The 144179-nt window shown below is 43.3% G+C and overlaps 1 protein-coding gene across 1 annotated transcript; it reads right to left on the bottom strand.

The window, feature by feature from the left end:
• Positions 1-57251: 57251 nt before the first annotated feature.
• On the bottom strand, positions 57252-139545 carry ZBTB41 (zinc finger and BTB domain containing 41). Its single transcript, XM_082265224.1, has 10 exons — positions 138442-139545; positions 128021-128228; positions 125945-126014; positions 119522-119669; positions 103533-103662; positions 102566-102661; positions 101210-101316; positions 79743-79848; positions 61984-62072; positions 57252-58074 (listed from the first exon to the last, which is right to left on the bottom strand). Exons 1-10 carry the CDS (start codon positions 139499-139501, stop codon positions 57527-57529), a joined length of 2562 nt encoding a protein of 853 aa, XP_082121350.1. The 5' UTR covers positions 139502-139545; the 3' UTR covers positions 57252-57526.
• Positions 139546-144179: the final 4634 nt, after the last annotated feature.

Here is a 144179-nt window from a genome sequence, read left to right as displayed (position 1 = left end):
GGACCTCACACATGCGAAGCGTGCGCTCTACCACTGAGCTACATCCCCCATGCTCTGATCAAGCAGGCCTGTGCGTCTTGTGATGCAAAAATGCAGGTAGAGCAGAACATAGGTAAAAGTAACCCCAGTCTGTCTGCTCCACCCTTACATGCTATTGGCTTGGGAGGGTGAGCCCAGACATCTTTATGTAAGGGTTGTTATGGCAAAATGTTTTTCAGTTGTGTGCCTGTGTTGCAGCAACTGAGTGCTGGCATCTTCCTTTGAAGTATGGTAAGTGCCACCCGGATATTTATACTAGCTTGGCCAAGGGATGGATGTCTTTGCATATTAGTAAGGTTACACAATGAACATGGAAATGTATCTTACTGATACATTTATCAAAGCAGCCAATATGTTGAAGTGCAGACTTTGCATAATAGTAAGGTTACATAATGGACATGGAAATGTATCTTACTGATGCATTTATCAAAGCAGCCAATATGTTGAAGTGCAGACTGCTATGAAATTGGTTTGTCTATGTCATGAGTCGTGACGTTCAGGGCGTGAGTGGAAAATGAAATATGCAATTGAGCAACGACTGCTTCCATTGTTGAGTTTCAAGAGAGTGCTCTTTTGAGGGCTCCTTGACATACCTTTGAAAGCTATCGGTGGAGGGCCTATAACCTTTGGCAGACAAAAGAAACCTGTTGGTCACAATTTGTGTGTGTGAGTTAACTGACTCCCAGAATCTCCAGATTGAGAAATGCTCCTCGATTAGGTTTTGCATACTTACTGTATAAAGAGGTTTGGCCTTTGATCCTTTCTTTTATCATCAAGTCTTCTTAACTTGGCTTTTTCTGTAGAGGCGCTAAGTTAAAAGCATGTAAGAACTACCAAGGGACCATTTAATTTCTTCTTAAAGGAAGGGTGGGTTGGAGATTCCGGGGATTGAACCTGGGGCTTCACACATGCACAGCGTGCGCTCTACCACTGAGCTACATCCCCCCTATGTTGTCTTGGGTGCTGTGCCTTTTTTCCACAAAACTCTACATGATGTTGCAGCCTTTAACCTGGCACCAGGCATTCATATCTGTGTTCCACTAGCAGTACTCTGGGCCTCCTTCACTTCCCAAAACCAACCACACCTTCATTATTTTTTTTTCTTCCGGAAAATACTTTCAGCCTTCAAGAGGCAAAAGAAACCTGTTTTTTTCCGCTTTGTGTTTGTCAACTAGCTGACAAGCTGACATCATCTCCCGGCTGCATAAGAGAGCTCTCTGTGTGTCTGTGTCACATCTAATTACTGTGTGGCTCTCACCTGTACGAGCGCTAGTCTGAGAGAGCCAGGGATTAAGGGAAATATAGTTTTTCGCAGGAAGTGTCAAGCCTCACACTACGGACAGAGGTCATGCATTAACCCATGCAAAGCCATGCTGAAAGCCTCATGTTTCAACATAAACAGAAAATGCTGACACAGGAATGTAAAGATTTGCTGTATTATAGGAAATGCTTACAGTTCAAGAAATGACACCATCAAAAGCGAAATGATCGGTGCACAACTTATATAGGGAGGAAGATTTACTGTGCCTTTATAGAGTAACTCCTCTTTTGTTGAGAAAACAAAAACAAACCCTTCTGGGTGATCATTGCAAGGATTTTAACAAGCTTTGTTGCTACCTGTTTCTCTTCTGAAGGAATAGCTCTTTGTTAGATCACGTCTTGTGCAGGACTGATTCTGAATGGGAGTGATTTTTTTCATTTTGTTTTTTGAACAGCCGATGCAGTTGCAGGGCTCTAATAAGAAGAATGGCAGGACCTGCATTCCTTTAGAAGCCATTAACCCTTTAGGAGAATCTCACCAAAACCGAAATGTTTGTTGCAGAGGGTGCCTAAAATCTGACTTGTATCTTAGTGAAGATTCTTGGGAAAATCAGGGAGCCAATCCCACAAACATGAAATTAAATCTCTGCAGGGGGTGTACGAAATGCCTCCAGGTTGCCATATTGCATTGAATTTTCAGAGAATGACAGTGCTGCTGATTGAAAAGGAAAGGTCATTTTTAAAATAAATTTCAATATGGCTTGTGTCGCAATTGTATATGCTATATTACTTTTTCTTATTTGCAATCTTTTTTATCGACGCAAGTGGAGATACACTTAAAGTTTCACGTGAACAACAGACAACTCCAATTTGAAAGATGTGATTAGCATGCTTTCAAGAAAACTCTTCCTTGCTGCTTGTTCTGTACTACTGACACTCAATTTTACCCTTCCAGCATAGTTGTAACAGGGTTTTGAACATTGTCACAATCATCTCAACTAGTCTTTGTTTAAAGCAAAGGATGGAGATGCTGGGGATTGAACTTGGGCCCTCACACATGTAGGGTGTATGCTCTACCACTGAGCTACATTCCCTTCTCTTTCTTGGATTGTTGTGCTTTTTCTTGCAGCCTTGAACTAAGCTCCAGGCCTTCCCAGTAACATTTCCCTAGCGATAGTTAGGGCTCCCTTCACTTCCAAAAATTGAGCACAGCCTGAATTTTGTCTTCTTTTGGGGAAGAAGTTTGACTTTGGAGAGAAGTTCTCAGCATGGTTTTGCACTTTGTGCGGATCATTGGGCAACTCAGCATGTGCTACATGGTAACTTAACTCTGTTTAAGATAAAGAATGGAGATGCCGGGGGTTGAACCCGGGACCTCACACATGCGAAGCGTGCGCTCTACCACTGAGCTACATCCCCCATGCTCTGATCAAGCAGGCCTGTGCGTCTTGTGATGCAAAAATGCAGGTAGAGCAGAACATAGGTAAAAGTAACCCCAGTCTGTCTGCTCCACCCTTACATGCTATTGGCTTGGGAGGGTGAGCCCAGACATCTTTATGTAAGGGTTGTTATGGCAAAATGTTTTTCAGTTGTGTGCCTGTGTTGCAGCAACTGAGTGCTGGCATCTTCCTTTGAAGTATGGTAAGTGCCACCCGGATATTTATACTAGCTTGGCCAAGGGATGGATGTCTTTGCATATTAGTAAGGTTACACAATGAACATGGAAATGTATCTTACTGATACATTTATCAAAGCAGCCAATATGTTGAAGTGCAGACTTTGCATAATAGTAAGGTTACATAATGGACATGGAAATGTATCTTACTGATGCATTTATCAAAGCAGCCAATATGTTGAAGTGCAGACTGCTATGAAATTGGTTTGTCTATGTCATGAGTCGTGACGTTCAGGGCGTGAGTGGAAAATGAAATATGCAATTGAGCAACGACTGCTTCCATTGTTGAGTTTCAAGAGAGTGCTCTTTTGAGGGCTCCTTGACATACCTTTGAAAGCTATCGGTGGAGGGCCTATAACCTTTGGCAGACAAAAGAAACCTGTTGGTCACAATTTGTGTGTGTGAGTTAACTGACTCCCAGAATCTCCAGATTGAGAAATGCTCCTCGATTAGGTTTTGCATACTTACTGTATAAAGAGGTTTGGCCTTTGATCCTTTCTTTTATCATCAAGTCTTCTTAACTTGGCTTTTTCTGTAGAGGCGCTAAGTTAAAAGCATGTAAGAACTACCAAGGGACCATTTAATTTCTTCTTAAAGGAAGGGTGGGTTGGAGATTCCGGGGATTGAACCTGGGGCTTCACACATGCACAGCGTGCGCTCTACCACTGAGCTACATCCCCCCTATGTTGTCTTGGGTGCTGTGCCTTTTTTCCACAAAACTCTACATGATGTTGCAGCCTTTAACCTGGCACCAGGCATTCATATCTGTGTTCCACTAGCAGTACTCTGGGCCTCCTTCACTTCCCAAAACCAACCACACCTTCATTATTTTTTTTTCTTCCGGAAAATACTTTCAGCCTTCAAGAGGCAAAAGAAACCTGTTTTTTTCCGCTTTGTGTTTGTCAACTAGCTGACAAGCTGACATCATCTCCCGGCTGCATAAGAGAGCTCTCTGTGTGTCTGTGTCACATCTAATTACTGTGTGGCTCTCACCTGTACGAGCGCTAGTCTGAGAGAGCCAGGGATTAAGGGAAATATAGTTTTTCGCAGGAAGTGTCAGGCCTCACACTACGGACAGAGGTCATGCATTAACCCATGCAAAGCCATGCTGAAAGCCTCATGTTTCAACATAAACAGAAAATGCTGACACAGGAATGTAAAGATTTGCTCTATTATAGGAAATGCTTACAGTTCAAGAAATGACACCATCAAAAGCGAAATGATCGGTGCACAACTTATATAGGGAGGAAGATTTACTGTGCCTTTATAGAGTAACTCCTCTTTTGTTGAGAAAACAAAAACAAACCCTTCTGGGTGATCATTGCAAGGATTTCAACAAGCTTTGTTGCTACCTGTTTCTCTTCTGAAGGAATAGCTCTTTGTTAGATCACGTCTTGTGCAGGACTGATTCTGAATGGGAGTGATTTTTTTCATTTTGTTTTTTGAACAGCCGATGCAGTTGCAGGGCTCTAATAAGAAGAATGGCAGGACCTGCATTCCTTTAGAAGCCATTAACCCTTTAGGAGAATCTCACCAAAACCGAAATGTTTGTTGCAGAGGGTGCCTAAAATCTGACTTGTATCTTAGTGAAGATTCTTGGGAAAATCAGGGAGCCAATCCCACAAACATGAAATTAAATCTCTGCAGGGGGTGTACGAAATGCCTCCAGGTTGCCATATTGCATTGAATTTTCAGAAAATGACAGTGCTGCTGATTGAAAAGGAAAGGTCATTTTTAAAATAAATTTCAATATGGCTTGTGTCGCAATTGTATATGCTATATTACTTTTTCTTATTTGCAATCTTTTTTTTCGACGCAAGTGGGGATACACTTAAAGTTTCACGTGAACAACAGACAACTCCAATTTGAAAGATGTGATTAGCATGCTTGGCACCAGGCATTCATATCTGTGTTCCACTAGCAGTACTCTGGGCCTCCTTCACTTCCCAAAACCAACCACACCTTCATTATTTTTTTTTCTTCCGGAAAATTCTTTCAGCCTTCAAGAGGCAAAAGAAACCTGTTTTTTTCCGCTTTGTGTTTGTCAACTAGCTGACAAGCTGACATCATCTCCCGGCTGCATAAGAGAGCTCTCTGTGTGTCTGTGTCACATCTAATTACTGTGTGGCTCTCACCTGTACGAGCGCTAGTCTGAGAGAGCCAGGGATTAAGGGAAATATAGTTTTTCGCAGGAAGTGTCAAGCCTCACACTACGGACAGAGGTCATGCATTAACCCATGCAAAGCCATGCTGAAAGCCTCATGTTTCAACACAAACAGAAAATGCTGACACAGGAATGTAAAGATTTGCTGTATTATAGGAAATGCTTACAGTTCAAGAAATGACACCATCAAAAGCGAAATGATCGGTGCACAACTTATATAGGGAGGAAGATTTACTGTGCCTTTATAGAGTAACTCCTCTTTTGTTGAGAAAACAAAAACAAACCCTTCTGGGTGATCATTGCAAGGATTTTAACAAGCTTTGTTGCTACCTGTTTCTCTTCTGAAGGAATAGCTCTTTGTTAGATCACGTCTTGTGCAGGACTGATTCTGAATGGGAGTGATTTTTTTCATTTTGTTTTTTGAACAGCCGATGCAGTTGCAGGGCTCTAATAAGAAGAATGGCAGGACCTGCATTCCTTTAGAAGCCATTAACCCTTTAGGAGAATCTCACCAAAACCGAAATGTTTGTTGCAGAGGGTGCCTAAAATCTGACTTGTATCTTAGTGAAGATTCTTGGGAAAATCAGGGAGCCAATCCCACAAACATGAAATTAAATCTCTGCAGGGGGTGTACGAAATGCCTCCAGGTTGCCATATTGCATTGAATTTTCAGAGAATGACAGTGCTGCTGATTGAAAAGGAAAGGTCATTTTTAAAATAAATTTCAATATGGCTTGTGTCGCAATTGTATATGCTATATTACTTTTTCTTATTTGCAATCTTTTTTTTCGACGCAAGTGGAGATACACTTAAAGTTTCACGTGAACAACAGACAACTCCAATTTGAAAGATGTGATTAGCATGCTTTCAAGAAAACTCTTCCTTGCTGCTTGTTCTGTACTACTGACACTCAATTTTACCCTTCCAGCATAGTTGTAACAGGGTTTTGAACATTGTCACAATCATCTCAACTAGTCTTTGTTTAAAGCAAAGGATGGAGATGCTGGGGATTGAACTTGGGCCCTCACACATGTAGGGTGTATGCTCTACCACTGAGCTACATTCCCTTCTCTTTCTTGGATTGTTGTGCTTTTTCTTGCAGCCTTGAACTAAGCTCCAGGCCTTCCCAGTAACATTTCCCTAGCGATAGTTAGGGCTCCATTCACTTCCAAAAATTGAGCACAGCCTGAATTTTGTGTTCTTTTGGGGAAGAAGTTTGACTTTGGAGAGAAGTTCTCAGCATGGTTTTGCACTTTGTGCGGATCATTGGGCAACTCAGCATGTGCTACATGGTAACTTAACTCTGTTTAAGATAAAGAATGGAGATGCCGGGGGTTGAACCCGGGACCTCACACATGCGAAGCGTGCGCTCTACCACTGAGCTACATCCCCCATGCTCTGATCAAGCAGGCCTGTGCGTCTTGTGATGCAAAAATGCAGGTAGAGCAGAACATAGGTAAAAGTAACCCCAGTCTGTCTGCTCCACCCTTACATGCTATTGGCTTGGGAGGGTGAGCCCAGACATCTTTATGTAAGGGTTGTTATGGCAAAATGTTTTTCAGTTGTGTGCCTGTGTTGCAGCAACTGAGTGCTGGCATCTTCCTTTGAAGTATGGTAAGTGCCACCCGGATATTTATACTAGCTTGGCCAAGGGATGGATGTCTTTGCATATTAGTAAGGTTACACAATGAACATGGAAATGTATCTTACTGATACATTTATCAAAGCAGCCAATATGTTGAAGTGCAGACTTTGCATAATAGTAAGGTTACATAATGGACATGGAAATGTATCTTACTGATGCATTTATCAAAGCAGCCAATATGTTGAAGTGCAGACTGCTATGAAATTGGTTTGTCTATGTCATGAGTCGTGACGTTCAGGGCGTGAGTGGAAAATGAAATATGCAATTGAGCAACGACTGCTTCCATTGTTGAGTTTCAAGAGAGTGCTCTTTTGAGGGCTCCTTGACATACCTTTGAAAGCTATCGGTGGAGGGCCTATAACCTTTGGCAGACAAAAGAAACCTGTTGGTCACAATTTGTGTGTGTGAGTTAACTGACTCCCAGAATCTCCAGATTGAGAAATGCTCCTCGATTAGGTTTTGCATACTTACTGTATAAAGAGGTTTGGCCTTTGATCCTTTCTTTTATCATCAAGTCTTCTTAACTTGGCTTTTTCTGTAGAGGCGCTAAGTTAAAAGCATGTAAGAACTACCAAGGGACCATTTAATTTCTTCTTAAAGGAAGGGTGGGTTGGAGATTCCGGGGATTGAACCTGGGGCTTCACACATGCACAGCGTGCGCTCTACCACTGAGCTACATCCCCCCTATGTTGTCTTGGGTGCTGTGCCTTTTTTCCACAAAACTCTACATGATGTTGCAGCCTTTAACCTGGCACCAGGCATTCATATCTGTGTTCCACTAGCAGTACTCTGGGCCTCCTTCACTTCCCAAAACCAACCACACCTTCATTATTTTTTTTTCTTCCGGAAAATACTTTCAGCCTTCAAGAGGCAAAAGAAACCTGTTTTTTTCCGCTTTGTGTTTGTCAACTAGCTGACAAGCTGACATCATCTCCCGGCTGCATAAGAGAGCTCTCTGTGTGTCTGTGTCACATCTAATTACTGTGTGGCTCTCACCTGTACGAGCGCTAGTCTGAGAGAGCCAGGGATTAAGGGAAATATAGTTTTTCGCAGGAAGTGTCAGGCCTCACACTACGGACAGAGGTCATGCATTAACCCATGCAAAGCCATGCTGAAAGCCTCATGTTTCAACATAAACAGAAAATGCTGACACAGGAATGTAAAGATTTGCTCTATTATAGGAAATGCTTACAGTTCAAGAAATGACACCATCAAAAGCGAAATGATCGGTGCACAACTTATATAGGGAGGAAGATTTACTGTGCCTTTATAGAGTAACTCCTCTTTTGTTGAGAAAACAAAAACAAACCCTTCTGGGTGATCATTGCAAGGATTTCAACAAGCTTTGTTGCTACCTGTTTCTCTTCTGAAGGAATAGCTCTTTGTTAGATCACGTCTTGTGCAGGACTGATTCTGAATGGGAGTGATTTTTTTCATTTTGTTTTTTGAACAGCCGATGCAGTTGCAGGGCTCTAATAAGAAGAATGGCAGGACCTGCATTCCTTTAGAAGCCATTAACCCTTTAGGAGAATCTCACCAAAACCGAAATGTTTGTTGCAGAGGGTGCCTAAAATCTGACTTGTATCTTAGTGAAGATTCTTGGGAAAATCAGGGAGCCAATCCCACAAACATGAAATTAAATCTCTGCAGGGGGTGTACGAAATGCCTCCAGGTTGCCATATTGCATTGAATTTTCAGAAAATGACAGTGCTGCTGATTGAAAAGGAAAGGTCATTTTTAAAATAAATTTCAATATGGCTTGTGTCGCAATTGTATATGCTATATTACTTTTTCTTATTTGCAATCTTTTTTTTCGACGCAAGTGGGGATACACTTAAAGTTTCACGTGAACAACAGACAACTCCAATTTGAAAGATGTGATTAGCATGCTTGGCACCAGGCATTCATATCTGTGTTCCACTAGCAGTACTCTGGGCCTCCTTCACTTCCCAAAACCAACCACACCTTCATTATTTTTTTTTCTTCCGGAAAATTCTTTCAGCCTTCAAGAGGCAAAAGAAACCTGTTTTTTTCCGCTTTGTGTTTGTCAACTAGCTGACAAGCTGACATCATCTCCCGGCTGCATAAGAGAGCTCTCTGTGTGTCTGTGTCACATCTAATTACTGTGTGGCTCTCACCTGTACGAGCGCTAGTCTGAGAGAGCCAGGGATTAAGGGAAATATAGTTTTTCGCAGGAAGTGTCAAGCCTCACACTACGGACAGAGGTCATGCATTAACCCATGCAAAGCCATGCTGAAAGCCTCATGTTTCAACACAAACAGAAAATGCTGACACAGGAATGTAAAGATTTGCTGTATTATAGGAAATGCTTACAGTTCAAGAAATGACACCATCAAAAGCGAAATGATCGGTGCACAACTTATATAGGGAGGAAGATTTACTGTGCCTTTATAGAGTAACTCCTCTTTTGTTGAGAAAACAAAAACAAACCCTTCTGGGTGATCATTGCAAGGATTTTAACAAGCTTTGTTGCTACCTGTTTCTCTTCTGAAGGAATAGCTCTTTGTTAGATCACGTCTTGTGCAGGACTGATTCTGAATGGGAGTGATTTTTTTCATTTTGTTTTTTGAACAGCCGATGCAGTTGCAGGGCTCTAATAAGAAGAATGGCAGGACCTGCATTCCTTTAGAAGCCATTAACCCTTTAGGAGAATCTCACCAAAACCGAAATGTTTGTTGCAGAGGGTGCCTAAAATCTGACTTGTATCTTAGTGAAGATTCTTGGGAAAATCAGGGAGCCAATCCCACAAACATGAAATTAAATCTCTGCAGGGGGTGTACGAAATGCCTCCAGGTTGCCATATTGCATTGAATTTTCAGAGAATGACAGTGCTGCTGATTGAAAAGGAAAGGTCATTTTTAAAATAAATTTCAATATGGCTTGTGTCGCAATTGTATATGCTATATTACTTTTTCTTATTTGCAATCTTTTTTTTCGACGCAAGTGGAGATACACTTAAAGTTTCACGTGAACAACAGACAACTCCAATTTGAAAGATGTGATTAGCATGCTTTCAAGAAAACTCTTCCTTGCTGCTTGTTCTGTACTACTGACACTCAATTTTACCCTTCCAGCATAGTTGTAACAGGGTTTTGAACATTGTCACAATCATCTCAACTAGTCTTTGTTTAAAGCAAAGGATGGAGATGCTGGGGATTGAACTTGGGCCCTCACACATGTAGGGTGTATGCTCTACCACTGAGCTACATTCCCTTCTCTTTCTTGGATTGTTGTGCTTTTTCTTGCAGCCTTGAACTAAGCTCCAGGCCTTCCCAGTAACATTTCCCTAGCGATAGTTAGGGCTCCATTCACTTCCAAAAATTGAGCACAGCCTGAATTTTGTGTTCTTTTGGGGAAGAAGTTTGACTTTGGAGAGAAGTTCTCAGCATGGTTTTGCACTTTGTGCGGATCATTGGGCAACTCAGCATGTGCTACATGGTAACTTAACTCTGTTTAAGATAAAGAATGGAGATGCCGGGGGTTGAACCCGGGACCTCACACATGCGAAGCGTGCGCTCTACCACTGAGCTACATCCCCCATGCTCTGATCAAGCAGGCCTGTGCGTCTTGTGATGCAAAAATGCAGGTAGAGCAGAACATAGGTAAAAGTAACCCCAGTCTGTCTGCTCCACCCTTACATGCTATTGGCTTGGGAGGGTGAGCCCAGACATCTTTATGTAAGGGTTGTTATGGCAAAATGTTTTTCAGTTGTGTGCCTGTGTTGCAGCAACTGAGTGCTGGCATCTTCCTTTGAAGTATGGTAAGTGCCACCCGGATATTTATACTAGCTTGGCCAAGGGATGGATGTCTTTGCATAACAGTAAGGTTACACAATGAACATGGAAATGTATCTTACTGATACATTTATCAAAGCAGCCAATATGTTGAAGTGCAGACTTTGCATAATAGTAAGGTTACATAATGGACATGGAAATGTATCTTACTGATGCATTTATCAAAGCAGCCAATATGTTGAAGTGCAGACTGCTATGAAATTGGTTTGTCTATGTCATGAGTCGTGACGTTCAGGGCGTGAGTGGAAAATGAAATATGCAATTGAGCAACGACTGCTTCCATTGTTGAGTTTCAAGAGAGTGATCTTTTGAGGGCTCCTTGACATACCTTTGAAAGCTATCGGTGGAGGGCCTATAACCTTTGGCAGACAAAAGAAACCTGTTGGTCACAATTTGTGTGTGTGAGTTAACTGACTCCCAGAATCTCCAGATTGAGAAATGCTCCTCGATTAGGTTTTGCATACTTACTGTATAAAGAGGTTTGGCCTTTGATCCTTTCTTTTATCATCAAGTCTTCTTAACTTGGCTTTTTCTGTAGAGGTGCTAAGTTAAAAGCATGTAAGAACTACCAAGGGACCATTTTATTTCTTAAAGGAAGGGTGGGTTGGGGATGACGGGGATTGAACCCGGGACCTCACACATGCAAAGCGTGCACTCTACCACTGAGCTACATCCCCCCTATGTTGTCTTGGGTGCTGTGCCTTTTTTTCCACAAAACTCTACATGATGTTGCAGCCTTTAACCTGGCACCAGGCATTCATATCTGTGTTCCACTAGCAGTACTCTGGGCCTCCTTCACTTCCCAAAACCAACCACACCTTCATTATATTTTTTTCTTTCGGAAAAGACTTTCAACTTCAAGAGGCAAAAGAAACCTGTTTTTTTCCGCTTTATGTTTGTCAAGTAGCTGACAAGCTGACATCATCTCCCGGCTGCATAAGTGAGCTCTCTGTGTGTCTGTGTCACATCTAATTACTGTGTGGCTCTCACCTGTACAAGCACTAGTCTGAGAGAGCCAGGGATTATGGGAAATATAGTTTTTCGCAGGAAGTGTCAGGCCTCACACTACGGACAGAGGACATGCATTAACCCATGCAAAGCCATGCTGAAAGCCTCATGTTTCAACACAAACAGAAAATGCTGACACAGGAATGTAAAGATTTGCTCTATTATAGGAAATGCTTACAGTTCAAGAAATGACACCATCAAAAGCGAAATGATCGGTGCACAACTTATATAGGGAGGAAGATTTACTGTGCCTTTATAGAGTAACTCCTCTTTTGTTGAGAAAACAAAAACAAACCCTTCTGGGTGATCAATGGACATTGCAAGGATTTTAACAAGCTTTGTTGCTACCTGTTTCTCCTCTGAAGGAATAGCTCTTTGTTAGATCACGTCTTGTGCAGGACTGATTCTAAATGGGAATGATTTTTTTCATTTTGTTTTTTGAACAGCCGATGCAGTTGCAGGGCTCTAATAAGAAGAATGGCAGGACCTGCATTCCTTTAGAAGCCATTAACCCTTTAGGAGAATCTCACCAAAACCGAAATGTTTGTTGCAGAGGGTGCCTAAAATCTGACTTGTATCTTAGTGAAGATTCTTGGGAAAATCAGGGAGCCAATCCCACAAACATAAAATTAAATCTCTGCAGGGGGTGTACGAAATGCCTCCAGGTTGCCATATTGCATTGAATTTTCAGAGAATGACAGTGCTGCTGATTGAAAAGGAAAGGTCATTTTTAAAATAAATTTTAATATGGCTTGTGTCGCAATTGTATATGCTATATTACTTTTTCTTATTTGCAATCTTTTTTTTCGACGCAAGTGGAGATACACTTAAAGCTTCACGTGAACAACAGCCAACTCCAATTTGAAAGATGTGATTAGCATGCTTTCAAGAAAACCTTTCCTTGCTGCTTGTTCTGTACTACTGACACTCAATTTTACCCTCCCAGCATAGTTGTAACAGGGTTTTGAACATTGTCACAATCATCTCAACTAGTCTTTGTTTAAAGCAAAGGATGGAGATGCTGGGGATTGAACTTGGGCCCTCACACATGTAGGGTGTATGCTCTACCACTGAGCTACATTCCCTTCTCTTTCTTGGATTGTTGTGCTTTTTCTTGCAGCCTTGAACTAAGCTCCAGGCCTTCCCAGTAACATTTCCCTAGCGATAGTTAGGGCTCCCTTCACTTCCAAAAATTGAGCACAGCCTGAATTTTGTCTTCTTTTGGGGAAGAAGTTTGACTTTGGAGAGAAGTTCTCAGCATGGTTTTGCACTTTGTGCGGATCATTGGGCAACTCAGCATGTGCTACATGGTAACTTGACTCTGTTTAAGATAAAGAATGGAGATGCCGGGGGTTGAACCCGGGACATCACACATGCGAAGCGTGCGCTCTACCACTGAGCTACATCCCCCATGCTCTGATCAAGCAGGCCTGTGCGTCTTGTGATGTAAAAATGCAGGTAGAGCAGAACATAGGTAAAAGTAACCCCAGTCTGTCTGCTCCACCCTTACATGCTATTGGCTTGGGAGGGTGATCCCAGACATCTTTATGTAAGGGTTGTTATGGCAAAATGTTTTTCAGTTGTGTGCCTGTGTTGCAGCAACTGAGTGCTGGCATCTTCCTTTGAAGTATGGTAAGTGCCACCCGGATATTTATACTAGCTTGGCCAAGGGATGGATGTCTTTGCATAATAGTAAGGTTACACAATGAACATGGAAATGTATCTTACTGATACATTTATCAAAGCAGCCAATATGTTGAAGTGCAGACTTTGCATAATAGTAAGGTTACATAATGGACATGGAAATGTATCTTACTGATGCATTTATCAAAGCAGCCAATATGTTGAAGTGCAGACTGCTATGGCATTGGTTTGTCTATGTCATGAGTCGTGACGTTCAGGGCGTGAGTGGAAAATGAAATATGCAATTGAGCAACGACTGCTTCCATTGTTGAGTTTCAAGAGAGTGCTCTTTTGAGGGCTCCTTGACATACCTTTGAAAGCTATCGGTGGAGGGCCTATAACCTTTGGCAGACAAAAGAAACCTGTTGGTCACAATTTGTGTGTGTGAGTTAACTGACTCCCAGAATCTCCAGATTGAGAAATGCTCCTCGATTAGGTTTTGCATACTTACTGTATAAAGAGGTTTGGCCTTGGATCCTTTCTTTTATCATCAAGTCTTCTTAACTTGGCTTTTTCTGTAGAGGCGCTAAGTTAAACGCATGTAAGAACTACCAAGGGAACATTTCATTTCTTCTTAAAAGAAGGGTGGGTTGGAGATGCTGGGGATTGAACCCGCAGCCTCAAACATGCAAAGCGTGCGCTCTACCACTGAGCTACATCCCCCTATGTTGTCTTGGGTGCTGTGCCTTTTTTTCCACAAAACTCTACATGATGTTGCAGCCTTTAACCTGGCACCAGGCATTCATATCTGTGTTCCACTAGCAGTACTCTGGGCCTCCTTCACTTCCCAAAACCAACCACACCTTCATTATATTTTTTTCTTCCGGAAAAGACTTTCAACTTCAAGAGGCAAAAGAAACCTGTTTTTTTCCGCTTTGTGTTTGTCAACTAGCTGACAAGCTGACATCATCTCCCGGCTGCATAAGTGAGCTCTCTGTGTGTCTGTGTCACATCTAATTACTGTGTGGCTCTCACCTGTACAAGCACTAGTCTGAGAGAGCCAGGGATTATGGGAAATATAGTTTTTCGCAGGAAGTGTCAGGCCTCACACTACGGACAGAGGTCATGCATTAACCCATGCAAAGCCATGCTGAATGCCTCATGTTTCAACACAAACAGAAAATGCTGACACAGGAATGTAAAGATTTGCTCTATTATAGGCTATGCTTACAGTTCAAGAAATGACACCATCAAAAGCGAAATGATCGGTGCACAACTTATATAGGGAGGATGATTTACTGTGCCTTTATAGAGTAACTCCTCTTTTGTTGAGAAAACAAAAACAAACCCTTCTGGGTGATCAATGGACATTGCAAGGATTTTAACAAGCTTTGTTGCTACCTGTTTCTCCTCTGAAGGAATAGCTCTTTGTTAGATCACATCTTGTGCAGGACTGATTCTGAATGGGAGTGATTTTTTTCATTTTGTTTTTTGAACAGCCGATGCAGTTGCAGGGCTCTAATAAGAAGAATGGCAGGACCTGCATTCCTTTAGAAGCCATTAACCCTTTAGGAGAATCTCACCAAAACCAAAATGTTTGTTGCAGAGGGTGCCTAAAATCTGACTTGTATCTTAGTGAAGATTCTTGGGAAAATCAGGGAGCCAATCCCACAAACATAAAATTAAATCTCTGCAGGGGGTGTACGAAATGCCTCCAGGTTGCCATGTTGCATTGAATTTTCAGAGAATGACAGTGTTGCTGATTGAAAAGGAAAGGTCATTTTTAAAATAAATTTCAATATGGCTTGTGTAGCAATTGTATATGCTATATTACTTTTTCTTATTTGCAATCTTTTTTTTCGACGCAAGTGGAGATACACTTAAAGCTTCACGTGAACAACAGACAACTCCAATTGAAAGATGTGATTAGCATGCTTTCAAGAAAACCCTTCCTTGCTGCTTGTTCTGTACTACTGACACTCAATTTTACCCTCCCAGCATAGTTGTAACAGGGTTTTGAACATTGTCACAATCATCTCAACTAGTCTTTGTTTAAAGCAAAGGATGGAGATGCTGGGGATTGAACTTGGGCCCTCACACATGTAGGGTGAATGCTCTACCACTGAGCTACATTCCCTTCTCTTTCTTGGATTGTTGTGCTTTTTCTTGCAGCCTTGAACTAAGCTCCAGGACTTCCCAGTAACATTTCCCTAGCGATAGTTAGGGCTCCCTTCACTTCCAAAAATTGAGCACAGCCTGAATTTTGTCTTCTTTTGGGGAAGAAGTTTGACTTTGGAGAGAAGTTCTCAGCATTGTTTTGCACTTTGTGCGGATCATTGGGCAACTCAGCATGTGCTACATGGTAACTTGACTCTGTTTAAGATAAAGAATGGAGATGCCAGGGGTTGAACCCGGGACCTCACACATGCGAAGCGTGCGCTCTACCACTGAGCTACATCCCCCATGCTCTGATCAAGCAGGCCTGTGCGTCTTGTGATGCAAAAATGCAGGTAGAGCAGAACATAGGTAAAAGTAACCCCAGTCTGTCTGCTCCACCCTTACATGCTATTGGCTTGGGAGGGTGAGCCCAGACATCTTTATGTAAGGGTTGTTATGGCAAAATGTTTTTCAGTTGTGTGCCTGTGTTGCAGCAACTGAGTGCTGGCATCTTCCTTTGAAGTATGGTAAGTGCCACCCGGATATTTATACTAGCTTGGCCAAGGGATGGATGTCTTTGCATAATAGTAAGGTTACACAATGAACATGGAAATGTATCTTACTGATACATTTATCAAATCAGCCAATATGTTGAAGTGCAGACTTTGCATAATAGTAAGGTTACATAATGGACATGGAAATGTATCTTACTGATGCATTTGTTGAAGTGCAGACTGCTATGGCATTGGTTTGTCTATGTCATGAGTCGTGACGTTCAGGGCGTGAGTGGAAAATGAAATATGCAATTGAGCAACGACTGCTTCCATTGTTGAGTTTCAAGAGAGTGCTCTTTTGAGGGCTCCTTGACATACCTTTGAAAGCTATCGGTGGAGGGCCTATAACCTATGGCAGACAAAAGAAGCATGTTGGTCACAATTTGTGTGTGTGAGTTAACTGACTCCCAGAATCTCCAGATTGAGAAATGCTCCTCGATTAGGTTTTGCATACTTACTGTATAAAGAGGTTTGGCCTTTGATCCTTTCTTTTATCATCAAGTCTTCTTAACTTGGCTTTTTCTGTAGAGGCGCTAAGTTAAACGCATGTAAGAACTACCAAGGGACCATTTCATTTCTTCTTAAAGGAAGGGTGGGTTGGAGATGCTGGGGATTGAACCCGCGGCCTCACACATGCAAAGCGTGCGCTCTACCACTGAGCTACATCCCCCTATGTTGTCTTGGGTGCTGTGCCTTTTTTTCCACAAAACTCTACATGATGTTGCAGCCTTTAACCTGGCACCAGGCATTCATATCTGTGTTCCACTAGCAGTACTCTGGGCCTCCTTCACTTCCCAAAACCAACCACACCTTCATTATATTTTTTTCTTCCGGAAAAGACTTTCAACTTCAAGAGGCAAAAGAAACCTGTTTTTTTCCGCTTTGTGTTTGTCAACTAGCTGACAAGCTGACATCATCTCCCGGCTGCATAAGTGAGCTCTCTGTGTGTCTGTGTCACATCTAATTACTGTGTGGCTCTCACCTGTACAAGCACTAGTCTGAGAGAGCCAGGGATTATGGGAAATATAGTTTTTCGCAGGAAGTGTCAGGCCTCACACTACGGACAGAGGTCATGCATTAACCCATGCAAAGCCATGCTGAATGCCTCATGTTTCAACACAAACAGAAAATGCTGACACAGGAATGTAAAGATTTGCTCTATTATAGGCTATGCTTACAGTTCAAGAAATGACACCATCAAAAGCGAAATGATCGGTGCACAACTTATATAGGGAGGATGATTTACTGTGCCTTTATAGAGTAACTCCTCTTTTGTTGAGAAAACAAAAACAAACCCTTCTGGGTGATCAATGGACATTGCAAGGATTTTAACAAGCTTTGTTGCTACCTGTTTCTCCTCTGAAGGAATAGCTCTTTGTTAGATCACATCTTGTGCAGGACTGATTCTGAATGGGAGTGATTTTTTTCATTTTGTTTTTTGAACAGCCGATGCAGTTGCAGGGCTCTAATAAGAAGAATGGCAGGACCTGCATTCCTTTAGAAGCCATTAACCCTTTAGGAGAATCTCACCAAAACCGAAATGTTTGTTGCAGAGGGTGCCTAAAATCTGACATGTATCTTAGTGAAGATTCTTGGGAAAATCAGGGAGCCAATCCCACAAACATAAAATTAAATCTCTGCAGGGGGTGTACGAAATGCCTCCAGGTTGCCATATTGCATTGAATTTTCAGAGAATGACAGTGTTGCTGATTGAAAAGGAAAGGTCATTTTTAAAATAAATTTCAATATGGCTTGTGTAGCAATTGTATATGCTATATTACTTTTTCTTATTTGCAATCTTTTTTTTCGACGCAAGTGGAGATACACTTAAAGCTTCACGTGAACAACAGACAACTCCAATTGAAAGATGTGATTAGCATGCTTTCAAGAAAACCCTTCCTTGCTGCTTGTTCTGTACTACTGACACTCAATTTTACCCTCCCAGCATAGTTGTAACAGGGTTTTGAACATTGTCACAATCATCTCAACTAGTCTTTGTTTAAAGCAAAGGATGGAGATGCTGGGGATTGAACTTGGGCCCTCACACATGTAGGGTGAATGCTCTACCACTGAGCTACATTCCCTTCTCTTTCTTGGATTGTTGTGCTTTTTCTTGCAGCCTTGAACTAAGCTCCAGGACTTCCCAGTAACATTTCCCTAGCGATAGTTAGGGCTCCCTTCACTTCCAAAAATTGAGCACAGCCTGAATTTTGTCTTCTTTTGGGGAAGAAGTTTGACTTTGGAGAGAAGTTCTCAGCATTGTTTTGCACTTTGTGCGGATCATTGGGCAACTCAGCATGTGCTACATGGTAACTTGACTCTGTTTAAGATAAAGAATGGAGATGCCAGGGGTTGAACCCGGGACCTCACACATGCGAAGCGTGCGCTCTACCACTGAGCTACATCCCCCATGCTCTGATCAAGCAGGCCTGTGCGTCTTGTGATGCAAAAATGCAGGTAGAGCAGAACATAGGTAAAAGTAACCCCAGTCTGTCTGCTCCACCCTTACATGCTATTGGCTTGGGAGGGTGAGCCCAGACATCTTTATGTAAGGGTTGTTATGGCAAAATGTTTTTCAGTTGTGTGCCTGTGTTGCAGCAACTGAGTGCTGGCATCTTCCTTTGAAGTATGGTAAGTGCCACCCGGATATTTATACTAGCTTGGCCAAGGGATGGATGTCTTTGCATAATAGTAAGGTTACACAATGAACATGGAAATGTATCTTACTGATACATTTATCAAATCAGCCAATATGTTGAAGTGCAGACTTTGCATAATAGTAAGGTTACATAATGGACATGGAAATGTATCTTACTGATGCATTTATCAAAGCAGCCAATATGTTGAAGTGCAGACTGCTATGGCATTGGTTTGTCTATGTCATGAGTCGTGACGTTCAGGGCGTGAGTGGAAAATGAAATATGCAATTGAGCAACGACTGCTTCCATTGTTGAGTTTCAAGAGAGTGCTCTTTTGAGGGCTCCTTGACATACCTTTGAAAGCTATCGGTGGAGGGCCTATAACCTATGGCAGACAAAAGAAGCATGTTGGTCACAATTTGTGTGTGTGAGTTAACTGACTCCCAGAATCTCCAGATTGAGAAATGCTCCTCGATTAGGTTTTGCATACTTACTGTATAAAGAGGTTTGGCCTTTGATCCTTTCTTTTATCATCAAGTCTTCTTAACTTGGCTTTTTCTGTAGAGGCGCTAAGTTAAACGCATGTAAGAACTACCAAGGGACCATTTCATTTCTTCTTAAAGGAAGGGTGGGTTGGAGATGCTGGGGATTGAACCCGCGGCCTCACACATGCAAAGCGTGCGCTCTACCACTGAGCTACATCCCCCCTATGTTGTCTTGGGTGCTGTGCCTTTTTTTCCACAAAACTCTACATGATGTTGCAGCCTTTAACCTGGCACCAGGCATTCATATCTGTGTTCCACTAGCAGTACTCTGGGCCTCCTTCACTTCCCAAAACCAACCACACCTTCATTATATTTTTTTCTTTCGGAAAATTCTTTCAACTTCAAGAGGCAAAAGAAACCTGTTTTTTTCCGCTTTATGTTTGTCAAGTAGCTGACAAGCTGACATCATCTCCCGGCTGCATAAGTGAGCTCTCTGTGTGTCTGTGTCACATCTAATTACTGTGTGGCTCTCACCTGTACAAGCACTAGTCTGAGAGAGCCAGGGATTATGGGAAATATAGTTTTTCGCAGGAAGTGTCAGGCCTCACACTACGGACAGAGGTCATGCATTAACCCATGCAAAGCCATGCTGAAAGCCTCATGTTTCAACACAAACAGAAAATGCTGACACAGGAATGTAAAGATTTGCTCTATTATAGGCTATGCTTACAGTTCAAGAAATGACACCATCAAAAGCGAAATGATCGGTGCACAACTTATATAGGGAGGAAGATTTACTGTGCCTTTATAGAGTAACTCCTCTTTTGTTGAGAAAACAAAAACAAACCCTTCTGGGTGATCAATGGACATTGCAAGGATTTTAACAAGCTTTGTTGCTACCTGTTTCTCCTCTGAAGGAATAGCTCTTTGTTAGATCACATCTTGTGCAGGACTGATTCTGAATGGGAGTGATTTTTTTCATTTTGTTTTTTGAACAGCCGATGCAGTTGCAGGGCTCTAATAAGAAGAATGGCAGGACCTGCATTCCTTTAGAAGCCATTAACCCTTTAGGAGAATCTCACCAAAACCGAAATGTTTGTTGCAGAGGGTGCCTAAAATCTGACTTGTATCTTAGTGAAGATTCTTGGGAAAATCAGGGAGCCAATCCCACAAACATAAAATTAAATCTCTGCAGGGGGTGTACGAAATGCCTCCAGGTTGCCATATTGCATTGAATTTTCAGAGAATGACAGTGCTGCAGATTGAAAAGGAAAGGTCATTTTTAAAATAAATTTCAATATGGCTTGTGTCGCAATTGTATATGCTATATTACTTTTTCTTATTTGCAATCTTTTTTTTTTTGATGCAAGTGGAGATACACTTAAAGCTTCACATGAACAACAGACAACTCCAATTTGAAAGATGTGATTAGCATGCTTTCAAGAAAACTCTTCCTTGTTCTGTACTACTGCCACTCATTTTTACCCTCCCAGCATAGTTGTAACAGGGTTTTGAACATTGTCACAATCATCTCAACTAGTCTTTGTTTAAAGCAAAGGATGGAGATGCCTTGGATTGAACTTGGGCCCTCACACATGCAAGGTGTATGCTCTACCACTGAGCTACATTCCCTTCTCTTTCTTGGTGTGTTGTGCTTTTTCATGCAGCCTTGAACTAAGCTCCAGGCCTTCCCAGTAACATTTCCCTAGCGATAGTTAGGGCTCACTTCACTTCCAAAAATTGAGCACAGCCTGAATTTTGTCTTCTTTTGGGGAAGAAGTTTGACTTTGGAGAGAAGTTCTCAGCATGGTTTTGCACTTTGTGCGTATCATTGGGCAACTTAGCATGTGCTACATTGTAACTTGACTCTGTTTAAGATAAAGAATGGAGATGCCGGGGGTTGAACTCGGGACCTCACACATGCGAAGCGTGCGCTCTACCACTGAGCTACATCCCCCATGCTTTGTTTGAGCAGGCCTGTGCGTCTTGTGATGCAAAAATGCAGGTAGAGCAGAACATAGGTAAAAGTAACCCCAGTCTGTCTGCTCCACCCTTACATGCTATTGGCTTGGGAGGGTGAGCCCAGACATCTTTATGTAAGGGTTGTTATGGCAAAATGTTTTTCAGTTGTGTGCCTGTGTTGCAGCAACTGAGTGCTGGCATCTTCCTTTGAAGTATGGTAAGTGCCACCCGGATATTTATACTAGCTTGGCCAAGGGATGGATGTCTTTGCATATTTGCATAATAGTAAGGTTACATAATGGACATGGAAATGTATCTTACTGATGCATTTATTCACCTTCATTTGAGTCCAGCTGTGTTTGATTATACTGATTGGACTTGATTAGGAAAGCCACACACCTGTCTATATAAGACCTTCCAGATCACAATGCATGTCAGAGCAAATGAGAATCATGGGGTCAAAGGAACTGCCTGAAGAGCTCAGAGACAGGATTGGGGCAAGGCACAGATCTGGTTAAGGTTATACAAAAAGATTTCTGCTGCACTTAAGGTCCCTAAGAGCACAGTGACCTCCATAATCCTCAAATGGAAGACGTTTGGGACAACCAGAACCCTTCCTAGAGCTGGCCATCCGGCCAAACTGAGCTATCGGGGGAGAAGAGCCTTGGTGAGAGAGGTAAAGAAGAACCCAAAGATCACTGTGGCTGAGCTCCTGAGATGCAGTCAGGAGATGGGAGAAAGTTGTAGAAAGTCAACCATCACTGCAGCCCTCCACCAGTCGGGGCTTTATGGCAGAGTGGCCCGACGGAAGCCTCTCCTCAGTGTAAGACACATGAAAGCCCGCATGGAGTTTGCTAAAACACACCTGAAGGTTTCCAAGATGGTGAGAAATAAGATTCTCTGGTCTGATGAGACCAAAATAGAACTTTTTGGCCTTAATTCTAAGCGGTATGTGTGGAGAAAACCAGGTACTGCTCATCACCTGTCCAATACAGTCCCAACAGTGAAGCATGGTGGTGGCAGAATCATGCTGTGGGGGTGTTTTTCAGCTGCAGGGACAGGACGACTGGTTGCAATCGAGGGAAAGATGAATGCGGCCAAGTACAGGGATATCCTGGACAAAAACCTTCTCCAGAGTGCTCTGGACCTCAGACTGGGCCGAAGGTTTACCTTCCAACAAGACAATGACCCTAAGCACACAGCTAAAATAACGAAGGAGTGGCTTCACAACAACTCCGTGACTGTTCTTGAATGGCCCAGCCAGAGCCCTGACTTAAACCCAATTGAGCATCTCTGGAGAGACCTAAAAATGGCTGTCCACCAATGTTTACCATCCATCCTGACAGAACTGGAGAGGATCTGCAAGGAGGAATGGCAGAGGATCCCCAAATCCAGGTGTGAAAGACTTGTTGCATCTTTCCCAAAAAGACTCCTGGCTGTATTAGATCAAAAGGGGGCTTCTACTAAATACTGAGCAAAGGGTCTGAATACTTAGGACCATGGGATATTTCAGTTTCTCTTTTTTAATAAATCTGCAACAATGTCTGCAATTCTGTGTTTTTCTGTGTTGAACCCGGGACCTCACACATGTGAAGCATGCGCTCTACCACTGAGCTACATCCCCCTGCTCTGATCAAGCAGGCCTGTGCGTCTTATGATGCAAAAATGCAGGTAGAGCAGAACATAGGTAAAAGTAACCCCAGTCTGTCTGCTCCACCCTTACATGCTATTGGCTTGGGAGGGTGAGCCCAGACATCTTTATGTAAGGGTTGTTATGGCAAAATGTTTTTTAGTTGTGTGCCTGTGTTGCAGCAACTGAGTGCTGGCATCTTCCTTTGAAGTATGGTAAGTGCCACCCGAATATTTATACTAGCTTGGCCAAGGGATGGATGTCTTTGCATAATAGTAAGGTTACACAATGAACATGGAAATGTATCTTACTGATACATTTATCAAAGCAGCCAATATGTTGAAGTGCAGACTTTGCATAATAGTAAGGTTACATAATGGACATGGAAATGTATCTTACTGATGCATTTATCAAAGCAGCCAATGTTTTGAAGTGCAGACTGATATGGCATTGGTTTGTCTATGTCATGAGTCGTGACGTTCAGGGGGTGAGTGGAAAATGAAATATGCAATTGAGCAACGACTGCTTCCATTGTTGAGTTTCAAGAGAGTGCTCTTTTGAGGGCTCCTTGACATACCTTTGAAAGCTATCGGTGGAGGGCCTATAACCTTTGGCAGACAAAAGAAACCTGTTGGTCACAATTTGTGTGTGTGAGTTAACTGACTCCCAGAATCTCCAGATTGAGAAATGCTCCTCGATTAGGTTTTGCATACTTACTGTATAAAGAGGTTTGGCCTTTGATCCTTTCTTTTATCATCAAGTCTTCTTAACTTGGCTTTTTCTGTAGAGGCGCTAAGTTAAAAGCATGTAAGAACTACCAAGGGACCATTTAATTTCTTCTTAAAGGAAGGGTGGGTTGGAGATGTTGGAGATGCTGGGGATTGAACCCGGGGCCTCACACATGCAAAGCGTGCGCTCTACCACTGAGCTACATCCCCCTATGTTGTCTTGGGTGCTGTGCCTTTTTTTCCACAAAACTCTACATGATGTTGCAGCCTTTAACCTGGCACCAGGCATTCATATCTGTGTTCCACTAGCAGTACTCTGGGCCTCCTTCACTTCCCAAAACCAACCACACCTTCATTATATTTTTTTCTTCCGGAAAAGACTTTCAACTTCAAGAGGCAAAAGAAACCTGTTTTTTTCCGCTTTGTGTTTGTCAACTAGCTGACAAGCTGACATCATCTCCCGGCTGCATAAGAGAGCTCTCTGTGTGTCTGTGTCACATCTAATTACTGTGTGGCTCTCACCTGTACGAGCGCTAGTCTGAGAGAGCCAGGGATTATGGGAAATATAGTTTTTTGCAGGAAGTGTCAGGCCTCACACTACGGACAGAGGTCATGCATTAACCCATGCAAAGCCATGCTGAAAGCCTCATGTTTCAACACAAACAGAAAATGCTGACACAGGAATGTAAAGATTTGCTCTGTTATAGGCTATGCTTACAGTTCAAGAAATGACACCATCAAAAGCGAAATGATCGGTGCACAACTTATATAGGGAGGAAGATTTACTGTGCCTTTATAGAGTAACTCCTCTTTTGTTGAGAAAACAAAAACAAACCCTTCTGGGTGATCAATGGACATTGCAAGGATTTTAACAAGCTTTGTTGCTACCTGTTTCTCCTCTGAAGGAATAGCTCTTTGTTAGATCACATCTTGTGCAGGACTGATTCTGAATGGGAGTGATTTTTTTCATTTTGTTTTTTGAACAGCCGATGCAGTTGCAGGGCTCTAATAAGAAGAATGGCAGGACCTGCATTCCTTTAGAAGCCATTAACCCTTTAGGAGAATCTCACCAAAACCGAAATGTTTGTTGCAGAGGGTGCCTAAAATTTGACTTGTATCTTAGTGAAGATTCTTGGGAAAATCAGGGAGCCAATCCCACAAACATAAAATTAAATCTCTGCAGGGGGTGTACGAAATGCCTCCAGGTTGCCATATTGCATTGAATTTTCAGAGAATGACAGTGCTGCTGATTGAAAAGGAAAGGTCATTTTTAAAATAAATTTCAATATGGCTTGTGTCACAATTGTATATGCTATATTACTTTTTCTTATTTGCAATCTTTTATTTTGATGCAAGCGGAGATACACTTAAAGCTTCACATGAACAACAGACAACTCCAATTTGAAAGATGTGATTAGCATGCTTTCAAGAAAACTCTTCCTTGTTCTGTACTACTGCCACTCATTTTTACCCTCCAGGCATAGTTGTAACAGGGTTTTGAACATTGTCACAATCATCTCAACTAGTCTTTGTTTAAAGCAAAGGATGGATATGCCTTGGATTGAACTTGGGCCGTCACACATGCAAGGTGTATGCTCTACCACTGAGGTACATTCCCTTCTCTTTCTTGGTGTGTTGTGCTTTTTCTTGCAGCCTTGAACTAAGCTCCAGGCCTTCCCAGTAACATTTCCCTAGCGATAGTTAGGGCTCCCTTCACTTCCAAAAATTGAGCACAGCCTGAATTTTGTCTTCTTTTGGGGAAGAAGTTTGACTTTGGAGAGAAGTTCTCAGCATGGTTTTGCACTTTGTGCAGATCATTGGGCAACTCAGCATGTGCTACATGGTAACTTGACTCTGTTTAAGATAAAGAATGGAGATGCCGGGGGTTGAACCCAGGACCTCACACATGCGAAGCGTGCGCTCTACCACTGAGCTACATCCCCCATGCTCTGATCAAGCAGGCCTGTGCGTCTTGTGATGCAAAAATGCAGGTAGAGCAGAACATAGGTAAAAGTAACCCCAGTCTGTCTGCTCCACCCTTACATGCTATTGGCTTGGGAGGGTGAGCCCAGACATCTTTATGTAAGGGTTGTTATGGCAAAATGTTTTTCAGTTGTGTGCCTGTGTTGCAGCAACTGAGTGCTGGCATCTTCCTTTGAAGTATGGTAAGTGCCACCCGGATATTTATACTAGCTTGGCCAAGGGATGGATGTCTTTGCATAATAGTAAGGTTACACAATGAACATGGAAATGTATCTTACTGATACATTTATCAAAGCAGCCAATATGTTGAAGTGCAGACTTTGCATAATAGTAAGGTTACATAATGGACATGGAAATGTATCTTACTGATGCATTTATCAAAGCAGCCAATATGTTGAAGTGCAGACTGCTATGGCATTGGTTTGTCTATGTCATGAGTCGTGACGTTCAGGGGGTGAGTGGAAAATGAAATATGCAATTGAGCAACGACTGCTTCCATTGTTGAGTTTCAAGAGAGTGCTCTTTTGAGGGCTCCTTGACATACCTTTGAAAGCTATCGGTGGAGGGCCTATAACCTTTGGCAGACAAAAGAAACCTGTTGGTCACAATTTGTGTGTGTGAGTTAACTGACTCCCAGAATCTCCAGATTGAGAAATGCTCCTCGATTAGGTTTTGCATACTTACTGTATAAAGAGGTTTGGCCTTTGATCCTTTCTTTTATCATCAAGTCTTCTTAACTTGGCTTTTTCTGTAGAGGTGCTAAGTTAAAAGCATGTAAGAACTACCAAGGGACCATTTTATTTCTTAAAGGAAGGGTGGGTTGGAGATGCCGGGGATTGAACCCGGGGCCTCACACATGCAAAGCGTGCACTCTACCACTGAGCTACATCCCCCCTATGTTGTCTTGGGTGCTGTGCCTTTTTTTCCACAAAACTCTACATGATGTTGCAGCCTTTAACCTGGCACCAGGCATTCATATCTGTGTTCCACTAGCAGTACTCTGGGCCTCCTTCACTTCCCAAAACCAACCACACCTTCATTATTTTTTTTTCTTCCGGAAAATACTTTCAGCCTTCAAGAGGCAAAAGAAACCTGTTTTTTTCCACTTTGTGTTTGTCAACTAGCTGACAAGCTGACATCATCTCCCGGCTGCATAAGAGAGCTCTCTGTGTGTCTGTGTCACATCTAATTACTGTGTGGCTCTCACCTGTACGAGCACTAGTCTGAGAGAGCCAGGGATTAAGGGAAATATAGTTTTTCGCAGGAAGTGTCAGGCCTCACACTACGGACAGAGGTCATGCATTAACCCATGCAAAGCCATGCTGAAAGCCTCATGTTTATACACAAACAGAAAATGCTGACACAGGAATGTAAAGATTTGCTCTATTATAGGAAATGCTTACAGTTCAAGAAATGACACCATCAAAAGCGAAATGATCGGTGCACAACTTATATAGGGAGGAAGATTTACTGTGCCTTTATAGAGTAACTCCTCTTTTGTTGAGAAAACAAAAACAAACCCTTCTGGGTGATCATTGCAAGGATTTTAACAAGCTTTGTTGCTACCTGTTTCTCTTCTGAAGGAATAGCTCTTTGTTAGATCACGTCTTGTGCAGGACTGATTCTGAATGGTAGTGATTTTTTTCATTTTGTTTTTTGAACAGCCGATGCAGTTGCAGGGCTCTAATAAGAAGAATGGCAGGACCTGCATTCCTTTAGAAGCCATTAACCCTTTAGGAGAATCTCACCAAAACCGAAATGTTTGTTGCAGAGGGTGCCTAAAATCTGACTTGTATCTTAGTGAAGATTCTTTGGAAAATCAGGGAGCCAATCCCACAAACATGAAATTAAATCTCTGCAGGGGGTGTACGAAATGCCTCCAGGTTGCCATATTGCATTGAATTTTCAGAGAATATCAGTGCTGCTGATTGAAAAGGAAAGGTCATTTTTAAAATAAATTTCAATATGGCTTGTGTCGCAATTGTATATGCTATATTACTTTTTCTTATTTGCAATCTTTTTTTTTGATGCAAGTGGAGATACACTTAAAGCTTCACATGAACAACAGACAACTCCAATTTGAAAGATGTGATTAGCATGCTTTCAAGAAAACTCTTCCTTGTTCTGTACTACTGCCACTCATTTTTACCCTCCCAGCATAGTTGTAACAGGGTTTTGAACATTGTCACAATCATCTCAACTAGTCTTTGTTTAAAGCAAAGGATGGAGATGCTGGGGATTGAACTTGGGCCCTTCCACTAGCAGTACTCTGGGCCTCCTTCACTTCCCAAAACCAACCACACCTTCATTATATTTTTTTCTTCCGGAAAAGACTTTCAACTTCAAGAGGCAAAATTTATTTATCCGCTTTATGTTTGTCAACTAGCTGACAAGCTGACATCATCTCCCGGCTGCATAATTACTCTCACCTGTACGAGCACTGTACGAGCACTAGTCTGAGAGAGCAAGGGATTATGGGGAATATAGTTTTTCGCAGGAAGTGTCAGGCCTCACACTACGGACAGAGGTCATGCATTAACCCATGCAAAGCCATGCTGAAAGCCTCATGTTTCAACACAAACAGAAAATGCTGACACAGCGACGTTGTACCCAAATTAAATTGATGTCCTTTTTTTCCCACAAACAGGGCTTTCTTTTGGTGGTATTTAATCACCTGTGCGACTTTTACTTTTTGCGCTATAAACAAAAAAAGAGCGACAATTTTGAAAAAATAACAATATATTTCACATTTTTTTTATATGAAATTCACAAAAATAAATGTAAAAATCAAAATTTTTTAACATTTTAGGCCAATTTGTTTTCTGCTACATATGTTTGGTAAAAAAAATTGCAATAAGCGTATTTTGATTGGTTTGCGCAAAAGTTATTGCGTTTACTAAGGGAAAGATTTTTGTCATTTTTATTGTTTTTTTTTAACGAGTAATAGCGGCGATCTACGATTTTTTTTGCGGGACTGCGACATTGCGGTGGACAGATCGGACCCTTGACTGACATTTTTGACACTTTTGGGGGTACCAGTGACATTACTACAGTAATCAGTGGTATACATATGCACTGTTACCGTAAAAATGACACTGGCAGGGAAGGGGTTAACTTTATTGGAGATGCAGGGGTTAAATGTGTCCCTAGGGGCATGCTTCTAACTGTAAAGGGGTGTGGCTTTTCATGTAACCACAGAGACGTACGATCCTACATAGCAGGATCGTATAGTCTCTGCAATTACACCAGGGAGAATGACAGGCGGCTTTGTTTACATCAGCCGCCTGCCTTACTCACTCTGCAGCGGACGATCGCGAGTGACCGGCGGACATCGGGTCCACCGGTCACACGCGCAGGGATGTGCAGGAACAAGCGGGGGCGGGAGCGTGCCTCCGGCGGCGCACGCTTGCCCGCTATTGGCTCGCGGGCGAGTGACGTATACTGTATATACGTCACTTTGCCCAGGCAAGTGGTTAATAATAATTTTATATTTGATTAATCCATAGTTCACATAAAACAATTTTCTCAGGATAGAAAAGCAATTTAGAGTGAACATTGGACATAATAGTACAAAGGGTCTTTCAGTTATGCAATTACTATGCTATGCACTTATATAATACCAATCATGCAAAATATACCTGGAGAGTATTGTATTCACATACAACACAATTTATTATATATATTTATTACAATTATTTCTCACTAATTTATTTATGATTTATCACAAAATTTATTCTATCACACATGTAAAGAATACCACACAAAGATTAGAACTCTATAGATCACTGACTTATCTGCACCGATTTTAACCACTTTATCACCGGAGGATTTTGCTGTCTTACGTCCAGGGCACTTTTTGCGATTCAGCACTGTGGGAATTTAACTGACAATTGCGCGGTTGTGCAACGCTGTACCCAAACAAAATTTACGTCCTTTTTTTCCCACAAACAGAGCTTTCTTTTGGTGGTATTTGATCACCTGTGCGATTTTTACTTTTTGCGCTATAAACAAAAAAAGAGCGTAAATTTGGAAAAAATAACAATATTTTTCAAAATTTTTTATATGAAATTCCCCCCAAAAAAATGTAAAAAATTTTCAAGGTAAGAAAACATCATATTTGACGAAACGTGCGTCGGTCGCGGCGTGCTGACGTCACCAGCTTGTTGAGGACGGGCGGAGAAGCCGACCGGCCGGCGACTTATCTCAATCCCTGTATCCACGCTTTGATGCTTCACATGTTTGTAAGTTACTTTCCTTTGTTTGCGATTAAAGTTTGTTGGTATTACACTATCAAGCTTTCTTGTCGTTTCATACTACTGTGTTGCGACTCGGAGTGATCGTTCCACCTACTGTTTGTCCTGAGGATCATCCATGGGATATTTGGCTCATACCCTTATATGATTTGGTAAGAGGCAGTGGTGTTGGGAGTGATCATCCAATTTTGGTGGCTTTTGTGTGTCCTTTCTATCCTTTGCCTCTGGTAAGCATTTGGAACTTAGGGGTGTGGGTGCTTGACTTTCATCCTCATCTGGTTGGCTCTGGTGATGGTGTGCACTCCTTAGGGTGATATTTATTATACAGTATTATGCTATGGAAGCCTGTATTTCTTTTACATGACTGCCATTCATCATTGAGACGATTATGGGCTCGCTGATCTGAGGCTGGTGGACCTATTATCTATCTTGATTTTTGGGCGATTTCCTTTCTTTCATCTGGTAAGGAGACTACATCATTGGTGGCCTATTCTCTGACTTGGGGATTTTCCACTTTGGACTGTGTCTGATTTTTTGGATAATATCCTGGACTTTAAGAGGACATTCATTAGGAGTTTAACATCATTTATTGTGTCATAATTTGACATTCATTGCCATTTATAGCACATATAGCGCAACTTAGTTTATTTATACGTTTTCTGATTGTTTGTCACAATTTAAGTTGCTGCTGGATCGCATTAGTTAGCGCAGTTATTTTCCCTATTTACTATAAAAGTAATGTAACATATATATATTTTTGCTGCGGGGTACAACCAGGCATTTTCGCTATGTGAAACCATGCCAATATAGAGTTAAAGAATGGGTGGATCAGTTAATCATTCCACTAATTACTGAGCAGCTAGCAGCTACAACCACTAGAGGGAGTCCAACACAGAAACTCACAGACCCTCACAACAAATATATTCTTAATATATTTTATACATATTTTTTTAAGGAGTTTATAAATATTTATGCAATAGCATTTTTTATGTATTTAGGTCCCAAATATTTTTGGATGAATATATCCACATGTCTCTACAAATATTTATCATGTATTTTAGTGATTTTAAAATGTATAACATGAATAGATTGGATTGGAATATTGGCGCTGCCTGACAATTGGGGACTTGTGAACATGACCCTCCTATGAGTATTACATCCCCAAAAAATAATGAGTATACACTAAATATTTCAGGCAGATTATAAGCCACCCATACATGAAGCAATGTGTGTACAATCACATTTCTCCAGTTTCTTATATTAATGAATTTTGGAAAAACGCCATCCCATTTAAATGGTAACAAGATTCAATCAAATATTTGCATTAGGTTATAAAAGTAATGTGTCATATATATATTTTTGCTGCGGGGTACAACCAGGCATTTTTGCTATGTGAAACCATGCCAATATAGAGTTAAAGAATGGGGTGGATCAGTTAATCATCCCAATAATTACTGAGCAGCTAGCCCCATAAATAGCAGCCTATTCCGGAATGCAGCAGACTTCCTGAGGATGCAATAAACGCGAATTGCATTGTGGTCTTCTGTAAACCGGAAATCGAGAGAGCCAGCGATGTCACTTCCGCTTTGTCTGGAACGCACGCCACCGCTGCCACGCTACCAGAGGCTGTGTGTGAGTCACTGACTAGGATAGAACACCTAGAGTGTCATCTCCACAGACCCCAATTTGCAAACAGCGCTTCCACCCATTGCCAGGCTAGGCACTTCACATTGTAAGCAGCCAATTCTTACTTTTATTTTATTTCTCTAATAAAAAACGGAATTACGCTATTTTTTTGGCTTCCCCACCATTTCTTTTTACATACATCTGCCTGAGACCATTATACTGATCCTGATCCACCCTAGAACATCAACTACTTACCTGGAGTGGACAAGTTTGGTGGAGGATTGATCCATCCTTTAAAGGGATCAAAGGCGATTTAGGTCCTTGCGACCTAAAGTGATCTGGTAAGAAGCAAAAATTTCCTACTTTTACCAAGAGCACATAATTGGAGCACAAAAGCACTTTGAAGATTCTATTTATTTACTATCACAGACTATTTCACCAGTTGCACTAATCATTTTATATATTAACCACTTGCGCCCGCCCACCGTCATATGACGGCGGGACGGTGTGGCCATTATCCTGGGCGGACGTCATATGACGTGATCCAGGAATGCAGGGCAGGCGCGCGATCGCGTGCGCGCCGCCGTGCACTGCCGGTGTCGGCTGTGTTCCAATGACACAGCCGATCACAATACAGCAGCCCGGAAGATGACCGCGCATGCGCGATCAGGAGCGCGCAGCGCGGTCATGTCAGTGGCGCCTGTCACCGGCAGTAGTAAACAGTCACTGACAGTGACTGTTTACTAAGTGATCGGCTGTGAATCCATTCACAGCCGATCACAAAATGTAAACAAAGAGCAGTAACTCACTGTTACTAGCTCTTCTCCCCTCACACAGTTTCCAGTGTGAGGAGAGCAGAGCTAGAAACAGTGAGTTACTGCTCTGTACACATGTCAAATGTAAAAGCACACAAATAAAGGTCCCCACACAGTCCTCAGCCCCCCCCCCCCCAATTGCACCTGTCACCCAACAGTCACCTCATCAGTGCCCAGAAATTGACACCCATAAGTCTACGTTCACATGTGAGCGTAGCGATCGCGGGCAGAATCACAGCGATTTCCACCTGCCGAATCGCGGTAACATCGCGCAAACAGCGCATGACACCCAAAAAAGGTACAAGAGCTTCTTTGGGGCATCATGCGTTGTTTGCGTGATGTTACCTCGATTCGGCAGGCGGAAATCGCAGCAACATCGCACATCGTTTGGGGTGCTATTGCAAATCACAGGCAACGCACAGGCGTCCCGCGATTTGCAATGATTTCTGGATCGCGGGCAGAATCGCACTTGTCACCTCATCAATCATCATCTCCTGTCACCTCATCAATCATCGTCACCTGTCACCCCATCAGTCATCGTCACCTGTCACCCCATCAGTCATTGTCACCTGTCACCCCATCAGTCATCGTCACCTGTCACCCCATCAGTCATCATCACCTGTCACCCCATCAGTCATTGTCACCTGTCACCCCATCAGTCATCGTCACCTGTCACCCCATCAGTCATTGTCACCTGTCTTCCCATCAGTCATCGTCACCTGTTTGCCATATACATGCAATCACTTACCGACCGCCTAACGACTATATGCGTCGGCCATTAAAAGCTAAATACTGGGGTTATGGCAGCAGATAGCTGCCATAACCCCGGTATTTTTTGAAACGGCGGGCGGTCGGGTGGTCCCAGTGGCAGAGTCGCTGCGGAATTACCCTTACGGTGCAGGGGAAGAGGTGCCCCCCCCTCCTGCCGCGTCCCAGACGTTTTCCCAGCTTACCGGACCCGCCGGCAGCGGGGAAAATTATCAGGTCCCGGATCCTTTAGAGACAGGAAGTCGAGTGAGGGCAAGATGACCCTCACTCGAATCTATGGTCTTGGAGGACCGGAGCTACGTCAAAAGACGTTGCCTAACAACCGGTTTAAAGGGCCGCTTTTTTTTTTCCTTTTTCAACAATTTTTTTTTTTTCTTTTTTAGTGTAGTTGTGAGGTGTGAGGTTTTTTTGACCCCAGATCTCACAATAAAGAGGACCTGTCATGCCTATTTCTATTACTGGGGATGTTTACATTCCTTGTAATAGGAATAAAAATGATAAAAACATTTTTTTTTTTAAACTGTGTAAAAATAAAAAAATAATAAATAAAATAAATAGGAAAAAAAAAATTAAAAAAAAATTTAAGCGCCCTGTCCCCGTTAGCTCGCGCGCAGAAGCAAACACATACGCAAGTCCCGCCCACATATGTAAACGGTGTTCAAACCATACATGTGAGGTATCTCCGCGATCGTTAGAGCGAGAGCAATAATTTGAGACCTCCTAGACCTCCTCTGTAACTCTAAGCTGGTAACCTGCAGAAATTTTTAAATGTTGCCTATGGGGATTTTTAAGTACCAATGTTTGGCGCCATTCTGTGAGCATGCGCAATTTTGAAGCATGACATGTTGGGTATCTAATTACTCGGCGTAACATTATCTTTCACATTATGCAAAAAAATTGGGCTAAATTTACTGTTTTCTTATTTTTTAGTTCAAAAAAGTGATTTTTTTTCAAAAAGATTGCATTTGGAAGACTGCTGCGCAAATATGGTGTGATAAAAAATATTGCAACGATCTCCATTTTATTCTCTAGGGTCTCTGCTAAAAAAAATATATAATGTTTGGGGGTTCTAAGTAGTTTTCTAGCAAAAAAAATTATTTTAGCTTGTAAACACCAAGTGTCAAAAATAGGCCCAGTCTTAAAGTGGATAAATGCACAACTTTGTGAAAAGTGCTACTTGGATGTTAGGCCTATGTATGTGGTTAGGCTGTGTAAAAGTGTTACACATGTGGTATCGCCATATTCAGGAGGAATAGCATAATGTATTTTGGGGTGCAATTTTTGCTATGTACATGCTATGTGTTAGAAATATTGGATAAATGGACAGCTTTGTGTAAAAAAAAAATGTGTTTTCATTTTCTTTCCACATTTTCCAAAAACTTGTGGAAAAAAATGACATATTCAAAAGACTCATTATGCCTCAAAAATTATACGTTGGGCTGTTTGCTTTCCAAAATGGGGTCATTTTATGGGGGTTTCCATTGTCCTGGTGCTCCAGGGCCTTCAAAAGTGCGATAGGTTGTCAGGAAATTATATGTGTAATTTGTGCTCCTAGAATGCCGGACGGTGCTACTTGGATATTAGGCCTCTGTATGTGGCCAGGCTGTGAAAAAGTCTCACACATGTGGTATCGCCATACTCAGGAGGAGTAGTAGAATGTGTTTTGGGGTGTAGTTGCAAGTATATATATGCTGTGTGAGAGAAATAACCTGTTAATACGTCAATTTGTAAAAAAAAAAAAATCTTCATTTTGCAAAGAGTTGTGGGAAAAAATTACAACTTCAAAAAACTCACCATGCCCCTTATGAAATACATTGGAATGTCTACTTTCCAAAAAGGGGTCATTTGGGGGGTATTTGTACTTTCCTGACTTTTTAGTGTCTCAAGAAATGAGATAGGCCTTCAGTACATCAGGTGTGGTCAAGTGTGATCAATTTTCAATGATTAGCACCATAACTTGTGGACTCTATAACTTTCACAAAGACCAAATAATATATACTTATTTGGGTTATTTTTACCAAAGATAAGTAGCAGTATAAATTTTGGCGAAAATTTGTGAAGAAAAATTACTCATTTGCTAAATTTTATGACAGAAACAAAGAAAAATGCGTTTTTTCACAATATTTTCAGTCTTTTTTTATTTATAGCACAAAAAAAAACCCAGTAGTGATTAAATACCATCAAAAGAAAGCTCTATTTGTGTGAAAAAAGGACACAATTTTTTTTATGGGTACAGTGTTGCATGACTGAGTAATTGTCATTCAAAGTGTGAGAGCGCTGAAAGCTGAAAATCAGTCTGGGCAGGAAGGGGGTGAAAGTGCACTGTAGGCAAGTGGTTAAGGATTTTACTGTCAGTCATATGCGATTTTATGCAAATCCAGTAATTTATTTATTTATATCTTATCACCATTGTCACATTTATGATTTAAATCCTCACCTAAGTCACAATATATATTACTACAGTGCGTATATTATTTGGTATATTTTATCATTTTATTAGGTATCAAACTTTTTATACATTGGTTATAATTTTTGATACAGATACTATTTATATCACTTATCTTGAATATATATTTATTTATCATCACAAGATATACACATAAGCCCACTATATTACCAGCACTCATTTTTTTCATTAGTTTTAACATTTGTTGTTTTTTTGGTATTTTACCATAAAATAAAAAAGAGCAGCAGGTATCCCACATCCTACATAGGGCTAGACACGAAAACTAGGCGCCTTCACCCTGATAAATAACAAAATACCTGTTACCTGTTAGTCAGTGATACCAAATCAGAAATATATATAGCTATATATAGTGAGATCAAATAAGACTCAAGATGGTTGAATCAAAATAACCTTATTTATTATTTCGTGTCTGAGTTTAAATATACCATATGACGTATAAAAAGTAGGTTGTATTATCATCTGACGTATAAAAAGTAGGTTGTTATTAAGATCTTTTTGTCCAATCGAAGTTAGCAATTTATTCTGGTAAGCATAGGGTTAATAGTCTATATTGTGATGTCTGTGACTTCCATCAGGGAATTTTCAAGGGACTTTTGATTCAGATATAAATTGTTCTGTGGTTAAGATGTCCAGATGGAGTTCCTCTTTATGAGAGATAGGGAATTTTGGAAGTTGCAGAGTATCTCAGCTTATCAGATATATTTTTAGCTTTTGGAAGCTCATGAAACATGGAATAAAAATCAAGAGAGACAAGAGATTAATACCTTTTCAGCCATTTTGTACAAGCAGAGCAGCCATCTTGCCACCTCAGTGCCCAAATATTTTTTTTATTGCTCTCTTTGTCCACCTAAACTTGAAATTTTGTTTCAAACTTAGCAAGGTAGAGGAGGGAATCCTAATTCCCATTGTTTCCGACTTATCAAAATTTATTTTCATATTAGATAATAGTTCATATTGTTCAAACTCTTTCAACAAATTCGGAAGTGATATCTCAGGCTTGGTGAGTGAGAAAAGCAAGTCATCTGCATATGCAGAGACTTTCTCCATGCCCGCGATATCTGGGTTCTGTTTAATCCTGCAAAGGAAAGGCTCTAGTGACAATATAAACAGGAGAGGGGAAAGGGGGCATCCCTGTATTGTCCCCTTTTTAATAGGTAAGGGGTCCGACAGTACTCCGTTAACTTTAGCTTGGGCCCAAGGTGTAGTGTAAATAGCTTGAATCCATTGCATCATGCTCTTTCCTAATCCAATATGTTTAAGGGTGGAAAACATGAATTCCCAATTTATGCGATCAAATGCTTTTTCTGCATCCGTTCCTAAAAATACGCAAGATTTCTGGGTATAGTTTACCCTATGTATTAGATTCAATATTTTTGTGGTATTATCTTTCGCCTCTCTCTGTGGGACAAATCCCACTTGATCCAAATGTATCAGTGTTTATATGTTGTGTCAGTCTATTCGCTATAATTTTTGTAAATAACTTCAGGTCCAAATTCAACAATAAAATGGGTCTGAAGTTACCACACAGTGTTAGATCCTTCCCTTTTTTTAGGAATAACTGATATCTGAGCCTCTAAAGTATCTCTACAGAAAGTTGATTCTTTCCCTACCTCATTGAACAATTTCGTCAGGCGAGGCCCCAGGACCGGTAAAAAGGTTCTATAATACTGCAACGTTAGACCATCAGGTCCTGGGGCTTTGCCCAACTTCATTGATCCAATAGCCTGTTGGACTTCCGTTAAGTTATTTTAGAATCCATTTCCCCTCTCAATTCACTAGTCAGTGTTGGTATATTTGACATCGAGATGTTTTCGTCAATCTTTGATTTATCTACCTTACCCACTGGAAAATTATATAAAACTGAATAGAAATCTCCGAAAGTCTGTGTGATTTGTTTAGGGAGCGTTACTTTCTTTCCCTTAGGAGACATAATCTGAGGAATATATCTAGTTCTCTCCATTTCCTTAACTGCTCTAGCCAGCATTTTCCCACATTTGTTGCCTGATTCAATGCCAGTCTTGCGGCTCCTTTGTAGAGCCGCTTTTGCTCTGTACTGCATCAAATCAGTAATTTTGTTTGCGTGTGGCATTTGCTTTTTTCTCCAAATATGGATGGTACCCGATTGTGATCTTTCTCTATCTCATATAAGGTAGCAAGGAGTGAATCTAGTTGTTTTTCCCTCTCTCTTATCATTCTAGATCCATGTTTGATTAATATCCCTCTAATTACTGTTTTGTGTGCTTCCCACAAGATTCCTGTCTCACCTTCGGGTGTATCATTAGTTTGAAAATAATAGTTTTATTCTTTTAAGACATCCTCTCTTACCTCCAGGATCTGAAGTAAACTCTCATTTAATCTCCAAAATCTATTCACCTGTCTCACCCTTTCTGATAATGAATAACTCATCATAATTTGTGCATGATCTGACCATGTTATGTTCCCAATCTCTATATTTTGTACTGCATGTAGTTGTCTATGATGAATCAAAAACTGGTCTATTCTGGAGTATGTCATATATTGGAGAGTAAAATGTGTAATCCCTTTCTCCCAGGTGGAATAATCGCCATATATCAATTAATTGCTGGACTATTTTTTTCCTAACTCGGGGAGCTACCGATGATTTTCCACTAGAGGTGTCCATCTCTGGCATCAGAGGGATGTTTTAAATCCCCTCCCAACAAAAGTTGTCCCTCCACAAAATCGGTCAAGATCTTTAAGGTCTGAGTAAGGAAAACATTCTGTTGGGAGTTGGGCACATAAATAGAACCCAGTGTTACTTTAGTCCCCTCTATTGTCCCTTTCACCAATACATATCTCCCCTCCTTATCTAGGAGGGTCTCTTTATGCTCCCAAGCAAGTTTATTTGAAATAAAGATAGATGTTCCCTTTGATTTCGAGGTTCTGTTAACTGAATGATAACCTATAGAGTAATATTTATTTCTTAAGATTGGGACCTTATGCTCTCGGAAGTGCTTTTCTTGGATAAATGCTATATCCGCTTGTAAACGTCTTAATTCATTAAAAAGCATATATCTTTTTTCCGGTATATTAATTCCTCTTACATTGAGTGAAATTATTTTTACAGTAGCCATTGGATAAAAACAAAAAAAAAAAAAAAACCAACAACAACAAAAAAAACTCTTAAAAAAAAAAAAACCTCTAAAGAGAAGAGGTCTTTATAGTACTAGAACTACACACGGTATATAGCATGCCTCCTACCCCCCTTGTGCATGCAAGCCTACTGGACGTATAGCCTAGGTATGCTCCCAGGGTGAGGTTCCCAATCCTCCCTCTCCAACCCTTCTGAACCATTTATTTTCATCACCATCTTTAACTTTTTGAAAAAAGTTCCTTCCGGAAAAAATTCTATATTACTAAAATATATAGTAACTATATCTACACTTTCCCCCCAAAAAAAGAAAAAGAACCCCCCTAAACCTCCACCCCAAAAGCCTTCATGTATACTTATGTATTCAACATTAGTGGGTTTTGATTTTTAAACACATTATTACGTTTATGTTCCCGTCTCTTATACATTGCTTCTATGAGATCTGACACCTTCACCAGTTCCAAACAATCCTACTTGGGATGAGGGGAAGGAAAGAGAAAAAAAAAAAAAACAAAAACAAAAAAAAAAACAAAAACAAAAAAAAAAACCCTCCCCTTGTGCCCCCCCCACCTATATCCCACCCCAATACCTCCACTTATCTCGACAACCCTACCCCCCCATAACCTCTTGTGTGAGTGACTTTGATGAATTCAGAACATTTTTAATTCATTCTTATTACATTTCTAGTGTATCCATCACCTATAGGGAACTATTAATAAATTCAAACACCTTCAACAAAAACCTGTATAGTAATTTTGTATCTCCTGCAGGAAATGTGAAATTCACAAACTGAAGAGGACAAGCTGACTCCAAGTGTGCTCCAATTACAGGAGGATCTGATTGCTTGCTCTGACCTTGGCTGGTCTTGGAGGAGTTTGGAATTGCCTGTCTGTTCTGCTCTGAATGGGAACCTGCAGAAGACACCAGATCAGGTGTGAAGGGATTTCAATCCTCTCTCTACAAAAGTAAAGACCTTATTAATACCAAAAACAAGGGAGGAGACTTGGACCAGTTCCACTTAAGGATATACTAGCTATCTTGTGGCATTCCATAGAAGGAGGCTTGGTGCAAAACTCCAATTGAAATTTCAAGCTATATCTTTCTGCTGTTGCGGTGAGTGGGGAACCGAGAGGGGTCACCTGTCACCTGGAGCACCTTGTATTAGTTTTTTTAGCACTGGAGCACCTTATTGGAATTTAATCACTTTTATAAAAGGACTTAATATTTATATATTCATATGCTATTTATGTTATTGTGTTCACAATATTCTATTTCACTTCATATGTGTTTGTTTTTATGCTAGCGCTGTTTTAAATTTAATTACATATTTCACCTAAGTTTTTACTTAGAGCCACAGCAGCTGCATCACCTTATTTTTATATATATATAATTAATTTTATATATTTATATAATTTTACCACACTTATCTAAATTATTATACACTTTTTATTCACCTTTTTACCATGAGCGCGGGTTTTAATTTATAGTTTACAGAGACAAGAATAAGGTCCATCTAACCTGACGGGGTGTGAGCCTCTTACGCCCGATTCTTATGATCGGTGAGAATGAGAATTGGAACCACAGAACCTTCAAGCAAGTGTCTCCACTCCTTGAGAGCCAGGATAATGGCCAACAGCTCTCTGTCTCCAATCTTGTAATGGCATTCAGCTGGAGACAGCTTCTCCAGCTGAATCCCACAAGGGATCTCCAGTAGAACCCACAAGGAAGTAAGGGTCCATCAGGTGTCCGACGCGGAGACAGGAAGGTGCCTACTCCCGTCTTAGACGCATCCACCTCTAGGACAAAGGGCAAACCAGGATTGGGATGATACAGAATGGGAGCCAAAGCGAAAGCAGACTTGAGGGCCTTGAAAGCTTGGATGGCAGCAGGCATCCAATTTTGGGAATCCCTGCCCTTCTTGGTCAGATCTGAGATAGGTTTGGCCAAAGAGGAAAAGTTCCTGATAAATTTCCGATAGTAGTTGGCAAACCCAAGGAAACGCTGAATGGAACGGAGACCACTGAGGGTCCATGGAGAACCCTTCAGCAGAAATGATGTAGCCCAAGAAGGCAACCTGAGACAGGTGAAATTCACATTTCTCAAGCCCATTCTCACGTAACAGTTGCAGCACCCATCTGACATCCAGGTAGTGTGATTCAATGGAGTCCGAGTAAATCAAGATGTCGTCCAAATAGATTACCACGTATTGCTGCAACATATCACGAAATACATCATTGATGAACTCCTGGAAGACGGGGCACATTGCAAAAGCGAAAGGGCATCACCAGAGATTCGGAATGACCGATTCTGGTATTAAACAGGGTTTTTAATTCATCGCCCTCCTTGATCCTTACGAAGTTATATGTGGCCCTTAGGTCAAGCTTGGTAAAGACCATTGCTCCCTTGAGGCGGTCGAACAATTCAGTAATCAACGGAATTGGGTATGCATTATTGACCGTGATGCGATTGAGGCCCCTATAATTAATGCAAGGTCTCAACTAACCCCCCTTTTTCTTTACGAAGAAAGAACCGGCACCCGCTGGAGAAGTGAACTTGGGTATGTGCCCCCGGGCAAACGCATTCACAAGGTACTCCTCCATGGCCTTGTCCTCCGCAACCGAGAGTGGATATATACGTTTTTCTTTAATAAAACTTTTGACATACTACACCATGAAAGTGTTTGCTATCATCCAATGTTGGGAGATAATAGATCGATAAAAGATATAGAGGTGAAAGGTTCCCCATAGACCACCAACATCTCCAATGGTTTAGAGAGGCTGGATTCATCCTTCTTTTTATGGATAGTGTAGGACCCACTGACAATGGGGTACTTTGACGTAGTGGTGGGCTTGAGCATGATATGGCCATATGGTGGGACTAATGCCCCGTACACACGTACCGATTGTCGGCCGTAAATATTTGGCCGACGACCGTTTGGCCGATTGTAGGCTTGTTAGTATGACGCTTCCGACAGCCGACAGCGCATTTTCGGCCGAACAGAATCGGGTGTGCAGGCATTAAAATTTTTGTTGGCCGTCACCAGAACGGCCGATTGTTCGCCAGTCAGTACAGATTTCGGCCGACAGACAGCAGATTAGCAAGACTGGGCATGCTCAGAAAAGAAAAAAAGACAAGGAAAGTTAACCATCACATGACATCACTTCTGCAGTCGGCTGTTGTTGGCCGACAAAATTCGTGTGCAGTCTTTTGCAGTTTTCAGCAGACATGACAGCCCTGGACAAAAGACGGCAGATCGTTCGGCTGACGATCAGTATGTGTGTACGGGGCTTAAATCCCCATTTTTATTTATTGATTGCCTTTATATTTGATAGTCATTTCTTTTGCATGTTGCTTGGTTGTTGCTTGGTTCATAGCTGCACCAACTTTAGAAATGCATGTTCAGGGTGTGCCAGCTCTTTGTTTGTTTGTAGAGGACAATACACAGGAGTATTACAAACCACCATTTATGAAATACCAACAAGTGCTGTTTAAAATTATTGGAGGTGAGCAGTTAGCACACACAGAGGTGTTATCACTAGAAGAGCACCCCAGGCACCTTAATTACTGGTGAAGGACTTTGCATCAAGCAATAATGATTGTGTCACAGAAACTTATAGTCACTTTTCTAATTTTCTTTTTCTAATTTCTTTTGTTTTGTTCTTTGAATTTTGGACTTCAGTCATATTTATCATATTCCTTTGTACGGATTAATTGCACATTTTATCTTTTTATTTCCACTATATATGAGTAATATACTGTGTGAAGGAGTTTGATGTTTTAATTTTAATGGTATACAGGTCCTTCTCAAAAAATTAGCATATTGTGATAAAGTTCATTATTTTCTGTAATGTACTGATAAACATTAGACTTTCATATATTTTAGATTCATTACACACAACTGAAGTAGTGCAAGCCTTTTTATTGTTTTAATATTGATGATTTTGGCATACAGCTCATGAAAAACCAAAATTCCTATCTCAAAAAATTTGCATATTTCATCCGACCAATAAAAAAAAAGTGTTTTTAATACAAAAAAAGTCAACCTTAAAATAATTATGTTCAGTTATGCACTCAATACTTGGTCGGGAATCCTTTTGCAGAAATGACTGCTTCAATGCGGCGTGGCATGGAGGCAATCAGCTTGTGGCACTGCTGAGGTGTTATGGAGGCCCAGGATGCTTTGATAGCGGCCTTGAGATCATCCAGAATGTTGGGTCTTGCGTCTCCCAACTTTCTCTTCACAACATCCCACAGATTCTCTATGGGGTTCAGGTCAGGAGAGTTGGCAGGCCAATTGAGCACAGTAATACCATGGTCAGTAAACCATTTACCAGTGGTTTTGGCACTGTGAGCAGGTGCCAGGTCGTGCTGAAAAATGAAATCTTCATCTCCATAAAGCTTTTCAGCAGATGGAAGCATGAAGTGCTCCAAAATCTCCTGATAGCTAGCTGCATTGACCCTGCCCTTGATAAAACATAGTGGACCAACACCAGCAGCTGACATGGCACCCCAGACCATCACTGACTGTGGGTACTTGACACTGGACTTCAGGCATTTTGGCATTTCCCTCTCCCCAGTCTTTCTCCAGACTCTGGCACCTTGATTTCCGAATGACATGCAAAATTTGCTTTCATCCAAAAAAAGTACTTTGGACCACTGAGCAACAGTCCAGTGCTGCTTCTCTGTAGCCCAGGTCAGGCCCTTCTGCCGCTGTTTCATGTTCAAAAGTGGCTTGACCTGGGGAATGCGGCACCTGTAGCCCTTTTCCTGCACACGCCTGTACACGGTGGCTCTAGATGTTTCTACTCCAGACTCAGTCCACTGCTTCCGCAGGTCCCCCAAGGTCTGGAATCGGTCCTTCTCCACAATCTTCCTCAGGGTCCGGTCACCTCTTCTCCTTGTGCAGCGTTTTCTGCCACACTTTTTCCTTCCCACAGACTTCCCACTGAGGTGCCTTGATACAGCACTCTGGGAACAGCCTATTCGTTCAGAAATTTCTTTCTGTGTCTTACCCTCTTGCTTGAGGGTGTCAATGATGGCCTTCTGAACAGCAGTCAGGTCGGCAGTCTTATCCATGATTGCGGTTTTGAGTAATGAACCAGGCTGGGAGTTTTTAAAAGCCTCAGGAATCTTTTGCAGGTGTTTAGAGTTGATTAGTTGATTCAGATGATTAGGTTAATAGCTCGTTTAGAGATCCTTTTCATGATATGCTAATTTTTTGAGATAGGAATTTTGTTTTTTCATTTGCTGTATGCCAAAACCATCAATATTAAAACAATAAAAGGCTTTCACTACTTCAGTTGTGTGTAATGAATCTAAAATATATGAAAGTCTAATGTTTATCAGTACATTACAGAAAATAATGAACTTTATCACAATATGCTAATTTTTTGAGAAGGACCTGTATGTTTGTACCCAGTTTATATATGGTATATACTGAACACTTTTTGTCACATATGGTACATATTTCATGATTATTGCACACCCAGCTTCCATCACTGTGGGGCAGACATTCTAGCACTTTATTCAGTTTTGCACATCACTAATGAAGATAGGAGACTATATGCAGCGTTTTACAATTTTCAAGTTTATATTACTTTATTTAAAGTTGCACAGTACTATATTTTACACATTAGGGGATAAACCCTGCCACAAGGGGGAATGGCACCAGGTTGCAAGTCTATGACACAATCGTACGGACGATGAGGAGGAAGAGTGCCAGTGCGCAACTTGTCAAATACACCTTGATACTCATGATATTCAGTAGGCAACACTGAATCCAAGGAGGTACAAAGTACCTTAACAGGCCCATGGACACAAACAGCGCCACACTGTGGAGACCAAGAGAGGATCTCGACTGACTGCCAATCAAAGGTAGGATTATATTTCTGAAGCCACGAGTACCCCCAAAACAACAGAGTAGTGTGGGGGTGAAATAACCTGGAAACAGGTCGACTCCCTGTGAACAGCCCCTATTGCCATATCAACAGTCTCATGGGTAATCCGTGCCGGTTGAAGGGGTCTGCCATCAATAACCTCGATAACTAGTGGAGCAACACGAGGCTGCAAGCGTATGGAATTTGCAGTAGCAAACGTACTGTCAATAAAATAACCACCAGCATCGGAGTCTATCAACGCCTGAGTAACCACCGAACCCACTGCCCAGGAGAGGACAACTGTGATTAGCAGTTTATCTTTACGGGAAACCGGGGACAAGGAAATTCTACCTAAGATCTACCCCCGACAGGACCTTAGGTACAAGCGTTTCTTGGACGGGTCGGACAAGATTTCAGGAAATGCCCACCAAGACCGCAATACAGGCACCGGCCCTCCCTCCTCCTAAAGGCCCGCTCGGCATCGGAAAGGCGAGTGAACCCCAGCTGCATGGGTTTACAGCCAGACGCACCATCCCTGGGAGGCATGGGAGGTGAGGGTGGAATGGGTGGGCAAGAAAACGTAGGAGCCAATCTGGTAGGAGGCCTCCGCATACGCTTCTTAAAACGATGGTCCCTCCCTGAGCCTGTTATCGATCAAAATCAGGAAGAAAATGGGTGCCTCGAGCTAGTCAGGGAGATGCTTGGCTGCAATCTCATCCTTCAATGCATCGGAGAGACCATGAGAGAAGACAGCCACCAGAGCCTCATTATTCCAGCCCACCTCTGCTGCCATGATACGAAATTTGATAGCATTCTCGGTAACAGCTCGTATACCCTGTTGAATGGACAGAAGCAGCTTAGCAGCAGAGGCAGAGAGAACAGGCCCATTGAATACCCTATGAAAGGAGGCAACAAAAACTCAGGTAATCGAGTATCACATGATTATCGTTCTCCCATAAGGGATTCGCCTAGGCCATGGGTGTCCAACCTTTTGGCTTCTCTGGGCCACATTGGATGTAGAGAAATTTTCTCGGGCCACATATAAAATATATACTATAGTTAAGGTATATAAGTAATAAAACACCGCCACGTCCTTCCAGCGCTGCCGCTGCTGCCCCCGCCAGCACTAATTTAACACAACTAGAAGATGATCCCTTCCGAGGCAGCCTCTGCCTACAGTTAGTTGGAAGCCGCTGTGGCCCTGCCCCCGACCCGACTTCCTTCCTCCCCAGCAAAAAAAAATAAAAAAATTGTCAGGGGGCAGTGGGCCGCATTGCCTGCGGTTCTGGGCAGCATGCGCCCCCGGGCCGCAGGTTGGACATGCCTGGCCTAGGCCTTGCCCGAGAGCAACAAGATTAGGAAGCCCACCTTGGACCTGTCAGAAGGAAAAGCCTGAGGAACCATCTCATAATAAATGCCTACTTGGTTTAGGAAGCCATGCCACTGGTTTACCCCCATAGCGCTGCGGGAGGGGGGCTGAACCAGTCATCCCTCTGGTAACAGCAACTGCAGGAGCAGCAGCACATGCAACAACAGGAGGAACCACTGGCCTTGCAGTACCAGGAGCGAGGTGCACTGTGCATGCAAGCAACGTCTGCAACGCCTGAGAAAACTGACACAAAAGGTGATCTTGTTGATTGAGCCTGGTAACCAGCATGTGGAGCGTAGGAGCACCTGCATTGTCAGGATTCATGGCCCTTGTGTACTGTCAGGGTGCCACGAAACCAAACCACACGAGGATGCAGGTAAAATAAAGCAGTTTAATGGAGCAAACACTAAAACGCACAGCAAGAGTGAGGAAGTGGGAGCAGGAACAAGCCAGGGAAAAGTCCAGAAGCGGGTAGTCATCCAACCCGGGGTCGAGTCCAGAAGCGGGAAGTCTACTGATGCCAGGTCACCTGCCAATGCGGGATCGAGAGCCAGGAGAGTTGTCAGCAAAGCCAGGTCATACACGGAGGAACACGGAGAACAGAAGCCTGCTAGCAGAGATGCACCTTGGAGCACAAACACAAGGGCAAGGACTGCAACCCATCAGGTGATAGATATAGTTAGGTGTGCAGTATCATCACTGTGCGCCGCCCAGGCAGCAGGCAAGTGATGATGCAATCAGAGTCTATAAGAGGCAGCAATCTGCACATGTCCAAGATGGCTGCCAACAGGAGGGCAAGGTAAGACCGTGACAGGGCAATGAGAAGACATAGTTGAACCTCAGATTCCAGACATAGTTGAATCTTAGCATCTGATAGTTCAAATACATGAACAAGATACTGGGATTTAAGCACAGGTATATCTTTTTCTCTTCATAGTTGTAGTAAATTCTCTCTCACTCAGACAGGTTGCAGGGTGTACGGCTGTAAGGAAGCTTGAATTAGGGTGCTGGAGCAGTGAAGGTGCTAAACCTTGCTCTAGAATGAGTGAGGGATCCCCTATTAATTGGAGCTTCCTCAGGGCCTGCGGTATACTCACTGCTGTCTGTGCCCAGTGTTTCCACTCCCAAGCATCTGCAATCCTCTATTGTAATAAAAATATCCGCGCTATACATTTGAAAAAACCCATTTAAGAACCATAAAGGTTCACATAAAAAGTAGATTCAAGCAGCCAGCTAAATGCATAGTCAAGAGCATAAATAAAAGTATAAAATTTCATAAGCAGCACTTGACAGAAGGGAAAAATCCACCACCTTCAGTGCGTCTGATAGCACACACAACCAACATGTGATTTCTCAATCTCCTTATCAGAATGAAGATGAAAAAAGCATGTAGCAAGTGTCAGCAGAGGATAACCCAATGATATGTCAGCCCCCCAATTGCAGCTTTAGACCAATCAACAGGGATGGTGTAATCCGATATAACTCTCCAGCCAGCAACTGAGATGTAAACCAAGGAAGGATAAAGGAGATCTCATAGTGCAATATGTTCAAACGCTTTTAAAATTTATTTGCAAACATACTTACAAAAACAGATAAAATCCAAGCATTAAAACATTACAGAAATCCCGGGTCATTCAGCATGTGCGTGTCAGCGTGCCCATCTGATGCATTTCGGCCAATCAGCCGTCGTCATCTCTATTGTAAGACGAGGGTTCTTAACCTGCAGGCTACTCATGGAATGGATGTGGATCAGGGCGGTTTAGTGTAGCCTAGATCAACACCTGGCTTAGCCTCTAGCAATCCACTTAGAGCCTGACCCAGCCCCTCCCGCCCCCTCCACAGCCTAGCACTCCAGTGAGCACTGGAGGGGCAGAGCACAGAGCCAGTGACTTGACAGTCAGGGCTCTCTGCTCAGAGTGGAGGGAGAGAACTGAGCGATCAGCGGGGTTTGATTACTCAGTTCTTACACAGAGCCAGCAGGGGATGATGCTGCATTCACCTAGGTGAGTATAAATGTTTTTTTTTTTTTAAAGTCCATACTTCTCTTTTAACCACTTGCCGTCCGCCTGCTGCAGGTGGCTCGGCTGCCCTAAATGACGTAGGGGTATGTCGGCCATGAGAGTGGTGCTGAGGGGCGAGCTGCAGCAGGGATGGCGATCCATGGGACCTGCGGCCGCGATTGCCGCAGGGCACACGCGATCACTCCCCGCTGAGAGAGAAGGACAGTCAGCTGTTATAAACACAGCTGACCGTTGTTCTCTCTGAAATGATCACAGAGCGCCTGTGATCCTTCTATATAGGATCACAGGTCTCTATGATCATTTCACAAGTCCCTCCCCCCACAGTTAGAAACCACTCCCCATCACTCACAATTAACCCTTTGATCATCCCTAGGTTAACCCCTTCCCTGCCAGTGTCATTATTCCAGTAACTATGCATATTTTTAGCACTAATTACTGTAGTGATGTCACTGATCCCCCTCAATAGTGTCAAAAATGTCAGTTAGGGGTCTGATCTGTCCTCCAACGTCGCAGTCCCGCTAAAAATCACAAATTCCCGCCATTACTAGCACAGAAAAATAAATTAAAATGACTAAACTTCCCCTAGTTTGTAGACGCGATATCTTTTGCGCAAACCAATCAAAATACACTTATTGCGATTTGTTTTTACCACAAATATGTAGCAAATTGGCCTAAAAGGATGAAAAAACTGAATTTTTGTAAAATCTTACTGTAAAATTCCTTTCTCTGAGTCCTCCGACAGTCGCCGCCCCTTCCCAATTCGTCACCAATGGGTATTGACCTTTGCTCCGTAGGAGTAGCTAGGCAACAAGAATTGTTAATACAAAGCTTTTTAACATAGACCCACCCCTAGGGGCTGTCCCCTCAGTCAATACCTCCCTGCACCAGCATTCCCAACTCAGTTTGGTAGCATAGCAGTAAGAGTACACAAAAACCCCAAAAGAGGGGCGGGGGGCGGCGACTGTCGGAGGACTCTTATTACGGTAAGATTTTACAAAAATTCAGTTTTCTCTTACGTCCTCTGACAGTCGCCGCCCCTTCCCAATTCGTCACCAATGGGACGTCCCAAAGCAGTGTAGACATGAGGGGTGGGAGACGCAACCGCAGAAAAGGCAACGCAGTACCCACATCAGAGAAAGGAACCTTACCACAGTAAGAGAACCAACTGGGCAACAGGAAAACGTGCTCAACAGGAGCAACAACCCAGGAAAAACAAGTAACCCAGGGGTAAAACACCCAAACAACCAAGGGCCCATGAAAACAAGGGTCCCTAGGAGACTGCCGCACTGAGAACTTTATGGCCAAAGGAGGCATCAGCCGATGCCTGAACATCCACCTTATAGAATTTTGAGAAGGTGTGAACGGACGACCAAGTCGCTGCCTTACACACCTGGGCCACAGAAGCTTGATGCCGGAAAGCCCAAGACGTACTCAAAGACCTGGTAGAGTGCGCCTTCACAGGGAAGGGAGGAACCTTCCCCTTCAAGGCATAGGCTTGTTCAATGATCTGTCTGATCCATTTGGCGATAGTCGCAGCCGACGCCGCCATGCCCTTCCGAGGTCCCTCAAAAAGGACAAAGAGAGAATCCGACTTGCGAAAAGAGAGTTAGTGGACGACAGGTAAACTCTGATCGCCCGGACAACATCCAAGGAATGTAAGGCAACCTCCTTCGGATGTTTAGGCTTCGCGCAGAGCGAAGGCAAGACAATGTCCTCATTCAGGTGAAATTCCGATATCCTTTTCGGAAGGAAAGATGGGTTAGGCCGCAGGACCACCTTATCCTTGTGGACCACCAGGTAGGGAGAAGTGCAGGACAAAGCTGCCAGCTCCGACACCCTGCGAGCCGAAGTGATCGCCACCAAAAAGGCAACCTTCTTAGACAACAGGGCGTTGAAAGAGAACGGCCAGCGCAGAAATCTGACCCTTAATTGTGGCCAGTGCCAAACGCTGGTCCACTCCAGTTTGGAGGAAAGCCAACACTCTCGACACCGAGTATGAGCGAGGGGAATACCCCCTGGACTCACACCAGGCAAAGTATGCTTTCCAAGTACGGTAGTAAATTTTACCCGAAGAGGCTTTTCTGGCCTTGATCAAAGTGGGAATGACCTCAGGGGAGAGACCCCTATCCTTCAGGACCTGGCTTTCAACAGCCAGGCCGTTAAAGCCAGAGACTGTAAAGCAGGATGGAATATCGGCCCTTGAGACAGGAGATCTTCCCGAAGTGGCAGACGCCACGGAGCGTCGACTGCCAGATTTACGAGATCTGCGTACCAGGACCGGCGAGGCCAGTCCGGCACTACCAGAATCACTGTGTGCGGTTCCGAGGCTAACCTGCGAAGAAGCCAGGACAGCAGCTGAATCGACGGAAAGGCATACATCAGACGATACTGATGCCAGGGCGCCACTAACACATCTGAGGCGTCTGCCCGAGGATCGCGCGTCCTTGCCACGAACCTTTCCACCTTGTTGTTCAGACGAGACGCGAACAGGTCCCCATCTGGGGAACCCCACTTCGCGCACAACATCTGGAAGACATCCGGGTGGAGAGACCATTCTCCCTGGTCCAGAGTCTGGCGACTCAGATAATCCGCCTGCCAGTTCTCCACCCCCGGTATGTGAACTGCTGTTATTGCCGGGACGTGCGTCTCGGCCCAAGACAGAATGTCGGCTACTTCCCGAGCCGCTCGAGCACTCCTGGTGCCCCCTTGGTGGTTGATGTAAGCCACCGCGGTGGCATTGTCCGTCTGAACCCGAATCGGACGGCCCCGAAGCCGGTCCTCCCATCGCAGAAGGCAAAGCTTTATTGCTCTTAATTCCAGAATGTTGATCGGGAGGGAGGACTCCTCCTCCGACCAAGTTCCCTGGGTGGACAGAACGCCCAGAACACCACCCCAGCCCGACAGGCTGGCATCCGTGGTGAACACCGTCCATGACAATGGACGAAAAGACTTGCCCCCCGACACCGCCGGGGACTGGAGCCACCACAGAAGACCCCTTCTGGTGTCTTGGCTTAACGAGATCCGCAGATCCAGAGATTGCGGCTGCCCATCCCACTCGGTCAGAATCTCCGCCTGGAGACCCTGCGTGTGAAACTGGGCAAAAGGGATCGCCTTGAAAGACGAAACCATTAGACCTAGACATCTCATCCATGTCTGGAGAGACGAGTGTCGGTTGTCCCTGAGGGACCTGACCTCGTCCTGAAGAGTCCGAAGCTTGTCCTCCGGCAGGAAGACCTTCGCTTGGACAGAGTCCAGAATCATCCCCAGATAGGGAAGACGAACCGAAGGACACAGAGTCGACTTCGGAATGTTGATAGTCCAACCGAACTCCTGCAGTGTCCGCATCGTGGTGGACAGGTCGGTCACCAGGCTCTGACTGGCGTTTGACCGTATCAGGATATCGTCCAGATACCCCAAGACAGCAATGCCCTGTGCTCGCAACAGGGCCAGAACCGGCGCCAGCACTTTGGTAAAAACCCGCGGAGCCGAAGCGAGACCGAAAGGTAAGGCAACGAATTGGTAGTGATCCTCCGCAATAGCGAATCGAAGGTACCTCTGGTGACCCTCGAAAATGGGGATGTGTAGGTACGCATCCTTCAGATCGATGGAGGCCATGAATTCCCCCGGACTCAGGGCAGCCACCACTGAGCGCAGGGATTCCATGCGAAACTTGCGAACCCGCACAAAGCGGTCCAGAATCGGACACACTTTGCCCTCCTTTCTGGGCACAGTGAACAGATTGGAGTAAAACCCCTGAAATCTGTCCCGATGAGGCACCGGGACCACAACCCCCTGGGCCCGCAGGTCCCGCACCGCCAGGTGCAAATCCTGCAAGCACTCCGGAGACAGCTGAAGATTTGAGGGAAAAAATCTGCCCGCCGGCCGAGAGAGAAATTCGATCTTGTAACCAGATCGAACGATTTCCTGAACCCACCTGTCCCGAACGCGGGCCAGCCAAGGTTGTAGGAAACCGTGCAGACGTCCCCCCACCCCAGAAACGGGTGAGGGAGCCCCTTCAGGCGGAAGTGGTATGGGAAGTCGAACCCTACTGGCCGGACTTCTGCTTCCCTGCCCACGGCTTCTTCTGGGAGCCTTGGCCTTTGAAGGGCTTGCCCTTGGACTGCGACCTAAAGGCACGAAAGGACCCCTGAGAGGGCCTAGACAAGGAATTCCGCTTTCCACAGAAAGACTTATGCTTGAAAGACTGGGGCAAGAGAGTACTCTTGCCCCCCGTAACCCCTTTTATCAGGGTATCCAAAGCCTCGCCAAAAAGGCGAGACCCCGCGTAGGGAAAATCCGCCAACGTCTTGCGAGATGATTGGTCGACCGACCAATTCTTCAGCCAAATCAGACGACGGTTCAGCACCGCCACGCTGGACAGGCGTGCAGCCAAGGGAGCTAAATTCAAGTCCGCATCACACAAGTACATGACACCCTGATGGATCTGGTCCACCATAGCCAACGTGGTAGGCGGAGCGGAATCAGCCGCCAAGGTGCGCCTGAGCATCTTGGTCCAATCAGCAACAGCCTGCGCCGCCATAATGGAAGCAAAAATAGGCTTCAGCATAGAACCAGCCACCATATAGGCATAACGGGCAAGAGACTCTATTCTCCTGTCCGTAGGGTCCCGGACAACCAGGGTATCCTCGGAGGGCACCGCAGTAGCTTTGTTCAAAACGGCTACCGCGTGATCCACCGAAGGTGCCACACACCAACGCTCGTCGGTGGCAGGCGCAAACGGATAAAGCAATTTAAACTTATTTGGCACAGTAAAAGGCTTCTTTAAATTGCGCCACTGTTCATTAACCGTATGGTGAAATTCAGAAGGGCAGGGAAAAACCTGCGCTGATTTGCGAGCCCTCTGTGTTCCGAAAGCAGACATCCTAGCAGGAGGAGTAGGCCCATCCTCCAAGTGCAAGGTGCCCTTTATGGAGGCAATCAGCTCATTCATGAGTGCAAGCTCTTCAGGCGAGCCAGGGGGAGAAACATCAACCCCCTGCACCTCAGGCTCTCCCTCAGACTCCGCAAGGTCCAAAGATGAGCGGGACCCTGAGAAGGGCACGTCAGCCCCAGCAGCCATATCGCCTTCTAAATCAGAGGAAATTGACAACCTGGCCCTTTTTGCGGATCGTTCAGCCAGCAGCATCTGCACCTGAGACACCAAGGAAGCCACTACAGTGGCCAGATCGCCCCCCTCGGAGGGTGCAGCAGCCCCCTGGTCCCCCACCAGGGCGGGGGGAAACTTGCTATCCTGAGAATCCATGCCCCAGTACAGAAAATCAATAAAGGTACTGGCCCTTTAAAACCACGGCGAGCGCAGCCCACCGCACACTGCTGTATGCACTGACCCCGCAGGGATAGACAAACACTGAGCAAGGAATGACAGGACAGACAGGCAAAAACCTGGAGAGAGCACACCAGACTGCTGCCACCGATCGCTGTTCCCGGGGAAAGAGGAAGTGATGCAATGCTGACAGAGATATAGCCTATGGAAGGCTCCAGCAAAATGGCCGCTCGGCAGAGGAAAAAGGCTACAATAAAATGGCGGCGCCATGTGCATGGACAGTATCGCCCGCCAAAATGGCGGCGAATGGCGCCAAAACACGGCGCTGCATAGAGACAGGGCCGGTCACAGTATACAGTCAAATAAAATGGCAGATCGCCGCAGCGATCACCGCACACACACATGTCTGCACTCAAACTGTACCCAGAGCATAATAAAACCGCAGAGCAGGATGGCCCCCCCCCCTCGCAGCCCACAGGCATGCAGCCACACAGGGATCTGACAGGGAGCCCGCAGTTACACAGACATGGAGGGTATACACAGCCACAGACTGACACCCATACAGAAGGTCCCCACACAGAAGGTGCTTACCGTACCAGATGGCGTGGTGAGCCGTCTCCAGCGACAAACCGCTATCAGGGCAGACAGGGAGTGCCGCAGCCAGGACGCTTGTGGACCGCAGTCATGGCGTCCAGTGAGGTAGCCACCTCACAGGCAGCATCCCTGCAGCGAACAGGGATGGGTCGTTCAATGTGCCAGGGTAAAACCTAAGCTGAACGCTCGATGGCAGGCTGGGGATCCATCTAGCTATCAGCCCTGGGATGCAGGGCGGCCAGTCCGAGACCCAGCTCCGCATGATGATTCTTCATCAGAAGATCCCTAAACTAAGGCTGACAAAATAACAGCTAGCAAGGAAAAGAGAAAAATACTCGAAATAAAATCAAAGAAAGGGTAGAAGGCTGAGACTGAGCCCCAGCACAGGATAGCCAGCTACTCCTAAGCTAGGCAAAGACAAACTGAGTTGGGAATGCTGGTGCAGGGAGGTATTGACTGAGGGGACAGCCCCTAGGGGTGTGTCTATGTTAAAAAGCTTTGTATTAACAATTCTTGTTGCCTAGCTACTCCTACGGAGCAAAGGTCAATACCCATTGGTGACGAATTGGGAAGGGGCGGCGACTGTCGGAGGACGTAAGAGAAATTTTGATTTTTACATTTTTTGGGGGGGGAATGTTTTATATAGCAGTATGTGAAAAGTTTTTTTTTTTTTCCAGAGAAAAAAAAACAACACACACAGTTGATCAAATACCACCAAAAGAAAGCTCTATTTGTGTGTGTGTGTGTGTGTGTGTGTGTGTGGGGGAGGGGGTTGGGGAAGGACATCAATTTTATTTCGGTACAGTGTTGCACGACCACGCAATTTTCCGTTAAAATAACGCAGTGCCGAATCGCAAAAAATGGCCTGGTCATTAAGGGGGCAAATCTTTCCAGTTCAGAATTGGTTAATCTTAAACATTAGACATTTCAGACTAGGGTTTACAAGATTATACTGATGTGAACCAGGCAAACTACGAGAAGGACATATTTGAGTACAGAATTACCGATAAGTTCCTTATTTGGAACCAGGGTCATATCTTATCACAATAACTTAATAGACATTAATTCCTCCATTACTCTTTAATCTCAAAAGATATGCGGCACAGTGGTGTAGTGGTTAGCACTTTCACCTAGCAGCAAGAGGGTCGCTGGTTTGAATCCCAACCACGACATAACCTGCCTGGAGTTTGCATGTTCTCCCTGTGCCTGCGTGGGTTTCCTCCCACACTCCAAAGACATGCTGGTAGGTTAATTGGATCCTGTATAAAAAAAATTGGCCCTACTGTGTATGTATGCGAGTTAGGGACCTTAGATTGTAAGCTCCTTGAGGGCAGGGACTGATGTGAATATACATTGTACATGTAAAGCGCTGCGTAAATTGACAGCGCTATATAAGTACCTGAAAATAAATATGAAAATAAAAAACACAGGTGCAAAGAAGTTTGCCAAATTAATTTATAATCTTTTTACAGGTTTAGACACAACCAAAAGCCTGATTTCACAGAAATTACCATGCAAGTAATTCAGAAATTATATATTTGAATATTTTGCTTACATGATCTTATTGTTTAATAAAGTAATTCATTTCATGTTTAAAACTTGGACAAAACTTAAAAAAAAAAACTCAATGAATAGGAACAGACATGATTAGCGTACTCTTTCTATGGGTATTTTATGTTGGTTAAAATGTATCTTTTTTGTACAGTTAAAAATCTATAATAAAACAAGTTTTCATTTTAAGAGCCCATTCACACTGCCACGACTTGTGAGGAGACTTGTGTGCCCTCAAGTCGCCCCAATCGCTTGACATAGCAAAAGCAATGTTAATCAATGAGTGCCGTCTTAATTGGCACTACTGAAGTCGATCCGACTTCTGAAAAGGGTCCTGTACTACTTTGAGGCGACTTGTGATCCGACTCATCCCATAGACTTCAATGGGAGTCACCTCCTTATCTTATTTGAAGCGACTTGTGATCCGACTTTGCATTAAAATGGTCCTGAACAAGAAAAAAAGATAATTTTTCTTATAATTATTAATAGCGCAGGCATATGGCTTCCCCCCTACCTGGGCGTTTTTGTTGCAGGCATTTATCGGGCATTTTTGGAGGCAGGAATGACTTTTTTTGGATTAAGTGTCTGGGGGGTCTAAAAAGTGTACCTGTGAAGTTTCAGCTCTGTAGCATGTCCAGAACCAGAAAAAAAAATGCCAGCAAAAAAAAAAAAAAAAAAAAGGCAAGGTGGAGAGAAGCCACTACCCTGCTCTATTAATAATTATAAGAAAAATGATCTTTTTTTTCTGGTTCTGGACATGCTACAGAGCTGAAACTTCACAGGTACACTTTTTAGACCCCCCAGACACTAATCCAAAGAAATCTAATTTTTTTTTTTTAAATAATTTTTTCAATAATTGGCTCTCTATCAAAAACGACAATTTTTAAGAACTTTTTTTTGTGTGATTGAGCATGACCCAGAACCATCATATTCTGATTGGCCAAATACAAAGTCGTCTATCATACAAAGTCGTGCTAAAAGTCACGCTAACAAGTTGCCCCTTATGAGGCGACTTAGAGGTCGCGGCAGTGTGAACCGGCTCTAAATCTTTGGAGCAAGAAATGCATTCTCTTTAATTAATGTATAACTAAAAGGCAAAACCTTTTTTTTTAGTTTTGGATAGAGAGGAGAGGGATTACAGTAGATTACCTGTCACTTTTTTTTTTTTTTTTTGCGCTCTGTGCCCCATTAAGGAGATTCACCCTCTCTATTTACCACTATCATTGAAAGTAATGAAAATCCAAATTTTGGGTTGTCCCCAGAAAAGTAAATCGGGAGGAAGTCTTTCATTATGGACATTAGTTCTGGTGACCTTGGGGTCCCCAAGGAATTCCCTTAATTTGCAGGGATATCCTCTTACTTCCTGTTTAGCTATGGGACAGGAAGTGAAGGAAAATCTCCGCAATAGGACACAGATGGCAAAAAAATAAAAAAACGAACAGGGGATATAACCCTCCCTTAATCTATCCAAATGAAAAAAAAAAAAAGTTTTTGCTATAGTTCTACTTTAACACTAACCTACTTATTGCTGTACATTCAAGGACACCCAGAAAAGCTTTAAATGTAACTTGTAAAGATGAAATACAGGGTCCTCTACGGGTAAATGTCTAATTGTGACAAACCCCCGGCTGCCACCTTCAGCCTTCTTTCACTATCTAGTGAGTCCTTGGCTTGAAACAAATATGCAGCCAGTGAAGCATTGGGACACAAGGTATGCACATACGAAGGGTTGACTTACTAAAAAGGTAAAGAAACTGTTAACTTAGTTCAGTGAACATTATTTTTGCTTAGTACAAAGGATGAAGCTATGTTCTTTTCAATCAACCAATCATGTGGCAGCAAAATCTATTTTTTTATTATTTCCATTGCACATGTTTTGGATTTTCAAAGTGATTACAGGTTCACTATATTTACTTACCATCACTTTGCTAAGCGAACAGCCTCTGCTTCTTTAGTAAACCACCACCTGCTCACTGATCGAGCTAGAACTAACGGTAGTCAAAAGGACAACAACCCAGCATCTTGTACCATGAAAAACTAATCCCTTACACGTCTTCCCTGGCAGGTTCAGTTAACAATTATCTAAAAGAAAAATCACCATTTAAAAGCATTACAGGAAAATTTATACACAAGAGGAAAATGTAACAAAAACTAGACAAATGACAGCTAGAACCTTACTGATTTCCCCTGCTAAAGCAATTTTCTTTCACTTTTTAATAACCGTTACAGTGATGTAGGATCCTAGCTGAAGATTTGTACCTATTTTATTAATTAGGAGAATCTAATGGAACAGCACATTTATGCAGGTGGTAGGGAACAGAGCAAGTAGTCTACAGAAACATGTCAAATGACTGCTAAGGGTGGTGCCTGCCCATAACCCTTCCAAGCAGCAACCTCCACAGATTAAAGTCTACAAATTGTCATTTTCACTGGTGGTCACTGCTGGAAACAGCCTGCACAGAAGGCTGTGACTCCAGGCCAAGCAGTGTCCCCAAGTAAGAGTGTTCTCGAGTCTCTATTTGCTCAGGTCTGACTGGATGTAAAAGGGTTGCTGGCTGTGGCGTAAGAGTGTACTTTTCCAAGAAGGTTAAGTCAGAAGGACGCTGGTACTGTGCATCCTGTGGCAATACAGAAGAGTCAGCATGGGTCCCTAATTCACCTTCACTTTCTGCCACCTCCACAGGTACCAAGGTGAGAGGCACACAGATATCAGCCTCTGAGCTCTGCGAAGCAGCTGGGTAGAACTTGATTTCTTCGTTTGTTCCATCTTCTTCTTCGTTTGTTCCATCTTCCTCTGTCTTTAAACTATGAACATGGTCAATGTGGTACTTGAGCTTGTCCTTGCGTTTAAAAGCTGCACTGCAAAACTGGCAGTTGAATGGACGAGCATCTGAGTGTATGACCATGTGTTTTGTTAGTGTCTTTTTGATACGAAAAGCTTGATTGCAGATCTGACACTTATATGGTTTTTCACCTGTTGAAGATAGAATAAGTTACTTATACTGAAGTTTACAACCTTGGTATAAGTATATTGTCTGTATGTATAAGGTTTAAAGTGGTTTTAAAGCCTTAAGGTTTTTCACCTTAATGCATTCTATGCATTAAGGTGAAAAACCTTCTGCGCTGCCATTGGCTCCTGCTGCTGTCAATCAAATGCTGTGACAGGGTTGGGGGCGGGGCCGAGTCCCGCTGTCTGTGTCAACAGACAGAGCAGTGGGGCTCGGAAGCGAGCACGGACAGGTGCCCCTATGGAAAGCTGCTTTGTGTGGATGCTCCCACTGAAGAGGAGGGGCCTGGAGTGCTGGTGGGGGACCCCATAAAAGAGAAATCGGGGCTGCTCTGTGCAAAAGCATTGCAAAGAGCAGGTAAGTATAGAGAGGTTTTGTTAATTTAATCTAAAAAAACCTGAAGGTTTAATTTCACTTTAAAAAAATCCAGGACGTTTCAGAAGGTCAAATCCTGGAACTAAAAGTATATTTTTCCCCAATTAATTCCCGCAATAGGGCTCCATTCATATTAATCTGCTTTTTGCAGAAATCTATGACATTTTTTTTAACATGGGTTCCTATGGAACACGTTCACATCAGTGCATTTTTGTGCCTTTGCATTTTTGGAAGGGGTCAGGGACCTTTTTTAAACGCAAAAGGTACTTTTTTTTGCTTTTTTGGTTCAATAGACTCAATGAAAACTCTGCAGAAAAGCATTTAGTGCTTTTTTACCGCAATTTTTGTCGCAATTTGTGTTTTTTAATTTTGCCCAACAACAAATTTTACAAAAAAAAAAAAAAAAAGCATTAGCATAAAATGCAAATTGCAGTAAAATCGCGGCAAAAAAACGTAGAAAGCACAGAAAAAAAGCACTACAGAAACACTCAAAAGGAACATGCATAGGTGTGAATCAAGCCTAAAACACCCATGCTCTTGCTACCCCATCTAAACAGCCCTTTACTGCAGATTCCCTACAGCTACCTTTGCGCATGCATAGCAGCCAATTTATTTGAATGGCCTGCTGTACCTGTGGAAACGCAGGGAAATGTCCCTGCACCTTATCTAAAAATGCAGCCGCCGGGAAACCACATAGTGTTCTACCTTTCCCAGCACAAGGAAAACACACTGTGGTTTCCATTGTGTGAGGGTGCCATTAAGAATTAATGGCGTCCTCGCGCATCTGCTAACGGCAGCGCATTTTTGCTGCTGGTGCGGGAGTTCCACACCAGCATAGATGTACACCAAGCCTTATACACTGCTGATAAGAATATTTACATTAAGTCAATCTCTTTCCCATGTATATGTACAAACAATTAAAACACAAAAGCACCTGTTTAAGCTGCTGTTAACACCCAAACAAATTTTCTGCATGGTGTACGAACACCTTAATCTTCCCGCACCACTTCCCCCCCCCCCCACCCCCCACAGCGCTAGTCTCAACTTTAAAGTCTATACTTTCCTGGCCATTTATCATGCACGTCAAGAATATGTAAATGTACGTTGTTTTCAATGGAAATCAGGAGTGCCTGTCTGCCTCCTCGTTGCTGATGTGCTCTATCACATCGAAAGACTTTAGGATGGTGAGCGAGAAAAGCTTGAGGGACATCTATCCATTCCTCGATCTCCCCTACAGTGAATAAAGACAGAAGCCCTCAGCTCTGTGTTTCCAGTTTCAGAGCTGTCATTCCCTGGTTGATACAGCCAGGGAAAACAGCTAACCAAGCACAATTTGGGCTTGGTTAGCTGCTTTGGAGGACCGGAGAGACATTGGGTTCTAATAGACTCCCAATTTCTTCAAAAAGATTACCTGTCACCCGGCTAATGCTATCATATATGGGTTTGTTGACCTCCCTTGTGAGAACAATAAAGTTAAATAGAAATAAATGTTTAAAAAGGTAATAAAAAAAAAAAAAACTATTTATCGTAGCTCATAGTTTATTATAACTTGATGAGCACCAAATAAAATTGATGTCCTTTTTTTCCACACAAATACAGCTTTCATTTGGTGGTATTTGATTACCTCTGCGATTTTTTTTCTTTTTTTGCACTATAAACAAAAAAAAGCGACAATTCTCAAAAAAAAAAAAAAAAAAAATGGTTTTCCTTTCTGCTATAAGACATTCCCAATAAAAAAAAAAAAACGTAAAAATCCAATTTTTTCATCATTTTAGGCCAATATGTATTCTGCTACATATTTTTGGTAAATAAAATCTTGGTTGGTTTGCGCAAAAGTTATCATTTCTACAAACTAGGGGAAAGATTTATGTAATTTTTACTTATTGATTTTTTATTAGTAATGGCGGCGATCAGCGATTTTATAGCGGGACTGCGACATTGCAGCGGACAGATCAGACACCTGACACTTTTGGGGGGATCAGTGACATTACTACAGTAATCAGCGCTAAAAATATGCACTGCTACTGTACTAATGACAATGCCAGAGAAGGGGTTAACACAAGGGGCGATCAAAGGGTTAAATGCGTGCTTAGGGGATGCTTTCTAAATGTGTGGGGATGGGTTTACTAAATGAACACAGAGACCTGTGTTCCTAAATAGGAGGAACACAGGATCCCTGTGTTCATCACCAACAGAACAGCGGTCTGCCATGTTTACATCAGCAGACCACCGTCCTGTCTCCATGGGGAATGATCGCGGGTGCCCAGCGGACATCGTGACTGCCAGACCCACTGATTGGCTCCCCCCTCTAGCTAATCGGCGACCGTGCACCCACACTAACTGCTACACGAAGCGACGTACGTGTACGTCATTTCGCGTAACAAAGCTGCGGCTAGTCGGCAAGTGGTGACATGTTTGGTATCTATTTACTCGATGCAAACCCATCCATTATATTTTACAAAGAAATTGGGTATTATGCACTGCCCATTTCCTCAGCAGATAAATATGAGTGACCGTACCATGTGTCCACGCCCTCAGTTGAAGTCCGTTGCTGATGAAATGTGTCAGTGCGTGGTCACCAGGGTTACCTACGTCCTGCGTCATACCCAGAAGTTGGCCGACTAGGTACCGAGCGGCGAGCTGGAACTAGCGGGGAACGACTGCTGGACACACGCTTTTACCTATGTTATTTATGCGAGTGCAATATTTGAGGGGTCTTTCTGTTTGGGTTAAGTTGGAGTTATACAGTATCACGTTATGTGGTTTCATTACTCTGCTTACATGCACCATGGTATGCTGAGTGGCTCCTGTACACCAATGTGAGGAGAGTGTCCCATCTAAGGTTTTCAAGGCTTTGGAAGAGTACCAGGTGTACTTGGTGTGAGGAGAGTCTCCCATCCAGGGTTCCAAGGGGGTCTGAGGATCTATCGTCTCCTCGTTTGTTGTGGCATTAGTGGCTTGTACCAATTGCCCTCTGGTAAGTCTATTACCTTAAGGTGTGCACAGCGGTGAGGTGGAGGCTTTTTCTGTGGTTTGGATGCACCACTGTTGATGATCTTCATCCTTGGATTGTCACCCTGTCATTTTGGGACTGTTTGCATGAGCTCTTCTCATATTCACCCATTACAGAGACTCTGTTTATTGATCCATGTATATTGCATGAATTATTAGCACTGCTAGTGTACTATCTGAGGTGGAGCTATTTATGTTTTAATCACCTTTATAATAAACCTTCTTTGCCAAATTGGGTATTATATTGTGTTTTTCGGTGCGCTAAAATTAATTTCATTATATTTTTACCGAAAATATGCATTAAAAAAAACAGCTCCTCATATATTTTGCAACATACATGTTCTCAGGGTTTTAAGTATTTTTAGGACCGAAAATGCAGATTTTTACGTGTGCAAAAAAAAAAAGAAAAAAAAAAAATCGCTCTAGAGGTGGTTAAATAGCACATAGAGATAGTCTTAATGAGACTTTACAATATAAATAAATATTACCAGAATGTGTTCTGAAGTGCATTTCAAGGCTTGATTTCCCCTTAAAGACTTTTTTGCATACTTCACACTGATGAAATGTTGCTTTGTATCTGCAAAAAAGATACATCTTCATTTTTTGTTTTGTAAATGCATAGACATGAATATACAACATACAGGTCCAGTGGGGTTTACTTAAAAGGAAAAATCCTAATTAGATTACTGAGCTTTGGTGCGTTTGAGCACCCACAGATTTACTGAACATCAACAAACACACCTCTCTACAAACCTCATGACTATCCTCGTCTTTTTGAGAAGCTGTGGTTTCATGTGTACCAACCCTACAGGATTTAAATTATTCTCGTGCTTATTATCAAGCTATTTGTATCCTGTTAAAATTATATATATTAATTGAAAAATAAAAACTTATTGACATTGGAGTTGGAAAATCCCAGTTGCCAGAATAAAAGTGTTTCTAAGTAACTGGGACATTCTTCCCATAAATCCAAGATTCAAATCACAACACAGTACGCAGCTGAAGTGGGCTTCATTTTTTTTTATTATCACCTTTTAGCTTTTGCAGTCTACCCAAACATATTATACACATTTGTCTGGTACAGAGAGGGCCACAATTTTGTAGCAGGTTTAGATGCATATATTTTTAGCTCCTAGGCTTTTATCAGGAGTAAATAGGAATAAATTACAATAAATGTGATAGGGAAATTGCACATTTCATATTCCTTATTAAGGTTGGCCCACAAATAACTGATAAAGCCGCTAATACCCTGGTTAAGGGGGCCATATAAGAACATAAGCAAAGCTTTACCTTATACCAAACGAATATTATTGTTAACTAAACAAGTCCTTGAGGGGTCATGTTGCAAAGCGAGTTGGCTTGGGAGTTGTCGATCCCGTATACACAAGTTTAAATACCACTGCCCAAACTGGAATAAGTTAGTCTCTTCCACAGCTGCCATTAGGCATGTGTGTCTGATTACCTGGTCATGCTGTATGAAAAGCAGGGGGACTCCATGGCGGAAACAGCATCTTAAGTTAAGCATTCTTGTGATAAATGGATTTTTGTAAAATCTTACCGTAAAATCATTTTCTTTGAAGCTCATTGACAGACGTAGTCCTCCTTGATTAATATCAACTCGGGTTATACTGCCCTCTACAGGAGTAGGACTAGACAGGAAAGAAAACCTTCTGGCCACACCCTAGGGGCAGTCCCAGAGAGTATATCCTCTCACATCCTGCTACAGCAAATCAGTTATGTCACAAAGCAGTGTTTAGAGAATTTAACCCAACCCAACTCAAAAACAGAGGGGCGGGTACTACGTCTGTCAATGAGCTTAAGAGAAAAGGATTTTACGGTAAGATTTTACAAAAATCCATTTTTCTCTGTCGCTCATTGACAGACGTAGTCCTCCTTGATTAATATCAACTCGCGACGTCCCAAAGCAGTGCCACAAATGAGGGGTGGGATAATGGAAATCAAAATCCAATCTAGAAGGCCCAACCGGTGCCAACTAGAAGTTTTAAAAGGCTCATCAATCACACGATGAGACTCAACTGAAATTCCAAAGGAAAAAAACCCTTGAGGTAGACCACCGGTCTCCTCAAATTGCGGCCTGCAAAACCTTGCGGCCAAATGAGGCATCCGCCGATGCCATCACATCAACTTTATAAAATTTTGTAAAGGTATGAACCGACGACCAGGTAGCCGCCTTGCACACCTGGACCACTAACGCCTGATGGCGGTAGGCCCAGGAAGTACTGAGCGCTCGAGTGGAGTGCGCCTTAACAGGGAACGGAGGATTCCGACCCCTAATCGAATAAGCCTGTACCACCGTCTGTCTGATCCATTTGGAGATAGTCGCGGCAGATGCAGGCAACCCCTTTCTGGGACCATCCGTGATCACAAAAAGTGAATCCGTCTTACGGAACGATTCCGTAGCCTTCAGGTATACCCTGATTGCCCGAGCCACATCCAAGGAATGCAACGCATATTCCCAAGGATGATTGGGCTGAGGACACAAGGAAGGTAGCACAATATCTTCATTCAGATGAAAGTCGGAAACCACCTTAAGAAGAAAGGATGGCTTCGGATGAAGAACTAACTTATCCCTATGAACCACAAGATATGGGGAATGGCATGATAATGCAGCCAGTTCTGACACCCTGCATGCAGAAGTGATAGCCACCAAGAAGGCCACCTTCTGGGATAATGTAAGCAAGGGAATCTCCCTGATATTTTAAAAGGGAGGTTTCTGCAGAACCGACAAAACCAAATTAAGATCCCAGGGCGGTAAGGGCGCGCGCACTGGCGGAGCCAAGTGCCGCACCCCCTGGATGAAATTCCGCACCAAGGAATGAGTAGCCAGCGGCTTCTGAAAGAAGATTGCTAACGCTGAAAACCTGACCCTTGATAGTGCTCAAGGATAGTTTCTGCTCAACCCCCTTTTGCAGAAAAGCCAAAATTTGGGTCACCAAATAGGTACGTGGGGGAAATCCCAACGATTCACACCACGCAATATAAGTCTTCCATGTGCGATAATAGACTTTGCTAGAAGTCGCTTTCCTTGCTTTAATTAGAGTAGGAATAACTGAAGCGGACAATCCCCTGTCCTTCAGTACCTGGGTCTCAATGGCCAGGCCGTTAAAACCAGCGACTGTAAAGCACGATGGAAGATCGGTCCTTGAGACCGCAGATCCTCCCTGAGAAGAAGTCTCCAAGGAGCGTCTGTGACTAGCCTGCCCAAGTCGGCGTACCTGGCATGACGAGGCCAGCCCGGAATTACCAGGATAACTGGAGTTCCCTCCACCTCTATCCTGCAGTGAAATCTCAGCAGTAACTTGAGAGGGGGGAAGACATACAGTAGCTGATACTTCCCCTACGGGGCGCTCAGCACGTCTGCTGCGTCCGCTAGAGGATCGCGGGCGCGAGCCCTGTTGAGCCAACAGATCCATATCCGGGGTGCCCCAATGAAGGGATAGCTGGTGAAATACCTCTGGATGAAGAGACTATTCCTCTTGATCCAGAATCTGACGGCTGAAATAATCTGCCTGTCCACCCCCGTGATAAATATCGCGGAGAGAACTGGAACAACTGTTCCCCCAATAAAGAATGTTGGCCATTTCTATGGCCGCCAGGGCTCTCTTGGTGCCCCTTGGTGATTGACATAAGTCATGACCGTGGCATAGTCCGATTGGATCCGAACCAGACTGCCCTGGAGCTGCTCGGTCCAGTAAATCAGACAAAGTCTGATCGCTCTCAGTTCCAACACCTTTATCGGTAACCTGGAATTTATCAGAAGAAATGACTTCCCCTGGCTGAGCATCGGAGACCGAGGCCACCAGACCAGAGCCTCCCTGGTCCGCTCGCTCAATCGGATCCAATTGTCCAGGGAATCGGGGATTCCGATTTCATATGAGAAGAATCTCCTCTTTGGAGAATTCGGGTATGAGACTGGGCAAACGGTACTGCCTCTAAGGAGGCGACCATCAATCCCAGCCAGTTGACGGACAGCAACATCCGAATCATTGACTGAATCTTCTGGAGTTTCTCCGCCTGGAGAAACACTCTTGCCAAGGATGTATCCAAATTTAGGCCCAGATAGTTCAGTCTCCTGGTGGGAACCAGGGATGATCTTTGGGAAAAGCAAAGAAAACGCTGATGTCCTGCGAAGATGGGGATATGAAGATAGGCATCCTAAATGTCTATGGACGCCAGGAAATCCCCCTGATGCAGGGAGGCCACCACTGTATGGATGGACTCCATCTCTTCCAAGACCAGAATTGGACGAAACCTAGCCCTTTTTCCTGGGCATTGTGAACAGGTTCGACTAGAACTCCTCCAAGGAATGGGAACTACCACTGCTTGTTGCATCAAGCTGTCCCCCGCAAAGCTTTTTAAGCGACCCGGGGATGTTGAATATTGGAAGGGAAGAATCGCACCGGTGGAAGTGATCGAACTCGATCTTGTATCCCGACCATATGACCTTGCGAATCCCTTTATCCGGGATTCTGGAAAGCCCTGGATCCGGAAACCGGTGAAGACGTCCCCCCACCCTAGAGATGGGTGGGTCCCATTCTGTCAATCCAGCGAGATAACAGTTGCTTTATTTAGTCTGGAAATCGGTGAGTCCACTATTGGTGGTACCGTCCATCTTTGTAATGAGGGATTCCTCAAAAAATTATAGTGCCTAGCAATGCGTTTGGAAATAGCAGGGGCTCTTTTACGGACGACCCCATTTGGGCAAGGGAAACCCTTCACCATTTTGGTAGGCGTGCTAGTACCAAAAAAGGAATATGAGTCTCAGCTACCTCTGCCGGTGTAACCTCAAGATTTAAGGTTTCCCGGCAATGACAGGCTCAGAATCCGTATCTGAAGTATCAGATGACATAGGGGTAGGCGGGGGTCGCTCTTCTTGACCCCCGTCCCTGACAGGCTACCTCCACCCGGGATACCAAAGACTCCAAAGCTGCTGATAATGCATCATCACAAGTGGGGTACTGGAGGGTCCTGCGGCCACCCCGAGGGGATCAGGTGGGGATACATGAGTGGCAGGGTTCATGTAGCAAGACACTTGCCAGCAAACACAAAAAAATTAATTGCAAGAAAAAAAAAAAAACATTTTTTTTTTTCAACTTAGTCCCCCCGCGCAGTAGCGCCCCTCAGTCTACCTGCTTGGACCCCTCAGAAAGAGAGAGAGAGAGAGAGAGAGAGAGAGAGAGACCCCAAGGCTCACCTGATGCACAGAAGTTTCTTATCAAACTGCTTCCAGCACTGTCTGTTACAGACAGGAAGTCTTTGGCTTGCTTTCCCTGGGCCAAGGAGGCGGCTCCGCCCCTTTACACGCCTTCCGGCGCCTCCCAATTACTCCACGAGGTGTTTGGTCACCTCAAACATGGCCGCCCCCATGCTGGAGACACGAGGCTACGCCAATATGGCAGCCTCGTGCGATCTGCAGGAAAATGGCGGCGGCCTGTGTAGGATAGCGGCGGCTTGCAAGCTAGCAGCGGCCTGCGGGATGTGTGCATTCGGCCTGTGCGGCCTGCGGGAGGTGTCCTCGGCCTGCGGGAGGCTGTGTGGCCTGTGGAAGTGACCGGCTTTCTGGAGGGATGGCGATCTGTGGCTGCAGTAACTCAGGCATAGGCATCGGCCTGTGTACACACTAGACAGGTAGGATACCTCTATACCTCAATGGTAATGCCTCTTAGTAGTCTGCCACTGACTTCAGTCACCCTTACAGTCATATAATGACTTTTAGATAGTCAGCTCCCAAACCAAGCCTCCTGGTTTCTATTCACAAAAATCACACTCAAATTGGGGGATCTGTGACCTGTTATAGGATAGAGGGGAGACCCAGAAAACCGAGTGTCCGACCATCCCAGAGAGGGGCCCGCGTCCACCAACAAACCCGACAGGGGGAGAGGGGGAACATTCTACTCACCATACCGGAACCAGGCGGGCGCCAACTCCTGACAGAACCCCTCTCCACCGGGGTGGGGGGGCTGTCGACCAATACGGACGCCGTGACTCTGTTGGTCATTGGCGGTCAGGCGAGACGTTTAACTCGCAGGGTCAGTCCCCGTCCAGTGGGACTATGTCGCGGCCGACCCAGCACGGAGCTATGGCCTGCACGCGCTCGTAGGCTGAACTGGGGTGACCACTGGATCTCAACATCCAGCCCGTCGCCCAGTTTCAGCGTACTTGCTTGAAGATCTCACAGGAACACTGGAGAAAAAAAGCTGTCTAAAAAAGTATTTCTAAAAAAAAATCTTGCCAGGACCGAAGATCCTAGCAAGGAATCTAGGTCCTTACTCCTAACTAGACAGAAAAAAACTGATTTGCTGTAGCAGGAAGTGAGAGGATATACCCTCTGGGACTGCCCCTAGGGTGTGGCCAGAACGTTTTCTTTCCCGTCTAGTCCTACTCCTGTAGAGGGCAGTATAACCCGAGTTGATATTAATCAAGGAGGACTACGTCTGTCAATGAGCGACAGAAATTTTCTTTATCTGTATCTGTCATTACTTTTAATGAATGTTATACTTTTTAGGTATTTGTGTAATCTCTCCTTCCACATATCGAATACAACCCAAAAACGTGACTAAACATTTGGTACTTGGTTTGATTTGTGTAAACAAGAGAGATAATATGATGCAAAGATGTGCTAGACTGTTATTGCTGGGTTTAATGTTGTGTTCTTGTATTGTAAGCTATAGTACATTCAGAAAGTGTAGAAAACTTATCAGATACTTAGCTGGCTTATTTCAAGTGCAAGTCATTGGTTTGCGATTTTGTTTTAGTTTGATAAATTGGGCGGGACACTGATATACAGTTAGGAGGGCTGTGTCTTCAGGAAGCCTCAATTTATGATATTAATAGCATTGGTCTCTGGACTGTAAAAGTTTCAGAGCAACAAGATTTTTTTGAATTTCGAAAACGATGAGCTTGACGCTCAGATTGTAATACTGCAGTAACGTAAGATATGTGTGTATGTCTGAATTGTTTGTAGCTAGCTAATGTTGAGGAAATGTACTTGTATGAAGACCTGATTAATGCATGTTGTTTTGTATGTGTTAAATGCGACAATGTTACCTGAATTAGTATAGAAAGGTAACGCTAAGTACTGATCATTTGTAAAATACGTTTTGCTACTGATGTTTGAGGGTCATCCTGTGTGAGCATTTGGGAGATGAGAAAGCCTGCTTGCGTGAGGGACTGGATCTCTCCCATTCACATGTCCTGTGTGTCTGTGTATGAGAGGAGAGAGGGGAAGATACATCAGACACCTTTCCTTACCCCTTTTAAAAGGAAACCTGTCTGTGAAGCAGGACAGTTCTGAACATACAAGAATAGACTAATATGCTGTTAAATGTGATGTTCAAATGTGGGTGATGGTTTTGTAAGGCAAAGGAAATGTTTATATATGATGTTGTTGTAGAAATAAAATCCTAGTTGAAATTGTTAGTTTTGGTTTGTAACTCTAGGATTAATTTGAAACAAAGAAAGAAAATGGCTGATTGAGGCGGACACCCTTTACATTTCTAAAAGCTGCCATGATTATTATAATTATTTAAATGGTTAGTTCTACATTCCAGCCTACTGGGCGTGGAAAGGGAAGAGGCTCCACCCTGTAAAAAAAAAAAAAAAAAACTGCGTGACTTTACTTCAGGGGGAACACCAATTTGGTGGGTCAAGTCATATTGTAAATTAATGTTATTAAAAAATAACTTTCCTTCTCAATCTGCAGCCACTTTAATTTTCTGAAAATGCAATTCAATATAGCTACCTAGAGGTGTTCTGTACACAGAATGTATACAGAATGTCCCCCAGAAACATAATTTCCTGCTTGTGTGATTGGCTCACTGATTTTCCCAGAAGTCTGCACAAAGATGCAAGTGAGATTTCATGGATCCCCTGCAACAAAAATGTTATTTTGGTGGGATACTCGTAATGGGAACAGGGATGCAGGCCCAGAAGGTTTCCTCATTAGTGACAAGCAGCTGCACAGCTCATTGATAATTATGAAACCCCTCCCATAAGACTCACGTAGCACAGGGGCACAGAGTAACAAACCATGATTTCTTCAGAATAACAAAAAGGTAGGAATCTGCAACAAAGTTGGATAAAATCCTTGTAATGTACATGGATCACCCAGAGGGGAATGTTTTTTTCTCAAAAAAAAGTGGCGTTACGTCAGTTGAATAAGAGGGCTAGTAAAGACAAGTTCGGAATAACATGTTAAATGTATAAAACAAGAAAGCGCTGCGCTTGGAACAATCAATTCAATAAAAGAGAATAAAAAATATATATAAAAAACAAAGACAACAGCAGCTGCACATATGTCAGGATATAAACATACACAATATATAAAGTAATAGGTGCAGTGCTAGAGAACAAGCGTATAAAAGTTCCAAAAAAATCTGTATGTCGTCCTATTCGGTTTAAATCAGCAAATGTCCGTGATTCCAAGATGGTATTGCTGGGTTAAACATATCACCACCACCAGACACCAAAACACACTGACCCTTACCGTCAGGCTGATAGGACTGCACCAGATAAATAGGCTGGATAAACTTAACACAAACAAATCACCAGGCCCGGATGGCGTACATCCGAGAATACTCAAGGAACTCAGTAAGGTTATATCTAGACCACTGTTCCTGATCTTTGCTGACAGAATTAGGACAGGAGATGTACCAGGGGAGTGGAGGAAAGCAAACGTGATTCCGATATTCAAAAAGGGTCAGAGGCATATACCGGGAAATTATAGGCCTGTCAGTTTGACATCGATAGTATGTAAACTTCTGGAGGGGATGGTAAGGGACTATATCGTAGAGTTTGCTAAAGACAACAACATCATCAGCAGTAACCAGCACAGGTTTACAAATGGGCCTTCTTGTCAAACCAATCTCTTAACATTCTACGAGGAGGTGAGCTGTGAGCTAGATAGGGGCAGACCAGTGGATGTGGTGTACTTAGATTTTGCTAAGGGGTTTGATACAGTTCCCCATAAGCGCTTAATTTATAAATTAAGGTCTGCAGGTATCAAAAGCAGGGCGTGTCCAAAGGGTGGTAATAAACAGCGCATACTCAGACTGGTCTGAGGTGGCAAGCGGGGTGCCCCAAGGCTCAGTCCTGGGACCAACCTTGTTCAATTTATTCATAAACAGCATTGAGGACGGGATCAGTAGTTCGATATCAGTTCTTGCAGATGACACAAAATTGGGCAGGGCAATAACTGCACAGCATGAAGCAGATATCCTACAGAATGACCTGGACAAAATTACGGAGTGGGCAACGACATGGCAAGTGAGGTTTAACGTGGAGAAGTGTAAGGTTTTGCACTTGGGGACTAGAAACATAAAAGCACAATACACATTAGGAGGGGAACCCTTGGGGGAATCAAAAATGGAGAAAGATCTGGAAGTCTTGGTTGATGATAGACTAGGCAATAGCATGCAATGTCAAGCGGCAGCTGCCAAAGCCAGCAGAATATTAGCATGCATAAAGAAAGGTATGTATTCCAGAGATAAGTCTATAATCCTTCCACTTTATAAAACTCTGGTCCGACCGCATCTGGAGTATTCTGTCCAGTTCTGGTCGCCAGTCCTCAGGAGGGATGTGTTGGAGCTGGAGAGAGTCCAGAGAAGGGCAACTAAACTAATTAGGGGATTGGAGGACCTTAATTATGAAGAGCGTCTGCAATCGCTTGATTTATTCTCCCTGGAGAAGAGACGCCTGAGGGGGGACATGATAGCAATTTTTAAATATCTCAATGGGGATCTCAGCTTAGAAAAAAAGCTGTTCAGTCGAAGGGATTGCATGAGGACTCGAGGGCATACAATGCGATTAGAGGAGAAGCGTTTTAACCTCAGGCAACGTGGGGGGTTCTTTACTGTTAGGGCTACAAGATTGTGGAATTCTCTACCACAAGAGGTGGTTTCTGCGGGAAGTATGGTGGCTTTCAAAAGACTCTTAGACGTACATCTCAAGGATCAGAACATTCAGGGCTATGTGAGATGATTACAGCCACACACACCTACACAGGTTGAACTGGATGGACTATGGTCTTTATTCAACCTCACCTACTATGTAACTATGTAAAATAATCCCCACGCTGGTTCATCCAAACTTAACCACAGATCTCCATAAGTTCTCAGGAACATGAATGACAGATTAGGCACAGATCCTCAAGATCCTCATATGCCCCCAAAAATAGTGAAAAGGCTCATAGTGCAGTAGGTTAAATTAAAGTATTGCTTTATTAAATCATAAAATACACTCACATTCTATCGGGATGGCTTCAGCGTATAAACAGTGTGGGGTATTTCCTTCCAAGAAGATGGCCGCTGTGTCTTCCGGCGCAATGATGAACCAGCGTGGGGATTATTTATCTGGTGCAGTCTTATCAGCCTGACGGTAAGGGTCAGTGTGTTTGGTGACATCTGTTGGTGGTGATATGTTTAACCCAGCAATACCATCTTGGAATCACAGACATTTGCTGATTTAAACCGAATAGGACTACACACAGATTTTTTGGAACTTTTATACACTTGTTCTCAAGCACTGCACCTATTATTTTATATGTTAAATGTATGACCAAATGTATTACAGCATAAGATAGGACAATAATGAATGATCGCTTGAGATAAATATGTAAATCTACTTTGTATTGTACTTTATTGGTGATTGTATAGAAGTGTGATACTTTAGAACACAACACTAATGATTGTTTTATACGTTTTTTCGTTAATACAAAAAGGAACCAGATCTTTTCCTAGAAGTTTCCAAGATCTGTATATTTGGGACTGTGCAATAGAAAAATCAATATGGATTTGGTGATGTATATTCTTTGTGCACAATGTGATGAACACACTATAAATGTTATCTTGAATGTAATTCTAACTATGGTGAATTATTGTCAACTTCTGATGGACGTCATTTAATGAAAATCCATGTGGTTATAATTAATTATTTAATTAACCATGAGCTCATTTAGTATGCACTCATGAAACAACATGGCCATATGTTTTATATTTTGTGAAAGTGTTTTTTATATGCGTGTTTGTGCAAACCATTCATTTATTTCTAGAAACAAAAAATAATGATAACCTACTAAGACCTTTAATTTTTGTTTAGTTCCTAGCTAGGACTAAACAGCATCAATCCACCTGTCTGACATGGTTGGATGTCCAAGAACTAAAGATGAAGATTACAGCATCCAATGACAACTTGCTTCATTTTATTGAGATTTTGTTTATATAATATATGAATGTAATGACAGTTTTTCTTGGAACCCATTGTATAGAGAGCAGGTAATAATTTTGATGCTGTGTGATGGGTTTTCAAGTTTTTTTTCTTTGATTAAGTTAAATCTGAAACAGAGAAAAATACTAGTGCCTGATCAACATTAATATTGCATTACATTTGGGATGGTTTACTTATTTCTAATGCTTGAGAAAGGTGTAAGAATATGCAAAGATTTAATCTAAATGTGATTGTATATCTTCATGTGCTGTTCCGATTTCCTGTGAGCATCTAGCTTGATTATAGTAGCATGTACTTTGGTATATTCTGCCATAATCATTGTAGTGGAACTGTAAGGCAGCACCACTGTTGGAGTGTGCGTAAAAACAGAATCCACAGGATGTGCACAGTACAGGGAGAGAAAATGTTACACTAAAAGTTAAAGATTTAACTTGGGTTTTACATATAAATGGTATCTACTTTAAAGTACAATTTATTTTTTACGAATGACAGTTTGAATTCAAGTGAATCATATCATTCATTATGGAAAAGGTAATTTGATTTCCACTCAAAATTGTTGTTTCAATCAAAGATAAATCACAATTACTGCAATGATTGCAAATTTTAAAGCAAGTCCTTCAAAAAAAGGTGCTCTAAATATTGATATATACATTGTTCTATCGGACACTCAGTGATCCTTTGGCCCTCACATTTGATACACTTGATTCAAATTTCTTGGTACATTTTTATGAAATGAGATAGGTTCCCAGGTTTGGTTTTTCTGCAAAGCTCCCCGATTGCTTGGGTTTGTGTGTTTGTGTTCTGATGAAGTACCTGAACTGTTTTATCTGCTCTGATGGTCCAGTGCCTAAACGGTCTATATAAATAAGCAAAAGTTTCATCTACCATGGTGGTTATGTGCCTGCACGTTTATGACTTGTGAGCTGCAAACGTCCAGAGGATGATATGGACTTTGTATTCTACAGTTCTTTCAGTTCCACAGCGTTGCAAATGTTGTGTTGCAGCTGTGATCTGGTCACCGTATGTTTAAGACTCTGCTGTCCATCACCAGAATGGAGGACTTTGACAAGCTTCTACGCTTTTAAACTCTTGGAAAGGAAAGTTTAATGTTCATACTCACTCCTGTGCTTGCGAAAGGAAAAGTTTGGTGTTCTTCTGTTAGTACAACAAAAATTTTTTTTTTATATTATTTGAAAATTTTCAGCCCTAACATAGCCAAATTTGATTTTCTTTGTAGGTAAATTAGACAGGGAAAGTAGGTATCTACACTTTAGATTAGTAATACTTTAAATCCCCCATTTTTTTTTTTATTTAAAAGGTAAACTGGGGGGTGGGGGAAAACCTAATTATTTATTCTTTTTGTTTACAATTATTAGGTGCTTTCCATCCAATGCGGACATGTCGCCTTTATGTACAGTTTGGAGGCATTATTATATGATATTTGTGAGCCAGGGGGTGGAGTGATAGGGAAATTGCATATTTCTGTCACTCTTTACAAATATGTGCCACTGTGTGTTGGTCTATCACATAAAATTCCAATAAAATACATTTACATTTTTGGTTGTAACATGACAAAATTTCAAGGGGTATGAATACTTTTTTCAAGGCACTGTAACATAACAGAATATTAACCTCACAACAGATGTTTGCTGTTACACTTAAGACATTTTTACTTTGCAAAACACACAGAATAAATAGGATTTTTGACTTGCCAGTAAATCTGTTTCTTGGAGTATAGTACAGCACATGCCCCTCTGTTTTTGTGATCACACCATTCATTTCTACATAAATGTGGATAGCTTGAAGTGGGAAGAGTTATTCCGAGGGCTATCCCTGATGCCTTCTTTTTTGCCAATGTCCAATCCCCTGAAGGTAGCTAAATATAACCCAGATGTAATAATTATAGAACATGTGTCCTGTCCTACAGAAAATATATTTTAGGTTAGGAAAAAAAAATACTATTTTCCTAGTGATATAGGACACAGACTCTCTAATCATTATTACTAGGACATTGCAGGAGGTAGTAGCTAAGACATAAACTTTCACAGTGCATACCACATACAGGCAGCGGGGAGAAATTGAATGATTCAGAGAAGACCAAAGAGAATTCTGGTTAAGGTGAAAAGCAGAGACCACCTTCAGGAAGAAAGAAGTCTTAGACCTCAGAACGCTGTCCTTGTTCAACAAGAAGAAAGGCTCATTACAGAAAAAGGCCACTAATTCACAGACTCTGCACAGAGATAACAGCATCTCACAAAAGTGAGTACACTCCTCACATTTTTGTAAATATTTTATTATATCTTTTCATGGAACACTGAAGAAATGACACTTTGCTACAATGTAAAGTAGTGAGTGTACAGTTTGTATAACAGTGTAAATTTGCTGTCCCCTCAAAATAGATCAACACACAGCCATTAATGTCTAAACCGCTGGCGACAAAAATGAGTACACCCCTAAGTGAAAATGTCCAAATTTAGCCCAAAGTGTCAATATTTTGTGTCGCCACCATTATTTTCCAGCACTGCACTAACCCTCTTGAGCATGGAGTTCACCAGAGCTTCACAGGTTGCCACTGGAGTCCTCTTCCACTCCTCCATAACGACATCATGAAGCTGGTGGATGTTAGAGACCTTGCGCTCCTCCACCTTCTGTTTGAGGATGCCCCACAGAAGCTCAATAGGGTTTAGGTCTGGAGAAATGCCAGTCCATCACCTTTACCCTCAGCTTCTTTATCAAGGCAGTGGTCATCTTGGAGGTGTGTTTGGGATCATTATGTTGGAATACTGCCCTGCGACCCAGTCGCCGAAGGGAGGGGATCATGCTCTGCTTCAGTATGTCACAGTACATGTTGGCATTCATGGTTCCTTCAATGAACTGTAGCTCCCCAGTGCTGGCAGCACTCATGCAGCCCCAGACCATGACACTCCCAGCACCATGCTTGACTGTAGGCAAGACACACTTATCTTTGTACCTGGTTGCCGCCACACACACTTGACACAATCTGATGAGATTAAGGTAAACTTATTTAGTTCAGACCACAGAACATGGTTCCAGTAATCTATGTCCTTAGTCTGCTTGTCTTCAGCAAACTGTTCACAGGCTTTCTTGTGCATCATCTTTAGAAGAGGCTTCCTTCTGGGACAACAGCCATGCAGACCAATTTGATGCAGTATGCGGCGTATGGTCTGAGCACTGACAGGCTGACCCCCCCCACACCTTCAACCACTGCAGAAATGCTGGCAGCACACATACTGTACGTCTATTTCCCAAAGACAACCTCTATATAGGACGCTGAGCACGTACACTCCACTTCTTTGGTTGACCAATTGCGAGGCCTGTTCTGAGTGGAACCTGTCCTGTTAAACTGCTGTATGGTCTTGGCCACCGTGCTGCAGCTCAGTTTTAGGGTCTTGGCAATCTTCTTATAGCCTAGGCCATCTTTATGTAGAGCAACAATTCTTTTTTTTTTCAGATCCTCAGAGAGTTCTTTGCAATGAGGTGCCATGTTGATGTTCCAGTGACCAGTATGAGAGAGGGAGAGTGATAACAAATTCAACACACCTGCTTCCCATTCACACCTTAAACCTTGTAACACAAGCAAGTCACATAACACCGGGGAGGGGAATTGGTTAATTGGGCCCAATTTGGACATGTTCATTTAGGGGTGTACTCACTTTTGTTGCCAGTGGTTTAGACATTAATGCTGTCTGTTGAGTTATTTTGAGGAGACAGCAAATTTACACTGTTATACAAACTGTACACTCACTACTTTACATTGTAGCAAAGTGTAATTTCTTCAGTGTTGTCATATGAAAAGGTATAATAAAATATTTACAAAAATGTGAGGGGTGTACTCACTTTTGTGAGATACTGTAGGTTCTGAAGGGCAGAAAGAACCAAACTGAGGTCCCAAAGGAACACAGGGAGGCGCACAGGGAAAGAAATGTAAGCAACGGCTTGAACGAAGGCCTTAGCTAGATAGTGGGAGGTCCAAGGTCTCTGAAACAGAACAACCAAGACCAAGGTTTGTCCTTTGATGGTTATCTAAAGCCAGACTGGAGGAAAGATAGAATATGTCTCGTTGAGTTCCCTCTAGGATGATGATTTACACCAAGCAAAAACCTAGCATGCAATAGTAGACTTTAGTTGAAGTCGATTTCCTAATCTTCAAGAGGCTAGGGATGACTGAATCCAAAAGTCTCCTGTTACGGCCATGGCTTCAATAGCTATGCCAATAAAGCCAACTAGGAAGCAAGATGAAACACTGGCCCTTGGGTCAGGAAGTGTGAAAAATTCAAAAGAGCCCACAGAGCTTCTGCCAAAAGCCTAAGTATGTCTGACTATCACGTCCTCTTGCACCAATTCAGTATAATAGGACTCAAAGGGTATTGATTCCCAGGGTTAACACAGGGTTAAGACATTCCATGATCTTGGCTGGTTTGGAAGGCCATTATGTTCTTACAAATGTACGTGTCTGTTTTGGACTATGCATTTGAAGAGTGGGAGGAATGAAAGGAACAGTTCCTAACCTCAGGAGTAGAAGCCCAGCTTGTAAGGGTATAAGTACTCTTTTTCGGGGGACAGTACACTTTATTCAAAAAGGGACCAAAGGCTATATATAATAAATATATATTATATATACACACACACACACACACACCATAAGTATTGGGACACCTGCCTTTACATACACCTGAAATTGAATGGCATTCCAGTCTAACTCTGTAGGTTTCAATAATAAGTTGACCCACCCTTTGCAGCTATAACAGCTTCAACTCTTCTGAGAAGGCTGCACACAAGGTTTAGGAGTGTGTCTATTGGAATGTTTGACCATTCTTCCAGAAGCACATTTGTGAGGTCAGGCACTGATGTTGGCTCGTTGTCTCCTCTCTAATTCATCCCAAAGGTTTTCTATTGGGTTGAGGTCAGGACTCTGTGCAGGCCAGTCAAGTTCCTCCACCCCAAACTCGCTCATCCATGTCTTTATGGACCTTGTTTGTGTAATGGTGTGCAGTCATGTGGGAACAGGAAAGGGCCATCCCTAAACTGTTCCCACAAGGTTGGGAGCATGCAATTGTCCAAAATGTCTTGGTATGCTGACACCTTAAGAGTTCCCTTCTCTGGAACTAAGGGGCCAAGCCTAACCCCTGAAAAAAAAGAAAAAAAAACACACCATAATCTCCCCCCCCCCCCCCCCCACCAAATAATTTTAGCCAATGCACAAAACCAGGTCCATAAAGACAACCTTTGGGATGAATTAGAGCGCAGACTGCAAGCCAGGCCATCTCTTCCAGATCAGAGCATGACTTTACAAAGGCGCTTCTGGAAGAATGGTCAAACATTCCCATTGACACACTCGTAAACCTTGTGGACAGCTTTGCCAGAAGAGTTGAAGCTGTTATAGCTGAAAAGGGTGGGCCAATTTAATATTGAACTCTACGGGCTGGGAGACTGGGATGCCATTAAAGTTCACGTGCGTGTAAAAAGACAGGCGTCCAAATACTTTTGGTAATATAGTGTATGTACACACACACACACACAGTACAGTAACATTTTAGACAGGTGTGAAAAAATGCTGTCAAGTAAGAAAGTAAGAATGCTTTCAAAAATATATATTTGAATTGTTTATTTTTATTTACAAAATGCAAAGTGAGCGCGCAGAAGAAAAGTATAAATCAAATCAATGTTTGGGGTGACTTCACTTTCGCGTCAAACCAACACTGCCTCCTACACTTGCACACTTTGTACACTTGCACAAAGTAAGGGATTTTGTAGGATTAGATTTAGGTGGATGATGAATCAATTCTACGAAGCAGGTGCTAATAATCATCAATTTCACAAGAACACAAAGAAATGGCCAGCGATGAGGACCATAGATGCAGTGGACAGCAAAGAAAACTTAATGCAGTAAATAAGACACATCATGCTTACTTCCCCTCGATACTGGAGGATGTCCAGCAGTGTCATCAGCACATAAATTGTGGAAACAACTAGGACACAGGTACACCCACCTACTGTCTGGAGTAGTCCTGCCAGAAGTTGTCCTCATGGAAGAACTGCAGCCAAAAAGCCATAACTTTGACGTTGAAAAAAGGCTAAGTGACTCAATTATGCACAAAAACATAGTAACTAGGGTGAAGAAAAGTCTGAAGTCGGCTCTCTGCTGATGTTACAGATGTCGGTCCAGGCACCGTGTCATTACGACCATGGAGTCGGGATCCGCCAGGTGCCTGGACCAACACCCGGCTCAGTCTCTCAGCAAGCCACTGAGAGCCTGAGCTGGCCGCTCCCTGCCCCTCCACAGCTCAGCACTCTAATGAGAAAGGAGGGGGCAGAGCAGAGAGCTGCTGACTGACAGTCAGCAGCTCTCTGCTCGGGGAGCTGTCAGAACCGAGGGATCGTGGTGTTCGATCAGTGGGTTCTCAGTGTAGAGGCGTCAGGGGACAGATGCAGTATCAGACCGATGCTGCATCCACCTAGGTAAGAGTAAATGGGGAAAAAAGGAAACCCCATACTTCTCTTTTAAGAACTATCTTTAGCATAAAGAAGAAAAAGGAGTCCGGGAAGTAATGGTCTGGTCACCACAGACCATTACTTCCCGGTCTGCTCACAACATTATCAAGTCTGTCTGGGATTAGATGAAGAGACATAATGATTTGAGGCAGCCTACATCCACAGAAGATCTGTGGTTAGTTCTCCAAGATGTTTGGAATAACCTACTTGCCGAGTTCCTTCTAAAACTGTGTGCAAGTGTATCGAGAAGAACTGATGCTGTTTTGCAGGCAAAGGGTGGTCACACCAAATATTGCTTTGATTTGGATTTCTCTTGTGTTCTTTTACTTTCCATTTTGTTAATTGATGGAAAAATAAACTAACAACACTTCTATTTCTGAAAGTATTCTTAATTAACAAAAGGTGAGATTTTTCATCCTATTTAATATTAATATATATTTGACCTGATAAGTTGCATACATTTTTCTTCTATCAAAATGAAATCACTTACTTCTGCCAAATCTTCTCGCCTAAATGAACGCTTTTGTAATGTACAGTCAGATGGTCACGGCGGCCAAAACATTTTCCACACTCTTCACATTGATGGGCTTTCTCACCTTGAAATACATGTTTTAATAAAAAATCACTACGATTTGGTATTAAAATGTTTAGTTTCTGCAAATTGTATTTGATGTTAACAAAACAGCACAAATGTCTACTTCCGTAAAAGTTAATTAGGTATTAAATATAAGTAGAAAAATTCAAGTTCTCGACTAAGAGACAGTTCTCGACTGTTACCTTGCCCATTTATTAAGTGCAAAGTAACTGCGTCACTTTAAAGACCCCACTATTATATACCTTCACCACAATCCCCTGCCACTTGGTCATCTACAACAAACAGCAAAACTCCCTGTTTCTGGGCGTAAGAGAGCATGTCACCTCCTCCCATAAGTCAAGGCTCAAACAAAGTGGCCAATGGATTGGTCTGCAGGGCTGGTGGAAGGATTTTTGACACCGTAGGGAAACCTCATTTTGCCGCCCCCTTGGCTCCGACCCTGACTCCACCCCCTTTGTCCTGCCCATGTATATGATGGAGGTGGCGGGGGTGGAGATTTTTGTGGCATCGCCCCACCCATTTTCTTCAGTCCTAGTCCTGTGCCTCTGGACCCAGCCTAAAGACAAATAGTGGCAGCACTATTTTGCATCCTCATGCCAGCCAAGGTCCGCAGGTATATGGACAGGCTAGGGTAGCGAATAAGACAGACTAAAGGTAGTAAATGGACAGGCTAGGGTAGTAAATGGACAGGCTAAGGTAGTATATAGACAGCACAGGCTAGGGTAGTATATTTTAGTTTGAGCATCACAGGTTAGCAACATTTTGGCTTATGTATAAATTAAATGACCTTAGCAACCAGCCAGAAGATCAGCAGCCACTACTTAAATATGATGGATTCCCTCCGTGCTCTCTCAAATATCTTGCCACTACAGAACTAACTTACCAGGTAACCTCCCTGGTGTTCTCGCTCTCTCTGTAGAGAGCTTTGCCTCACGCATGCACCAGAGAGGAAAGCATGCTCCTTCCTTGAGTCCCGCCCAATGGAAATGCATGCCTCGCAGGCTCAGCCTCTGTTTTCTGTGTCTCGAGGGTACCCTGGCCCCTGCAGCACCTTAGCTCCTCATGAGTGTCAGTCTGACTCTGTGTGCAACCAGCCCGTGGATAGTATGAGTATCACGAGTGATATATTAAGGGCAACGGGGCGGCCTTTTTACAGAGTCTCAGAGGGGCCGGGGGGGGGGGATTGCCACCTTGCCGAGTCCGCCCCTTTCTGCCCAGTCCGCCCTCCCCTGACTGATGTGCGCTCTGGGCAGGCGCCTACCTTGCCTTTGTGTAGCATCGGCCCTGTTGGTCTGAAATCATGAAAAAAGGTGTAACCTTATAAATCCCTGTATGCTTTGACACTGGGCATTGTAACATTTATAGGAGCAAACACCCAATTTTACAGTGGCTTGAAATTAACTGGTTTTCTGCAGTAATTTGACATAAAATGTGCAGTATTCTCCGGAAAGGGACCTTCTGGTTTGTGATCAGCACTCCATTCAAAAGCCTGCATCTTTGATGGTATGGGAGTGCATATGGAAAATGCAGCTTGTACATCTGGAAAGTCACCATCAATGCTGAAAGATATATCCAGGTTTTGGAGCAGCATATGCTCCCATCCAGATGACATCTTTTTTCAGGGAAGGCCTTGCATATATTTCAGCAGGACAAATCTAAACCACATACTACATCTATGACAACAGCATGGCTTCTTAGTAGAAGAGTACAGGTGCTTAACTGGCATGCTGGCAGTCAAGACCTTTCACTAACTGAAAATATTTGGGGCATCATTCATGTGTTCAGTGTGTGCAGGGAAGGGGGGCCCACTGAGCCCTGTCACACACTGCAGACATAGAAGAGACAAGACGATGCACCCATGACTGTCACTGCCAGTGCCTGGATCCTTTCACAGTGATGTGTGTCCCATAATGTGTCCTGTGCCCCCCATGATGTGCCCTGCCATTCCCTATGTAATGTACCCTTCATGTGAACCCATGTAATATGCCTTGCTGTGCTCCCATGTACTGTGCCCTGCTGTGCACCCCCACGTAATGTGCATAAAATATGACAAAGACGACCCAGAACTTTTGAGCAGCTGGAATGCTATACGAGGCAAGAATGGGACAACATTCCTCTTTTAAACTATGGTGACTGGTCTCCTCAGACTTTTACAGAGCGTTGTTAAAAGAAGAGGGGATGCTGCACCAAGGTAAACATGGCCCTGCCCCAACCTTTTTGAAACAGGCTGCTGCCATCAATTTTAAAATTACCTACATTTTTCTTAAAATGAAACATTTTCTCAGTTTAAACATTTGATGTTTTCTATTGCGAATAAAATATGGGTATAAGAGAATTCAAATCATTGCAGTCTGTTTTTTATGTAGAATTTATACAGCATCCCAACTTTTTTGGAATAGGGGTTGTAATTTATCGTGTCTTTATTGAACACACCCATCGAACAGTCACAGAGCTAGAGGAAAAAGTAAGTTAACCCTTGTTCACAGTCGCTCGAACCTCCTTTGGTAGCAATGACTTCAAGCAAGCACTTTTGGTAGCTCTGGATCAGACCTGCACAACTTCAAAGCTGGTTCACCTTGTACACATTTTTTCAGGCGTCTGGTGTGAATGGCTCTCGTGCGGTCATTCCACAGCATCTCTGTCATTCTTTTTCTGAAGCCAGTCTGTGGTCGATTTACTTCAATTCTTAGAGTCATTGTCCTGCTGCATCACAAAACTTCTGCCAAGCTTCAGCTGTTGACCACCCTGACATTATCCTGTAGGATATTTGGTAAACTTGAGAGTTCATTTTCTCCTCTGATGGCAAGCGGCTCAGGCTCTGAGGCAGCGAAGCAAGCCCAAATCATGGTGTTCCCTCCACAATACTTCACCGTTGGGATGATGTTTTAATGTTGGTAATCTGTCTTTTTAGCGCCAAAGGAAGGGCTGGGTATTTTTCACGAACAATTTAACTTGTGTCATCAGGACACAATACATTTTCCCGGTATCGTTGTGGTTTGCCAGGATTCTCTTTGGCAAACTTCAGGCACGTAGCAATGATTTCTTGGAAAGCAGCAGCTTCCTCTGTGGTATTCTGTAATGGACACCCGACCTGTTTTTAAGACTTTTGTATGGTAGACTCATTAACAGGCATGTTTGCCATTTCCAGTGACGTCTTCAAGCCTTTAGCTCTTACTGGTGGGTTCTTCTTCACTTCATTAAGGATTCTGTGTTGTGCCTTGGGAGTCATCTTGGCTGGGCGCCCACTTCTAAGAAAAATAGCCACGGTACTGAACGTCTCCATTTATAAACAATTTATCCAAATGTTATCTGATGAATGCCTAAACACTTTAGGTATGTTTTGTATCCCTTTCCAGCTCTTTATGCAAATCAACTACTCTTAATTGTATGTCTTCAGAGAACTCCTTTTTGCGAGGCATGGTTCACATCAGCTGATGCTTTTTATTAGCAGAAAACTTACAATGTTTGAGTGTCTTTTATCAAATTAGCTCCAAACCACACCTCCAAACTCATTTCATTAAAATTGGACTCCAGGTGTGCAAACTACTGACTCCAATTCGCTTTCATTGAAATAATGAGTCTATGGGTTCACTAACTTTTTTTCTCCAGCATGGGTGTGCTCAGTGAAGACACAAGAACTTAGAATTGTTTGTGTGGTATGTTTTATCAGCTTTAGCACATTGTGTTGGTCTATTGTTGTGACTTAGATTAGGATCAGATCACATTTTATGGCAAATTACTGCAGAAAACCAGTTAATTCCAAAGGGTTGCAATACTTTTTTTTTTTTACCACTGTATTTATGATTTTCAGAACCATTTTTGTTTTTAAAAGAGAAGTATATGGGCTTGTAAAAAAAAACATTTATACTCACCTAGACGGAGAACATCAGAATGATGCTGCATCGGTCTCCCGCCAGCTCTAAGACTGAGAACCGAGCGATCAAAGACCGCTGATCACTCGGTTCTCAGCCTTCAGTGAGCAGAGAGCCGGTGACTGTCAGTCACCAGCTCTATGCCTCGAGAGCTTACTGGAGCGCTGGACTGTGGAGGGGCAGGAGCGGCTGGAGCAGGCTCTCAGCAGCTCACTGAGATTCTGAGCCAGGTGCTGGCCAGCTATACGATTGGGATATTTTCAGAGCCTGCACCAGCTCTATGATGTCAGTTGACAGCGGGCTTTAGCTATAGCTTTGGCTATACATCTCCTTTAATTCCTTTCAATCTCCCTATTAGTAGAGATGGCCTTGCAGTGCACCCGGCGGTCGGTTCGCGGCAAATTTTGCTTGTTCGCAACCCGCCAATTTTGCGAACACATGGCGTTGTTCACGGCGGCCATATTAGTTTACATTGGGGAGAGCTTTGACCCATGACACAGCCGTCAGGGGGAACGGGACAGCCAATTGAAACATTTCAGCACATAGACATACCCCCTACCTTATAAATAGGCCAGAGCTGTCGGCATTTCACATTCTGCTTTTTGTCAGCGTAGGGAGAGGTCTTCATCCCTCTGGCATCCCTCTGGCATTTGTGTCACTGGCTATTTGCCAGTGACACAAATAGCTCTGTTAAGATCCACAAAAGTCCTTTTAAGGGCTGGTATTTGGTATTTGGTATAGGTCTGCAGTCTCTTTTCAGTTTAGGGACAGGTATGCTGTATTCATCAGGGACAGATCGGCTGCAGTGTCTTTTCAGTGTAGGGATAGGTATGCTGTGTTCATCAGAGACAGTGATTGCCAGTGACATAAATCGCTCTTTTAAGGTCCACAAAAGTCATTTTAAGGGCTTGGTATTGGCTTTTGGTAATCCACGTATAATATACTTTGTAATATAGAAAGCATATTATAGTGGATTTGTATTGTGCACTGTGCAGCATTGTGACTGGTGTGTTGAGCGTTGCTGCAGCAATACTTCAAACAGTGACAAAAGCACTTTTAATGTATTATAACTGGTGTGATAGACCAGTGGTCCCCCAATACCACATATTGAAGTGGGGTGTTATTTAACAGTATACTTTTTACAAGACTGTATTGTAGTCCTGCAAAAATTTGGCCTCTTTTGCTGCGTTAACCATGCTACACACAGTGACAACAGTTACTGGCCAATTATTTGTAGAACTGGTGTGATAAAACTGTGGCCCCCCAATACCACATATTGAAGTGAGGTGTCATCGGAGTATACTTTCATAAGTGTATTTGTGTCCTGCAACAATATTGCCTATTTTGCTGTGTTAACTCTGCTACACACAGTGCCAAACTCCCTGGCCTATTTTCTGAACAACTGGTGTGATAGATCAGTGGCCCCCCCAATACCACATATTGAATTGGGGTGTCATCTGAGTATACTTTCATAAGTCTATTTGTGCCCTGCACAATATTGCCTCTTTTGCTGCGTTAACTCTGCTACACACAGTGCAAAACTCACTGGCCAATTTTTTGAACAACTGGTGTGATAAAGTAGTGGCCCCCCAATACCACATATTGAAGTGGGGTGTTATTTAACAGTATACTTTTCTAAGAGTGTGTTTTAGCCCTGCAAAAATGTGGCCTCTTTTGCTGTGTTAACTGTGCTACACACAGTAACAACAGTTACTGGAAAATTATTTGTAGAACTGGTGTGATAAACCTGCGGCCCCCCAATATCACAGATTGAAGCGGGGTGTTATATACCTTTTTCCAGATATACTACGATTCTCTATAGACTTTTGTCACAGGGTAATTTAAAAAATGACAGGCAGAGGAAGAGGTAGGCCCTTCCGCAGCGGGGGTAGAGGTAGGGCAGGAGCAGTAGGCCGGAGCCAAAGTGTGAAGTTTCAGAAGGTGCGTTCGATTACGTCAAAGGACGCACCAGACTTGGTTGAGTGGCTCACTCAGCCTTCCTCTTCTGCACCCTCTTCACTCTCTGCTGTGTGCACCCCCAAAGACACCACCACAAACACCACCACCACCACCAACCCTCCGCTTGAGTCACTGGAACTATTTTCCAATCCATCACAAGACATTTGCGATGCACAGCCATTCTTGGCATCGGATCAGGAAGAGGAGGTAGCAACAGCCGCCACTCAGCAGTCTGACGACAGTACCCAGATCAGCCCAAGGAGGTTGGTCCCCGCTGTTGCTGCCAACTCAGAGATCTCGAATGTTAGTGGTGGGGAAGGTGACGTCGATGATGACGTGTCTATGGACGTCATGTGGGTGGCCACAAGAGAGGAAGAGGAGGGGAGTTCAGAGGGAGAGACAGACCAGCAGATAGGGAGGAGAGGCAGGCGGAACTTGCATTGCACAAGAGGTACAAAGCAGACTGCAAAATGTATCAGGAGCGAGCCATCAACCATGTACAGTCACATCTGGCTCTCCCAAGACGCCGGCACATGACTCCGCAGTGTGGGCTTTTATTAATGTGTCCGTTGCTGACAACAGTGTTGCCATATGTAGCCTTTGCAGTCAACGCATAAGTCGCGGTAAGCCCAACACTCACCTAGGGACGACCACCTTAAGAAGGCACCTGAACTCCCATCACCGAGCCCAGTAGGAGCAACACAGCCAGAACCCAGAAAGCCACACTCCAGGCTCTCACCGTCCAGCCTCTTCTTCTCCTTCTCCTCACATTTGTCCTCCACTCCACCTGCCATCATGCCATTGTCACGTTGTTCTGGAAAAAGGCAGGCTTCTGTGGCCCAAATGTTGGAGCGGAAAAAAAATGACGTCGGATAACCCTCTTGCCCAACGTTTGACTGCTGGCTTGTCGGAACTGATAGCCTGCCAACTACTGCCATATCAACTGGTAGACTAGGAGGCCTTTCGTAAATTTGTGGCCATTGGAACACCACAATGGAAGGTTCCAGGCAGGAAATAGTTCTCGCAGAAGGGCATTCCAGAGCTGTATGGCCATGTTCAGCGGCAAGTGAATATATCTCTGGCACACAGTGTCAGTGCCAAGATACATCTGACCACAGACACATGGGCTAGCAAACATGGGCAGGGAAGGTACAGTGCCTTGGGAAAGTATTCGGCCCCCTTGAACTTTGCAACCTTTTGCCACATTTCAGGCTTCAAACAAAGATATAAAACTGTAATTTTTTGTGAAGAATCAACAAGTGGGACACAATCATGAAGTGGAACGAAATTTATTGGATATTTTAAACTTTGTTAACATATAAAAAAATGAAAAATTGGGCGTGCAAAGTTATTCAGTCCCTTTACTTTCAGTGCAGCAAACTCTCCAGAAGTTCAGTGAGGATCTCTGAATTATCCAATGTTGACCTAAATGACTAATGATGATAAATAGAATCCACCTGTATGTAATCAAGTCTCCGTATAAATGTTCCTGCACTGTGATAGTCTCAGAGGTCCGTTTAAAGCGCAGAGAGCACCATGAAGAACAAGGAACACACCAGGCAGGTCCGAGATACTGTTGTGGAGAAGTTTAAAGCCGGATTTGGATACAAAAAGATTTCCCAAGCTTTAAACATCCCAAGGAGCACTGTGCAAGCGATAATATTGAAATGGAAGGAGTATCAGACCACTGCAAATCTACGAAGACCTGGCCGCCCCTCAACTTTCAGCTCATACAAGGAGAAGACTGATCAGAGATGCAGCCAAGAGACCCATGATCACTCTGGATGAACTGCAGAGATCTACAGCTGAGGTGGGAGACTCTGTCCATAGGACAACAATCAGTCGTACACTGCACAAATCTGGCCTTTATGGAAGAGTGGCAAGAAGAAAGCCATTTCTTAAAGTTATCCATAAAAAGTGTAGTTTAAAGTTTGCCACAAGCCACCTGGGAGACACACATGCGTAAAAGCAACACAGCTCATCACCCTGAACACACCATCCCCACTGTCAAACATGGTGGTGGCAGCATCATGGTTTGGGCCTGCTTTTCTTCAGCAGGGACAGGGAAGATGGTTAAAATTGATGGGAAGATGGATGGAGCCAAATACAGGACCATTCTGGAAGAAAACCTGATGGAGTCTGCAAAAGACCTGAGACTGGGAGAGAGATTTGTCTTCAAAAAAGACAATGATCCAAAACATAAAGCAAAATCTACAATGGAATGGTTCACAAATAAACATATCCAGGTGTTAGAATGGCCAAGTCAAAGTCCAGACCTGAATCCAAATCGAGAATCTGTGGAAAGAACTGAAAACTGCTGTTCACAAACGCTCTCCATCCAACCTCACTGAGCTCGAGCTGTTCGGCAAGGAGGAATGGGCAAAAATGTCAGTCTCTCGATGTGCAAAATTGATAGAGACATACCCCAAGTGACTTACAGCTGTAATCGTAGCAAAAGGTGGCGCTACAAAGTATTAACTTAAGGGGGCTGAATAATTTTGCATGCCCAATTTTTCAGTTTTTTATTTGTTAAAAAGTTTGAAATATCCAATAAATTTCGTTCCACTTCATGATTGTGTCCCACTTGTTGATTCTTCACAAAAAATTAGTTTTATATCTTTGTTTGAAGCCTGAAATGTGGCAAAAGGTCGCAAAGTTCAAGGGGGCCGAATACTTTCACAAGGCACTGTATATCACTTTTACTGCCCACTGGGTGAACCTTCTGACGGCCGTCAAGTATGTAACCCGTGTAGATTTGGTTGTACTGCCACGGATTGCATGCAGGCCTGCCTCTTCTTCTCCTCCTCCTCCATCCTCCCTCTCCTCCTCGGTTGACTCCTCCTTTTCCGCTGCTACCGTCTCTTCCGCTGCGCTGCCCAAGATCCCCAGAACCTATTTCACATGATAGGTGAGACGTTGCCATGCTGTGCTGTGTCTGTTGTGCCTGGAAGCCAAGAGCCACACTGGTCCTGCACTCCTTTCAGCTTTGCATTCAGAGGCAGATCAGTGGCTGACACCGCTCAATTTGACAGTTGGTAAAGTGGTGTGCGACAACAGTGCCAATCTGCTGAGCGCGCTGAAAAAGGGCAAAATAACACGTGCCATGCATGGCACTCGTCCTGAACTTGGTCGAGCAGCGATTCGTTGCCAAATACCCTGGGGTCCATGACGTCTTGCGGCAGGCCAGGAAAATCTCGGGCCATTTCAGAAGATCTTACACAGCCATGACTCGCCTTGCTGACATTCAGCGGCGACACAATCTGCCCGTCAGGCGTCTTATTTGTGACTGCCCGACGCGATGGAACTCTACGCTGCATATGCTTGATAGGCTGCTCCAGCAGAAACGTGCAGTTAACGACTACCTGTATGAACTCTGCAGCAAGACAGGTTCAGGGGAGCTGGGTTTTTTTCACCTCGCCAGTGGCTGCTCATGCGGGACGCATGCAAACTTGTCAGTCATGGCCAGGGCGCCATCAGTGACATCGTACCTTACACCTTCTTTCTGGAGCGTGCATTGCGTTGTGTCATTGATAAAGCCTTCGAGGAGCAGGAGCAGGAAGATGAGAAAGTCGCAATGTTGGAAGAATTCCCAGTGGGTGCTACTCCATCTGAGACAAGTCAACAACAGGAGTCTGAAGAGGAGTCAGAGGAAGATGGTGCCGGGGCGGATGAGGAGGAGCAAGAAGAGCATGCTTTAAACCTTTCTGGGATCCTTGGTGTTATCCGTGGATGGGGGGAGGAGAACGAGGACGACATTATCCTGGATGATGAGCTGGAGCCAGGCCACTACACCGCTTCCAGTTTAGTGCGAATGGGGGCCTTCATGCTTCAGTGTTTTAAGGAGGACCCCCGTATAAAAAGCATAAAGGGAAAAGGACCAGTACTGGGTGGCAACGTACTTAGACCCACGGTACAAACAAAAAATGGCGGAAATGTTACCAGCATCACAGAGGGCGGTCAGAATGCAGCACTTCCAGGCCTTGCTGCGGGAATTGCTGCATTCTGCTTTTCCGTGCACTGGCAGAGGAATTTCCAGTCACAGAGAGACAATTGCGGGTAGTAATCCAACAGCGCCTGCAAGAAGAGGGACGGTTTGAAGATGTCTTGGTCACTTCAGATAGGAGATCCTTCTTTCAACCGAACCATCGACAGCTGTACTCTGGATCCAGCATCAGGGAACGCCTAGACCGACAGGTGTCCGACTACATCGGGTTAACGGCCAATGTGGACGCTCTGAGGAGTGATGAACCCCTGGAATACTGGGTGGGCAGGCTTGACCTCTGGCCAGAGCTTGCACAGTTTGCAATGGAACTGTTGGCTTGCCCCCCGTCCAGTGTCCTGTCTGAAAGGACGTTTAGCGCAGCAGGGGGGATCGTGACCGATAAGCGCACTCGCTTAGCTCATGACAGTGTAGACTACCCCTACATTTATAAAAATTAATGAGGCATGGATCTCTAAAGAATTCAACACATGTGACCAGTAGACCATGTTTCATTGAAATTCCTCATAACAGGCAACAAATATGCGCCAGACCGCCATCCACCCACAACAATTCCTGGTCCTTGTCTTAGCTAAATACAGCGGCATAAAAGGCATTTCAAGTCCATTGAATGGACAATTATTTTTTCTGTCAATGCCTAATGAACCTTCAGCCGCAGAATACCAAGTTCTTAGCTTTCAGGTAAACCCATGTGGGCTCATTTTTGGGGCCTTTTAAGGCCAACACTTATTTAACCTGTGAATGCCTAACGTACCTTCAGCCACAGAATACTACGTTCTCTGCTGACAAGTAAACCCATGTGCGCTAATTTTTGGAGCCTTTTATGGCCAACACTTACTTATTTATCCTGTGAATGCCTATTGTACCTCCAGCCACCAAATACTATGTTCTTAGCTGTCAGGTAAACCCATGTGGGCTAATTTTTGGGGCCTATACTGGCCGACACTTACTTCTGTATCCTGTGAATGCCTAATGTACCTTCAGCCACCAAATACTACGTTCTTAGCTGTCAGGTAAACCCATGTGGGCTAATTTCTGGGGCCTATACTGGCCGACACTTACTTCTTTATCCTGTCAATGCCTAATATACCTCCAGTCACCAAATACTACGTTCTTAGCTGTCAGGTAAACCCATGTGGGCTAATTTTTGGGGCCTATACTGGCCGACACTTACTTCTGTATGCTGTGAATGCCTAATGAACCTTCAGCCACAGAATACTACGTTCTTAGCTGTCAGGTAAACCCATGTGGGCTAATTTTTGGGGCCTATAATGCCCGACACTTACTTCTGTATCCTGTCAATGCCTAATATACCTCCAGCCACCAAATACTACGTTCTTAGCTGTCAGGTAAACCCATGAGGGCCAATTTTTGGGGCCTATACTGGCCGACACTTACTTCTGTATCCTGTCAATGCCTAATGTACCTCCAGCCACCAAATACTACGTTCTTAGCTGTCAGGTAAACCCATGTGGGCTAATTTTTGAGGCCTTTTGATGGCCGGCACTTACTTCTGTATCCTGTGAATGCCTAATGAACCTTAAGCCACAGAATACTACGTTCTTAGCTGTCAGGTAAACCCATGAGGGCCAATTTTTGGGGCCTATACTGGCCGACACTTACTTCTGTATCCTGTCAATGCCTAATGTACCTCCAGCCACCAAATACTACGTTCTTAGCTGTCAGGTAAACCCATGTGGGCTAATTTTTGGGACCTGGAATGGCCGACACTTACTTCTGTATCCTGTGAATGCCTAATGTACCTTCAGCCACAGAATACAACGTTCTTAGCTGTCAGGTAAACGCATGTGGGCTAATTTTTGGGGCCTGTACTGGCCAACACTTACTTCTTTATCCTGTGAATGCCTAATTTTTCAGACTGGAATTGGAAATCAATGAGTCTGTAAAGGTTCCGCCAAATTGTGGAATAGATGCAGACCCATTTTACAGATGTGTGAATGGACCCTATATGTATTTGACATGTATTTACTGGCTGCTGTCAGTTCTGGCTGATTTAGGAAAAAAAAAAAAAATAAAAAATGTTTTTTGCTGTAAAAAAAAAATAAATAAATTTTTAGGGCAACTTTTCCAATTGCAATACTTCAGTTATGACATTGTCCATGTGGTGGGACTATTTGTGCACAGCTAGTAAGTCTTTTGTGGCTGCAAAAACAACCTAAAGGGTTTTAAAGTTCATCTCCCGTTAAAGTCAATGGGGCCCGCTGCGAACTTGTGGTTCACGGACATTTAAGAAAATTTGCGGCTGACGTTCGCGAACCGCCCGGCCGATGTTCGTCCATCACTACCTATTAGTATGTATCCGGAATGGCATTTATGAAAAATACCTGCCCATTAAAATTGAAATGCGTGCAATAATTTTTGCCCCTTATCAAATCTAATCGCAATGAAAAGTGCACACATGAGATCATTTTTAATATATTGTGGGGTTACTTCGTACAATTAAAAGTTAAGCACTGTTTTTTTTTTTTCAAAAATTATAAAAATATTATATAAAAAAAAAAAAACATAAAAAAGGAAAAACTCGATTTTAATTTTGATACATCACGGGACACAGAGCCATAAATCATAACATATGGGTTATATGGCCACCTACAGGTAAAGGACACTGGCAATCAATCAGAAAGGATGTCCCCCTAACTAACCCCTCCCACACAGGAAGTACCTCTGTTTTTTTGCCAGTGTCTGAAGGTGATGGTCATGGTGGAGAGTCTCCACATTTTTCTTCAAAGAAGATATGCTATATACCCCAATTAAAGATCACTGAATCTAAGGGGTTTGCAATAGGATCCATCTAAAACAGTCAATGGACTAAAAAGATGGTACCTTAGTCTCGGGGAGCAGATAAAAGGTTTTGCCTGTAATGCAGTCCTTTTTAGGCGCTGGACCCTGGGATCCGATCCCTTGGAATACCAAACCCCAAAGGCGCTCTGTGCCGGATTCTCTACAGGTCCAAGGCCATGGCCCCTCTAAAACAAGGGGACCCAGTCCTTGAAGTTCACGAAGACCAAGCTCGCTGTGATGGGTGAAGATTGGATTCCTGTTTCAAACAGAATCCTGCGGCAGGACTGGTAAGTCCAATTTAAAATATTTACACATACAGCAAGCCTTAAGGGTAAAATTGCTGGCATGATTGCAGATTGTAAATAATTTTATGCACTGTTTCCTTTAAAAGAGAACATAGACCAAGAGCCATGCAAGTCTCTGCATGAGACTATGGATGTTAAGCCTAGGCAAAATACATTTTGTTAAGCATTATTTCTTTGCATATTTTTCTGACACACTGTTTTCACCCTGTGCTGATCACCTGAGAGGTATCAGCTGTGACAAACCAATGTGTGCATGAGACTATGGATGTTAAGCTATGCAAAATACATGTTGTTAAAATCTCTAGCCTTTCCTCAGGGATTAAATGTGACAATTGTACCGATTGTGATTATATGAGCTTGTGCAGTTGTGGGATTGTTTGTTTAAACATTGTCTTTGCCTATTGTTATCACACTTGATTTTTTGGGCTGTGACAAACAAAATTCAGCCTAAGCTGCTCTCACCCCATGTGGTTGCTGTTTTCGCCGCCTTGGTGCAAAAGCGCTAGCATTTTCGTCTCCTCCCTTGTTAGCGTGTCTGTGGGGAAGGCCCATTCTCACCCGAGAATCTTCATCTTTTAAAAACAGGCGTACGCCGCATGGAGGGCATGTTTGACCGTGATTAGAATGCATGTGGACGCCACATAGCAGGCTGCGCATGCGCATTACAGCATAAATGGGCGTGATTTAGAAGGAACTGTTTCAAACGCGCTAGCCTCTGTCAGAGGCTGAGGGGGACACAGAGCAGCAGCAGCTGGGTTGCATGAGTCACTGTGGGTGTATGTTACTGGCACAAACTGGTCCTGTATCTTGGGATAATCAGTGCTGTGTGCGATAAGCTGTATAAGCTTGGCACAAGCCTTGGGTACACTGAAGTTAGAACCTCAAGTTTTTTTCTGCTACAAAGCAATGTCTGCCCGAAAAAGGGCTGGGGGGGCACAGTTGGAAGAGGCACTGTGATGCCACCATCAGGCCTTGAAGGTCCTAGCCGTGCTTCCTTTGTGTCTATTCCCTCTAAAGAGCCAGAGGTGACTAGTCAATATGAGCCATTACAATTGTCAGGCATAGTGCTTCTGCCGCAACCTACGTCACTAAGGTCGATTTGGCATCAGCATTAGCCAGCCTTGAGGGTAAGATTGCTGGCATGATTGCAGCATCACAAGGAGGGAGGAAATGTGATCGATCCTCCTCACCTGAGCCACCCCCTGAATCAGTTCAGGATTGGACATAGGATGTGGAAGAAGTAGCTGATGATGACCCTATGGAGGGTCAAGCTGAGGTTTCAACTTCTGGGGAGTCAGGGACAGAGGATTATATCAGCCTCTCAAACCCAGAGATTGTTAGTTCAGTCTCTTAGGCTCCATGTACACGGGACGTTGTAAATGGCCGTTTAGGAGCAGTTGGCCGTTTTTTTCAGAAGCCCCTGAAGCCACCTGCATGTTATCTTATCTGTCCATGTACACAGGGTCGTTTACAGTCATTTGCAGGCAGTTGAGTTCAGGGACGTTTTTTGGAACGCAATTATTTGCGTTCGAACGTGTGTTTCCCGGTGTTTCAAACGCAAAAACGGGACCGAACGTGATGAAGTACGTTCAGCCACGTTATACGTTTTTTTTTCTTCCATTCAAAATCAATGGTTCCCTATGGGAGCCTATTGATTTGAATGGAAGTCACACCGCAAGTCGGGTCTGGTATGGAATTTGAGGGTCCCCCCAAAATCCATACCAGACCCTTATCCAAGCATGCAGCCCGGTAGGACAGGAAGGGGGAGGGGACGAGCGAGCGGCCCCACCCCCCCCTGGACCATACCAGGCCACATGCCCTCACCCTGTTGGTACTTTGGGGCAGGGGCAGCTCTACACCCCCCACCTCAAAGCACCTTGCCTCCATGTTGATGAGGACAAGGGCCTCATCCCCACAACCCTGGCCGATGGTTGTCGGGGTCTGCAGGCAGGGGGCTCATCGGAATCTGGAAGCCCCCTTTACCAAGGGTGGCCCCCCCAGATCCCGGACCCCCTCCCTATATGAATGGGTATGGGGTACACTGTGCCCCTACCCATTCACCCCATAAAAGGCAGTGTATGGAAATAACGACAGGAGACGTTTTGGAAACTTTATTAAAAATCTTCATCCGGACTTCTCCGCTCTGGTCTTCTCCCTCTCCGCTCTTCTGGTCTTCTGCTCTTTTGCTGTCCAATCTTCTGCTCTTTTGCCCTCGGCTCCTCTTCTTCCTCCGGTGCTCCTCAGACAAATGTCTCCGGTGATTATGCCGGTCTCCAGTCTCTGCAGCTTGTTATATAGCCATTGTGGGCGTGGCCGCCAGGTGACATCATCAGGAGACCCCGCCCCCTCATGTCACAGATGACGTGGTGCGACTTCCATTCAAATCATTAGGCTCCCATAGGGAACCATTGATTTTGAATGGAGGCAGAAAAAACGCTGCTAAAAGCAACGTGGCCAACCGTGCAATAACGCAAATGGAAAAAGCTACTGAAAGCACGTTTAACAGCTGCTTTTTCCTGACGTCAGAACTAGCTTTGCAGCACGTTTTTTCTAACGTCCCGTGTACATGGAGCCTTACTGAAATGGTCCGGTCTGGATACCAATTTTCTCCTTTAGAGACAGCTGAGGTCTCTTTTTCCTCTGTAGGCTCATTGCGCCCTCCTCATAGTCCTCAGATGTTACCCATACATCCGCTCTTGGAGCAAGAAATGTATAATGATTGGGACTATCCTGATAGGATTTTTTTCCTCCTAAAAGGTTTTTTACTATTGTGTCCTAAGGAGGAAAAGTTTACTAAGAAACGGGATATACCCACTGTGGATGCTGCCATTTCTTCGGTTAACAAGAGTTTAACCTGACCTGTGGATATTGCCCAGGTTTTTAAAGATCCAGCAGATAAGAAGTTGGAATGTTTATTGAAAGCCTCCTTTGCGGTTGCAGATCTGCAGTACAACCAGCAGTAGTGGCCATAGGAGTTTGTTAGTCTTTAAAAGACCGTATGTGTCCAAGACTCAAGGAGAGTCTGTGGAAGATCTGTCAGATCTACCTCGCAGTTTATGTATCGCAGTAAATGCTCTTACGGACTCCATAATGCAAAATGTCACGGGTTCCTCTGATGAGAGTGGATATATGCAGAATCCTTTGGTTAAGAGTTTGTCTGCGGATTTACCATGTAAAAGGTTACTGGCTAGCTTCCCTTTTCAGGGAGAACGCCTTTTTAGCGATGGTCTGGATAAGTATATCCAAAAGATCTCGGGGGGGGGGGGTCAGAGTACGTTGCTACCTGTAAAAAGGAGGAGCAAACGCCCTTCTTTTAAGATCCCCATACTACCAGTGCTTCTAATTCCAGACAGTGGTGATGGCCTCACCCATCTGGGTCCGGAACCAAGCCTTCAGGGCAGGGTCAGAAAAAGCCCTGGGCCCAGAGATCAGCCAAGTCTTCCTCTAAGCCTACTCGGTGAAGGGGTGCCCCCACTCACTTGGGTGTTGGGGAAGGCTGCTTCGGTTCTCTAAGTTTTGGGTGGAAACGATCCAAGACAACTAGGTTATCTTCACCATTTCGCAGGGGTACAAACTGGAATTTTTGGTGTTCCTGCATCCTTGGTTTGTAAAGTCAAGTATATTGACATATCCCCTAAAAAGCAGGTCTCTCTTTCTGGCATTGGACCAGCTGAGGGCCCCAAGAGTGATGACGGAGGTTCCGGAAGATGAAAGATTCAGGGGTTTTTACTCAAACATGTTCATAATCCCCAAACCAAGCGGGGATGCGAGACCTATTCTGGATCTCAAAGCTCTAAACCAGTTTTGGAGTCAATTCATTCAGTCATAGCCTCTCTGCAGGGAGAGGAATTTCTGGCATGCATAGACATCAAGGATGCACATCTTCATATATTCCAGGCCCAAAGGTTTCTATGCTTTGCAAAAGAAAACCATCATTTTCAGTTTGTGGCCCTGACCATCGTGTTAGCCACAGCTCCAAGAGTGTTCACAAAGAACCTAGCTCCAGTATTAGCTGTTCTAAGGTCCTGAGGGTCATCTGGAATAGGAAATCTGGACAATCTATTACTTATAGATTGATCGGCTTTAGCTCTAAGCCGAAATGTCCTCCAGACAGTACGGTTCCTAGAAAGTCTAAGTTGAATACTGAACTTGGCAAAAGTCTGCATTACAGTCGGTCCAGAGCCCAGAATATCTGGGTCTTCTTGCGGACACAGTACAGGCAAAGAGATTCTTGCCACCAAGAAAGGTCATAGACCTGAAGGATCTGGTTCGGTCCGTAGTAAGGCTGAGAGATCCTTCTATACGTCTTTGCATGAAGTCATTGGGGAAGATGGTGTCCGCACTCAATTCCATGCCAGACCCTTACAGAACAACATGGCCCGGAAGGGTTCAGTCTCTGGACTGGTCCATGTCTCTGGTACAAGGAGTACGTCAGAGTCTGAATTGGTGGTTGATAGCCAGAAATCTGGAGAAAGGGAAATCCTTTCTTCCAGTAACCTAGAAGGTGGTGACTACAGATGCCAGTCTCTCCGGCTAAGGAATGGTTCTGGAGGAAGCCACTGTCCAGGGGAAATGGTCTTGGGTAGAGAGAGGTCTCCCCATCAACATTCTGGAAATCCGAGCAGTCAGTCGGGCTTTGAAATACTAGATGCCCAGACTTCGGGGTCACCCTGTCAGGGTGCAATCCAACAATGCCATGGCCGTGGCTTAGATCAACCTCAAGGAGGCACAAAGTGTCAGTCAGCCCAGAAAGAGGTGGATATCATCCTATCCTGGGCAGAGAAGTTTGTGCCATGCCTGACAGCAGTTTTTATTCCAGGAATAGAGAACTGGCAGGCTGATTTTCTCAGCGGTCAACAGATGTTTTCGGAGGAATGGTCCTTACATCCCGAGATTTTTCAATCAATCTGCCTACGCTGGGGGGTCCCAGACTTAGATCTGTTGGTATCCAGGTTAACAACAAGTTGAAAAGATTTGTGCCCAGGTCCAGGGATCCACACGGAGTCAGAGTGGATGCTTTAGTGACTCCATGGGAGGAGTATTCCCTGATTTAAGCCTTTCCTTCGATGCAGCTGATACCACGTCTGTTCCGCAGGATACAGCTAGAGGGGAAACCAGTAATCCAGGTAGCTCCGGCATAGCCGAGGAGGGTTTGGTATGCACAAATCCAAAGGTTGGCAGTGACAAGGCCTTGGGCTCTTCTACTGCATCCGGACCTACTCTCTCTAGGTCTGATATTCCACCCCGCTGTACAATTACAGCGGGTTGGGGCGGCTTGGCTATTGAAGCCTTAATTTTGAAGGAGCAGGGTGTATCTGGCCCTGCAGTTTATACCCTGATAAATATGCTGGGAAACCAGTCTCTAGAAATATTTATTACAGGGTCTGGAAATCCTACATTACCTGGTGTGAAGCCAGGAAATTACATCCCCACACATATATCCGGAGAATTCTAGCTTTCCTTCAAGCAGGGGTAGATATGAAACTAGCCTTGAGCACTATTAAATATTAAAGCCTTATTGGTTTTCTTCCAAGAACCGATTGCTTCCCATTCGTTGGTTCAGACCTTCGTCCGGGGAATGTTACGTTTGCTTCCATATGTGAAGCCACCATTATGTCCTTGGGACTTAAAATTGGCGCTGGCAGTTTTACAAAGACAGCCTTTTGAACCTCTGGGGCAGGTTCCTCTGGTTCTTCTGACCTGATGGCGATGTGCCAAGGAGGCACCTACTCCTCTGGTAGAATGGAGTCAATTCATTCAGTCATAGCCTCTCTGCAGGGGAGTCTGATCCACCCAACAGATCCCAGACAGCAGCTACCAGCAACATGTTCCAATGCGACCCAGCCAGGAGCTTGCTTAAAACGATGTGAAAACGTTCACATGCAGGCCCGTGACATCCTCAGCAAGCACCGCTCTCATAGCCACATGGAAAGCTGGCAGAGACAGGTAAAACCAAAACTGCAGAACAGCGCCATTTAGGGACCAAAATGGAACTACAGCTAGGAAAAAAAATTAGCTTTTTTTCCTTCCCTTAAATCTGTTTCCATGAGAAAGGAATACCTTACCAGTCCCGCTGCAGGACCCAATCTTCACTCATCACGGCAAGCTTGGTCAATCTGACCTTCAAGGACCGAGTCCCCCTTTTTAATGGGGTCCATTCCCTTGGACCTGTAGAGCACCCCGCTGAAAACTCCTTGGAATAATAAAAAAAAATCGGATTTTTGTAAGATCTTACCGTAAAATCCTTTTCTCTTAGCTCATTGACAGACGTAGTCTTCTTGATTCACATCAATTGGGTTATGTTGTCTCCGCAGGAGTAGGACTAGGCAGAAAGAAAAAACGTTCTGGCTCCACCCTAGGGGCAGTCCCAGAGGGTATATCCTCCCTCTCTCTGCTACAAGGAATCAGTTCTGTCACAAAGCAGCAACAGAGAATTTAACCCAACCCAACTCAATGATAGAGGGGCGGGTACTACGTCTGTCAATGAGCTAAGAGAAAAGGATTTTACGGTAAGATCTTACAAAAATCCGATTTTCTCTGTCGCTCATTGACAGCCGTAGTCTTCTTGATTCACATCAATTGGGACATCCAGAAGCAGTGCCACAAATGAGGGGTGGGATTGACAGAAATCAAAATCCAATCTAGAAGGCCCAACCGGTGCCAACTAGAAGTTTTAAAGGCTCATTATAAACAAAGAATGAGACTCAAATAAAAATTTTCAACGGAAAAAAACCCTCGAGGTAGACCACTGGTCTCCTCAAATGGCGGCCTGCAAAATCTTGCGGCCAAACGAGGCATCAGACGATGCCATTACATCAACTTTATAATGTTTTGTAAAGGTATGCACCGACGACCAGGTAGCCGCCTTGCACACCTGGACCACTGACGCCTGATGGCGAAAGGCCCATGACGCACTAAGTGCCCGCGTGGAGTGCGCCTTAACAGGGAACGGGGGCTCCCGACCCTTAATAGAATAAGCCTGTACCACCGTCTGTCTGATCCATTTGGAAATAGTCGCGGCAGATGCAGGCAACTAGACAGAAAAAAACTGATTCCTTGTAGCAGAGAGAGGGAGGATATACCCTCTGGGACTGCCCCTAGGGTGGAGCCAGGACGTTTTTTCTTTCTGCCTAGTCCTACTCCTGCGGAGACAACATAACCCAATTGATGTGAATCAAGAAGACTACGTCTGTCAATGAGCGACAGAGAAACAGGGTTTAATTACTAGGGTCCAGTGCCCAAATGGGTCACATTACAGGCAAAACCTCGGATCTTCTCTAGCCGAGGCTCAGGTACCACTCTTTTAGCGCTTAGCCAATTGAATGGATCCGAAAGAACGCCCAATTACTGGGACATCTCTTGAGATTTTAAAGAGCTTTAACTGCCATAATCACCACCTTCAAGACACTGGTGAAAAAACTGAGGTTCTTCCTGTATGAGAGGGGTTATATGGGAGGAACTTACTGTCTATTGGTTGCCAGTGTCTAGTGTCTATTGGTTGCCAGTGTTCATCCACCTGTGTCCTGTGATATACGATAAAGAAAAACATTTTTACTCACCTAGATGGAGAACATCGGATTGATGCTGCATCTGTCTCCTGCTGGCTTGAAGACTGAGTGATCAAAGACCGCTGATGATCACTCGGTTCTCAGTCTTCAGTGAGCAGAGAGGTGGTCACTGTCAGTCAGACTGTCTGTGCCTCGAGCGCTTACTGGAGTGCTGGGCTGTGGAGGAGGTGGGAGTGGCTGGCTCAAGCTCTTAGAGGCTTGCTGAGAAGCTGAACCAGGTGTGGGTCTAGGGTTGTTGGTGGCTTCCGACTGTATTGTTGCAATCTTTTCCCTGCCTGGACTGGCTCTCTGAGGTCAGCTGACAGCGGCCTTCAGCCTGTCTGCTGAAAACGGGTCACAGGAGTGCAGAACAAAGTGCAGCTAAAACAAGCTGTACTAACCTCAGCAAGCATAAACACTACTAAAAAAAAAAAAGACAAAAGTTAAGGGTTTTTTTCTTTTAAATAATTAAAAAAAAAAAAAAAAGCACGCCATACTAACCTTAATCTATTTTTACCTGCTGATAGATAATTATGCAGCAGAGTAAAGAAATCTTCAACATCTTGATCCAGCGGAGCTATAGAGAGATGTCCTAACTTCTAAGGACACTACACTAAACTGGGCTTATTCAGTATGTGGTTGGGGTATAGCCACTAGGAGAAGCTGTAGGGTTATCCTAGTGTCCCCCCTCCTAGAGTACCAGCATATACTCGGAGGTCTGCTGTGTCCCCCTTAACGAATGCTAAGAAAAATGGGAATACTGGTAAAGCAGTGAAAAGGCTAAATAAAGTTACTAGGTGCCTCTTTTCAGTAGTACCAAAATATAACTAGGAACTGTATTTTCCTGGTGATGGATACAAATGAAAAACAAACTTACCAGAATGTATCTTCTTGTGTTTAGTGAGATGATCATGTCGTATAAAGGTCTTCCCACAGTCTTCACACTCATAACGCTTGTCATCATGATGAACACGAATATGTAGCCTAAGATACAAAATAAAGTTTTTCCCTTTTACTACATAAGTGCAAAATCTAAAAATGTATTGTGTCATTTTCTTTTAATTTGAAATAAGTAAATTTAGCCCAAACTTTTCATCTCTTTTTTTTTCCAACTCTTTTTTATTTTACATATAGTAGGAAATGATTAGACCCCCTATCAGCTTGTTTTATTCTGTTCTACTGGGAAGATTTCCCTTCACTTCCAGACCCAAGGACGAAACAGAAAGAGGAAATCATCTTTTGGAAAGTGACATATTCAGGTTTCCCTAGAGGAAACATTTCCCCTACCTTCTGTTCTGGTGGGAACCAACAAACTCATTTTCTGTTCAGATAAAAGTGGTCTCCTGGACAAACAGATACAACAATAAAATAGACCAAAAAGATTCTAATTCTTCCTTACTCTATCCAAACCAAAAAAAGGGGGTTTTTGTTAAAGATATAATATAAAAAAAAAGTAATTCAAAAGCACTATATGCATTTAAAAATCAACTCCAGCACAAAAAAAAACAAAAAAAACAAATCAGTATCCAAAATGTAATATAAAAAAGCAGCTCCAGTTGCAACATTTGCCCCGTCAGGCTGTCCCCTGCAGTAAATTCTCTCTGCGATTAGATGCTACAGCTTTCCCTTACTGAATGATTGCCGGCATCATTCAACAAACCTAATCCCAGGGCATTAAGGACCTTGGGAAGTGCATCAACAGGCCGTCCTGGATTCACAGAATGTACCAGAGACAGCGCCACATTATCATAGGACACCACTCCCTGCAACATTCAAGATCCACCCACTGCAGGGAACAGCTAAGGAGGAAGTGAAATCATAACATCATGCAACTGGACCAAAGACTGCTAGGAAAAAAAAAAAGGTATTTGAAGTTTAAAGGACACATAACATACAAATGCTGAAAAATACAACTTTTTCTGTGAAAGATCCTTTCTTGGTGCACCCATTTCTCACAGAGTAAACAGAATTACATTTAGCTCATCTGTGTAGCCACTCCTTCACCAGATATGTCATCAGTCAGCACAATGCCATGAAGGAGGTTGCCATAGACATAGACGCATGGCTAGAAGGTGTTCGGTCCACAGTTTGATGTTTGTTGCAAAAGGGCAGGTAAAATCATCCATTTATTATATTTAGGAATTGTATTACTTACTTGTTTTAAAATGTTTAGTCAAATCTGAGTTTCTCCGTAATTTAAAAAAATGATCATCGTAATGTGTTGTTTACTTACCTGTATGAGCTACCATGGCGGAAATTCTGCCCACAAATACTGCACAGGTGTGGCTTTTCCCCACTGTGAATCCTAAGATGTTCCTTTAATGTGGTCCTTTAAAAAAAATGCATAAATAGCTCAATTTAATTGTGCATATAACAAGTACAGTGATGGCAGGCAGTTTGAGTACTGAACTAGCAAGAGCTGAAATACAGTATATACTTTTTATTCTGGAAAAAAAAATTAGTTAGATCATGGACATTACTTCACCTGCCAACTGTATGGAGACAACAGTGATACATGTTTTACTTTATAGGAGACTTGTACACTCTATTAAACCTGACCAGACTACTTAAAGCGTAACTCCCCTTTAGTTGAGAAAAAAATATTCCCCTCTGGGTGATCTATGTGCATTGCAAGGATTTTAACAAACTTATTTGCAGATTCCTACCTTTTGTTATTCTGAAGAAATCACAAATTGTTCCTCTGTGCCCCTGTGCTAAGTCTAATAGGAGTGGTTTCCTAATTATCAATCAGCCAGTGCAGGGCACTAATGAGGAAAGCTGCTGGGCCTGCATCCCTTTAGACGTGCTCCTATTGGGAGTATCTCACTAAAAATGACAGGTTTGTTGCAGGGGATGCCAAAAATCTGACTTGCACCTTTCAGACATCTGCAGACGTCTGGGAAAAATCAGTGATCCAATAACCCAAGCAGGAAATTATGTTTCTGGGGGAAATTCTGTACACATTCTGTGTACAGAACAACTCCAGGTAGCCATATTGCATTGCATTTTCAGAAAATTACAGCGGCTGCAAATTGAAAAAGGAAAGGTATTTTTTAAACACATTCAAATTACAATATGATCGGTGTCTCAATTGTATACACGAAATTATTTTTTCTTTGTTATTTTCCCCCCCAACGAAAGTGGAGTTACCCTTTAAAGAAAAGCTTTCCTCCACCTCACTCCTAACTTCACCAACTTACCTTTCTCTTACGGATTTCCCACAGATAAAGCAGCTATACTTTCTCTTTCCACAATGTGTATACTCAATATGGCGTCTCAGATTTCCAGAGTCATTGAACTGACGTCCACAGATATCACAAGGAAAGGGACCTGAAATAAAATAAAAAATCTCTGCATCAATTACATGTTTAGCTGTGTTAACCACTTGCCGGCCAGCCGCCGTACTTATACGGTGGCAGGTTGGTTATGTCCCACAAAACGACGTCCCATTTCACAGGACAGCTAGTAGGGGCGCGTGCACACGCCAATTGGCCACGGGGGGAGCCAATCAGCGGGTCCATCAGTCGCGATGTCCGCTGGGCGACCGCGATCGCTCCCAGTGGAGACAGAACAGCGGTCTGCCGACATGAATACGGCAGACTGCTGTTCCGTCAGTGATGAACACAGGGATTCTGTGTTCCTCCTATTTAGGAACACAAGTCTCTGTGTTCATCCAGCAAGCCATATCCCACACAGTTAGAAAGCACCCCACTAGGGACACATTTAACCCTTTGATCGACCCTGGTGTTAACCCTTTCCCAGCCAGTGTCATTAGTACAGTAATAGTGCATATTTTTAGCACCGATTACTGTAGTATGTCACTGGTCCCCCCAAAAGTGTCAAAAATGTCAGGTGTCCCATCTGTCCCCTGCAATGTCGCAGTCCCACTAAAAATCGCTGATCGCCGCCATTAATAGTAAAAAAAAAAATTAAACAGATAATAGATAAAAATGATATAAATATTTCCCCTAGTTTGAAGACGCAATAACTTTTGCACAAATCAATCAATATACACTTATTGGGATTTTTTTTTTTTACCAAAAATATGTAGCAGAATACATACTGTATTGGCCTAAAATTATGAAAATAAAATGGGATTTTTGACTTACCGTAAAATCCATTTCCCTGATGTTTGACAGACACAGCTCCTGATTCTTCCTAACCATTGGGTTATGCTGCCCCCTACAGGAGTAGGACACTAGGCAGGAAAAAAAAAAAAAAAACTTTGACTACACCTATGGGGCAGTCCCAGGGGGTATACTCCCACTTCCTGCTATAGGTACATGCAGCGTCAGAAGAAAAAAAAACAACTCCATAGAGGGGCGGCTGTGTCCATCAATGAACATCAGAGAAATGGATTTTATGGTAAGTAAAAAACCCTATTTTCTCTTTCATTCGTTGACGGACACAGCTCCTGATTCTTCTTAATCATTGGGACGTCCCAAAGCAGTGTCAAACACCAGGGGTGGGAAACAGCAGAAAAAAAATTCCCAAGGCTAACCATAGCCAACCAGGTAACATGGAGCTCAACCATAAACCATTGGAGTTCACCGGAAAAAACAATACACCCTCAAAGAGGACAAGGTCCCATAAACAGCAGCCAGCAAAAAACTTTCGGCCAAAAGAAGCATCCGCAGATGTCAACACAATCACTTTACAAAAGCTTTGTAAAAGCGTGCACCGATGACTAGGTGGCCGCCTTGCAAACCTGCGTCACTGACGCTTGATGATGGAAAGCCCAGGCGACACTAAGCGCCCTTGGGATTTGCTTGAGACTTGCACATGTGTGACTTACTCCCATGTCTGGACTAATTTGGGTCCACAGTCTCTGGTGAGTGCATAATAATCTACCTTCTGATGGTGTTGGGATCTGGCAACTACTGTGATCATCATACACATCACTCTGGATTATTTATTTTACTTCACACATGGGATTTATTTTTGTTTTTTTTCCACCTTTTTATCATTTATTCGATAATCTTCAGTGAGCTTTTTGTATTCTTTACTTTTTTAGCGCTGCACTATTTATTGTTCAAAATAATAAAAAAGGAGGAAAAAAAAAATCCATTTAAAATTGAAAAAATTCTCCTGACTAGGCAGAAAAAAACTTGAGTACCTATAGCAGGAAGTGGGAGTATACCCCCTGGGACTGCCCAATAGGCGTAGTCTAAACCAATGGTTAAGAAGAATCAGGAGCTGTGTCCATCAATGAATGAAAGAGAAATTAGATTTTTAATTTTTTTTTTTATTGGGAATGTTTTATAGCAGAAAGTTAAAGAAAATGGGATTTTTGACTTACCGTAAAATCCATTTCTCTGATGAGCAGGACACTAGGCAGAAAAAAGCTCTGGCTACACCTATGGGCAGTCCCAGGGGATATACTTCCTCTCTCTGCTATAGGTACTCCATTTTGCTAGAAGCAGTGTTAGAAGAATACAACTCCACAGAAGGGTGGGTGCTTTGTCCGTCAATGAACATCAGATAAATGGATCTTACGGTAAGACAAAAATCCAATTTTCTCTGTCATTTATTGACGGACACAGCTCCTGATATTCTTAACCATTGGGACGTCCCAAAGCAGTGTTAAACATGAGGGGTGGGAACAGTGAAAAAGAAAATTCCCAAGGCATACTATAGCCAACCAGGTAAACAGATGCTCAACCAAAACATCTGGAGCTCATCTGAAAAAAAAAATAAAAAAATACGCTCTCAAAGAGGACCAGGTCCTCTAAACAGAAGCCTGAAAAACCTTATGGCCAAAGGAAGCATCCACAGATGTCAACACATCCACTTTATAGAACTTTGTAAAAGTGTGCCCCGACGACCAGGTGGCTGCCTTGCAAACCTGCGTCACTGACGCCTGATGATGGAAGGCCCTGTAGAGGAGTGCCTGAGTAGAGAGCACTTTGACAGGGAAAGGAGGAACCTGATGTCTGATCCATCTGAAAATGATCGCAGAGGAAGCGGACAACCCATTCCGAGGCCCATCCGTAAGCACAAATAGTGAGTCTGACTTCCTAAAGAACTCCGTAGCCGTCAGGTACATCCTAATTGCCCGGACCACATCCAAGGCATGCAAAGCAATTTCCTTCGGATGTTTTGGCCTGGGGCACAGGGAAGGGAACACAATGTCTCCATTCACGAGAAAATCAGACCCCAACCTTAGGAAGGAACAACGAACAGGGGCGAAGAACCAGGTTATCCCTGTGAACCACCAAGTAAGGTGATTGACAGGATAACGCCACCAATTTTGGCACCCTGCGCGCAGAAGTGATAGCCGCCAAGAAGGCCACCTTCTGGGAGCAGGGGAATCTCTCGAAGCAGGGGAATCTCCCGAAGATTCTCAAAAGGAGAATTCTGAAAGACAGAGCATCAAATTGAGGTCCCAAGGCGGCAATGGAGACAGCACTGGAGGGGCCAAGTGCCTAACTCCCTGAAGATAGTACTCAAGACCAGTTTATTTTCAACCCCCCCCCCCCCCCCCGTTGAAGGAAGGTCAAGATTTGAGCCACCGATAAAGAGCGAGGATGAACCCCAAGACACTCACACTACGCAATATACGACTTCCACGTATGATGGTAGATTTTCCAAGCTTTTAACATCGTTGGAATCACCAACGCAGACAAACCTCTATCCATCAGTACCTGGTGTTCAATAGCCAAGCCGTTAAAGCCAGCGACTGTAAAGCAGGATGGAAGATTGGTCCTTGGGACAGCAGATCCTCCCTGGGAGGAAGCTTCCAAGGAATGTCGGCGACCAGCTGCACCAGATCGGCGTACCAAGCCCGGTGAGACTTGTCCAGAGCCACTAAGATGACCGGAATCCCTTCTGCCTCGATCCTGCGTAGAAGTCTTGGCAGAAGCTTGAGAGGAGGGAAGGCATAAATCAGACAATACTGACCCAACGGGGCAACCAGCGCTTCTGTGGCGTCCGCCAGAGGATCCCGTGACCGAGCCACAAACCTCAGCACCTTTCGGTTTAGCCAGAGACGCCAACAGATCCACCTCGGGGATGCCCCACCAGAGACACAACTGATGAAACACCTTCGGATGAAGGGACCACTCCCCTTCGTCCAACGCCTGCCGACTGAGATAATCCACCTGCCAGTTTTCCAACCGGGAATGTGTACGATGGAGAGGGCTGGAAGAAACCGTTGTGCCCACCTTAGAATGCCGCCAAGACACTTCTTGTGCCCCCTTTGGTGATTGATATAAGCCACGGCCGTGGCATTGTCCAACGGAATACGCACTGGACATCCCGGAAGACGATCCGTCCAATGGTCCAGGCACAGTCTGATTGCTCAGAGTTCCAGGACATTGATTGGTAGTCTGGACTCTTCAAGTGTCCAGAGCCTCTGAGCAGATTTTTTGCCAAGGACGCCTCCCCAACCGGAAAGGCTGGCATCCGTGTGACCACTGTCCATTACAAGGGGAGGAAGGATTTGCCCAGCCGAAGCGCCGGAGAACAAAGCCACTATATCAGGGACTCCTTCGATCCATGGCTCAGCCGGATCGGATGGTCCAGAGACTGTGGAGTCTTGTCCCATTTGGCCAGAATCTCCCTTTGCAGGGACCTCGTAAGGAACTGTAAAAACTGAACCACCTCGATGGTAGATACCATCAGGCCCAGCACCCGCATGCAAGTCCAGAGGGATGACCATCTGCTGGACAGCAGAAGACAAATTGCAGCCTGAAATTTCTGAAACTTGTCCAGAGGAAGGAGCACTCTGGCTAAGGCCGAGTCCAGAGTCAGACCCAGATAGTCCAGCTTTGTGGATGGAACCAGAGTAGACTTCTGAAAATTCAGAAGAGTTTGTATGGTGATTTCCAGGTTTTCCACCAGAACAGTAGGAGACTCCGCTCGCAGAAGGAGGTCGTCCAAGTAGCCCAGTACCAGGATCCCCTGTTGGCGTAACAATGTTAGCACCGGGACTAACAATTTTGTAAAGACCAGAGGAGCAGAGGTGAGACCAAAGGGCAACGCCACAAACTAATAATGCTCCACTCGCACGGGAAAGTGGAGGAAGCGCTGGTGACGACCACATATTGGAATGTGAAGGTGAGCATCCTTGACATCGATAGAGGCAAGAAAAAATTCCCCTGATGAAGGGATGCCCCCACCGTGTGAATGGACTCCATCCTGAACTTCTGCACCCGCACAAAGCAGTTCAGTGCCTTGAGGTCAAGGATTGGTCCCATTTGGCCAGAATCTCCCTTTGCAGGGACCTCGTAAGGAACTGTAAAAACTGAACCACCTCGATGGTAGACACCATCAGGCCCAGCACCCGCATGCAAGTCCAGAGGGATGACCATCTGCTGGACAGCAGAAGACAAATTGCAGCCTGAAATTTCTGAAACTTGTCCAGAGGAAGGAGCACTCTGGCTAAGGCCGAGTCCAGAGTCAGACCCAGATAGTCCAGCTTTGTGGATGGAACCAGAGTAGACTTCTGAAAATTCAGAAGAGTTTGTATGGTGATTTCCAGGTTTTCCACCAGAACAGTAGGAGACTCCGCTCGCAGAAGGAGGTCGTCCAAGTAGCCCAGTACCAGGATCCCCTGTTGGCGTAACAATGTTAGCACCGGGACTAACAATTTTGTAAAGACCAGAGGAGCAGAGGTGAGACCAAAGGGCAACGCCACAAACTAATAATGCTCCACTCCCACGGGAAAGTGGAGGAAGCGCTGGTGACGACCACATATTGGAATGTGAAGGTAAGCATCCTTGACATCGATAGAGGCAAGAAAAAATTCCCCTGATGAAGGGATGCCCCCACCGTGTGAATGGACTCCATCCTGAACTTCTGCACCCGCACAAAGCAGTTCAGTGCCTTGAGGTCAAGGATTGGACGCACCTTGCCTTTCTTCCTGGGAACTGTAAACAGGTTTGAGTAAAAACCCTGAAAATGTTTCTGAAGTTGAAACAGTGACAATCACCCCTTGAAGTAACAGGTCTTGTACAGCCCCAAACTCATGAGCTGAGGAGGAGGGCCCACGTCTATGGATTATGCTGACACGTCCGCCAGGAAAGCTGCCACTCTGATTAGAGTGGGTATGGTTTTTACCAGCTCCTCCTTTGGGGTATCACCTTCTAGCAGCTCTTGAGTCTGAGCATAGGCCACCTTCAGATTCTGATTTCAAGTCGTCTGCATCAGATCCCTGCACTGCTTGGTCCACCTCATCCCAGCTGCATGACAGAATGGGTGTCTTGCTGTTAGATGGAGTGCTGGCCTGACTGGAGCTTCCAGTTTTTCTATGGCTGTATGAAGGGGACCAATCATGCTTTTAAATTTCCTTTTTAAAAGAATTAAGCATATCCTTAAGTGACTCTTTGGCCACCATTTTATTAATGCATTTCTGGCACAGGGGTTTTTTCGATTCAGGAGGAAACCTGTGACCGCAAGAGGTACAAGCCTTGCTACTGGTCTTTGCCTTTTTCTCTTCTGGGGTCTTTTCTGTAAATAAGCACAAAGGACCCAGTGGGTCAGGCAGTTGCCATACACAACAATAAAAAAATGTTTGTTGGTGAGGAAAAGACAGAGGGAACTCCAGAGTGCTCTGGCTTATCTTGGAGCTGTCCTGACCGTCAGGATCTGCAGGGCAGGGTGGGGAGGCATCCGACATGGTCAGTCTCAAAAAAGGAACGTCAGCATAGGGACCTTTAACTGCTTCCTGCCCAGCTCCAGCCCCACCCCCAGCTGCCCCCATGCAGGTTGGTGGACATACCTGCATTGCAACCTCCCGATATCCTAGGGTCCACTTCCTTGTAGAAATGAGGCATTTGTCTCTGGCTTGTTTATAGTTTAACTGTTTTAAGTTTTCTTTTAAAACTCGTGCCGCCACCGGAAGTGACCTCACCGGATGTCCCCCGGTCCAACTTCCGCCTTCCCCAAGACCAGAAGCGCGTCACCAGAAGTGACACGGAGTTCCATTCCCGACGCCATCTTGCTCCTCCAACAGAGAGGATGCTGCCCGAGACGCTGACTCACGGTCTGCCTGGACAGGTGCCCTAAGTGCGAGAGAACCAGGGGGTGCCCCCCCCCCCGCTCAACAGGCATCAGCTGGGAGGGTAGTTGTGGCTAGCAGACTATCCTAAAAGATCCGCTGGATGGTGGGATACCATCAGCATCCTGACAGCTGGGGGAATAGTTGCAAACCCCTCAGTAGGAGTGAAACCTCAGGCAGGGGCCAGCTTGCCCCAATGTGCTGCACCTGACCTGCACTGGGCAAGGCTCGCTGAGTTGGATTGGAGGCTGGTCAGGGAGCCTCCTGCAATTAGCACAGAGACTGAAAAATAAAAAACAGATGCCGCTCCTGTGGGTTTGGAGGAGAAACAAACAAACAAACTGAGGCAGAAGGTATGACTGGCATTTTTATAATGGTGAATTAATGTGTTTCCTGTTTCAGGTGGGGGGAGCCTATCTCTCAGGTGCTGCCCTGGAAGACGATTAGAGAAAAATCCAAGGTGTGCTATCCCTTTAATGAATAAAAAGCTTATGAGTGAATATCAATCAAATAAACAAATCAATAGGTAAAATAAACATGCAACACATGCAAACATATTACATCAAATAAAAAATGCATCTCCCTTTAAATGTGAGGAACACAAAATAGAAAATCCATAAGTGAAATCATACAGCTCTGAATTCATCTGTGATGTGCCAAAATACAGTCTACTTAAAGTGCCAGTTTCAGTGTAGAACACCAAAGTGCCCCAATGTCTTAGATGACTATTATCTCTAAATTACAAGATCTGCATCACATAAAAAAGATCAATTCCACACCAGTGGTCAGCAAAGTTCTTCCAGCACCGTTAGGATTGACCAGAAAGGCTCACAACACACATATTGGAAAACATAAGGACTAATCACATGGGATATTGTTTCAACTGATTATATTTATTAAATGAGTAAAACTCACAATGTATTTGAGAGATCAGGCATGAAAGCACCGCTGCAATTTGACTGATAAATGTGATGGTGTCACAAATCAGGTCCCTCCCAATGCGTTTCATCCCACAAGAACATCATCAGGGGAAGAGGGCTAGCCAGCGACATCTAACAGTGCAAAATAAATACCAATTGGGAACAGCATGGTTCTGCGCTCTTCCTTTATTCTGGCAAATAGTGTATAATAACAAATTAACAAGCGACCTTCACATCCGCTATCTAATCAATAAGGAAAATTGTGGGGAATATAAAATGATTGCAAAAAAAAATCTCACTGTAATTAAGAGGAGCTTCATTCATTTGTTTGTTTATTAAAAGTAAGCAGCTACAAAAACTGTAGCTGCTGACTTTTATTAAACACACACTCACCTATCCCAGCAGTGTGCTCACCCGAGCCATCCCTTCTCTCGGTCTTGTCTGCTTAACCTTAACAAACCACAACGCTACTGGGAAAATGTTTTGCGGATTAAGGAAACAAAAATTTAATTGTCTGGGAAAAATACTCAGCACTATGTATGGGGCAAAAAGAGCACAGCCTTCCAACATCAAAATATCATAACCAACCGTGAAGTATGGTGGAGGGAATATCATGATTTGGGCTTACTTCGCTGCATTAGGGCCTAGACCAACTGCCATCAGAGGAGAAAATGAATTCCTAAGTGTACCAAAATATCCTACAGGGTAATGTCAGAGTGACTGTCCACCAGCTGAAGCTTAGTAGAAGTTGGATGACACAGCAGGACAATGACCCTAATCAAAAAAAAAAAAAAAACACACCACAGACTGGCTTTAGAAAAAGAAAAAATGGTCCTTTTGAAGTGGCCCAGTTAGAACCTAGACCTTAACTGCAATAGAGGGCGCTGTGGAACAACCTCAAGAGAGCCGTTCCTCTGGATCAACTGCGGGTATAGGATTGTGTATATGGAATTGTATGGTTGTGTTTTCTTTACCGTTTTTTTTTCTATTGGTTGAGCCAGATGGACTTGTGTCTTTTTTCAACTTGACTAACTATGTTCACACCAGACATCCTACAAATGTGTCTGAGCTGAAGCAGTTTTGTAAAAAAGGAATGGTCAAAAATTCCTCCTGAATGTTGTGCAGGTCTGATGCAGCGTTACTCAAAGCACTTACTTGAAGTCACTGCTGCCAAACAGAGCTTCAACCAGCTTTTAACTCCATGGGGTTCACTTACTTTTTCCCCTAATCACCTTTTTTGGAGGACTAAAGGGGTTTTTCCCAGTAGGAGATGCGGAGTATGTAAAGGCAACGGCGCACATAATGATACATTCTCCATGTAGGTCACTCACAGATCTTAAGATTATTTGTTCTACCAGGTTTGTATAATACCTTCTCCATTGTCCATGTTGACTACAATATGTAGGTAGGATCACACGGACCCTCCAAGTCTATATTGGTGAACACGTTACCAATATTAAGAAGGCTCTTAAAAGGTCCTAGTTTATCCAGACACCATTCCCCTCATCCTCATAAGGATCAAACCTCTCCAAATTTAATGGAAATTGATTGATTCACCCCTCACTGGCATGGAAGTAATTCTGTTAGGAAGTCTCAAGCCTGGAGACACGGTGGATTAATGAACCCTTAAACATACAAGCCCATTTGGGCTAAACGTTAAGTGGACAATAATTGCTTTATTGCTAACAGCGGAAATCCAGTAAGGGTTTTTTTTTTAATGTTATTTTTTTATACAATGTACGGTAATTGGGGATTACTATCTATTGTTGGCCTCTGTAAACATTTGGGAATATTATTTTCCTAGCTAAATCTTGTTTTATCATTTATATCAAATAACCTTTTTGTTCTGAGTGCCGTATTTTTAATTTTCATTACTTGTGGCTTTTTGGTTGTAAGGTGCTCATACGTTACCCAACTACATGGTGCAGTTAAGATTTTACGCTGAATTATGGTAAGATTCTTTGTAGTAATTTTGCTAATTTTATATCCCCCAGTATTATCCTTCTTGATTAGATGGTGGATGTGGAGGTTACCGGTTATTTTGTTTTTTATACACTATTCTCCCGAATGAGTGTGGAATGCAGGATTATGCTGTTCCCGGGTGGCATTTATTATGCAATGTTAGATGTTACCGGCTAGCTCTCTTCTTCTGACGATGTCCTCCGTGTGAGGAAACATGTTGGGCAGGACCTGGCCTGTGATGTCATCATGCCCAGCCGGTCAGATTGCCAAGGAGCTTACATGGCTGGTCTCAAATACATTGTGCGTTTTATTCTTAATAAATATAATTTGTTGAAACACTATTACACGCTTTGGCTTGTCCTTATGTTTTCTTTCATGTGTATTGCAAACTGGTCACTGCTAATGGTGCTGGAATAACTTTGCGGACTGCTTGTGTGGAACTGATCTTTTTCTGTGCTGCAGAACACTTATAATTTAGAGATCACATTGATCTGATAAAACGTTGGAGCACTTTGTTTGGTGTTATACCCTGAAACTGGCACTTTGAAAGAACTGTATTTTGGCAAATCACTCATGAAATCAGAGCAGCATAATTTCACTTACGGACTTGTGCCACTCACATTTAAAGCGATATGCACTTTTTGTCTGAAGCAATATGTTTGCATATAATGTATGTTTATTTTTACCAAGTGATTTGTTTATTTGAATAAGATACTCATTATTTAAGTTTTTTTTTTTTTTTTTTATTGATTTAAAGTGATAGCGCACCTAGTATTTGTTTTGTATTTAGTTTAACCTTGTTTTCAGGTATTCAGTATGCTGCTATTCCATTTCACTTTGAGACATTTTTCAAACAGGAACATTTGCTTTTTATATTTCTTTTTTAAAACTGTACACTACTTAACAGCTCCCAATAAATCTTTATTGAACATCAAAAGTGTATTTTTTGTGCATTAATATGGTGAAGGTGGACGCAAAGATGACTGACACTAGCTTTCATTTAGTTTAGACAGCATATACATTCAAGGCTCTTTTCTCTTTTTACCTTCCTAACAGGTATTCGTAAATAGGAGGACTTGAAGGAGGGAGGGAGGAAGGGGACCCTCATTTACCACTGTGTGTATGCCCAAATTTGTGATTGTATAAATCTTAAGGGCTGAACAGATCAGAAAAAGGAGGAAATGAAGAGCTTAGAAGGTAAATTAAATTGAGCATGCTCCGTAGAGGACACCAGCTGGTCTACATAATCGCAACTTCCAGTGGGGACACAGAGAAGATGGGAGGGACAGATGAAAGAAGGATCAACCATTTAGATTTCACTCTACATAAAACAAAGGTTTTTGTGGCTTTGCATGTATGAACACTCCGTTATATAGCATGTAAAGCCTCGTACACACGCAACGATTGTTGGCCGTGAATTTTCGGCCAACGTCCGATCGGCCGATTGTCGGCTTGTTAGTATGATGCTTCGGACAACCGACTGCGACTTTTCGGCCGAACAAAATCTGGTGTGCATGCTATAAAATTTTTGTTGGCCGTCAACAGAACGGCCGATTGTTCGTCAGTCAGTATAGATTTCGGCAGACAAAAATTAGATGAGCAATACTGGGCATGCTCAGAGAAGAGAAAACACATGGAAAGTAAACCAGCACATGACATCACTTCTGAAGTTGGTTGTTGTTGGCTGAAAAAATTAGTGTGCAGTCTAGAGCACATTTCAACCAACACAACAACACTGGACAAAAGACGGCTGATCGGTCGGCCAACAATCGTTACGTGTGTACGAGGCTTAACCAGCATTTTCATAGTGTTTAATGTCACTTAAATGTAGATAAAAATATTTTTAAAGCAGGTGAAGTTCAAATCAGAAATGGGTTTTTAATGCCCTATGCAAAAGCTCAACTATAACTGTTTACTTTATGTTACTGCACAATAGTAATACATGGCTTATATTACAGATCTAAAGCTAGGTTCACACACATATGCAATGCGGAAACCAGCACAATTCCTGTGTGGGTTCCTGCATCACATCTAACTCGCAGGCAGTTCACTCTGCTCTCCGTGATCAGTTAGCGGAACGCAGTGAGAACACCTAAGCGATCCAATTCCACTGCGCACCAAAAAAAGGGTCCTGCACCATTTTGGTGCAAATGCAATGCAATTTCAGCCATGCAAACTGTATGGCTGAATTTGCATTGCACAGACAACGCATGTGATGTGCACAGCAATGCGGTGCGAATCAAATGCAAAGTCTGGCACTGCATAGGTATGAACCCAGCCCAAAGGAATAATCATACAATACCAAAGTGAGCATTAGTGAAATGAGACAAAATGACAGAATATTTAAAAAAGACAAGCAAAGGGAGCTCTGTAATACTAGGCTTGAAGTTTACAAAATACTATATACAGGTTTTCACCATGCATAATTACATCAGCAACTATATATTGCTGTGGATTTGTCTCCAAACACAACAGACCCATTAGCAAAGAAATTTAGAAAAAAAAGAAGGCATAGGCTATAGCTATGGTTTAGGTTACTGCAGTTTGACATGCAGTTCAGCACCAGTGCACTTTATCTATTACTTTAGTTTCCACAAATGTGCTGCAGCACACTCGTTTATCATACCTCTTACTATCCCATGCTCTGTGCTGTTAAAAAGCTAGCTAAAAAAGATTTACTACTTTCAAGAAGAAAGAGGAAAACATCAGAGTCTGTGGCTTTACCATGAATGAAGCCCAGTGTAAAATTAAGGATTTTCCAACATAAGGCCCCTTTCACACATACGGTCTGTTCAGTTCATCAGTTCAGTCACGTCAAAATGTATCAGTTTTCCGTCCGTTCTTCATCCGTTTTTTTTACATCCACTACCAATGCAAAAATGGATGAAAAACGGACCGTTTTTCCGTTTACATCTGTTTTTCGTCCGATCCGTTTTTTTGACAGATGAAAAATAGGGCATTCATCCGTTCCAAAAAATGGACATTGACAGAAGCGGATGAAAACGGATGTTAACGGATGATCATCCGTTGTCATCCGTTTTTACATAGAGTTGTATTGATGTCCGTTTTTCATCCGTCAACGGATGGATGAAAAACAGACAAACGGACCGTATGTCTGAAAGGGGCCTTAGACCGATGGATAGATTAACACACTGGTGCATTTCATAAGTGAATTCCAAATGGAGAGGCTCCCCTAGGTGTTTGCTGTCTGTGGTTTGCCAAGGCAATGCCTCAATGAGTTTCTGAAAGTGAAGAAGTGGAGCTGCTTGATATGAAACTGGGCTATATGCAATGCCAGTTCCCAATGAGGTAAAGCCCATTCAAGGTCTCCATTAATTGCACCCAATCCCAGGTACTTTACTTTCTACATCTCATCTCACCTTCCAAATTTAAGAAAAGCTTGACAAAAGCGCACAGGATTAAACGTTTAAATAAGTCTTTATTGACTACGAGTTACTACAAACTCCATTGAGGTGCTTTTACTCTGTGACAAAGGTTAGGCCATACATTATACAGTTTTCTTGTACAATATTCCTTTAGATTTACCAAAACCATATAATAGGAGGTCAAACCTAAAAACTTTCAGTTTGTATGCAATCAGGCAGGTCATTGCACCAGAGTGTTGAAGGTAAATCAAAAGGAAATTGAATAAAATGCATACATACACACACACACACACATACATACATATATATATATATATATATATGTGTGTGTATATATATATATACACACACATATATGAACAGGACGCTGCTGATGACGTACAAGCTACGAAACGCGTACAGCGTGTCAAGTCATTTCCGGTAAACCTATATGGGAACGAGGCTTGGATCGCAAGCGCTCGGACAATACAGTTACGCTCGTTTTTTTCCTGTTCAATGTGAGTACCTTTTCATTTTTTTGCTCAATAAAGCATATTGCGGAATTACGCTATGTCCACCATTTATTTTCTGGTTTAAATATCGGGAGTGGAGCTGAGTGGATCCCTCGGAACACACCTAGGCAGGAAGGCACACAGGGGACCATCCTAGGGTACATCCACACCAGGACCAGCCTGATCCTCGGCACACGCCCTCCATCCAGGGATAGGAGGATACCGCTAGGTTGCCAGACCCATAAAAAACACCCGCTCTATACCCCTGTGTGGGGTGGGTGTCTCTGGTAAGTGTGCAATTTTACCAAAGGAATCCCAGCACCTTACCACCCACCACGGGGTCACCTTTTCACCTGAGTGTCGGTTTGTTCCGAGTGCTGTCACCTTTATTGCTTTTTGAAGTCACCGCACATGATATAGACTTTTCTACTGGATCTTTCCCTATTGGACATTACAAGCTGTATTTTAAAAAATAACTTTTTTTCTATTTTGGCTCTGTTGGCACTTTTTTATTCCCCATATCAACACGTGGTATGAGTGGAACAGCTCACTTTATATAGCACTATATTTTTTAGCACATTAATACTGCATGTTAAATATTATTTATTGCTCATATAATTATTGCACCAGTCACTTTCCAATCTTTTTGCAGGCACCTTTATACCTTGCACTTGCACTTAATTGAAGTTTTTACGGAATATATTACTGTTTGAATATTACACATTATTGTTTTTAGCTTAAGGCACTTTGTATCACAGTTTATTACATTTCTATTATATCTAAATTATATAGGCAGCGCCATCACCCCTATTCCTTTCTATCCAGTGCATAGTCTCCGGACTATCATCCAGGGAGGCTGCAGCCTATTTTTAGATATATCTATATATATATATATTTTATACATTTACTACATATTTTTTATCTATTTATTTATACACATTTTATTCACTTATCTATCCATTTAGTCCATAGCGCGGAAGTTTTTATTTTTCTTACATATCCATACACACACACATATATATATATATATATATATATATATATATATATATATATATATATATATATATATATATATATATATATATATATATATATATATATATATATATATATATATACATATATATACATATACATAGTTGGGATCGAAAGTTTGGACACCCCAGGTAAAAATTTGTATTAATGTGCATAAAGAAGCCAAGGAAAGATGGAAAAATCTCCAAAAGGCATCAAATTACAGATTAGACATTCTTTTATATGTCAACAAAAGTTAGATTTTATTTCCTGTTATTTTGAAAGTGTCAATGATGGAAATAAAATCTAACTTTTGTTGACATATTATAAGAATGTCTAATCTGTAATTTGATGCCTTTTGGAGATTTTTCCATCTTTCCTTGGCTTCTTTATGCACATTAATACAAATTTTTACCTGGGGTGTCCAAACTTTCGATCCCCACTGTATATATATATATATATATATATATATATATATATATATATATATATATATATATATATATATATATATATATATATATATATATATATATATATATATATAAAAAATATTTTTATAAAAAAGTATTCATACCCCTTGACACTTTCCACATTTTGTCATGTTACAACCAGAAACGTAAAATGTATTTTATAGGGATTTTATGTGATAGACCAACATAAAGTGGCACATAATTGTGAAGTGGAAGGTAAATGATAAAATCATTTTCCACATTTTTAGAAATAACCATCTGAAAAGTGTGGTGTGCATGTGTATTTAGCCCCCTTTACTCGGAAACCCCTAACTAAACTCTAGTGAAACCAAATGCCTTCAGAAGTCACTCAATTCGTAAATAGAGTCCACCTGTGTGTAATTTAATCTCAGTAAAAAAACAGCTGTTCTGTGAAGCCCTCAGGAGGTTTGTTAGAGAACCTTATCGAACAAACAGCATCATGAAGACCAAGGAACTTCAATAAGGCCCCTTTCACACAAGCTTTCCGATCAAGGTCCACCTATCAGTTTTTTCAGGTGGACCTGATCGGATGCTCCATGCATCCCCATGGGGCAGCGGATGTCAGTGGTGACATGTCTGCTGACACCCGCTGCTATCCGATGTGGTCCGTGAAATCCAAACGGATGGAAACCCTATTTTCCATTTGTCTGGAGCATCGGATAAGATCGGATGAAAACATACAGGCGGTCCGTTATCATCCGATCTCCCATAGGAGGAAAGCAAGGCTCTGACAGCTCCGTCTCTGCAAAGTAAGCGGAGACTGACCTGTCATCCGCCTACTCAGCAGGGATCGGCGGATCGATCCCCACTGAGCAAAACAGAATCCCCCGGGCGGAAAGCCAGTGTTAAAAAGGACCCTTACAGTTATTCGGTTTAAAAAAAAAAAAATACGTAAAATAAGAACAAAAAATGTGCCTACCTAAATGATATTTTTCCTGATGCCTCAATCTTTTAAAGCGTGATTTGAAGTGTTCATCACAATAGGTGCACTTAAATGGCTTGTCCTGTGAATGAAGGATCATGTGTTCCTCTAAGTGGGGCCGCCGTGTGAAAGATTTATTGCAGACCTAAGATATGAGATACACATACATATTAGGCAAAAAAGTTCATTCATATTATAAGATGATCAGTTAAAGAAATCAATTGCCCATAATACATGAATAATCAAGGAAACACATTTAGAAAGTCCTCACAGTACTACCTACCTGTTGTTAAAGTGGTTCTAAAGCCTCAAGGTTTTTTACCTTAATGCATTCTCTGCATTAAGGTAAAAAAACCTTCTATGTCCAGGATCCCCGACTCCCCAGCCCCCCTTATATTTACCGGAGTCTGATTTTGATCCAGCGCTGTGCACGAGAGCAGTGGCTCTCTTCTCTCTCTCACTGCGAAGATTGATAGCAGTGGGAGCCATTGGTTTCTGCTTCTGTCCTATGACAACAGAGCGAGAGACGGGGAGTAGCCCAACTTTCCGTGTCTATTGACGCAGGCAGCGGGGCTTGGGAGAAAACTCGCACAAGTAACCCCCCCAGCAAGGTACTCAGAAGACAGGAGGAGACAAGCAGAGCCATGGGGGCTGATGGGGGACACCAGAAGAGGAGTATAGGGGCTGCTCTGGTAAGTATAACATCTTTGTTATTTAAAAAAAAAAAAAATGTTTAAAGTCACTTTAGGCCTCATGTAAAGACTTAAATTATATCTAAAACCAAGAACAAAAACGTATGCATTGAATCTTACAAGTCCTTTGATGTTGCAGCTGTGTTAGTTTACTTTTTGTAAAGTGAAGTACATTTTCTGCAAGAACAGAAAAATATCGGTTGATCCTGCCAAAAATCCAGTACGCTTGTAACTTGTTACTGACCAAACTGAATCTCAAACAAATGTTATAGCAGCCTTTTCAACCATCTTCTGCGAACTAGAGAACTCTATGTGGTGGAGATGAGGAGAAGGGGAGGTGTTTGTAGTTCAAATCACAACAGCAAGCTAGGGTGACAATGCTTTATAGATAGAGCAGTAAATGAGTGTTGTCCCCCTAGTACATAAACTGTGTTACTGGCACAATTACCATTTAAGAATAAAAGAAAAAAGCCTGAAAATTAAAACCAATTCATTCACTACAGCTCAGGACTGACAAGCTGAAACATATCACATTTATGTTCTTTGGCTTAGATATGCTGTAAAAGTAAATAAATATAAATCACAGGCCTAGAATTATACGGATTTGTTACAAAACCTTATACAGAATGCGTACTTGCTTCCAATAGGTTGGCTGGCTTCTTTGACATATATATATTCACCACTCTAACTACAGAAAAAAATATACAGTGCATCAGGATAATATTTACAGCGCTTCACTTTTTCCACATTTTGTTATGTTACAGCTTGATTCCAAAATGGATTAAATTCATTATTTTCCTCAAAATTCTACAAACAATACCCCATAATGACAACGCGAAAGTAGTTTGTTTGAAAGCTTTGCAAATTTATTAAAAATAAAAAAAATTTACATGTACATAAATATTTACAGCTTTTGCCTAGACACTCAAAATTGAGCTCAGGTGCACCCTGTTTCCACTAATCATCCTTAAAATGTTTCCACAACTTGATTGGAGTCCACCTGTGGTAAATTTAGTAGATTGGACATGATTTGGAAAGGCACACGCCTGTCTATTTAAGGTCCCACAGTTAACAGTGCATGTCAGAGCACAAACCAAGCAATGAAGTCCAAGGAAGCCACAGATCTGGGCTCTGAGGAAGAGAGTTCTCCCTCGAAACGTGTTAGCCATATGGACACCTTCAAGCTTGCCTGTCACAGCTAAGCATTACGGTCCTGTGGTCTCTGGACAGCTGAAGGGACTCTCTTTATCGCTTGTTTATAGCGTACTCTTGTGAGTAGAATATATGTTGTTTTAATTATTTTTAAATAAATATCTTATGGTATTGCACTAGCTCAGTGCGCCCTTCTCTTGTTTTTTTGCTTTTAGATCTGGGGAAGGGTACAGAAATATTTTTGCAGCATTGAAGGTCCCAATGAGCACAGTGGCCTCCATCATCCGTAAATGGAAGAAGTTTGGAACCACCAGGACTCTTCCAAGAGCCATCTGGGAAAAAGGGCCCTAGCCAGGGAGGTGATCAAGAACCTCCCTGGCTATCATTTCTCCCTGGCCATCATTTCTCTGCAGAGAGAGAGAGAAACCTTCCAGAAGAACAACGATCTCTGCAGAAACAGAATTTTCTGGTCTGATGAAACAAAAGATTGAACTCTTTGGCCTGAATGGCAAGCGTCATATCTGGAGGAAACCAGGCACCGCTTATCACCTGGCAAATACATCCCTACAGTGAAGCATGGTGGTGGCAGCATCATGCTGTGGGGATGTGTTTCAGGGACAGGAACATGGAGACTAGGCAGGATCGAGGGAAAGATGAATGTAGCAATGTACAGAGACATTCTTGATGAAAAGCTGCTCAAAAGCACTTTGGACCTCAGACTGGGGTGAAGGTTCATCTTCTAACAGGACAACGACCCTACGCACACAGCCAAGATAACAAAGGAGTGGCTATGGGACAACTCTGTGAATGTCTTTGAGTGGTCCAGCCGGAGCCCAGACTTGAACCAGATTGAACATCTCTTGAGAGATCTGAAAATGGCTGTGCACAAAGGCAATTTTCCAACCTGATAAAGCTTGAGAGGTCCTGCAAGGAACAATGGGAGAAATTGCACAAAAATAGGTGTGCCAAGCTTGTAGCATTATACTCAAAAAATACTTGAGGCTGCAATTGGTGCCAAAGATGCTTCAAAGTATTGCCCAAGGGCTGTAAACGATTATGTACATGGGATTTAATTTGTTTCTTATTTTTAATAAATTTGCAAAGATTTCAAAACAAACTTCTTTCACACTGTCATAGGGTATTGTTTGTAGAATTTTGAGGAAAATAATGACTTTAATCCATTTTGGAATAAGGCTGTAACATACCAAAATGTGGAAAAAGTGAAACGCTGTGAATACTTTCCGGATGCACTGTACAGGCAGCTCATCTTTATAATGCTTATCTTTATATCCTCCAGCCTCCTCCAGCTTGAAACTAAAGTTTTGTAATTCGTTGCTATGTAAGTACTTGGACAAATGTTTGTGTAATCTTAGTCCTGCTGAATTAGCTGAAATTAAGGCACCATCCAGCTTGAGAAAAAACTATTTTTCAATAAACTTTTGTCGAAGGAGCCAGGTGGAAATTTTTCTGCCAAACAATAGCAGTATCTAATCAGATGCACAGTGGTGATCGAAAGTTTGGGCACCCCAGGTAAAAATTTGTATTAATGTGCATAAAGAAGCCAAGGAAATATGAAAAAAATCTCCAAAAGGCATCAAATTACAGATTAGACATTCTTATAATATGTCAACAAAAGTTAGATTTTATTTCCATCATTGACACTTTCAAAATTACAGAAAACAAAAAAATGGCACGTGCAAAAGTTTGGGCACCCTGCAGAATTTATAGCATGCACTGCCCCCTTTGCAAGGCTGAGACCTGCCAGTGTCATGGATTGTTCTCAATCATCATCTGGGAAGACCAGGTGATGTCAATCTCAAAGGTTTTAAATGCCCAGACTCATCTGACCTTGCCCCAACAATCAGCACCATGGGATCTTCTAAGCATTTGCCTAGAAAACTGAAAATAGTTGATGCTCACAAAGCTGGAGAAGGCTATAAGAAGATAGCAAAGCGTTTTCAGATGTCAATATCCTCTGTTCGGAATGTAATTAAGAAATGGCAGTCATCAGGAACAGTGGAAGTTAAAGCGGTAGTATAACGATTTTTGTGACTTTTACCTACAGGTAAGCCTATAATAAGGCTTACCTGTAGGTACAATTAATATCTCCTAAACCTGCACGGTTTAGGAGATATTTGCACTGCATGCAGCCACTGACGCGAGCGGCGCATGCGCTCTGAAGGTCCGGCGGACCTTCAGAGTTCCTTGCCGGGAAGTTGCCGGAAAGTTAATCCGCCGCACGCATGCGCGGAAGTGACGTAATCGCGGCTCCGGCCACTCACAGCGCCGGAGCCGCCGAACCCAGAAGAGACGCCGAGGGATCATGTCCGTTCCCACAGCGGTGTTCGGGGGTCCATGTCGGGGCTTCGTTCTAAGGTAAGTTTTTCATAATGAGCTAGTATGCGATGCAAGGATGGAAAAATCTATTACAAATCTTTGTGTATGGTTAGTCCTAGTCTAGTAGAACTAAAGGAAAAGAAAAAACAGGTAATTCCAAGGGGGAGTAAAGCTCCCCCTAAGGGTAACCAAGTGGTTATTTAGGCAAAACACTGGACTAATTGGGTTGGATATAAAACATGTATTTAATGAAAAATCATTACTGGAAGAGTACAATTAGTTATTGTTTTCACAGGGTGCACCAAAAGAAAAAAAAACAAGCCTAAAAAAAAAGGTGTACATTTTTTTGGTGCACCGTGTGGAAATAAATGAGTAATTGTACACTTCCAATTAAATACATGTTTTATTTTATATCCAACCCAATTAGTCAATTTTGTGCCTAAATAAGCGCTTATATACCCCTAGGGGGAGCTTCACTCCCCCTTGGAATTAACCTATTTTTCTTTTCCATGTATACTCTAGGTTAGAGGGCGGAACACTAATCCAGTTATTTGACAATTGGTGTTATTAATTATGAAAAAAACCCTATTTTGTGTTTACTCATAGTATAACTAAAGGCAATTTTTTTTCTTTTAGATAGAGGGGACAGGGATTAGAACATCTGTCAGTTTTTACTGCCGCCTGTGCCCGGTTAGGGGGACTCATCCTCTCCATTTGTCCCATTTACCATTATCATTAAAAGTGAAAGTAAAAGAAAATCCTACATTTTGGGTTGTCCCCAGAAAAGTAATAGAGAGGTAAATCTTCCAATGGGGACAGTAGCTCTGGTGTCCTGGGGGTCCCCAAGAAATTTCCTGAATTTTCAGAGATTTCCTCTTACTTCCTGTTTTAGTTATGGGACAGGACGTGAAGATAAATCTCCCCAATGGCACAAAGAGGACAAAAATAAACCTTACAGGGGTTATTACCCTCCCTTACTCGATCCAAAATGAAGAAAAATGTTTTGCCATTGCCAATACTTCTACTTTAACCCTGTCCTGGTTTGTAAACATTATTAATATACAGAATTTATATAGCGCCAACAGTTCGCACATAACTTTACAAAATAAAGGAAAACAGTACAGTTACAATACAATTCAATGCAAGAGGAATCAGAGGGCCCTGAATTTACTCCTTCAAACATATACAATAAATTTAACCGCTTGCCGACTGCGCACAGTATATTTACTGCGGCAGTCGGCCCCGGCCAGGCAGAGTGACGTAGGTCTACGTCGCTCGCCTGTCACTCCTTCCAGAGCCAATAGCGGGCGGGCGCGCGCCCGCTGAGGCGCGCGCCCGCCTCGGCTCGTTCACGGAGGAGTGCGGGAGTGTGACTGGCGGACCCGATGTCCGCCGGTCACACTACGATCGCCGCTACAGCGGGAGAAAGACAGAGCGGCTTGTGTAAACAAGCCACCTGTCAGTTCTCCCTGTGTAAAAGTGAAGATCAAACAGTTCTACTATGTAGAACTGTTGATCTTTGTTTTTACACTAGTAGACCTGTCCCTGCACAGTTAGAATCACGCCCCTAGGACACACTTAACCCCTCCCTGTCCAATACTGTTAACCCCTTCCCTGCCAGTGTCATTTTTGCAGTAACAGTGCATATATATAGCACTGATTACTGCAGTAATGTCACTGGTACCCCCAAAAGTGTCAAAAATGTCAGTCAAGGGTCCGATCTGTCCGCCGCAATGTCGCAGTACCGCAAAAAAAAAATCGCAGATCGCCGCCATTACTCGTTAAAAAAAAAAAACACCAAAAATGACAAAAATCTTTCCCTTTGTTAGTAAACGCGATAACTTTTGCGCAAACCAATCAAAATACGCTTTTTGCGATTTTTTTTACCAAACATAGGTAGCGTAAAACAAATTGGCCGAAAATTTTAAAAAATTTTGATTTTTACATTTTTTTTGGGGGAATTTCATATAAAAAAAAGTGAAAAATATTGTTGTTTTTGCAAAAATTACGCTCTTTTTTTGTTTATAGCGCGTGATCAAAAAATCGCACAGGTGATCAAATACCACCAAAAGAAAGCTCTGTTTGTGGGAAAAAAAGGACGTGAAATTCGTTTAGGTACAGCGTCGCACGACCGCGCGATTGTCCGTTAAAGTCACGCAGTAAAAAATCGCAAAATAACCCCTGGTCTTTTAGCAGGAAAATCCTCCGGTGGTAAAGTGGTTAATTAAAATCGACCTACATCGCACTTCCAGCCTTCACCCTTTATTCTCTTGATTGCAACAAACTCTTGTGCATTTTCTGCATGGAACCTGCAAAAAGAATAGCAAGAAATATTTATCGCTTTTTATTAATTATGTGCACGTTATGTCTCAAACTATTTCTTTCACACCATTTTTAAATAAAGCAACAAGTAACATATTCAATTATACTGTACTATATAATGAGGACAGATTGATAGCAGATAGCAGTCATGGTTTTGTTACAGCAATCTATCATCGCACATGAACGGTAGGAGTCATACGTGTAGTCCATAAAAATCTGCAACTCCACATACGGAGCCCACTTTTTCCATATGTCTGCACATTTTATTAAATGTACTTTGCAGACACTGGCCATATAACAGTTGGTAATCCTTCCGCAAGGCTGAATTCACTAACCTCTAAGGATAGGGAATGGAGCCTGATGTGTAATAGTTTAGTAGTTAGCACTTCTGCTAGGACATCAGTGATGGGCTGAGGCGTGTTCAGATCCAACCTGCCAGGAAGCCGTCACTGCATACCACCAATCATAGGCAGTGCGGCATTTCCCGACTGGCAGCTGCACATATACACGCTGTCTATGATTAGCGGTGTGCAGCGCCAGCTTCCTGGTGGGTTCGACCAGAATCTGCCCGAGCCCATCGCTACAGGACACTACCTGCATGAAGTTTGTATGTTCTCTTCATGGTTACTAGAGCTTGTCCACTATTTATAGCATTTGTGTATTTCAAAGGATGCTGGATCCTTCATTTGGGATCATGCAGCCAGTATAAACAGTGGTCATCACATCATGAATTGTTGGATCCTGTCTACATTAGCACTAGTATGGGTTGGTACATATGTATGAATGCAAGTATAAATGAAGTCGTAAAGTAGCAGTGCTCCTCAGTGATAGGATAGTAGAAATGTTAATTGTCAGCATAGACCTATATCTGCACTCTCATCTTTCTTGCAGATGTTGGTGAGAAAGAAAGCTCATCTACCTAGGTTTGGCTTTTTCCCCAGTGTAGAATGGCCACAGAGGTGGCAAAAAGGGCTTAGCATGAAGCCAGGCCACCAGCTGTGCATTACTTAGAATGTTGTGTGAACTATCAGTCCAGTACTATCGGTTACTGGTCTAGAGGAAGTATCAATGGACTACAAGGGCTCCATTGTAAACTACCAGTCCCTCTGCAACAGTGAAGCTAGCTTTTAAAGTATATTGTACAGACCGTAATGTGTTTTGGCCACCTTAAAAGAGAAATATGGGATTAGAAAAAACAATCATACTTACATAGATGGCTGCAGCACCAATCCCAGCTGCAGCTGTCCCTCAAACCAAGAATGTAGAGAACAAACACCACTGATCACTCAGTTCTTGGTTTTCAACCTGCAGAGATCTGGTGATTGTCAATCACTGGAGTGCTGAGCTGTGCACGGGGTGGGAGCAGCTGGCTCAATCTCTCAGCAGCTCGCTGAGAGGCTAAGCCAGCTTCCGGTTCCGGATTCTGGGTGGATCCCGACGGCTGTCGGCTGAAAAGGGGTCACAGGAGTGCGGAACTAAAGGCACTACTGTGATCCATAGGAGAAGTATAGCCAAAAAAGCTTTTGCTATACTTCTCCTCTAAACAGTGCCGTCCATGAAAATGGAGCACCCAGCCTACCTGGGAGGCAGTGATTGGCCACATTTACATCACCGGCACCTCCAGGAAGTGGAAGTACAAAAGCCTAAGCAGAGGCAAGGTTTTTTTTTTTTTTTTAACAATTTAATTTTTTTAAGCTATTTGTATTCTTTTTTTGGAAGGGGGGTATCTGGAAAATTACTAGTTGCCCATCAGTGCCATTTGTCAGTTAATCAAAGCAACCAGAAGTGGGACAAGTATCCCTCACCTGTTTGCTGAGAGACTACAGTAGTTGTACATCCCTCTTGTGTTACTGTGGGAAGGGTCATCAGTCTGTTACTATATAGAAAAAAAAGGAAGGAGGAGATTGCCATTCTTTCAGCTCTTTATTGTACAAACATTGCCCATTCCAAAAGAGTGTATACAAGTGGTAAATATGTTGTTCAAATGATTTACCTCTTGACATGTTTTACAAGGGTCTTCCTGCTTGCATGGAGCTTGCTGCAGAATGGACACTTGTGATCCTTTCTGGGAATCTCCTTTTCATTGTTGTGCCTCCTTCGATGAACAGTTAAGTTAGATTTGGTGGAGTACCTCAAATTGCAGATATCGCATTGAAAAGGCTTTTCTCCTGTGTGCACTCTTGTATGGCTCTCATATTTACCTGGAAATAAAAAGCAGCTCTAATAAAAAGGTAAGCATTTTTAGTGATAAGTCAGGTGTAGACATACACAACATGGTTTTCCCTAGTATAAAATAGTTCTCGTTAAATAGAACAAGACAGCAGGTGGCATTTGTAGAACCTTAACTCTTCCATTGTTATAATAGTGCAGATCTACCATCCACAGACAATTCTCTCCTGTTATTCATTTACATTTGCTATTAATATTTACTATTGCGCAAAGAAGAGGTCTTACTTCTGTGGATGGCTATAAGGCTTACACAGAGCCTGTCCTATCTCCTACACCAGATCAAGGCTCTAGGGGCACGTTCACACCAGATGGGTTGGGACTACGCTGGTCGATATTTCCAGCACAGGGCCAAAGCATTGAAAAGGCAAAATGCCTTGTTTCCAATAGCGTCGGTTCACACCACAGCGTTACTCTGCTGAGCACTGAGAAAAAGTACTGCATGGATGTGATCCACAGTATCCCAATGCCGCTGCCATGAATAGAACTCTATTGAAATGTTACTTGTGACATTTTAATAAAGTTCTGTGAAAAAAAAAGTAAACAGCATTCCCAGCATTTCACAGTGTACACTAGTGGCTGTGTATTCAATAGGGCTCACTGTTTGAATGAGCCTTAAAAAGAGAGACCGTTTCTATGCTGAGAAGGAAGGTAAAACTGACAGTTAGTTACAGTACATTGCGAAAGTATTCGGCCCCCTTGAACTTTGACCTTTTGCCACATTTTAGGCTTCAAACATAAAGATATAAAACTGTAATTTTTTGTGAAGAATCAACAACAAGTGGGACACAATCATGAAGTGGAACGAAATTTATTGGATATTTCAAACTTTGTTAACAAATAAAAAACTGAAAAATTGGGCGTGCAAAATTATTCAGCCCCTTTACTTTCAGTGCAGCAAACTCGCTCCAGAAGTTCAGGGAGAATCTCTGAAAAATCCAATGTTGACCTAAATGACTAATGATGATAAATAGAATCCACCTGTGTGTAATCAAGTCTCTGTATAAATGCACCTGCACTGTGATAGTCTCAGAGGTCCGTTTAAAGCGCAGAGAGCATCATGAAGAACAAGGAACACACCAGGCAGGACCGAGATACTGTTGGAGAAGTTTAAAGCCGGATTTGGATACAAAAAGATTTCCCAAGCTTTAAACATAGCAAGGAGCACTGTGCAAGCGATAATATTGAAATGGAAGGAGTATCAGACCACTGCAAATCTACGAAGACCTGGCCGTCGCTCTAAACTTTCAGCTCATACAAGGAGAAGACTGATCAGAGATGCAGCCAAGAGGCCCATGATCACTCTGGATGAACTGCAAAGATCTACAGCTGAGGTGGGAGACTCTGTCCATAGGACAACCATCAATTGTGTACTGCACAAATCTGGCCTTTATGAAAGAGTGGCAAGAAGAAAGCCATTTCTTAACCGGTTGCCGACCGCCGCACGACTATATACTGCGGCGGTCAGCCCCGGCCAGGCAGAGTGACGTAGGGGTATGTCACTCGCCTATCACTGACTTGTGAGCCAATTGCGGGCGGGCGCGCACCCGCCCCGACTCGTTCACTGACAAGTCAGTGCGTGTGACGATCGCTCCGGTGAAGGGAGAAAGTCAGGCGGCTAATGTAAACAAGCTGCCTGTCATTCTCCCTGGTGTAAAAATGAAGATCTGACGGTTCTACTATGTAGGACCGTTGATCTCTGTTTTTACACCAATAGCCATGTCCCTTTACAGTTAGAATCACGCCTCTAGTACACACTTAACCCCTCCCTCTCCAATACAGTTAACCCCTTCCCTGCCAGTGTCATTTTTGCAGTAACAGTGCATATGTATAGCACTGATTACTGCAGTAATGTCACTGGTAACCCCAAAAGTGTCAAAAATGTCAGTCAAGGGTCCGATCTGTCCGCCGCAATGTCGCAGTACCGCAAAAAAAAAAAAAAAAAAAAAAAAACGCAGATCGCCGCCATTACGCGTTAAAAAAAAAAAACACCAAAAATGACAAAAATCTTTCCCTTTGTTAGTAAACGCGATAACTTTTGCGCAAACCTATCAAAATAAGCTTTTTGCGATTTTTTTTACCAAACATATGTAGCATAAAACAAATTTGCCAAAAATGTTAAAAAATTTTGATTTTTACATTTTTTTGGGGGGGAATTTCATATAAAAAAAATGAGAAAAATATTGTTATTTTTGCAAAATTGACGCTCTTTTTTTGTTTATAGCGCATGATCAAAAAAAAAAAAAAAAAAAAAAAAAAAAAAAAAAAAAAAATCGCACAGGTGATCAAATACCACCAAAAGAAAGCTCTGTTTGTGGGAAAAAAAGGACGTCAAATTCGTTTAGGTACAGCATCGCACGACCGCGCAATTGTCCGTTAAAATCACGCAGTAAAAAAAAAAAAAAAAAAAAAAAAAAAACGCAAAAAACGCAAAAAACCCCCTGGTCAGGAAGGGGGTAAAATCTTCCGGGGCTTAAGTGGTTAAAGCAGGGTTCGACAATCCCCGGGCGCCAGGTCGCATTTGCGACTAGAATTAGCGACCTGGCGCCTGGGGTGCACTGCAGGAGATATCCTGTCGCTTTGCGTCCCCCCGAGTGCTCGAACTACCGCATCATCCGAAAATTGAGGCCCCGGCTTTTGATTTTATTTTTAAATCCCATTTTACACCACTCTCTCCTGGAAGTTCAAATATAATGTGTTCTACATATTTATGCACTTCTGCAAAAGAGTGTTAGGGCTCTTTCACACGGGCGTTCCGATCAGATCCGCCTGTCAGTTTTTTAGGCGGATCTGATCGGATGCTCCATTCAGCCCTATGGAGCAGCGGATGTCAGCGGTGACATGTTCGCCGACACCCGCTGCCATCCGCATCCGATCCTGTCCGTGAAATCCGGACGATGGAAACCCTATTTTCCATCCGTTCTGGGGCTCGGATCGGATGAGAGCGGACAGGCGGTCCGCTCTCATCCGATTCCCCATAGAGAGCAGCGGGGCTCTGACACCTCCCTTTCCGCACACAGTGTGGAGACGGAACTGTCATCCGCCGGCTCAGCGGGGATCGGTGGATCGATCCCTGCTGAGCAGAGCACGGTCCGCAACGGAATTCGGACCGTGTGAAAGGGGCCTTACTTTAAATATTGTATTTTGTAATCTCCTTGCAATGTGTTGATCTTTTGTTTTGCATTATAATCCCTTATTCACAATAAGAATCTTTTATGGAAAAAAAAAAATTATTATTTTTCATCATCTCCCTGCCCTGCCATGCCACACAGCCGATGGCCCCTTTCACACTGGCTTTCTGATCAGGTCCGTCTGTCAGTTTTTCAGGCGGACCTGATCGGACCCTTCAGTCTCTATGGAGTGGCAAGCTGCCGCCATCCGATCCTGTCCGCCAAAAACAGACGGATGGTGGTTCTATTTACCATCCGTCCAGTGAATCGGATTGGATGGCATCGGATGGAAACAGACAGTCCGTTTCCATCTGATTGCCCCATAGAGGAGAATGGGCTGTGTCTACATAGCAGAGCGGACAGGACCTGTCATCTGCCTGCTCAGCAGGGATCAGCAGAGAGATCCCCACTGAGCATGCGGATTCTGCTTAGCGCAGGCGCCCGTGTGAAAGGGGCCTAAGGTGGCATATGTTACTCTTGGTCACTGGATCTCCTATCGCCCCCAACCTTGCTGCACTGTTTAAATTTAAGATCGGTTATTTTCGTCATTGAAAATAAAGCTTTGTTGTTAAAAAAAAAAAAAACTGGCTCCTAACTTTTTTAGCTGGCTCCTAGATTCCAAACAAATTTGTCAAGCCCTGTCTTAAAGATATCCATAAAAAGTGCTGTTTAAAGTTTGCCACAAGCAAGAGACACACCAAGCATGTAGAAGAAGGTGCTCTGGTCAGAGGAAACCAAAATCAAACTTTTTGGCAACAATGCAAAACGTTATGTTTGGCGTAAAAGCAACACAGCTCATCACCCTGAACACACCATCCCCACTGTCAAACATGGTGGTGGCAGCATCATGGTTTGGGCCTGCTTTTCTTCAGCAGGGACAGGGAAGATGGTTAAAATTGATGGGAAGATGGATGGAGCCAAATACAGGACCATTCTGGAAGAAAACCTGATGGGAGTCTGCAAAAGACCTGAGACTGGGACGGAGATTTGTCTTCCAACAAGACAATGATTCAAAACATAAAGCAAAATCTACATTGGAATGGTTCACAAATAAACATATCCAGGTGTTAGAATGGCCAAGTCAAAGTCCAGACCTGAATCCAATCGAGAATCTGTGGAAAGAACTGAAAACTGCTGTTCACAAATGCTCTCCATCCAACCTCACTGAACTAAAGCTGTGCAAAACTGATAGAGACATACCCCAAGCGACTTACAGCTGTAATCGCAGCAAAAGGTGGCGCTACAAAGTATTAACTTAAGGGGGCTGAATAATTTTGCACGCCCAATTTTTCCGTTTTTTATTTGTTAACAAAGTTTGAAATATCCAATAAATTTCGTTCCACTTCATGATTGTGTCCCACTTGTTGATTCTTCACAAAAAATGACAGTTTTATATCTTTATGTTTGAAGTCTGAAATGTGGCAAAAGGTTGAAAAGTTCAAAGGGGCCGAATACTTTCGCAAGGCACTATATACACACACACCTATACACACACATATACATATATACACACCGCAAAGGCAAGCAGTCAGCAGTAAGAAGACAGACATACAGTACAGTCTACAGAATGACTTGGTCAGATTTACCATACAGTACAGCATACACTGAAGTGGTCAGGCATTTGTAATGTACACTACAGAGCACGGACTGATCCACTCAGTACATTACATACTCCTAACTGATTCACTCTGGATGCTTTACTGTATGTTTACTACTGCTGACAGTTCCACTGCGTATAGTACTGTATGTACTTAGTTTTGCATACTGGGGTGGGAATTCAAGACATACTCCCCCCCCCTCCCATGGGAAGCATATTTTCTATAAGTGAGGGAGCAGGGGGGGCCCCATTATTACTTCGCTAAACTGTTTTCCCCTCAGGTGCTTGTGTTCCTGCTGCTGTTCTAAATTGCGGTGCAATATTCCCAGCTAGCCTGGACTGCAGCTGTTTCAACACTTCGAAAAGTTCACAGTAAGGGTCCTTTCACATGGTCCGCATCCGCCGATGGACTCTGTTCTGCTCAGCGGGGATCGATCCGCTGATCCCTGCTGAGCAGGCGGATGGCAGCTCCGTCTCCGCTCGGAGATGGAGCAGTCAGATCCCCGCTGTCCTCTATGGGGGACCGCCTGTCCGTTCTCATCCAATCCCATCCGATCCGCTGGACGAATGTAAAATAGGGTTTCCATCCGTCCCGATTCCACGGATAGGATCAGAAGCGGATAGCACCGGGTGTCAGCGGAGATGTCACCGCTAACATCCGCTGCCCAATAAGGATGCATGGGGCATCCGATCAGGCGGATCTGATCGGATCGTTCGCGTGAAAGGACCCTAAGGCAGTCCTCAGACACTATAGCTGCTACTCACAGGTAGTTACAGTCCCATTGCTCATTGCTGTGATTAGTGTAATAGGACCCTGCCTCCCAAAAACTGCCTACACAATGTAGAAGGTGGAGTTCGGGAGGCACAGTTCTGCTGCACCAATTACAACAATGGGCAACAGGATTCTAACTGAGAAAACCTCTATATCCACTTGCCGACCGCAATGTGTATTTATTATATATATATATATATATATATATATATATATATATATATATATATACACACACACACACACACACACACACACACATATACATACATTACATACACATTTATATATTATATATATATATATATATATATATATATATATATATATATATATATATATATATATATATATATATATACACACACACACACACACATATACATACACACACATTGCAGTTTGCAAGTGGATTACCAGGGTTATGGCTGCAGCTCTCAACTATAGCCCTGGTATTTTTTTTATTTTTTTTCCAGCTGGTGATTGGTTTCCTCATGAAAAGTGGTCCAAGTGGCTACTGAGCCACTGGATCGCTTTCAGAAGCTGCGAGAGGGGACGTCCCCTCTTTCCACAGCTCACCAGTTTTTCCCAGGCTTACTGTTTTTTTTTTTTTTTTAAAGCAAAAGATCTAAATTATTTTGATCTTTTGCTTTTAAAAAAGGTAGAGGAAATATTTGGGGTCTTATTGACCCCAGATCTCTTCATAAAGAGGACCTGTCATCCCTTATTTCTATTACAAGGGATGTACATTCCTTGTAATAGGAACAAAAGTGATTAAAAAAAAAATTAAAATGGACAGTGTAAAAATAAAGTAAAATCAGAAAAAAATGATTATATATATATATATATATATATATATATATATATATATATATATATATATATATATATATATATATATATATATATATATATATACATACATACACACACACATACTGTAAATAATGTAAACGGTGTTCATACCACACATTTGAGGTATTGTCACGAACGTTAGAGAGAGAACAATAATTCTAGCACTAGACCTCCATAAACATGTAAACTTTAAACATTTTCAAAGCGTCGCTTATGGAGATTTTTAAGAATTGTAGTTTGTCGCCATTCCACAAGTGTGCTCAATTTTAACCACTTGCCGACCGCCCGCTGTAATATTACTGCGGCAGAGCGGCTCGGCTGCGTCCAGTCACATAGTACTTCGTGACTGGAGTGCATGTGGTTTAGACACAGCGGGAGGCAGGCCGCGGGAGGAGCAGCAGCGACTGCCGCTGCCCTCCCATGATCGTCCGGGAAACCGAGAGAAGATGGCCTGCTTATGTAAACAAAGCAGACAGATCTTATGTCAGATAGGCAGGGACAGATCAGCAGTTTCAGCTAAGCTAAAACTGCGATCTTTCTGTGCCTGTCACAGAACCCCCCCCACACACACAGTCAGTAAGCATACAGGCATACATTTAACCCCTTTGATCACCCCCAGTATTAACCCCTTCCCTGCCAGTGTCCTTTATACAGTAACAGTGCATATTATTTAGCACTGATTACTGTATTAGTGTCACTGGCCCTCAAAAATGTCAGTTAGGGGTCCGATCTCTCCGCTGCAATGTCGCAGTCCCACTAAAAATTGCAGATCGCCGCCATTAATAATAAAAAATAAATAATAAGTCCAAAAATGTATCCCGTAGTTTGTAAATGCTTTAACTTTTGCGCAAACCAATTTTTTTGTTTATAGCGCAAAATCTAAAACCGCAGAGGTGATCAAATACCACCAAAAGAAAGCTATATTTGTGGGAAAAAAAGGACATCAATTGTATTTGGGCACAGCGTCGCACGACAGAGCAATTTTCCGTTAAAGTAACACAGTGCGGAATCGCAAAAAAAATGGCCTGGTCATTAAGGGGGTAAAACCTTCCGGGATTGAAGTGGTTAAAGTGCAACATGTTGGGTATCTAGTTACTCTGCATAACATCATCTTTTATAGCTTAGAAAAAGATTGTGTTTTTTTGCATTAAAATTAATTAAACTGTATTTTTTCCCTAAACAATTGCACTTAAAAATCCACTGCGCAAATACCATGTGACACAAAATATTGCAGTTAGGGATGCACCGAAATGAAAATTCTGGGCCGAAACCGAAAATTCAGGATGCCCTTGGCCAAAAACCGAAAATGACTCCACCCCCCCCCCCCCCAAATGATTTTAAAATGGATAGAACAGGGGCATACACCAAAAACAGGAAGCAACGTGCACCTGTAGCTGCCACCCTGTTGTAGTATATGTACTGTGATGGGGTGGCAAGTGGTTAATTTAATTGCCAATGGTATTTGTATTAAGCAGCATGAGGGGGTTAATGTATTGTCACTGATGCATTAGTGACCAACCGGTGGCAGTTAATTAACCCTTTTGTGCTGCATTAGTGGCACCAGTGTCAGTGTTAATCAACACTGGCTGCACTGATACTGGTTGCACTAATGTAGCACAAAGGGGTAATTAACTGCCACTGGTTGGTCACCAATGCATAAGTGACAATACATTAACCCCCTCATGGTGCATAATACAAATACCATTGGTAATTATCCTCACCTCAGCGCCCCCTATTCGTCGATCTGTGCCATAATAAGTCCCATGCCTGTTTCAGCTTGGAAACATGGCTGCTAAGATTCCTTTTTGCTTTACTGGCTTTGCAGCCCAGTTCTGATGAAACGCTCATTATAGTCTCTAAAGAGAGCTTGGACAACAAAGCAGATTGTTGAATGTGTTTAAGATTGCTTCAACTCCTGCATTTTTGCAAAAATGTATTTTTTGGAAAGGCTGGTGCTGGCAGCTGAGCCAGTAGTGGGGGTCAGTGCTCATTGAGGTAGGTATGAGGTGAGTTACATGGAGAAGTAGGCATGTCCCTGACAAAGGGGAAAAACAAAAAAAAAATCTGCTTAGCTGATGGAAAAAAAAAAAAGATGTCTGAGCCAGGGGGGTTGAACTGCATTCCATAAGTAATAAGTACAGCTTGACAAACTCTCGCTGGGTGCAGCTCAGCACCTCTTGAAGATATATGTGTGAGAATGTGATACCGGCATCTAAGCTATAGCTGCATGAAGAATACAATGTTGCCGTCAATCACATCTCAGTAGATCTTGCACCGGGTTTAGGAGGAAGCTTCTGTACTGGGCAGAATGCATGTTTACTGTCAAAGCAGTGCACTGCTGAGATGCTGCCCATGCTTGTCGGTCACTTTGATACACTGGGCGATATGTATGAATGAACTGACCTGACACCGGGTGGGAGGGCGGGCGAGCGGCCGCTAATAGCTAGAACTATTTGAGCGCTTCACTTCCCTGTCATGCGGGTATCTCCTCTGACAGGGAAGTGAAGCGCTCACATAGTTATAGCTATTAGCAGCCGCTCGCCCACCCTCCCGCCCGGTGTCAGGTCAGTTCATTCATACACATCGTCCCGCTGACAGGGAAGTGAAGCGCTCACATAGTTATAGCTATTAGCGGCCGCTCGCTCGCCCGCCCGCCCGGTGTCAGGTCAGTTCATTCATACACATCGTCCCGCTGACAGGGAAGTGAAGCGCTCACATAGTTATAGCTATTAGCGGCCGCTCGCTCGCCCGCCCGCCCTCCCTCCCGGTGTCAGGTCAGTTCAGTTCATTCCATTCATACACATCGTAGTAGGGATATCATTGAGAGGCGGGCGGCTGGCCAGAGGCGGGACTTTCAAACCTGCGCTGCGCCCTCCTTCCTCACGGCGGCCATTCATTTCGGCATTTTTAACCCATTTTCGGCAGAAATGGGATAGGCCCATTTTCGGTGCATCCCTAATTGCAATGATTGGCATTTTTTTTCTCTAGGCTCTCTGATAAAAAGAAAAAAAAAAATACATAAAGTTCTAAGTCATTTTCTGGAAAAAAAAAATACTGATTTAAACATGTAAACAAAAAAAGTGTCAGAAAAGGCTTGGTCGGCAAGTGGATATTATAACATATTTAACAAATAACAAGTATCAATCGGTTTTTGTAACCTCTTAAACCTAATTTGCACGTCACCGGGATGATCTTAGGTGTGTTCAGACACGGGTCCAAACCTGTCTGAACTATTCTAGTCTATAAGCAGCCGAGGCATTCCCCGGCCCACAGGCTCACATATACAAGGGTTGTGCATACATGTGGCTGGGAGGAAGGGAATGTCTCCATTGCTTATGATTGGCTGTTCTCAGTTACTGGCAGGATAGCTCATGTGGGTTTGGACTTGTGTCCCAAAACGCCTGAGCTCACCCCTACTTGTGACCTTTTCTCCTTCATAATACATTGTTTGGTGCCTGAGTCATCAGTTGCCAGGAAAAAGATTACTGGTAAGGATGAGCATGAGACATCATTTAACTAATTTGGACATATTAGATCAATGATGTTATAAGATTCCCTGTCCCTTTGTGTACATTGTAGTTGCAGGGCTGGGAATGCTGCAGTTGTGTGGGCAGCAATGGGCAGGAGTGACAGCCTTCAGCCAGGTTTGGTCCAAAGCTAAGCTTGAACCAACCCTGAGCTCATCAGTCATTAGCACTAAAACAGCCCGACACATTGCTTATACAGAATTCCAGGCAAAAATAAGTTAAGAGCAAGCAGAGGTATTTTCAAAAAAGCAATATCAATATACTCACTAAATCGATCAAAGACCTTATCACACTTTGGGCATTTTAAAGTTCTTTTGTTGTTATTTTGTAACACAATTGGGGCAAGACCTTCTGAAAATTTTCCAGAACTAACATCATTTTCATTTTTCTGTTCACCTGCTTCTTGTTCCCCAATGTTTTGTCCCTCATCACCTCCAGATACCTCCTCCCCATACTCTTCTTCCACCGACTGGTCATTGTCCTCCACTGCATGGCTTTCCTCCTGCAACTCACTGTCAGAATCGTCCGGGTCTGTGCTCTCCTGACTGCTTTTGCCCAAATCACTACTTGACTCTCCACTGTCACTCTCTATGTCTTCTCCATCGTCATATTTTTGGGGACTTTTTCTTTTACGTGTTGATTTCCTAGGGGAGGAATCAGAATCCTTGGGAACATCTGTTGCATCCAACTTGTGGGCTTTGTCCATGTGATTCTCCAGTGTTTTTTTGTAGCAAAAGTTCCGTTCACATAAGGGACATTTGTGACTGTTTTCGAGTTTATTAACGGCTTCGTCTGTTGCGTTCGGAGCTGGTTGATTGTCAAGGGGAGGTAAAATGTCACTTTCAGCCGCTAGCAATTTAACTGCATCAATTATGTCCAAAAACTTTGCAGCCTCCAAGACCAGGCCTATCTCCGTTTCTTGCACTAAAAACTCAGATGTGTAGAGAAAATTCAGCAAGTGTTGGAATATTGAGCTATTTACATGATCTAACGTCACCACGTCCATGTTTGGGTTCTTCGTCAGACAAGCGTGGAAGTAACTGCTGCCCACAGCCACCACCACTTTATGCACTTGGAACTCCTTCCCTTCCACCACAATGACCAGATCACAGAAGGATGCTTGACGCTGCCGATCGTCGTTCAAATATTTCAGCAAGTTTTTGTTATAGCTGAGCGAACTGAGGACTTTTCTCTGATTCAGAGCTTTCACTACAGCTGATGGACTAGGGTCACACTGTGTGGAGGGAACGTCTGGGACAGCGGCCTTCTCCTTCCCATCAGGGGAGCTGATGTGCGTTTTTGTCATAATCCTCCTTCTCTTCTTCATGGTAAAAATACAGCAGTGACACAGAATGGATAAAATGTTATCATTAAAAATCCTGTAACCTCATTGCATGCGAGGATGGTCGCATTTCCTGTAAAACAACATAAAGAGGTGAGACCAAAATATACACGCTGCACTGAGAAATAAACGTCACAACTGCAGACACCAGCTGCCCTTAAAGTGATCATAAAGTTATTGTTTTTTAACCACTTGAACTCTGGAAGATTTACCCCCCTTCATGACCAGGCCACTTTTTGCGATACCACACTGCGTTACTTTAAGGCCCCTTTCACACAGGCGGACCATTCAGATCCGCCTGTCCGTTTTTTTGGCGGATCTGAACGGTCCCCCCATGCATTCCTATGGGGCATCGGATGGCAGCGGAGACATGTCCGCTGACATCCGACCCGATCCGATCCGTCAAATCTGGACAGATGGAAACCCTATTTTCCATCCGTCCAGCGGATCGGATCGGATGAGAACGGACCGACGGTCGGTTCCCATCCGATTTTCCCCATAGACATGCATGGGGAACTGACAGCTGTGTCTCCGCACACAGTGCAGAGACACAGCTGTCATCCTTCTGCTCAGAAAAGCGGAGTCCGTTTGACGGATATAGTATAGTGTGTGAAAGGAGCCTTACTGACAATTGGGCAGGCATGCAACGCTGTACCCAAATAAAATATGTATTTTTCACCCCCACATTTAGAGCTTTCTTTTGGTGGTATTTGATCACCTCTGCGTTTTTTTTTTTTTTTGCGCTATAAACAAAAATAGACCGACAATTTGGAAAAAAAAAAAATAAAATTTAATTTCTGCTATAAAACATATCCAATAAAAAATGTAATAGGGTTGCACCAATACAATTTTTTTATCAGCAAGTACGAGTACCGATACTTTTGGTGAAGTACTCGCCGATACCAAGTACCGATACTTTGCGTCAATACAGAAAAAAAATTTGCGCAAATCGCACTGCAAAAATAGGTGTGTGTAGATCTAGTGGCCAGTTTAGACTGCACAAAATTCAGCACAGGGAGCGCAGTTGCAGTAGGTGGGTAGAGACAAGTTCAAAGCAGCAATCATTTATTGGAGAACTGAACAGACTGATGACATTAGGTAAATCAATCACAAGCCCATGCAGGGAAACGGTAGTGTGTCAGTGCGGCACTGTGACTCACAGGTTCCATAGTTGACTCTGCTGAGCTTGGTGGAGTAAACGGGTGACTCTAACCCTTTAGCCCCTGGGGATGGGTGGCGAGCCCAATGAATGCCAGATGGATGGACGGAGCCGGCAATGGCCGGAGCACCTGAAAATGACAGTTGCGGTCAGGATTTGTCACCTCTGGCCGGGGAAAATGCATGGAGTGGGCGGAAGTGCTCCAATATGGAGACATTACTGTGTGGGCAACCAATGAGGGAAAGCCAAATGATTTGTGATTCGTCAGCTCACCGCCCACCCCCAGGAGCTCCTTGGTTAGAGGCAGCCGTTTAGTCCACCAGTCTCAGCAGAGTCAACCTTGGAAACCAAGAGTCACAATGCTTCACTGGCACACTACCATCTCCCAGCATGGGCTTGTGATCTATTTACCTAATGTCATCAGTCTGTTCAGTTTTCAGCACCACAAAGTTTCCGTATCGAGAGAATCTGGGCGAGTACCGATACTCACTCAAATGCCTGGTATCGGCACTGTTACTGATACTGGTACCGTTATATCCCTAAAATAATTTTTTTTCAGAAATTTAGGCCAATATGTATTCTGCTACATATTTTTGGTAAAGAAAAATCACAATAAGCGTATATTGATTGTTTTACACGAACACTATTGTGTTTACAAACTATGGGATATATACTGGAATTTTTTTTTATACTAGTAATGATGCTGATTAGCGACCATATAGCGGGACTGCGATATTGTGGCAGATACAAACTGACACTTTTGACACTTCGCAGGAACCAGTGACACTAATACAGTGATCAGTGCTAAAAATATGCACTGTCACTGAACTAATGACACTGGCTGGGAAGGGGTTAACATCAGGGGCAATCAAAGGGCGTAACTGTGTGCCAAGCCAGTGTTTGTGTTTACTATGTGTTCTGCTTTTACTAGGGGAAGTGATGGATTTAGTAACACAGAATCTATCCCTCCTCCCTTCGTCACACTGGAACTCTGCCTTGTTTACACAGGCAGAGCTCCGTTCTGAGTCTCTGTCCAACGATTGGCAGGTATCGAGTGCCTGTCACCTGCAGATCAGCTTCTGCTGTGAATAATCACAACAGAAGAAGCCCGCACGTGCCCCCTGCGCAAGCTGCCGCCCTGTAGCAGTAAAACTGCTATAGAGCAGTCAGCAAGTGGTTAAAGAGGTTGTAAACCTGGGGGGGGGGGGCTGTAAGACAAAGGCATAATAAGCTAGTTTGCATCGCATACTAGCTCACTATGAAACACTTAACTTATTATGAAGCTGTCTCAGTGGTGCTCGCACACCGCTGAGACTGCTGACATCTTTCCCGGTGTTTCTTCTGGGTTTGCGAGCTCTGGCGCTGTGAGTGGCCGGAGCCGCAATGATGTTGCCTGTTTTTGGCACAGGCTCTGAAGATCCTGCACTGTAAGCCTGAACCTTCAGAGCGCATGCCCTGATGACGTCATCGGCTGCATGCAATCTGAATATCTCCTAGACTGTGCAAGTACCTACAGGTAAGCCTTATATATATATATATATATATATATATATATATATATATATATATATACTTCCTCTTTAAATAAAAAATGCAATAGAATTGAACAGAGTGACCCTGAACCTCCTCTTCTTGGGTCCCTGCTGGTGCTCCTGGCTCCTCTTCAAGTCCCAGTGCCACCATAGCAAACCATTTGCCATCTGACACGATTCTGAGCTGGGTGCGTAGACAGATCCGTGGCCCCGCTCCCTCCTCGCAGGATTTGACTGGCAGCAGCAATGACTCCCACTGTGCTGTGCAAAGCCTGTGACAGTGTGGGGAGAGAGGACAGAGCCCCTACAGACAGGCAAAGCGTGGGATCAAGTGAGGGCTCAGGTAAGTATAAGGGGGATAAGAGGGTGATACACATACTTAAACATTATTACTTTAATGCAGGAAATGTATTATGGTAAAAAATGTTTAGGCTTTAGAACCACTTTAAAATAGTCCCCAGCCTCCATTACTCCATCTCACACTACAATATCAGTCCAGTGTGGGCACTTAGATAGCCCAGCTACAAGAGATCATTCCTTACAGTACCTCATCTAAGGGGTTCATATCGCCTCTTCCACCTTTCTGTTCTTCCTCCGATCTGCTACCTCTTCTTCCTTATTCTTGCTATGGTCGCGTTTCAAGCCTCGTTTCGAAATCAGCATTCTGCGTTCCATACCTCACTCTTAGATCAGTATCTGCGTTCCAAGCTTCGTTTCTTAGTCAGCATTCTACGAGCCACGCCTCACTCCCAGGTCAGTATCCTGCGTTCCAAGTGTCATTTCTAAATTAGTACTCTGCGTTCCAAGCCTCACTCGAAGATTAAATCCTGAATACCAAGCCTCGTTTTTTTTAATCAGCATTCTGCGTTCCAAGTCTCACTTCCATATCAGTATCCTGGGTTTAAGCCTCATTGTCAGAGCTGTTGTTTTCCAAGCCTCATTTTTAGGTCAGAGTCTTGCGTTTCAAGCCTCACTTTCAGATTAGGGCCCTGTGTTCTAAGTCCTGGTATCTATTTATTTGCTGCTGATTTATACTAGGGTATATATAATTGGTCGCATGCAGTAAGTAAAAATCAGCACATGTCTCTGTATCTTTTCCTCATCTGTTTGCTGCTAATGAGCTGGCATCTTTTTTTTTTTTAAAACTCATTTAGACATATTCAGGTGCGCCAAGCCCTGGCATCCATTTTGGCATCCATTCACTTCATTGGCTAGAATAATTCTGGGCAATGAAATAATTGGGTGCCTAACCACGCCCATCGCTTAGGCACATTTACATGCATTTAGGTGTGTCAGGCGTTTTTCTGGGGTTTTTTTTTTTTGCCCAAATTATACTCTCCTGAACGCGCAAGTGATTTTTTTTTTTTTCTTCTGCCACTAAATTCCCATGTGTGCTTTGACACATAAGCTAAAACAGAGGGGCGTTACAGGCATTCAAAAACAGTTAAACTCCCTTAAAGCGGAGTTTCACTGAAAAGTGGAACTTAGCTTATCTGTCTCCACCCCCCCCCCCCTGCGGTGCCACATTTATCACCTTTTGAGGGGAAGGGGGAGCAGATACCAGTTTTAGATAGGTACCCTGTCCCCACTTCTGCTAGACCTATCCAAGGCGAAATACGTCAGCAGTTCAGCCCCTTCCTCTTCCCTCCTCCTTCCCCTGCTTCGCGCATGCGCAGTGGGGAACTGGCTCTGAAACGGCCGGGTTCCCTTACCGGCAAAGGCAGCGGCAGCACCTGACAGGCGATGGAAACATCAGCTAGGGTGCTGATTCCAGGACAGGTAAGTGTCCTAATATTAAAAGTCAGAAGCTACAGTATGCGTAGCTGCTGACCTTAAATTTTTGGAGGTGGGTGGGGCCGAACTCTGCTCTAAAAGTGGCGTTTTTCATGCCCATTGCACAGGAGGCCTTAGTCCCGGTTCACACTTATGCGATCACAGACATCGCATATGATTCGGAGTCAGAGATGTATAG

The sequence above is a fragment of the Pelophylax lessonae genome, assembly GCF_965119305.1.
Source record: "Pelophylax lessonae genome assembly, chromosome: 8".
Lineage (NCBI taxonomy): Eukaryota > Metazoa > Chordata > Amphibia > Anura > Ranidae > Pelophylax > Pelophylax lessonae.
The sequence above is the reverse complement of the archived record's forward strand: the minus strand, read 5'-3'. Positions and strand labels throughout refer to the sequence as shown.

Coding starts and splice junctions, on each gene's coding strand:
- ZBTB41 (XM_082265224.1), bottom strand. CDS start 139,501: ATGAAGAAGAGAAGGAGGATTATGACAAAAACGCACATCAGCTCCCCT. Junction 119,670..125,944: donor GTGAAGGCTGGAAGTGCGAT/GTAGGTCGATTT, acceptor CTCATATCTTAG/GTCTGCAATAAATCTTTCAC. Junction 58,075..61,983: donor GCACTTCAGAACACATTCTG/GTAATATTTATT, acceptor TATCTTCAACAG/GTGAAAAACCATATAAGTGT.